Source organism: Pyrgilauda ruficollis, unplaced genomic scaffold, assembly GCF_017590135.1.
Source record: "Pyrgilauda ruficollis isolate IOZ18807 unplaced genomic scaffold, ASM1759013v1 scaffold259, whole genome shotgun sequence".
In the NCBI taxonomy this organism is placed as follows: domain Eukaryota; kingdom Metazoa; phylum Chordata; class Aves; order Passeriformes; family Passeridae; genus Pyrgilauda; species Pyrgilauda ruficollis.
Window position 1 is genome coordinate 15,049 of NW_024523922.1, and position 121,896 is coordinate 136,944.

At 39.1% G+C, this 121,896-nt stretch overlaps 2 protein-coding genes across 8 annotated transcripts; both read right to left on the minus strand.

Moving 5' to 3' along the window:
* Positions 1 to 57,953: 57,953 nt before the first annotated feature.
* Positions 57,954 to 65,218, minus strand: HUS1 (HUS1 checkpoint clamp component). Of its 3 annotated transcripts, none has more exons than XM_041471205.1 (8): positions 65,083 to 65,218; positions 64,683 to 64,810; positions 64,063 to 64,239; positions 63,319 to 63,426; positions 62,350 to 62,424; positions 60,087 to 60,186; positions 59,567 to 59,698; positions 57,954 to 58,746 (listed from the first exon to the last, which is right to left on the minus strand). In XM_041471205.1, the coding sequence occupies exons 2-8, from the start codon at positions 64,701 to 64,703 to the stop codon at positions 58,664 to 58,666; spliced, it is 696 nt and encodes a 231-aa protein (XP_041327139.1). In that variant the 5' UTR covers positions 64,704 to 64,810; positions 65,083 to 65,218; the 3' UTR covers positions 57,954 to 58,663. The 3 variants fall into 3 exon arrangements, with proteins under 3 accessions (XP_041327139.1, XP_041327138.1, XP_041327137.1); XM_041471204.1 differs by having other exon boundaries at positions 64,063 to 64,215; positions 65,087 to 65,217; XM_041471203.1 differs by having other exon boundaries at positions 65,087 to 65,217.
* Positions 65,219 to 84,495: 19,277 nt separating this feature from the next.
* ICE1 (interactor of little elongation complex ELL subunit 1) lies at positions 84,496 to 121,505 on the minus strand. 5 transcript variants are annotated; one of them, XM_041471199.1, is made up of 19 exons: positions 120,615 to 121,497; positions 119,808 to 119,866; positions 118,194 to 118,228; positions 117,741 to 117,759; positions 116,852 to 116,963; positions 115,703 to 115,779; positions 113,851 to 113,888; positions 111,963 to 112,045; positions 111,667 to 111,706; positions 111,522 to 111,578; positions 109,157 to 109,246; positions 102,002 to 102,354; positions 96,412 to 100,863; positions 94,518 to 94,686; positions 91,418 to 91,578; positions 88,609 to 88,799; positions 87,345 to 87,451; positions 86,330 to 86,428; positions 84,496 to 85,398 (listed from the first exon to the last, which is right to left on the minus strand). In XM_041471199.1, exons 1-19 carry the CDS (start codon positions 120,696 to 120,698, stop codon positions 85,217 to 85,219), a joined length of 6,408 nt encoding a protein of 2,135 aa, XP_041327133.1. In that variant the 5' UTR covers positions 120,699 to 121,497; the 3' UTR covers positions 84,496 to 85,216. The 5 variants fall into 5 exon arrangements, 4 of the variants coding, with proteins under 4 accessions (XP_041327133.1, XP_041327134.1, XP_041327135.1 ...); XM_041471200.1 differs by lacking the exon at positions 86,330 to 86,428 and having other exon boundaries at positions 120,615 to 121,500; XM_041471201.1 differs by lacking the exon at positions 118,194 to 118,228 and having other exon boundaries at positions 117,741 to 117,766; positions 120,615 to 120,667.
* Between the last annotated feature and the right edge of the window lie 391 nt (positions 121,506 to 121,896).

A 121,896-nucleotide genomic window follows, 5' to 3' on the forward strand; every position in this document is an offset into this window, starting at 1 on the left:
GAATCCTGCGCTATCAAGCTTATGCCCAAACTTACCATCAAGTCCCTCCCTAATAGGTTATAATCGGCTTCTTCCACTAGCAACATATTCCCTAAGCACGTTTTATTTTCAGATTCCACTTCCACATTCTTTATTACCGGTACCTTAAAGGGTTCCCCTTTTGCTCCAATTACCATCATGGAGGCCTTGCTCCTTAAACACCCCTGGGGTAGATGTTGTACTGTAGTTCTCTCAGCACCTGAGTCTACTAAAAATGTTGTCTCTTTTTTATGGGTCCAATCCTAAGCTTTATCAAGGACTCTCTCAGTGTTACAGACCCCAAATTAAAAAGCCCCTGACACGTCTAATCCTCCTGGAACATCTTCTCATCTTTCATTCTTTTCTTGCATTCTCTTCTAAAGTGAGCTCTCTGTTTGCAGTAATAGCACTCCGGCGCCTCCCTCTGCCGGGGGTGCAGGTTTCCTTGATGGATGCGTGGGCTTCCTCGAGGGTTTCCGAGTGTGTACTGCTTCTCCCACGGTAGGATCTTTTTCCTGTTTCTGGGCTTCCCTGACTGCTGCTACTAGGACCTTAGCTTGTACCTTTTGCTTCTCATCCTCCCTCCGCATGTACACCTTTTGAGCTTCCCACAACAACTCCTGCAGCAACCTTTCCTGCCAGTCCTCTAATTTTTCTAACTTTTTCCGTATATCCTCCCACGATTTGGCCATGAATTGTGTTTTTAACAATATGGCTCCTACCGGAGAGTCAGGGTCTGTACCCGAACACATTCGGAGACTCTTCCTCAGTCTTTCTAGCCATTCGGTAGGAGTCTTGTCCTTCCCCTGGCATTCCCCCAAAGCTTTCCCCAAATTCTGCCCCTTTGGTACTGCCCCTCGAATACCCTGGATAACAATGTTCCTTAGTACTATCATCTTTTGTCTGTCCTCTTCTATCTGGGTATTCCAGGATGGCCTTTGGTTGGGCCATTTGACCTCCCCACTCCCCCCTTGAGACTTTCTGTGCTCCCAGTCTTTAATCGCAGCCACCCGTACCATATCCCGCTCCTCAGCATTAAACAGCGATCTCATAATAGCACACATATTATCATACGAACAAATGCTATTTCCCAAAAATTCATCTAATCGCTCCGCCACCCCCAACGGATTGTCCATAATTTTCCACATTTCCTTTTTGAATGCCCGTACATCCCCTGAATTTATTGGCACATTTACATAACCAATGACCCCCAGAGCGGTCGGGACTTCTCTGAGCGGAAAAAGTCCCTGCTGTCCTTCCTTGTCTTTGATATCGTCTGCATGTGCTTTCCAGGTTTTCCGTCTCATGCGGCTGGCGGGTGGGGATTCTTTCCCTGTCGATGGTTGTGCTCGTATGGTGTTCTCCTCAGGTTGCGTAGGAGGAGGGAGAAGGGACGGAGTTCATTCCAATGGGGAGGGGATTGCTGGCGCGGGTTCCTGCGGGACTTCAGGCAGCGGTGCCTGTGGCGCTAGTGGGTGGTGTCCAGGGTTCTCGGGTTCGGGGAGGTGTCCGGGCATCTGATGATTTGGGTACAGGGGAGGTAGATTCTCCAGGGGTTCCCAAGTTTTTTCTAGACCCTTTGGCTGTTTACACGCTCTGATGGGGAACAACCCGACACTAGCGTATTCCCATAGCCGAGCATATTCCATTTCTTCCTCATTAGACCCCTCCTCAAACACAAACTCCCCCAATGCTCGGCATACCTCTTTGTTAAATGACCCAAATATGGGCCAGAATATATGCTTTCTGATTTCTACATCTGCCCACTTCTCCATACAGTAGTAAACTACCTTTTTCTTAGATTTTTGCCTTCTCATAGGGCATTGTTCCCAGTGTTCTAACATCCATCCCAGACGACTATACCTCGGAATGTCAGGGAGATCAAACCTTCCTTTTCTCCCTAGTTTGTCAGGGGTCTTTTCCTGGATCTTACTCTTTTTCAACCCCATATTTTACGCCTCACTTACCTCCTTAAGCCTATTTTAGTTGCAGAACTGCTTTTCCCGTTTTTACTGGTATACCAAAAAAACTGTTGCTGACTTACTGGTCACGTAGCGAACCAAACTGCGGATTTTTAGTCAACAAACTAACGAGCTCTCTTACCTGTCCCTGGATCCACCGAGGTCCCGTTGTTCCTCCCAGTCCAGCCTGTGATCGATCAAACAATCCCTTCTGCCCCCACCTTCAACTTCCCGGGGCTTTTTGGGTTGATGTGTGTGTTCCAAATGACCTTTCCACTCGCTTCCCCCGTGACCGACCACTTTCCTCGCCGAAGAGTGGAGCTGCGATCTTGGGGTCCGCACTCACTTCATGATAATATCACGTCTCACACACACACTCGATCACTCCCCACTCAACCACACTATACTTACAGCTCGTTTTCCCGTGTGGAGTCTTCGTGCACGTAGGTTTTACAAGTAAAATAGCCGGCTTCCACGGAGAACCATCTCCGTCCTCGAGAGCTCTGGGCCTGTTCCCACCTTTTGATTGTGCCTTTCATTGTAGGCTATGAAAAGTTCGTTTAATCTGATTAGTTTTGCTGGGCTATCCCAATCTCATCCGGCCACTGAATTCAGTGGGGCGCCGCCCAGACCTTGAGAGGGGACCCTGGAATCCTTATCAGATCACATCGGGAGGTCACCAAATTTGTTATAAATGAAAAATGAAAAACAGCCAATTTTAAGAAAAAAATTAAAATAAAATTTATTTTGCAACCGTAATACAGTCCCAACAATCAATCGGACAGCGTACCACCCCCGGAAGGTGAGCTGGGTGGACGTGGATTTGGCCTCTATCGCACCAAATTCCCCTCGTCCACACCAGCTGTTCCCAGGCCATGGTTCTTATATGTTTTAATTTGCCCGCGGCAGAGTCCCTTTGTCTCCCTTTCGAGGTCTTCGTATTCATGTTCGGTCTTTTCTTCGGTCCAAGCTGCACAAAGCCTTCGTCCGGGAATTGAACAATACATTTCCCCAATTCCCAGAATCTGGCATTCAGACGGCAGGTGTTGATGGCTCTGGTTATCTCAGATGTGTATCTCATCCGGGCCATCATCTCCTGGGTGTCACTGGACACATGCCTTCATGAATGCCCATCTCCTGCACAGCTGGAAGTTCTCTTTGAATGCAAATGTTGTGGTGCCTCCTTGCCCATCTGCTGCGGTTTCACCATCCTGGGGAAAGATTTCCCCCCCACCCCTTTCTTTCCAGCAGTTTGTTTCATACCTATATTTTATACATCTTTTATTTCCACAAATTACTAACCATATTTCTAACAGCATTAAATCTCTCTGTAACCTGATGAGTGCTAGCCTACCTGCAGGATAAGCACCCAAGCAGAATTCTGAGAAAATACAAAGCAAAGAAAATCCTCATTCTTTTGGAAAATCTTGACTTAAAAAAGAGCAACTTAAGAGGAGGCAGGGCAATACAAGTTCCACAGAGAACAAGCTTAACAGTCTTTAAGATGTTTGTTTGAGAAGCAGAGCATAAAACTTGCTATCACCAGCCCCTTTTCTATATATATGATCCCTTCTACCCACATTTTAGAGGTCTGAAGTTGAAATAAACAAGAAAAACATATTCATGAGAGTGAACTATTGTGGATTGTCAATAAATAAAATTTTCCTAAACTCACTAAAGTTTCTACATGGTAACCAAATACTACAGAGGAGGCTCAGAGTGCTACTGAGCAATTTTACTTCCCTCATCCTGCAGATACATGATGTTGTTCTGGACAATTAGTGTAAGTTTCTTCAAGAGTTGTAGCTTAGGAGTTGTGCAGCCCTACTTCCCATCTGCATTCTTCTTGCATTTTCTCTATCTAGTCTGGAACTCCGTACCAGCAGACAGAGAAATGTCTTCCAGCAGGCAAGAATGAACAATCTCTCCCCAATTACAGAGTCACATGTGGGCTATAAGCAATTTTCCAAACATAAAAGGAAGGCGGGAATTTGCTATCCCTATATTAGCAAGCTAAAACAAGCCAGCCTGCAGATGGCAAGGATCAAAGCATCACCTCAAAATTAATCCCATTCAGGAATGTTCACCACCTACCATTCACACATACTATATCCCTCCTGTCCCTCCCAGACCAGGACGTTAAAGTCTTTGAAATTAGAATGATTACACAGAATACTGTCGTGGTTTGACACTGGCCAAACACCAGGCACCCATCAAAGTCACTCACTCACCCTCCCCCTGCTGCAGCTGGGCAAAGGGTTCATGAGCTAAGGACTGGAAGAAGACACTCCAAGGGCAAAACAGGCTCAACTTGGAGGTAACAAAGTAAATTCATTATTAACAAAATCAGAGGAGAATAATGAGAAATAAAATAAGCCCTTAAAACCACTTTTTTTCCCCCCAATGCCTCGCTCCTTCCCACAGTGCATGGAGACAGGGGGCAGAGTTTTGGTGAGTTCATCACCCCAGATCTTCCACTGCTCAGGGAGAGAAGTCCTTCCCCTGTGGGACTGTGGGGTTCCTTCCCACAGGACACAGTTCTCCATTAACTTCTCCAATGTGGTTCCAATCTCATGAGCAGCAGTATTCCCAAAACCACTGCAACATGAGTCCCTCCCAGAGACAAACAGTCCTCCCACAGACAAACAGTCCTCCCAAAACTTCTGCAGCATGGGTGAGTCTTCCACAGGGTGCAGTCCTCCAAGGACAGGCTGTTCCAGCCTGGAAGCAGGGACCTCCTCTCCCCATTTGGTCTCCCACTGGATCACAGCTTCCTCCAAGCATCCACCCGCTCCAGCACGAGCACCTCCCCCACGGGCTGCAGATCTCTGCATCCCCCGTGGATCCCCATGGGCTGCAGGGGCACAGCTCCTTCACCATGATCATCAATCACCACAGCCTGCAGAGGCATCTCAGCTCTGGCACCTAGAGCTCCTCCACCTCCTTCTTCACTGACCTTGGTGTGTCCATGTTGTTTCACTCACATGTTCTCACCTCCTCCTCTTCTCTGGACAGAAAAACACCATGCCCTCACTTTGTTTTGATTTTCTTCTTAAATATGTTATCACAGAGGCATTACCATAATTTCTAATTGGCCCAGCTTTGGCCAGAAGCATGTCCATCTTCAGAGCCATCAGGGATTGTCTCTGCTGGACACAGTGGAGGTTTCTAGCAGCTTCTCACAGAAGCCACCTCTGTGACCCCCCTGGTACCAAAAACCAGGCCACACACAACCAATATGGCTTTACTCACATTTCAGTCCAGCTCAGCCTAAACAAATTTTCTGCATTAAGCAGAATAACTATGTTTTCACAAAATCTCACACCTGCAGGGGATATAGTCTCACTTAAAAGCACACAGCTAAAAGCACTAACCAGGACAACTGGATCTTTTATATGAAGTGTTAATTCAACTAGGGGCTGCCTTCTTCACAAATAAGCACAAGCCATTAGAAAACAATTCTCAAAGATTCTTCTGATTATTTATCAGTTCCTTCTAGCAAAACGTGATCTTGCACCACATGATCATTGACCATTCTGAATCTATAGTCTTAAACTAGACTGAGAATCAATGCTTCAGTCCTCGTTTTCCTCAGAAGTACTGTTCTGTACTGGAAGATTCAAGATGTCACAGCTGAACACAGCCACTCTTTCCCAATTAGCCCCCAAATCCTCTTTCTTGATAAGTGGCATATCATCTCCTGCAGACCATAATGAAAGCTGGAGTGCCTCATTAAGTAGTCCCCAGCTTTTGGTAAAGGTCAGCTTGTTGATACACTATTACCTTAACATATGAAGAGAACAGCTATTCTCTTTTCAGGGCAGAATGAGTATCTGCATGTCAAAATAAAATACAGTAACAGCATGTATACACACAGAGAACAGTCAAAGTGTTTCAGTGACATAAAAAGTTAAAATTGCAATTTTTTTAAAATTAATTTTCTTCAAATTACTTTTGCACAGCAGAGAGAGCAGGTATTAAACAAAAGAACACTCCCCACAAAAGCTAAAAGATTTTGTCATGCTACTCCTGCATTTCCTGGGGAATGGAGTTTTAACTGGCTTCTGGCATAACTCCTCTAGAGGTTCATTTCCTAGATGGAGCTATAAATCCTATGATGCATTTTTTCAATGCTAACAATAAAACTATTGTGCTTCAGCAAAGCTACTCCTTGGAGAAAAGTCCAGTGCTTACCAAGGCTGGGGGTGGGGGAGGGGGTAGAAAAATATCACAAATTAAGCACATTCCAGAAAGCAGTACAGAAGTTAAAGCAAAATATTAGACTGAAAAGGCAGAATTTTTAAGCTTCAAAAGGCAAGAACTCTATGGAAGAATATTAAGTGTCAAGGCAGAACTAAAACTATTTCCTCCTCTGCCCCATCATTAAGCATCTTGAAACAACAGACATAATTTAATATAGACAGAGAAATCTTAACCTAAAATTCGAGCTTACACATTTAAATATACTTTTGGAAGGCAGGCAGGTAAAGGAGCAGAAGGGCAGTTACTTTATGTAACCACAGTATATGAGACAGAAAGAAATTAGACAAAAAGAATACTAGCATCCATAAAATACTGCAGAATACAAAAAGCTCTCAAAATAACACAGAACAGCTGGTATCAACTGCAGCAAGGCCACTGCTGAATACCTGCTGAAAGGGAATACCTGCAAAGTCACAAAAAGCATAGAATTGTCAGACATTGTTTCCACAGTCATAAAGAAAGTATGTAAGATTTGCCCATATTTATGTGCTATATTTTACTCATGAAGATGCACTTCTAAAACATGCATATTGCTGGTATTTGAAAGACAGTTTTATTTCAACAAGCCATACTCAAAGACCAAGAGCAGCTATAACAGAATAACAGGGGTTTTTTTAGATGCTTATAACCTTACAGATCCAAAAAAAATCTAATATCGGGGTTAGACCAGAGCCCCAGTAGAGACCAGACAGAAATTTTAGGAAACAAGCTAATAACAATCTCAGTGGTTCAATTGAAATCTACTAATCCAAACATTTATTACTTAAAATCCAAGTCTAAAAACCAGTCTACTACTTAAAATCCAAGTCTTAAAATCCCATCTACTACTTAAAAAACCCCTGCATTTTCCCCCAGAGTTTGATCTTAAACACCCTAACTTATTGAATTTGCACTGGAAATGCCAGGTTTCCCAGAACCTGGGAATAGTTGCGGTAATAGGTTGTATTTGACTTTTCATCTTCCAAATCAAATCCATCTCAACTGAAAATAAAAATAGTCCTAAAAGACTGAGTGTGGCTGATAACTGCAAGAATAATTGAATGACTGCAAAAAAAAAAAAAAAAATAGCATGCCTCAGGAATTACTTATTTCTGACTCAGTGAAGTACTTTGTATTCTTAAAGGAAGTGTTATCAGAGGTTTTTCAAGCACAAATTAAATTGATTACATACTAAAATCAACAGTAATAAATTAAACCATAGACCTAGGTTCTCATTTCTTGACTATAACAGTCTATGTGTTTATTAGCTATAATCAGGTAACAACACATTCATCAAAGCCAGAGGGAACAGCTTGTTACCAAAGTCCAGGCAGCTAAGGTTTCTTCATGTATATATAATAAATTAAAAAACAGCAAATCACCCACAACCTGGTAGACACAGAATATCAGCAATTTGTTTAAAATTACATTTCAATTGCAAACATGACAGGAAAGTCCACCAGGTAAACAAAACCTAGCACATATTTTCAGAAAATCAGATGTTCTCAGAAGTACACAATACCCACAAAGATATTCTGTATAGCTACTATTTCCAGGACACTGACTGTTTAGAAAAGTATCCTGTAACAAGTCACTATCATCCATTCATCAAAAGCTTGCATGCACAAAAGCTGTATTTCCATGACTAACTCATTTACAATTAGGGTAAAAGTCACAACAGGCTGCAGAACACAGATCACGTCTCCATCTTCACTAGCTCTGTGAGAGGCAGAAAACAAGGATGCTCACAATGTGGTACAGAATCTAACACTGCTAAAGCTGGCATTACAAACCGTCCAGCTCTGGAAGAAACCTCTAAGGGAGTAATCCACTAGCTTGTGGTTGGTATAAAACAGTCAGGAATGCCTGACCTGAGCACATGTCAGTCTCTCCTGGCACAGCAATTGCTCTTCATACTAAAGCACTGAAGCAGGAAGGTGATAATCTGCACGTACAGCGTACTAAGAGGGACACTGGAAGACCTCTAAGCCAGTACACTGTCCTCTGATGTGGAAGACTCACCTTCAAGCTCCTTCTCACCTTTTCTTCCAGGTTGCAGATGAGCACCCAAACACAGTGCTGTGGTCTTTTCTTGGCACTCTGAATAGTGGATTATTTACCACAATGGTTTAGTTTCAGATTCCAACACAAATTTTACCCCCCTTCTTCACAGTGGGTTGCCCTCAATTCCCCCTATGTTGCTAAGCTACTAACTTATCTGCCTAACAGCAGCAAGCTATCTCTGCTAACCACTATAAACACAGCCACAGCCCTGAAACAGGAAAAAACCTCAGTATATCAGAGGACTGAGTTACTGACACTACTGCTGCCAGAGGACTGAAGAAGGAGGATGTAGCCACTTACGCAAGGACAAGAAGCAACAGCAGCATCCTGACACTGACCAGTCAGAAAGAAGGTGAAGAATGCAGAACACAGCTCTCTGGGCCCTCCTCATCCTCTCCAGAGAACAGGTGACAAGCCAGATAGATCAAAGCTTCTCTGGGTCACTTTCAACTGTAGCAACTTGTTGAATCACTAAACCAAGAGATATGGAAACCTGAGTGCACAAAAAAAGGCCCAAAATGCACTAACTGAGATGAATAAAGATGATTAGGACATACAAATGGCCTATTTTGGCAACCAATCAGCCTTGCAAAAACCTGACATTTTTGTCTGCTAAGAGATAAAAGGTGCAACATGCTTTATTATGGCGCAAAGAAATACTGATAGAGAAAATATTTCAGCAGGGACCCTGGTATCCAACAAGGCAATATTACACAAATATAAATATCCCTCATCAAATTAGATACTAGTGATTTCTTTTTACCTTATCTCCTCAAAAGAATTTTAGTAGTACTAGCTGCAGAAAAAGAACAAGTACAAAAAGACCTAAGGAAGAAGGAGGGCCACCCATTTTACTTCAATTAAAAAGACAGCTGTAAATACAGTTCTTCTACTGATCAATAATGATGTGCTTACAAAGCATAGAGTCTGAGAAATGGAATGCAAGGCACACAAGGTAGTACACTACATCGAAAATTTTATATATGGTCTAATGTACATTCTTCCTTGTATTGAAAAGAGCTCAAACTCACATCACAGGATTCCACAGTTTCCCCAGCTAAAATTATCCTTCAAGAAAAACCGTAATACAGCATTTTAACTGAAAATAAGATCAGATGTCTACAATCACCTTTTCACTCCATCTGCAAGCATATAGATTTGACCAAATGGGGAAGAAAAAGATGCCCTCTACTCTGCTTCTTTTGTTTGTTTGCTTCATGGTTAAGACTTAAAAGATATCATCACCTAAGTTTTGTTTTTTCAGTAAATTAATGCAAGACTAAAAAGCTAAGCCCTAGAGGTTTCTCCTGAACATATAAAACCTAATAGACTGTCCTCCAAACACCATCATTCTTTTTCTTATTTCCCAAACCACAAATAAATAACTCCTAAATGGACTCACATCCTCTTTGTGCCATGCCCAAAGCTAAGAGAGTGTCTGTGCACCTCACATAACTACAAAGATATAACAGCATCTTCCCTTCCCCTGTCTCGGAGGCTGCTTAATTTCCTCAGATCCTTTTCAGTGGATCACTGAAAGCAGGCTGCATCGACACATCTGTCCATTAGATTTCTGCACATCAATCTGCCACCTTATGCCTCAAGTAATTCATTATCTCAATTCTGTTATCACACAGCTCTGTACCTGCAGGGTAATTAGATAGTAGCATGGTGAGGTAGGCAAGATGAGAGAGGGAGTAGTGAGCAAAAGAAAAAAGAAAGGTGGACAACTAATCCCTGTGAAGCAAGGCAATGTTAATTTCCTGTCACTGGCAGATTGCTACAACACACCCTGCAGACTATGAAAATTCTGGCTTAATATATCAAGCACAGAAAAGCTATACTCTTTTCCAGAAGTTAACAAGTCCTGAGTAAAATTCAGTTATGTACTTAAGCTGTGAAAAAAGCAACTTTAAAAGCACAGTTACATTGTGAAATACATCAATACAGAAGACTACCAAATCAAGTGGGAAAAAAAGGGTGAGAGGGCACTTACACGCATTAAGTGTATTACCATTATCACTGCAGACTCCCTCACTGTCAAAACCCAGGACATCTCTCTGGGTGCCCTGGATGGCTCAGAGATCCTGGCAGGGGCCTGGAGACTCTCGCAGAAAGCCAAAGACACTTGGGATTTCGATCTTAACCCATGGAGCAAATTACCAACCTTGTATGAAGAATCACAAGTCACAAAAGTTTAAGTAGCATAATAGTAGTTGCCACCAGGTGAAAAGTGGAATTTTGAAGATTTTTTTACTACAGGGGTCTAGGAGGCAAGATGGAGGGACTTGGGCATTGTCCTGTCCTTCTTCCTTCTTCTTCCTAGCCTCCATCTTCTTGGTGATGGTGGCACATTTGGATTGGCCTAAAGTAGAAGTACACAGTCTAACATAGATGATAGGTATTGGAAAATAACTGTAAATAAACTACACATAGTTTTTAGTATAAAGAGATAGCACCACCTCAGGGCAGAGCAGGGTGCCCTTGACAGACCTGCAGAGCAGACCTCTGCGGGTCTGAGAGGAAATATTTTGGATAATAGACAATAAACAACTTTGTGAACACGAACCAAAGAATCCCGACACTTTCTTCAGCCAGCGGGCTGGGAAAAAGGGACTCTCGGGTCATCCCGAAAGCAGGAAACCCAGGACCTCACACTACCATAAATGTAAGAAAAGCTCAGACGAAGCTCAGGGTGGTAGTGACTTGTTACAGGATACTTTTCTAAACAGTCAGTGTCCTGGAAATAGTAGCTATACAGAATATCTTTGTGGGTATTGTGTACTTCTGAGAACATCTGATTTTCTGAAAATATGTGCTAGGTTTTGTTTACCTGGTGGACTTTCCTGTCATGTTTGCAACTGAAATGTAATTTATAACAAACTGCTGATATGGTATGTCTTTTATCAGAAACAGCAGCCTGCTTTATCCTTAGTTGTAAAATATCATATTGCAGGCTGTTTCTCTGAAACTCAGTTTTTATTCATCATCAAATGGCAGGCTTTGGGGACGTTGGCCTGCCAAAACCTTTAATAGCTTTGACATTTCCCAGATGCTTGCTTTCCCTACCCCTCACTAAAATAATTTGCTGCCAAACACCTGCAAATACTTACATACAAATCCATCTTACTGGCCTGGTGTGTAAGAAATAACTAAGCAGGAACCAAACTTAACTTTCAGAGAGGGTATCCAGTCACGTGGTTTGCTTCTCACCTTCCACCCACAAAGGTACTAAGACCAGGAGAAACAACAGACCAAAATATCCAAAACCCAGCCCAGCCAAAACAAAAGTAAAAACAGGAAAAAAAAAAAAAAAGCTGAATCGTACACTCCCTGTCTCCCACCCCTCCTATCACACATCTTCCTTCACAGCTGGAGAGTCTCCATCAAGAGATATTTTCCAAGAGACTCTTCAGCAATAGGTCAAGTGTGTATCTGATACACAGACTCTCATTATGACATGGTAACTTCTGGTTACTTTCAGTCCTCTATTTGAGCCAAGATACTTCCAAAATGCAAATGAGTTAATAATCCCGTTCTTCAACTGGAAGCCAGAAAAACACTACTAGAAATTCTCACCAGGAATAATATGGAACTGTAAGCCCTAAAATTAAATGCTAACCAATTATTAAGTTTCTATAGCATTTTCACTGACTTCTAAAATAATTTCTTTATATTGGTTCTCCTTCCTTATACCTGTTCAGCAATTTCAGAACTACTCTATTTTAATTACCATCTCTCTTTTTGTTAAAGAGTATATTTAGGAGGCACGTAGGTGATTATACTAACAAGGTTTTACCCAAATAAGTGCCACCCATCTCTCAAAAATACCAACTCATTCTCTGCCATTACGGTCACTTCCAGAGAAGGGAAGTCAGACAAAAGAGATTAAGAGACTTCTTCTAATGCAAAAGAAATTGCTGTATTTTTCCAATATTCTGCACTATTATATTGCTATCTCAGTGGTATCTTCTGATCTGCTAGCTATAGAGGTTATAGTCAAAGAGGCAGATAACCCTGAGGAATGGACTCATATGCCTCCCTGCAAGCAGCCCAGAGAGAGAAAGAAAAAGATCTCTGTTGTGGGTTCTGTGTTCGAGATAGAAATATTTCCTGACTGGCCAGAAAAAAAGAGCAGGCCAACGAAGGTAATGCCAATGGTGATGATATCCAAAAATATCACAGCTGTTTTAGTAAAACAAATTGTGACCTGCAGAAAGGTACTTTGGATTAAATCAGAGATTGCAAGGAACGCAGATTAAACTACTGTGACCACTGTCTTCTCTAAATAATCATTCCCTGGGGCACATACACAATCTAAACTGAAACAGAATGTTTTAACTTAAATCATAGAAAACTCTTGGTAATGCACCACTGGTTCATGAGCACATGTACTTCCAACAAAGTACATGACTAATTAGAACTTCCAATAAACATGAATTATTAGAAGTCATTAATTTAGTTACACCAAAAAAAGCCAATTCTTCTTATGTAGGAAGAAAAAACCCACTACTTTCAATACCTGAGGTTCTCTTTCACAGCTTCAACCTCATCAAAAATCTCATTCATTTAAGCAAAAGTCCTGTTAGCCTAGACTAACTGTAGTTGTTTCTTTTAAAATTTAGCCAGCTTAAGACATCGGTAATCAGTCAAAGTTGAACAGCACACAGAAATTTCCTATCAAATATCACATGAAATAGTCCCAAAACCCTTATAGTTTTCACTACTGTTTTATTTCATACCTTGTAGAAAGTAAACACTGCAATTACCAATTCAATTACTACCACCAGGCAGTTCTCAGTATTACCAAAAAAAAAAAAAAAAAAAAAAAAAAAAAAAAAAAAAAAAAAAAAAACAAAAAAAAAAAACCTATGCTGTTAAACATATAAGCAGCATTCAAAAATAAAAAATTCAAGTCACAGAAAATACTGCAGTTCTCACCTAATCCTAGACTTCTCACCTCACTTTCCTAGACTTAGAAATGTGACTCTTGGTTAATATTCAGGAGACCACCCGACATGGAGGATCACAGCTGTGGAGCCTGAGCCATCTAGCTTGCACTACTGGCCAGCACCAATGCCAAAAGCTGTTCAAGACCTGGACGTTTGTGAGAAGACATACTCAAAGGTCCTGAATATCGACCCTCAGTAAGGATCATTTATCTAAAAAAGGGACCAGAAAGCAGCTGGAAGTTTTAGCCAGTCATGGCAAGACACTGTCAACAGTTCAGAAAAGCTGGGCATCGGGAGAGATCTGTGTGAGTACCAAACACAGCACCATTTATCACACACACCAGCAGATGTGCTGAGGTCCAGGGCAGCCTCAGCAAGGGCTGTCTGTGGACGACGAGCTAAGCGCGGGGGGCAGGGCTCCCCGCTGGCGGACGCACCTCAGCCCCAGACCGGGGGTCTCCCTGCCTGACAAACCCACAGGTTGAAGTAACTTTCTAAGAGAGAAGCGAGTGCCCGGCCACTAAGTTACCCAGCATGGAGAGAGAGCTAGCGTGACTACAAAGATACGGGAGCGCCTTCCCGCCCCCTCGGCCGGAGCCTGCCTGCGGACGGCACGGCCTTCAGCCCCAGCGCCATCCTGCCTTCCCTGCGGCAGCGCTCCACCACCTCTACCCTCCCGGTAATATGAACTCCCGAATACTGTCCCAGTGGACAATCCCTCTAGACTACCCGAACCCCCGCCCGGCCCCACCACCGGGAACTGCGCCCTTCCCGCCCTAACACGCTCCGGGGCGAGCGCGCGGAGCCCTGGCACCCGGTATAGGCGACTGTGGGGGCTCCGCATCTCCTCAATCCCCACCGCGGCGGCCCCGCGGCCCGCCGAAGGGCCTCCCTGCCCTCCCCGCCGCCGAATCTCCTCCGCCCCGCCAGGAACAAAGCTCCGCGCCGGCGCACCGGCCAGCGCATTCTCATGCCCGTGGATCACGACGGCCGACAAAGTTTACCTTGTTTTCCTGGCTCCGCGACAGGACAAGGCGGCTCGGCCGGGAAGCGGGAGCAGGGATTCCCCCTCCCCCAGCGCCGCGCACACTTGTTTTTATTTCCTGTGCTCCCTCCCGCCGTGAGAAGCCTCCAGCGTCTCGATCAAGGCTGAAGAGGGGGCGGGGAAGAGGCGCGTGGCGCTGCTCCCGGATTGGGGCGGGGGGGGGTACGGGGCAGCCTAGCCGTGCCTTGCTCCCCCTCACCCTGAAGCGGCGATACCGGCCTCCTCCTGTGGCCTGCTACCTGGCGCCATCCCCCCGCGGCAAGCCTGACTCGTTCGGAAGGCTGGTCTGTTTGGGAGGGGGGTGGGGAATCTTCAGGCCGGGAGAGTGTAGCCACCCCTAGGGCCCTGTATGGCTTGGCTTTCCTCCCTATACGCCGGCGACTGAGCTTAAGTGCAAGGCTAGAAGTTGCAACTCCTGGAACCAGAGCATTTACCTCTCTCCGGGACGGCTTGGCGTGGCTGCCGGCAGAGAAGTGAGGCTAATACCCATAAGCAGCCACGTGCAAAGCGGCCACAGTAAGGAAGCCAAAATAATTGGGTGCCGAGAGGTTTGCACCTGTTAGTTTCTCAGCACAGCACCAGAGATTCAAAGATGATCCCTAAAATCACTGCTTAGATGCTGCCTGTTATAGATACGTATTACAATATTGGCTCTTCGCAAATATTAAAATGAATACTATATGTGTTATGTTGGAAAGTTATGTTGTATTAATCTCTTTTAAGTAGTGTGGTCAATCTAGTTTTTAGGCTATAGCATAATATTAAAATAGAAACTATGTGATGTAAGATACTTTTTGTAACTAGCTCAAGGAATGGAAAAGATAACCAAGAAATTCTTTGAATTATCCTAACTGGATAGAGATAACAGCAACAGACACCAAGATCCCAAGACAAGTATTGCCTCCTCATCAGGAAAGCTCAGACTTTGAGGCACCGAAAAGATTGATTTACAAGATGAGGGGGGGAAGCTAGAATTAACAAAAAGGAACTTAATTAATAGGATTGGATTTGCTGACACACACCACACTCAGATGCTAACTGATGCTTCACTTGAGGTGAATGCATATTACTAGTGACAAAGAAAAGGAATTGAGCATGCCTCTTATGACTAGGACCCCATGTCAAGATGATGTGACCTTGTTGTAGCTTGTTCCAGAAACAAGCTCATAGAAGTGATAAGCAGTAATAAACACCTTATTACTCTTGCAGGCTAGATTTACAGCCAGCCTATTCTAGCACTAGGCACTTCCTCTGGCTGATTTAGGCAATACAGTGGCTAATGTTTGCAATTCCGTTGCATTGAGGACAAAGGACCACCAAGAAACAGAAATCTCTAGAGATCCCAGAGATGGGTTTCAAAGTTCAGTGCTACGTTTGTTTTTTGCAATGCTTCATATTTATGGGAATAGGCAAAGTGCCTGCAACACCAACAAAACAAAAGCAGAACTACAATCACCTAGCTTTCAAGCAAAAGTTTCAAAACTTGACCTCCAAGGAAAGAAGGCAGAAATTACTATATTTTTTAAAATTTAAACTATCATGATTTAGCACTCTGACACATGGTTTTTAAATTCTTGCACTTAGGCAATACTTCACATATATGCAGATACCAGCTTACAGGTGCATGTATTTTAGATATGACACTAGCCAAAGAAAAAAAGTATTTTTGCACAGTATCTGCAATGTGAAGGCTCAGTGCCAGGAAGTTCAGTGTGTAGGGTTAATACCACAGTGTTAGCCTAGCATAAATGTTCTTTACATTTTATAGTATGTCTATGGTAAATAATAACTTCTAATATGTTTACAGATGTAATTATCACCTCTATATTGTGAATTCCTCCCTTCATCATTTTTTCCTAGGAATTGGGAAGGACAGGAAAGGAGAAAATTTGTGTCTGTGTTTTAAAAAGGTTTCAGTGTTTTTGAACCTGCCTAGAGATGTTGCCACTGACCATGTTAAACATTCATCTCAGACACAAACTTGCTGAGTCAAGGAATCTGCTGTGTGCTATGCTAACCTGCTACCAAAATAGTCTTGTCTTCTACATTAATGACACCATAAACACTTTTAAATATTCCAAAGAATGGAGTAAGAGTAGTTATGGTAGTGATTTCATACACTGGGTTACCACTTGCCCTGATGTGCTTTATTGTTACTGGTTTCTGACGCCGGCCGTTTATATACAGACACGAACTGAACGGGACCACACCTGAATAGCGTCGTGAGCTGTTTATTTAAGAAGCATCAGTCTCATTACATGGCTGTGGCAATGGATCGATGCGAGCAGCTCGCTATCCAGACAGCAGGCCGAGGAAACTTAATGTTGCGACATATTACAAGACAGTTTCAGACCCAGTTTCAGCTAATTACATAGAGCAAAAGCATATTGACAGTAGTTCTATCCAACCATATGAAGCACACATAGCTTTGGTTAAAACAATAGCAGTTTTTTCTCTCATACAATGATTCGTTTATAGAAGACAAAGCACAGAGGCCCATTCATATTTAACATGGATTCCCTCAGTTTCTACAGAAGCAAACAAGTTTGAGTAATGTATCAGGTAAACAAATAAAGTTTTTATATCAGAAGGAGGAAGGATTGCTTGGTCAGTTATCGCTGTGTTGAGACTAACCATCTATTCTTACCAGCAACCAAGAACTTGGAAAGCAAGTTATGCAGAAATCAGGGCACAGAAAAATGGTTTCAGTCCTATTGCTATTTTGCTTAAATAACACAAACCAGAACAGTAGTCTTTCATGCACATAAAATACATACAGTGATGGCATATGCTATGTTTATAACCATTCATAAGGCGCGCATATATATATATATATGTCACAATTTGCATCAAGAGCACTTGATAGATACCAAGTTTCCCTTGAGCAAGTCTCCTAAAATTCAGTACACTCTTTCAAACTAAGCTATTTAATATAAATTTGTAATCTGACTTCAGTGTGAGAGATCACAAAATAACTTTAAGTACCTCCAAATGTAACATAAACAGTAGCATAAGAATTTACAGTGTTTCATAAATGTCTCTCCAGCAGCTCTGTATTCTGGCATGAACAACCACCACACTTTTATTTGTAATAAGAAAAAGAGTTCTCTGGTGTAGCCGCAGCTCTCTCCATAGAGAGAGCAGCATGCACAACTTTCCCAGGCATTTTCCTGGGGAAGGCTGTGAGAAGATTGGAGAAAAGAATGATAAACAAGTCTTATCTTCACTTGCTGCACCTGTTGTTGTGCACATGTGGAATGTGTTATGGAGTTTTGTTTACCAAAGGGTGATTTCTTGATTGGCCAATGGTGATGGTGTTTGGATTTGATTGACCAGTCTGGTCAAAGCTGTATTGGACTGTCTACAAGGGCAATGGGTTTTTTCTTAATGATTATGGTATGGCATGGCATGGCATGGCATGGCATAATAAAGCGATTGATCAGCCTTCTGCAATCATGGAGTCAATGCTAATTATTACCCAGCTGGGGACTTGCTACAACACTCTGGTAACTGGTTTTATTGCTTCTTTTACTTTTCAGCAAAACAAATCCTTATAGCTGCAGTGCTGTACAAATAATAATAATCTCATTCATGTACTGTTGACAGAATTGGTACCTGTAAGTTTCCTTCCAACACACCATTCTATGCCCCTGCATATGTCAGCTTTGGGCACTGAGTCACCATTTCAGAAATTTTCAAGCTACCACACCAACAGACCATATTTAAGCCCATGTTCTAGGAATGAACCCACCTGACCTATTTTCCATGACTGACTTACTGGCACAGATGATACTTGGTATCTGTGGTGATTAAAAAGCTAATGTTAAATCTGCTGACTTATCAAACACACCCATGATTGTGTTACAAGTGCAGCAATGAAACATCATTCTGCATTAACCTTCTGAAATGTTTAGTACAAAAATCAAAAGAAAGATAAAAAATCTCTATACTGGGAATAACTTCAGTCCATACTGACAGTGTGCTGAAGAAAAATCTATCAATTATCTGATTCTTATTGGTACTCCGATTCTTTAATAAAAAATGGACAAGAACAAGAATCTTGCATGGTATTTACAACATTTTCTCCCTGTACTGATTTATGATATTCCTAATAAATGATTACATTTTTGCAGATTATCGGCTTGCAAGGCAAGCCCTTGTAAATGCATGTCTACATCACCCACTACAAGATAGTATAGGCATGCTGAAAATAATTCTAAAAAAATCAGGAGTAGTTTTAAGGTTGGCTCATTTATATTATTATGATACAATGAGCACTATATGGCTATTCATGTAATCCAAGACTTGATGCCCTGTGATATGACAAAAAAATACTTTACATATTCGCATAAACATTTTTCTATTCTCCAGTCTCCTAGAACTGCTCCTCTTTTTTTTTTTTTCTTGCATTAAAAAGCATTAAGAAGAAACTAGTGAGAAACACTGCAATTGGCATGTTTAAAATTGTGAAGACTGCAGAAAAGCCTCTAATATATTGTATAATTGCTGCATTGTTTAACATACACTAGTACAACGGTAGTCCAGAAAAAAAAAAAACACTAACTCCAGAGGTGCTGCTTTCAAGGCAAGTCTGGTGGTAGTGAGTGAGGGAAGTCATGTGTTATTCGACACAGAGAAAACCGGTAGGAAAGACAACTAAAAAAAAGTAAAACAGTTGCTGCTTTTTACTCTTCACAAAACTCAAATCAGTTCTCTCATAGGACTGTCCTGGTTTAGGGCAAATTTGGGAGAACCTCCAAAGGGTTTCTCCTAGAAAGCAGATTCATGACGCCCCTCCCCCAACCAGTTCAGGAAAATATTTCCTTGCACAAAAATGGAAAAAAAACCTGTTTATTTGGCAGGCAAAGCATTCACCAGCACAAAGTAAATGACCCATATTAAACAATAAAACCTCTCGCCACTCCAAAAGAGGTGACAAACTCTGAAAAGGGCCCTCCGTGAGCTGTAGCTCGGCTCACTCAGTCTCTTATCAGTTCTTCCAGTGCTGGAAATGACACTGTGGCCGGTGGGCCATAGGTGCGAGCTGCCGGTGCTCCTCTGGTTGTTCTGACCAGAGCAGGTTTAAACAGGTCCAAAGAAAAGACAAACCACAGTCTAGGGAACTTCTCTGAGTCAGCTAGGTAAAAACTAACTAAAAGCAAAGGAGAGCTCTGTCCTGCCATCTGTCCATCCTCAGACAATGCAGTCCAGGAGTAGGAATGTGGAGGAGTGAGTGCAGTTTCTGAAAAAAAACTCTGCGCTTCATCTTCCCTCCCCTTCACTCTCAGAACCAGTCTTAAAGGTGCAAAACTTATTTCTGGGCTAAACATACAAATGGGGATATGAGCATCATAAAGTCACCCCAGGGCAAGGACTCAAACAAAAGTTCCACACACAGGGATCAATTGCACAGTTCTTCAACTCCTGTGATGGGATACAACTAAATCAAATGCCATGTATCATATACTTAGCGTAACATGACTGGAAATTTAGTGCAGAACATACAAAAGTTTCTGCAACTGGCTACACAAAGTTAAAAAAAAAAAACAGAGAACCTATAGCATGATGTTACAGCATGCCTCCTCATATCTCAGTGCATTGCTCCATGATTGGTGACTGCCAGGGTTTTTTGATGGCACAAGAGCTTCAAAATAATATATTTCTCTTCCTCCACCTCCCATTTTCATACAGTGAAACAGGCCCCAACTCAGAACAACCTGTAGAGATAAAAGCTCTGGGACAGAATCTGCTGTACATGTTGAGTGTCTATGAATAACATTAGTATGTGTGTACACTAGTTATTAGTGGAGATGGGAGGATTTCCTTAAACTGAAGAGAAAGCAAGTTTTCTTCAAGTCTGTGCAGAGCATCCTACCTCCTAGTTATGATCCAGAAGTATCAGCTACCAATTATCAGCGAAGTCATACAAGACCTCATAGATTAGTAGCCATGATTTTCCATGTCCATTTAGAACCTTCTCAGACTGCAGGTTAGCCACCACTGTTTTCTAGAATATGGAACCAGACAGCTTAGGTTTTAGCCATTAATTTGAAATTAAGATTCTTTAGGTAAGGGTAGATAGAGCCACACTCTTTAAGTACCTGTTACAGGTTAGGAATGGTATTCCCCAATTTAGTATTCCTACCAAAACCCAGGCACTGCTCTACTCCCTCCCCCTCCCACTCCCCCTCTCCATCTGGCAGCTAGAGAGGAGAATTCGAGACACAAAAAATAAATATCAAATAAAAACCGTTACTGGAAACAGCTATGAAATAAGAAAACAAACAGTAACAATCCTAATAACAAAAGTATACAAATTAGAGAGTGATTCAGAGAATTTCTTCCCCCATCCTAGGAATGACATGAGGTGGTATTGAATAATCTCATGGTCCTAGCCATGCCCCCTCCTGCCTACTGGAAAACTTAACCCTGTCCTAGTTGGGACCAGGACAATACTATAAACAGGAAATTTATTTAACCAAATACAATAATAATTATCCCTTCTTAAGCAAAGTATGCTAGGTCTCTGTAATATATAAAACCAATGGTTGTGCCTCAAGAAGCCTAAATTTTTGTCCAGTTACTCAACTCCTGGTTGCTTTTTACAACCCTTCATATCATCTCCAGTTTAAGGGAGACTCCTAAACTTTCATAATCATGTCAGCTGTACAAAAAGCTTTAAAAATTTGAATGACACATCTATGATTCACAAAAATCATAGGTCTGGTAGTTAATCTTCTCAGGGAATATGATGTCCTCTTTTTAATTCATAATGACATGATTCAAAGAATAGACCCCAAAGAGTAGAACCTAACCTGCAAATGTATATGTATATCCTCCCCCCTTAGGAAAGGGGCATGCAACAAGACAAATTTTTTTTTTATAAAACACCTTCTTGTGAGTTGAGACATGCCTCCCTCCAGGCTCCAGGTACCCTATTTCAAACTCCTGTATCCTTTCCCGTCCACTCCAGTTTATAAATCAAAATAGTCTTTTTCTCCCCAATTTGAATCATAGGGGGAGAGAGGAAGACACGAATTTTGAGTTTGGTGTGAGCTGTCCAATAACATCAGAAGAGTTGCAATAATATAACTGTAGCCACATGAATTAGGAAAATACATTCAATTAGCTATAACAAAATAGAACAGAGGAACAACATTGCTCTGAGTGAACACAAGACACAATTCAGCCTGTTGTATTTTCCCAGAGCTTACATTCAACTCTGCAAGACAAACCAAGACTACAACTCTTGAATGAAGAGGAAAACTTAGCATAGTGACAATTATAAGGCACATAGGAACTGCATTACCTACTTGTTCAATACCAAACCTCAGCATAGTATCCAGTCAAGAAAAATGTAGGATAAAACACAATTAAAGTCTTCACTGAGATCTGTTATAGGGATGGAGAATGTTTTAATAATTTCACTGCATCTTTGGTGCTCAAATTGTCTCATGATTCTCACTGAAGACAATAAAAAAAACCCCAAAAACCTTCTTACAATTTGTTATTTTCCATAGAAGTTTCTGAAAAGTTGCTTTCTGCCTACCTTTTAGATTATGCCTGTCTTACATTAGTAGAGATACTGGTAAGTTATTTATGAGAAGTGGCAGGAAGCACTAGCGTGAGCTTTTTCTATGTTCACTCAGCCACGTGTGAAAGCCCTTAACTTCTTGAGCAGAGCACTAATTGGTGCTGTCCCACACTTTTGGCCCACTTATGCTGACACAGCTTCCTACAACAGACTTACTTTGGACTGGTCTACAGAATGTCTTTTGCCACTACAGCCATCTTACCTGTTCAAAAAATATGAGCACTCCGAGAATTACCCTTCTGCTGGGAGGCCTCCATCTCCACTGAGGCTTTGTCAGTAGTGTTCCACCAGTTTAGAAAAAGGTATTTTCCCTAAAAGGACTCCCAGCTGACATGGCTGTGCCAGTCCAACTTTACAACTTTAAAATGTACAGCAAGACAAAATTCTGAGATTAACTCGCCTTTATCCATGATAATCTTTGTGTTACTTCCCTTTCTTTGCTATCTGTTTTGTCAACCTGGAGACTTCACATTTTCAAGCCTTTATCCTGAACCAGGAACTTTCCTTATAATACAGAAAACCGGGATTAATCTATTATTTATCTTCAGAACCTTATAAATACACCAAAATATTGCAAGATTCAAGATAAAATGAAGAGTACAGGCAAGAATATCCATTTTCTCAAAACAACAAGCAGAAGATGTTGCCTAGAACTACAGAAACTTGCTATGGCTGAGACATATCTACTTATTTACCTATGTCACCAGAATAGCTGATTTATATCAAATTTACAGACTGACAGATCTTCCTGATTTCACATTATTCAAAAAGCATCACCTCTGAAATTAACTAGGTACAGTGCTTTTCTCTCTTCAATATGGAGAACAGAATTAAACCTAAAATAAGGGATATTATCTCTCATTCAAGTTTCATTCACAATAAGGGAATTTCTCTTTCAAGCTTGATCAAGTTTATAGTTATTTTGAATCATTCCTGTGCCTATACCAGTATCAGACAGATCTACAGTTGTAGCCTAATTGCATGACTCAGATTTTTGTGACTGCTTTTTCCTTTCTTTTCCAACACTTACTGAAAAAAAATGCATTAAATGGAGGAGAGAGGGTCTAGAAAAAGAAATTTAGTAGATTCTAAGGTTCTATTTTAAACATGCCCCATAAAATAGGTCCAACAAAATCTCGAACAACTCTAAATACACTAAAGGCTGTATCTTGAGATCACAGTGTTGTTCACATAATCACAGAACATTCTGATTTGAGAAAGACCCACAAGGATGGTCAAGTCCAGCTCTTAAGTGACTGGTGCATACAGAGATTGAACCTGCAGCTTTGGTGTTATTAGCACCATGCTCTAACCGATGTAGTATTTATAACTTCACAAAACATCTAAAGACAAGTTATCAGGCCACCTTAGTTTAAGAAAATTATATGGAGTGGAGATGTCAAAATGAGCTACCTCCCCTTAGTTTTAACCACCCCCATTTCACCAATAAGGAGACATGAATGGAAGAAGATATAAGTGAAAAAATAACAGTTTACTAGAAAACAAACAACCACCAAGATAACAGCAATAACCACTAGACACAAAGGTGCTGCAACCCTTGGACTCCCCAGGAACAAAGAAAACCAGATGCTAGGTATCTTAGTTTAAAATAATTTAAGGGAGACACTCTAACATGAGTCACCTCCTCTTGGTTTTAACCAATCCCTTGCCACCCATAAGGAGAAATTAATACAAGTCGATGTCAGTGAAAAAATAAGTTTACTGACAAGCAAAACAGAAACAGGCAAAAAAAACCACCCCAGTGAATAATCATTAGATACAAAATTGCTAAGTCTGCCCAACTTCCCGGGGAGCAAAGAGAAACTTAAAATGGCAGTGACACCTCCCACCAATATGGCTGCTCTGCAGCCAAGCATGTGGCTCACAAAAATGGCAGACTTAACCCTTATCTCTCCAGCACTGGAAATTCCACCAAAGGCAGCTGGCACACTCCAGCAGCTGGTACTCAGTCATGGGCTAGAACTCATGAAGAGACTTTGCCATCCTCTTGGCAGGCAGGAGACAGCAAAGCAGGGCTGGAGCAACCTTCTCGTCTTGCCTCAGCTGGGCACTGTTTATGGGCCACTCTGTCAGCTGTTACTTTAGATTACATTCAGACATGTGCAAGGGCCTGTCTTTTCAGAGTCAGCTTGCATCAAAATGCTCTGATTTTGTGTTTTACCACAGTCTGGCATCTTTCTGGACTCATTACACCAGCTTTGCAAACTAATTATGAAAGCTGTACCAGACAATTGTTTAATTGCTTTTCATAGGTGCCACTCGTCCTGGCTACATGGTGACAGGGAAGGCAGCAAATCCCCCCTTTTGAGCCCCATTGAATCCCAGCTACCAGTGACGGCACAGTATAAACAAAGAGCATCACCACGAGTCCCAGGGTAACTTTATTTGATGGTAAAACTTCCCCTCTTCAGCATCCCAGGACCCCAAACTAGGGGCAGACAGTAACTTATATACAGGGGCAGGTCTCAAGGGGAGGATACAGTCTTTAACAAATCAGGAGAATTGGGAGTGAAAAACAAGGTGGGGAATACAATGTAAAAACCAATAAAGAATTTCAATGGAGGAGAACATTTTCAGTGGGCTAATAAAGTTTGGAGAAATACGAAACTGACAGGGAAATTTCTCAAAGGAAAGCAGGTTGGGGAAGAAACTGGCATTTAATGAAAGGAGAAGTAAATAGATTCTGGGAAAAGGGCAGGGACAAAAGGAACAACATAAGGAAACTACAAAATTACAAATCAAACAGTAAACATACTAATAAAAAAAAAAAAAAACACACCACAACACATAGGTGCATTTATCATTTAAAAAACAGAATTTCCTTTGTACCTGAATAACATAATAATAAATTTCATCATATTGACATTCTCAGGTATTTTCAAGTGGATGTGTAAAAAAAAGTGCAAAGAATGTTGCAGCTATCTTTAGGTACATAGGGTCTCTTAAACAGTCATAATTGCCTTTTTGTCAGCTGGCCAGTGAGCTCCTTACCCATATCATCATTATCACGCAACCTTCCACTTCAATTAATATTTGTTGAGTTTTTTAAAAAACTCAGCAATTTTCATTCACACTCCTGAAGAGTAAGGCATATCCCCACAGACAGGAGTGCAACAAATTGTATTGCATTGACCAATTAATTAGTGTTTCATCTCTTGTAGCTTTTAAAATGTCTGGATTGATTTTGCACCTTTTCCCATGAAAATTACAGAATGGAAGATCAGATTATGTGGATATTTTCTTTCCTGGGAGACAGAGATCCATTGTGAAAGGCACTGGACTGCCACAAGCAGCTTCATGTTCAGAGCCCACCCACACAATCTGTCCATTGCCCAGCCAAATGGTTGGATCTGCCGGTAGTGACTGGAGCTGGACTCAAGCAGGCTACAAATGGGGGAAGACATCTCTCAGACTCCACCCTTCATGTTTGCTGCCATCAAATATATGAAGCTCATGATCAGGATTTTTGAATTTAGATTGCAGAAAACCTTCTCCTTCTTGTTTGGTGTGTGTGTGTGGTAGCTGTCCTCATTCTTCAATTTCCTACTGTTCAGGAAACAAGACCTGCTTGGCCTGTATTCCTGCTGCAGCTTTCTGTAGCTGTGTGACTCCTTTGCTAGACTGAAAAGTGAAGAATTAATCAGCCTACATAGAATAGAATAGAATAGAACAGAAAATAGAATAGTTGCGTGGATGTATGATGACAATCGAGTGCCACTGCCTGACCACTTCAGGGCTGACCAAATGTTAAAGGATATTATTATTTCCAAAGGCATGACAGGCATGGGGCATTGCCTACCTCTCCAGGAAGCCTGTTCCAGTATTCATTGTAACTATGCTTTCATCTACTATCAATCTTGAATGAAGTTTGGAATTTCACATGCACAAAATGTGAACATGCATTACATTTAATCTACATTCTCCAGTACATGAAACATCCCTTGTCATATATATGTAAGTTCCTAACAGCTTTTTATATTTATACATATCTTATCTGTCTCCTATTGTAACTTGAAAAGCAGGGGCAAATTCCAATTTATTCTGCCTTAAAAGAAAGATAAATTTAAAAGAACAAATCCCAAAATTTTTTCATCATTTTGATTTTAGAAAACTATCTTCAATAGCCACAGATAGAAGCTTGTAGTAATATTCTTTGGAATAATCTTTGCATACTTATATTAAGTACTAGGCAAATATATCTGGCAGTAAATAAATTTTAAGCAGCAATATATCACATGTTACTGAGCTACATCCAGATGTAATTTTTGGATGGGACTTCAGAAAGCTCACAGACTTTTTATTGAAATTGACTTAAAACCCTGTTAGGTTTTAGTGAAAGTTAACTGTAGGTTTTTTTGGGTTTTTTTTAATTCTACATTACAAGAGATAGGATGGGCCTGGGATCCAGTCCCTGCTTTTTGTATATTACAGATTTTCATGCTAAAAAAGAACTGGTTAAGACTAAAATGCAAATCTTTCCCTTATATCTGTGTTCAAAAACTAGTAGACTCCTTCAAGAAGCTGTTAGTAGTACTCTTTGGAAGTTGAAATGGCTTCCGTAAGAGGGACTGTGTAGTTAGTGCCTGCAGAATCACCTTCTCTTTAAGAGCACCAAGTGAGAGATAGGTGGTAAAATCATCTAACCACAGAAGGACGCAGTCTGAAGATTAGTTTCGATATGTGACAACATATGTTGACATATGCCACTCCTTGAAGCTAACTCTAATGTGTGTGGACCAGGAAAGAGGATAATTTATTAAACGCACATTTAGCATTTATTTTTGTTGAACTTGACAGCTTGCTGTACAGTATAATCTCAAATATGTTTAATATTTTCAGGTTTATTTATCCTCACATATTATGGAGGAGGTCTTTTTGTATTACCACTTAGCAAAAGTTCTGTTACTTGGTGTTACTGCAAAGAAGTGATGTATCTTGATGGAATGTGTAGGATCAGTGCATCTACTCAGTAATACTGTGTTGTCAGTCTAAACTTCAGAACAAAATCAGAACCTTAATTAAAATAGTATAAAATATATGTTATTAATTAGAATGGGATACAAAAATTCACGTTTATTCCTGAGCATCCCAAACAAAGCTTGTTACATATCACTTGCTAATATTTACAACCAGAAGACAGCAACAGCTTTGCAAAAGCAGAGAAGAGGACTAGTGTGAGAGTCTACTGATGTATCATCTGAATCTGAGGTCATTGCTAGTGTACTTACATCTGCTTCCTTACTTCCACATGGCAAAACAAAAGATATTATTAAAAGAGAGATATTTTCTACTCAGCTGGCAAGGGAAGCAGTTGCTTGTGTGGAGGAGAATAAAATAGCCTGGAGCAACATTTTACCTGCTTGAAATTGCCGTTCGCTGCTGGTTCAGAAAATGCTACCTTGGGTGGAACAGCTAGTTATGGAGCTGAGTCTCTTGAGATATCCTGAGATATGTCCCCATGGGAGTCTGATGATCAACTGGAAAGGCAGTGGGGGAGATAGATGTGGAAGTTGAACCCCTTGATTAATAAGAAGTTAAAAGCATATTGACAGCCTCAATTAATTTGCAGTCAAACTTGGAATCACAAGACAAATCACAAGTTGGAACAGAAACACAGAAAGTAGTCAAAACAGAAAGGGCATAGTAAGACTCCAAAAGCACATAGGGCTTTTTTACCTTTTTACCTGTGCAAGTTTGAGTGTCTAACAACCCCTTCAAGTTGAGACAGGTTTAAAATCAAATACATTCCAAAACAAAACTGTGTGAGAGTCAATGGTTTCTGTTAGCAAACAAAGTTAAGATCTTGGAGTGTGGTTAACTCCATCTTTTTGGCAAAATATCTCTATATGTATATACACCTCAAAATACCTCTAAATGTAGAATCAGTCAATTACTGATTCAATTACAGTACTTACTAGTACTATTAGTTTACTAATAATTAGTGTACCAATTGCTAATATTAAGACAAAAAATTAGCACATCAGGATTATAGAGTTATAGTAGTATTTATATACCATAACCAAACCCAGAGCAGTTGAAACCAATATAGAAATGGCTGGTATGCTTTCCTGCCTCTTCTGGAAATTTAAAAGTTTTTATTAGATCCTTTCTGTTAAAGTATTATAATTGGCTTTATGCAATGGACTGTTAGGATATCATAATGAAAACATGAACAGGCACAACTATGCTGCTGTTGTGTGATTTTATTATAAAATCTATGCAGGCTTTGTGCAGTGAATACATTGAGTGATTTAAGATAGTTTTAGTACTGGATTGGATATTTCTGATACTATTTTTGCCATTGTTTGTTAAAAGTACAGAGATTAAAAAAAAATTACTGTACATTTAATAAGAAACGTACAGTAATTAATTCTCTAGTTTTACAGTTTAATCATAGGTGAACAGAAAAACAGACATTTTTTTTAATTCTTTCCCATGCCTGCTTTCTCTGAAAGCATGAAGCCCAACACCAATTCATTTAACATGACGTGTGTAGAGGATTGCCCTCCCTGCAGCATTCCTGGATGTCTTGCTCCCAGGCTCTAGCAAAAGCACAGCATGAATTCAGTTGCTGCTGTGCTCCAAGATAACACTGCAGCTGTGGACAAGACACCTCTTCATCCAAATCCTCTTTGCTTCTCTGCATCATCCATCAGGCTGTCAATTAGTAGAATGCCCTGCATATTGCTCTTACTGGTGGAGGAATCTATGACTGATATCACATACCTACCACAGAATACCACCCTTTTGGTCAGCCAATTTATTAAATAAAAAGAACACAAATACACAAACAAATCTGCGTCAGCTGGAACAGCTGAAATAGTAAATCATCACAGGTAGGGTCTTGGTGAGTAACTAGGGCCCTCCCCCTAAAAGTTTTGCCAGTAGTTCTTGCAAAAAATAATTGAGACATTGCTATTGGATGCAACACCTTTTGCTGAGACAGATAGATCTGGATGATGTTCTTTGTTCATTTAGCTAGGTTTTTGATGAATTATCCTGCTCCTCTCTACGGGGTTTTAAAACAGCCTGTTAAGTAAGGTTGTGTCTAGCTAAGGAGTGACCTGGTCAGTGCACTGTAAATATGACAGGGAGTCGAAGCATCCCATTTTGCATTCCTCCTGGCTGGCTAGTGAAATAAAGAGTCTCTTATGATGAGCTTTATGTTTGTAGAAAGGTTGCTGGCAGAGGTTCTCACTAAGGGTGAGGAGATGGTCTCAACTGGTTTTGGGCCCCTGCCCATACATCTCTGCCTGGGCTAAAAAATCAAAAACCAAACCAAACAAACAAAAAACCTAAACAAGCAAAAAACCCCACAAAAAACTGTAACAAAACAAAATAAAACACAACAAACAAACAAAACTAGTAGCTGCTAAAAAATATACAAATGCCGTTTAAGTAGATACAGAATGCTTTTGGCTCACTGAAAACATCCTTATCATGCCCCATAATTTATACAGATTATCTCTTGTTGGGTTATAACTATAATATTTTACCTATAATCATTACACTGTGATGAGTAACTGTATTTAAACTGTTGCATTTCATCCAGGAAAGAGATTAATTTTTCACTAGTTTTTTAACTTAAAAAATTATGGAATTAAAATGAGGAGTTCTATGCAACCATCCATTGTGGGTCAACATAAATATGGTAAATCAGCTAAATCTATGAAAAATCATATTGTAAAAATGTTACTGTAATCCAGATTTTTTTAAAACACAAAAAATATATTTTAGCACTGTAGTTGAGTAACAATAAAAGTAATTTGCCATGAAAATATTTTGCTTGTTGCCTTCCTCAAGCAATAGACACAAATATTGTTCTGTATCTGTGTATGAGAAGGTTGCACTTGCCTTTACTGGCACTGGTAAAATGGGCGTGGGTTGGCTTGGCTGAAATCTAGCGTGAGGAATACCCCAGCACTGTCTCAGAGAATTAGTTTGTCAATGAGACATTGTCTTTCACACATTCACATTATTTTTCTCCTTATAAAGAAGAAAAAGGAGAGGAAGCAAGGGAGTCACTATTACACACAAGAGTTTATCAACCTGTATGAGCTATGCTCCTGTTAGAGGCAGACTAAAATGTAAAGGTACCTTTCTTGTTCTGTCTTTGAAATGTGACAGTTTTCTATGAACCTGCTGTTTTATAGCTGATTCAGTTCTACTACATAGCCCTAACATTACTTTATTGCATTGCTAAAATATTTTTGTAAGATAAAATATCTAATTTAGAATAGTGTATTCTTTTGCTCTGAGACTACATGTGAAGGCAGAACTTTCGGATTAAGTGGGAACAGTTAGAATACTGAAATGAATTAAAAACACATGCATCAGGAAATGCATAGTTGAAATTAACTGACTTTCGCCCCTTTTCTCTTCCCTCCTTCTCTCATCTTGGTTCCTGTGAACACAACTTGATCTTTGAAATATCAATTGCATTTCCCCAGCATTGTGCTTCACACAGAGACAATAGTTATTTGCATGTTCATGAGATATCCATGGAAAAGAGCCAAAAAATGGTGTTTTTCCTATAATGTCTGGAGTACATGTCTCCTATGCAGCCTGTCATAAAGGGAATATGACTTGGGGATAGTCTCACATCTGCTTCAGAGACTTGACCCACAGTCAGCCTGCTGGAGACCACTTTTTTTATTGACTGCTGCTTTCTAATCTTTGTTCTGCTTCCCTGCTTCTCTGCTAGCCCCATAACTTGGCTATCAGATCACAGATCTCTTCCCATAGCCACACAAATGTCCAAAAGTATCCGTATGGGCAGATTAGGCAGGAGCACAATAATAAGGGATTGTATCTTTTATTGTGAAAGCAGACTTTTCAGTTAACACACAAATTAGAAAGGAAAGCATTTTTAAAGGCAGGGGTGTGTTTGTGGGAAGATAGGAGAGAATGAAGACAGACGTGTTGTCACATAATGTCATAGAGTTTCCAACCTGCTTCAAGAGTTGTTTAAAGAATTCAGTGTCGTAAGACAAGGCACAAAAGTGCAGAGAGATATGCTGCGCTGAGTATTCACAACTGAATATCTGTAAGTGTTGCACACACCAGGAGTAAGCACAGTATTGGCAATAATTTAGCGTTAATTCAAAGGTAGAAGCACCATTTTGACTGGTTCACATTACCATGTGTAGATACTCCCCAGCTGCAAATTTTGTAATGCAGATCAGGCTTGGGGATGGTGGGACAAATACAATAACACAGAGAAAAGAATCACAAATTTCATTACCAGGTAATCTCAATATATAGCTTCAAAACCTCCCTTTGCTTCAGTCCCCATGATGGAGAAGCAAAGGTTACTTTGACATGGTGTCAAAATGAAGTGTTATGTGAAATACAATGTAGTGTGCTGAGGTCATAACAGACATTTCTGTTTTAATTTACTCTGACAGTATGACCTGAAAGTAATCAAACAACCTGAGAAACCAAAGAAAATTGTGGGGAGAAAATGGTAGAAGAAAGCAGAAAATTACTCACCTCTAAAAATAAATACAAGTATCTGGTATGGCTCTTTAGCAATGAGCTATTTGAAAAATAGCCAGAGGGACACAGACGTGTCTGTGATACACTGATATCAGCACCCTTTTGCTCAAAAGCAAAAGCAACTTGGCTCTAAAATTTATATTTGCACACCATTTATCATAACACACTACTCTCATCCATTAAATAGGCTATGGGGTAGAGTTCCACTCAGTTAAACCTTCATGTAGTTTCTTATTTTTTGAATGAGAAACACCATTCTTACTTACTGGTTTTATTAACATGGTTCTTTGAGGTCTCTGCCAGCGAACTCTTCTGTTTAAGGTGCTGTATAAATACATCATAGCAGGTCCATGCTGCTTCTCAGAGGGGTAATGACTACAGCTCTGCCCTGCTATTTCTCTCTTCCCTTGCCCTGATGATGTAGACTATGTTTCCAAAAAAATCTTCTGCAAAATAAAAGATGTTATTTCAAGCATCCAGTCATGTTGGAAAAGTTATTTTATGCAGTCAGCTGTGAAATACACACATACTTGATTTCAAGCTTGCAAGTCGTATTGATACATTATGCATCTTCCAAGCATATAGTTTGTATTAATTGCTAGCTATTTATAAATTTAGGAGAGGACGAAAACAGGATGAAAAAATATTAAAGATTCTTTAAAGAGAATAGGTAAAAAGTTTTTCAGGTAGAAAAATTATTCCTCTTGAAAGTGCTATAATTCAGACTGGTTTGCAAGAATAGCACACTCTCAGAATAAGATGCAGATTGTTGTAAGCAATTTTTGTTATTTTCTGAACAGATTGGTTTAATTAAAGGGATAAACATTTTTCGTTTTCAGAAAAATAAAGTATTTGGTGTAGCTGAGTCATTAAAAGGCTGGTTTTGTCCCGGTTTTCTTGGGGTAAGATTCAGTACAGACTCCTGACATGGAAACTAACGTTTACCAAATAGTGAAATGTCATCTTTATTACATTTTGGAAATAACTCCTACAGAAGGTCATTCATAGAACAAAATATTCTCAGATGTGCCATTAGCTGGAAGGAAATTACAGAATCTACACATGTATTTTAAGGGGTCCACATCCCTACCTTAACTCTTAGATCACTTTCACAATATATATATAGTTTTACATTTTAATACCCACTCCATTGTATTTATACTAGTTTTATTTATGATAATAATAGCTGGTAAAATATGTAGCTCATGAAAAGAAGAAAAGTAAAGTTTCAGAGTTTAACATCAGTCTGAAGTGTTTTGCCTTTGGTTTATCTGCCTTCCTATCTTTGCTTTCCCCCTTACAACTTCTGAAAACACAAAACAGATGAAATACAGGCCCTGTGCTGAAACAGATGAAACTGCCAGGCTTCCTGGGTGCCTTCAATTCATCAGATGTCACAAGTTCAACCAAGCACAGGAACCTTGACATTAAAAGTGTGTCACTCCCTATTTTTAGTGAAATGTGACAGAAGGTGGGCTAATTAATTATTATTATGCTCTTCAGTCATTTTGTATGCAAACATATTGAATTTCTACATACTTCCAGCAGAGACTAACCTACACAGGTTCTGCTAGTGGCTCATAAGAACAGTCAATGAAGGAGCTGAGCCTGCTAGCAAGCTCTTTAATAATTAACAGATCCCAGATGTAGAGCCTTTTTTTCTCCTGATTCTGTCTGCTGTGAACAGCACTGACATCTTCTCAAGTTGCTTTGGCTCCAGCAAAAAGAATGCTCTTGTCATGGTTTGATATTGGCCAAATGCCAGGTACCCACAAAAAGGTGTTCGCTCACCCTCTTCTGCCACAGTTGGGCAGAAGAGAGAGAAAAATTAAAAAATATAATGAAGGGCACATGAGTTGAGATAAGGACTGTGAGAAAAACACTCTAAGGGCGAAATAGGTTCAAATTTAAAAGTACAAAGTAAATTTATTATTAACAGAGTAAGAGGAGGATAATGAGAAGTAAAATTACCCTCTAAGACACCTTTTTTACCCCCCAACCCCTCTGTCTTTCCTACTGACAGCGCAGAGAGACAGCGCATGGGGGTTTTGGTCAGTTTGTCACTCAAGGTCTTCTCCATTCGCTCAGGGAGAGAAGTCTTTTCTCTGCTATGCTGTGGGGTCCCTCCCACAGGCAAATAGTCTTCCCAAAACTGTTATGGCATGGGTCACTCATCCATGGGGTGCAGACTTCTAAGGACAAGCTGCTCTGTTTTGGAAGCAAAGACCTTTTATCTCTATCTCTGGAAGGAGGGGCCTTCTCTCTCTATTTGGGTCTCTCACTGGATCACAGCTTTCTCTAGCATCCACCTGCTCCAATGTAAGCACTTTTCCCACAGGCTGCAAGTGGTTCTCTGCATCCCCCATGGACTTCATGGATTACAGGGGGACAGTTTGTTTCACCATAGTCCTCACTATGGCTTGCAGAGGAATCTCAGCTCTGGTGCTTGGAGCACCTCCTCCCCACTTTTTTTCCACTGACGTTGATGCTGCCATGTTGTTTTTTCTTGTATGTCCTCACCTCCTTCTCTTCTCCGACTAGAAGAAAAACTGCTGTTTGTAGGTACCATTGCCAACAAGTTCCACCAATTCAAAGATTCCTACAGGATCCCTCAGCACCGAGAGGTTGATCTTGTCTAGGTTCTGCGCTGGAGAGTTGCTCACCTAGTTTTCGCTTCCAGCTGCCACAGGACTGGAGCTATTTAAGGCCTCTCTTCATGTGGGGCACTGAGAAGGAGAAACTGCTGCCACCATCCCTGCCCTTCTGCCTGCAGTGCTGCTGGTTATGGGCAGCCAGGCAGGCAAGCTTGCTGTGGGTAGTGGGCTGCAGGCTGTGCTAAGGTGGTGGCAGCCATGGCGGTGCATCACCACAGGCCGTGCCAGGATGCTCCCCAGTGGTGGCGCCTTGCCACCGCTAGAAAAAACTACCTGTGCTGGTTTGATTTTCTTCTTAAATATGTCATCACAGAAGTGTTACCAACCTCTGTAACTGGCCCAGCAGCATGTCCAGAGCCATTAGAGATTGGCTCTGTCAGACATGGTGGAAGCATCAAGCAGCTTCTCACAGAAGCTACTTCTGTGGCCCTCCCCTGCTACCAAAAACCAGACTGTTCCAAATCAACACAGCTCTGTACTCAAGTTACTGAGGAGGAAGATAGATTATGTCAGTTGTGCCCCATCTCAATCTAAGGGAAAAAACCCCATGAAATAGGGGGGAAAACAGTCAAGAAGCAAACATCTGCGGAGATAGCTGAACTATTAGGGTATTTTTAAAGTTTTGGCATGTGGAGGCTCTATGATGTTAATCACTGTCCTGGTATTTTCTCTAGTGCAAATGCAGGAAGATGTGCATGTAGGGATACCGTTATAACTTCCTACCTCTTTGAAGGGTCTGCCATTATGTTTTTTAAATTGAGTACTGAATCTGTACTCCAATTTCTCACTAATATAAGTTTTCTGGCATACCAGTCGCATGATAGCTCTTAGATAGTGCTGAAGAGGTTACTAGTTTTGCTATCCCACAGCAGCTAAGTATGTGACCTGGAATTCAAATTTAAGCCTTTTGTTTTGTAGATTTTTGTCTTTAGTTATCTCAACATGGATATAATAGCTATGTTTGTGCCTCTTCTTCCTGCCCCACCAGTCCTCTGCTGAACTACTGAATGTATCAATACATATTTACTGAGATCAACTGATCCTAAATTCCAGATACTGAAAATTAATTTCCATCTTTTAAAGGAAAGGATCAAACAAAACAAGAATACCTATTAACTTAGGGCCTAGGACTTCCAAAATGTATGCCTCATGGTCCTATGTAATAATCAAGGATGTGGAAAGAAAAGGAAGGTGTTTAAATGATTTACCATTTGTACCACATAGGCACAGATTCCACTGTCTACTATGGCATTTACAAGAGTGATACTAATGAAAAAGAGAGAAAAGACAAGTTGAATTTACATTCTGAACGTATTTCATAAAAATCAACTCTTATGTTCCACTTTGTTGTGTTGCTGTGACATGTTAAGGGAGTAGGTGCAACAAACTTCAAGTTGTGTATACTTCATTGTTTCAAATCAAAGTGGAAGACCAGCTTACATCCAACAGCAGGTTAGCATTTCAATTTTTTTTTCCTTTGAATTCCTTAGAACACATGCTCAAATCTACAAATGTCAGCCTTATTTTGCCCTTTAAGTAAGGAGGTGCAAAGCTTTTGGAATGAAAGTTCTTCAGTCAGTATTTCCCTTGTTTATATTTATTTTATTTATATTTGAGTTTCCCAATAGACTTGCTCAAATCAAAAAGATAAAGCTTTGGCCTTTGGAATCATAGTGACCTGGAGTTAATTTGGCAATATTTATAATATTATATAACAATACTGATTATATATTATTACAATACATTATCAATATATAATATCTACATGATGACAATATTGATATATTGACTGGAATTAAGCTGTAACTCAGAAAAGTCCATGCAATAAAATAAAACAATGTTACTGTATATTACAAGATACTTGATCTTAAAAAGAGGAAAAATTTCTGAGTAGGAATTGACTTGCTCATTGCACCTGACTTCAGAAGCTCTTTGGAGCTCTGGAGAGCCCTGCCACCTCACTGTTGCACCAGTCACCCAAGGTATCTGCCCAGGGTCATGTCTGGCTGGCTCTTCTGCTGAGCCAGGACAGATGATGACAACATTCAAACCTTTCCCTTGGCACTCTACTACCACCGTTGTCACCTCTGTTTTGACAGCTGAATAGTGATGATAGGATGTGTACTCAGGGTACCTTCTCACAAAGAAAACATCCTGCTTTGTCACTTCCACTAAATGCAGCAATTTGCAAAGCCTTTCTGGAGGCATAGAGCAAACAGCAAGATCTGGGGTTTTAGTGCAAACACTAGGTGGAAAGGGAAGGATGTTATTCCAGGGACAATCCAATGCCTAACCAGCAATGGTTGTGTTAACCCTCAAAGCTTTTCAGAGAAATATGGTCTGTTACATACTCTGGATGCTTATTAATTTTACTTCCACAGTTATTCATGCAGAAACATTTGCTCTGTTTAGCTGGCCCTGATTTGGTGCTGCCATCTAGGCCTGCTAATCCCATAGCTCTGCCATTATGCAGTTGTGATGTCAGATTATGTCAAATGGAGACTTTACAACACAGTGATAGGAATGCTTGTACCTGAGTAAGCATCTCTGAAGAATTCCTGCTTTGATTTTCTATCCAATCCCCTCTGCTGATGTCAGACTTGTTTGTTCCTAGGTAGGAAAGGCAACACAGGAAATTAAAGAGTGCAAGTAGCTCTGTCAAAGTAAATAGCTTATCAAGGAGGAACAAAAACAATATTCACACTTAAATTAGTTAGATTTCAAAGGGAAAACAATTGTGAGCAATGTCAGCTTCTATGATTTAACTCATTGAGTGATCATCAGGTAATGGCAAAAACTTTCTTTCCTCAGCAGCCTCTCATTCTGAGCAGATGCATGGTGAAAGGAAGTGATTTATTGAATGTCTGCAAAATACATCAATTTTGAGCAAGGTTAGGAGGATCCTCAGGTTTTCTCCATCCATATTTTGTAAGACTGGTTCCACGAATCCTAGAGATCCACAGACACCTGATTTTTATCCGTATTTGCCAGCTTCAGTCAACTCCCATCTTGGAGGTTGTTTGTAAGCACCCCTGTTTGTGCTTCCAGAAAAAGTCATGGGTTCAAACACTGCCTCCAACTTTAGAGCAAGATGAAGAGTTGAGGACACATAATCCTATGGAAGCCTTGGTGAGCACTGAACCTAGTGATGAATCTGTCAGAACAGTTTAATCTCCATCCTGGGTAGGAAAGGATTAAACAGTTTGGAAGCTGGGGGAGAAGTACTGATCCTCTACTCTTCTCTGAATAAATATAATGCAAAATGAAACATATTTTCACTATTTACTAAATAGCATATGGATCTAGCTTTTCCTTGCTATCTCTGGTATGATTTTGCATAATTGCTTGTCTTGGAAAACCATCTGCTTCACCCTGGAATATAAAGAATAATGAAAGTAATGCACATGTAAAAGCCCTGTTGCCAAACTTCCTTTCACAGTATTTTACTAGATTTAGTATCTCTCTTCTGCATGCCAGGAAACTTGAAAATGCTTTTTCACACAGCCTTTCAAATTTGATCATTGAGTCATATTCAGGGCAGAATGCAAGTTGCAAAATATGGCTATTTCAGTTATGTCATTTTAGATAACGTCTAAACAACATTTTAGATGTACAAGACGCAGAGAGAAGCTGTTGCTAACTAGAATTGTGATTGCCAAACAGATTTGCTGAATTATTATGTGATGGGTTTTCCTACCTGCTCCAGCATTAGAGATAATAAACATAGGAGACACTTCATTTGACTTCCCATCAGTCAGCTGGATCATTTTTTGGAAGAGAAGATAATGACCCAAATATTTTCCTAATTAGTCAGCATTAGGCTCCAAAGCATGAGTTGCTTTTTGGGTTTTTCTCACCAAGCTCAACCATTTTTAATCTTTTCCATGTACATGAAGCTAGGGAGTGGATCAAAAGGTCTCTCAAAAAGGGATACATTCTTTTTGCTATTTCATTCCATGTTTGTTGTCTATATACTAGGCTTGAGGGAAAAACTAGCTTTTAGTTCCCTGACAAGAGCTCCAGGACACCAAGATTTGCACATGCTAGGGTGACCATGGCTCTGTCACAGTATGTGCCATTAGACTCTTGCTCAAGGCCTGCCATGCACAGCTATTATTTGGAGAATTGTAATGACATTAAGTAGTATAAGTCTGAAAACATTACTCAGGAATAATTTACTCCTGCAGTAGTCAGTTCTCATCTACTAGTTTCAATTCCACATTCTTTTCATGAGGGATCCTTGGTGAAAAAAAGTAATACATGAGCACAAATGAAACAACATTACAAAGTCTTAATTTACAAAAAAATGTATGCTGTTGGCTAAACTCAACAACATCACTGACTCCAACATAACATAGCCTTTCCTCTTTTTTTTTGGTCTGATTTTACAGTACCTTAATGTCCCTTTGTTTCCCGGGGAGTTCCAGACACCAACTTGAAAAATCATAGGAAATAGGGACAGAAGGGACTTCAAGAGTTTGTCTAATCTCCAAACTTCGTGACACATCACGTCACCAATGTAATTTTTGAGACATGATTACTTAAGCAGCTCTTGAAATCTTTACCTGATGAAATTTTAATATCTACTCTAAGTAATCTATTTCAATGCTGTGTCATCCCTATAGCTACCAAGCATGCTTTCTGATATTGTAACTGTGACTCTCATGTGTAACATCAAGAAATAAAAAAATGGAAACCTTCTAAGTAGAAAATGTTTTTTCTCTAGCCTATGATTACCAGACAAGCAAAGAGAAAAAAATACTTACTTTTACCACTGTCTCTTGTAAATATTTGCAATACCTCTACAGAAAGTAACAGATTAAATCCAGCCATACTTTCAATCTGCACTTGAAGTAGTTGGAGCTGTCAGTTACTCAGTGCTTTCACGAGCAAATACTTCATAAGAAAACAAGGTTTTGGCATTGTAATCTAACACATTTACCAACCATGTTTGTAAATATATGCTTTGATGCAAGTATTTTCCAGGTAAACCTTCTAAGCAACTTGTCAGTGCATCAGCATGTCAGAATGTCTCAGTTAGAGGCAAACGCCCCTGTGCACAGTGAGCAAATCTAACTTTTTTTGCCTTATGGCTGTGGTATTTTTGGGGTCCCCCCGACGGAGAAGGAATTGATGAATCTGACTCCATGTTCTCAGAAGGCTAATTTATTATTTTATGATCTTATATTATATTAAAGGATACTATACTAAAACTATACTAAAGACTAGAGGAAGGATACTTACAGAAGGCTTAACAAGATACTAATGAAAAACTTGTGACTCCCCCCAGAGTCCTGACACAGCTGGACCACGATGGGTCATAAAGTTAAAACAAATCACAAGCTGGATAAACAATCTCCAAACCATATTCCACAGCAGCAAAACAGAGGAGAAGCAAATGAGATAATACTGTTTTCCTTTTTCTCTGAGGCTTCTCAGCTTCCCAGGAGAAGAAATCCTGGGCAAAGAGATTTTTCCAGAAAATATGATGGTGAGACTTATGGCATCACAGTTTAAATGAAAGTTTTCCTTGCAAACCTAAAAAGGTGGACTTAGTTATCAGGGCATGAATGAAGGCATGAATGGAGGCATGAACCTTCAAGATTATAACAAGCAAGTAATAGTTTAAACAATTACTACATCATGACATGAAAGGTCATGTAAAAGTATAGCACTGTAAGATTACAGGGTTCACCAGATGTGGAAACTAGACATCAGTATAAGAGGAATAGTGGATTTGTCTTTACAAACAAGCTGTGGGTCTGCTTGTAGATGAAACTACCACTGGGAGATAAAAGAAACAATGGGAAGGATTCCACTGATTGATTAATGGAAAAAGATATTTGCCTTTACAAATAAACTTAGGTTTGCTGATAAATTAAATTAGACATTGAAAAATAAAAGAAACAATGGGGAAGAAAACGCCCTAAATTCTGTAAGAATTGAAAATTAAAAGGGAAGCTTATACATTAGAGGGAAATCTTTGGTATCAGGCATATCAGGAAGTCTGTACCTCTCAATTAATGGGGAAAGAGAGAAGGGAAATGTGGCCGGGAAATTATATAAGAATTTATATATGATAAAAAGGGAGGCTGACTCCTCCAAAAGTTTGAGAGAGCCCAGGGGAATGTCCCATGGCCTCTCCCTTTATTCAAATAAAGTAAAAGAACTCCTCTGTCTCCTTTTTGGACATAAACCTCTGATGTTTGTGGATTAATTTTCCTAACAACTGGAAGCAGACTGTTGCCTTCTGAGAAATGGAGACATTGCCATAAGCCTCAGTCCTGCATGCTGCTGAAAGAACAAAAGAGGGAGAAGAAAAACTTAGAATATTAAATTATGCAATTAGGTATGGCACACTGGATTTTGCAATCACTACTCTTCTCATGTGTTGCAGAAAAACAATCAAGGAGAACAGTTGCAGCTACTCAGGGTGTGAAAATGTCTCCACTCAGGCAAATATTTTTTAAAGGGGGAAAGGGCCTGTCTGATATAACTAACATTTTCATTCATGTGCTCTATTACTGGGAGCTTCCTATGTCATCTTAAGCAATAAATAATTAAATTCATAATTTAAAGAGGAATTTAGTCTGTAACTTCATTATACAATCAATTCTTTTTGCTTGTTCAAGTTTAATTATTTGACTACACTTTACTCCAAGAGTAACACAGAATGATGTGCTGAGTTACCCAATGGGGTAATTTTTGAGAATTAGAAGAGGGAAAACACTTCACTTGTTAAAAACTATATTGTCTTGATTTGAGACAATTTAAATGAGAACACTCGGGAATGAGTTGCCTCCGTTTACAGGCTCAACAAATCCCTCTCCACCAATAAGAAATGAATACACATAGATACAAGTGAAAAAAAATAACAGTTTACTAAGAAGCAGAACAGCAACAGGCAAGAAATAACAGCAAGTAACCATCAGATACAAAACTGCTAAATCTCACGGGCTGCCCAGAACAAAGAGAGACCAAAAATGCCAGGGACACCCTCTCCCACAATGCCACTCTGTAGCCAGGCATAGGGATAGAAGGAAAAAGGTAAAGGTGGTATCAAGTCTTACCCCTACCTCGGGCTGAAGGGTTTTGATAAGAAAGGAAGCTGGCATGCTCCGGTGTTGGCTGGAAACTCAGTCAGGGCCAGAACCCACGGAGGGACTTCGCCTTTCTCAAGGCAGGAGAACAGGAGCAGTCAAGGCAGGGTGGCTGGTTTGGCATGACTCCACAGTCTTCTTGCCCCAGCCAGGTGTTGTTGGTGAGTTTGGAGCAGATTGGGCTGGAGCAAAAGCTGCCCCACTTGGCACGGTGGCAACAGGTAGGCCCCCGTAGAACTCACCCCAATTCAGTCTCTCTGAGACAAGGAAAAATGCAAAAAAAAAAAACTGAAAGGAGAACCAAAAAACTGAAAGGAGAACCCAAAAAGGAAAAGCCTCTGCCCATGCTGCCTCAGCTCTATAGCAAGAAACCAAGAGCCAAACCAAGCAGAGAGAACTCTGACCAAAAAACCAAGAAGCAATCGAGGCAAAAATCACTGCAACAAGAGACCTAACTGTCAGAAAAACTTTCAAAAACCTGCCAGAAAAACTTTCAAAAGCCCATGGTACCACCCCCAGAGCTCACGATTCTGTTTCTGGCTGCACCTTTGGATTTTAAAGAGACAGTAACAATATTTGTGTACAGATGGATGTGGAATACAGTAACATTTTGGGTTATCCCATGGAGCTGGGAGTAGTCCTGTTTGAGGTAAGTAAACAAAAAATGCCTTGTATGTGCTTTTTATAGACATCATAGGAAAAACAAAAATAAGTTTGCATATTGTCAATTTGTCATATTGTCAAGAATTTCCCCATCTATAAGCTGATATTAGGATAAGCAGGGATAAGCAGATTAATTTTTTAATCTGTTGAGGGTTGGAACAATGCTGGGCACAAGTCAGAGTCATAAAATGAAGAAGACTTGCCTGTAGAAATTTCAAAGCTATTAATATAGTGATGTAGAGGAGTTCATGAAGAAAAAAGCACTATATAATTTTATATGTTCTTTGAAAAATTTTGTTCTATGTTCTTTGAAAAATTTTGTTCTATGTTAGCTCTATCAAAAGAACTGAAAGGAATCTAGGATATGTAAATCAAACTTATGTCATGTGGTCACTAATTGTGGTACTTATTGGCTGACTATCTAACAGAATACCTTTCCGAATTTAGGATGTAGAAAAGTTCCAAAATTATACTAAATCCTCAGGAAGCTATGCTTTGAATTTATGAGTGGCTATTGCAAAGTCCCTTGAAAAATCAGGTCTTCAGTGTTCCTAGCTGGATGACCAAGTATATATAAAATATCCTTCCACACCTAGAGTCACCGTGCAAGTACCATTTGTTAAGCCCAACATTTCAGAAACAATTTGCCTCTCTTTCAGATGTGAAACATGCCTACAGAATTGACTATGGATGCACTTTGCTCCAAAGACGCTGCCCTGTTACTAGACTCACAGCACACAGAGAAAGCATATCAAGCCATTGCTGTCTAAAACAAAATGGTGCCCTAGCCAACATCTGTCTTACCAGACAGATCTGACCAATGCAATCACTGGTGTTGGGAAGCTGCCATCCTGACAGCATTGTTTTTAATATGTTGCATTTTGGGATCAGGCATTATCCCACTCTTGGATGAGCCTCAGCGGGGTCCCAAAGATCAAGTCCCAGTTGTGACTGAGGTGCATGTCTCCTTACTTAGTTTCATCCATAAGGAATCCAGTTGATGTTTTGAAAGGGCACAATGTGAACTGAAGTGGTGTAAAACCAGGCTACCAGGGGATTCATTTCAAGATCACCTTCCTGATCCAAAGAAGCAGACTAATTTTTCTGTGTAATTCCATATGTTATGAGCATCACAGCACTACTTTGGCATCTTAGAAGATCAGTTGTCATAATTGTATTAGTAATACTTCTGGAAAGGGCTTTGTTTTAAGAAATAAATTATTTCTCAGCCACTATTAGTCAAAAATTAATATTGCTATTTCCTAAATACCTCTATATTTTATAGGAATTTATTTTAAAAACACTATGAAATAGTGTTTCTAAAATAGTTATTTTAGAAACATCAAAATATAAGTGATGAATGGAGTTAGCTTTTGTTAGTCTATTTATTTTTTTAAATTATCTATCATGCAGTCCTATTTGGATAAAATAGGTTGCTAACTGATGCTCTACGGCACTAAGTTTAATGAAACTGATCTGTGTTGTGCTAAAATATAAAGCCTCTAGCGCGGCAGTGAGGGTAAAATGCTGTAGCGGGGAGCAAAGCCTCTGGTGGAAAATAGAGAGGCGAAAGGTCGAGTCTGTCCGGTCCTGCTGTAAAAGGCGGAGTCAGGGAAGATTCGGGAGATTTCTCGGACGAAAATGAAGTGCAAAAGCGGCAATATTATATCTGAGAACTGTTTATTCATAAAGAAGGGTAAGTGTTCTCACCAAAGGGTAAGAAGAGAGAAGCAGAGACGGAGAAAGAAACAGAAGACAGGGACAGATCATCACTGCTGTACCTCGGACGCCCTGTTAGCGTCAACTCAGAAGATGGAGCGTGTGTGCTGCAAGCTGCGATGCGTCTGTGCAGCTCTTGTGAGAGGCTGGGCGCGACTTCCAAGCGATAGCGGCAGCGTGTCTCCAGCGTCGGCAAACAACGGCTGTGGGCTGGCTGCTGCGGGCAACACGGAAAACACGGTGGCAGCGACGGCTGTGGGCCGGGTACTGGCAGCTTCTCCTCCGTCAGGCAAACTAGGTTGTCGCGGCAATGAGCTGCCTCGGGGAAACGGCGAAGCAGGGCAGGACAGATGCAGACGGAAAAGCAAGACCCCAGGGAGGAAAAGGCGACGGCGGGGAGGAGAGCCAAGATGACCCTCCGGGCGAGCCCCTGATCCCTCTAAGAAATACCAAAGAAAAATGGCCCCCATTGTTAACTGGTTTTGTGTGTTAAGGCTCCTCCCATAGTCCGATTTCCCGGGCATATTTTTCCTGGACATCGGGGCATCAGCAAGTGGGGACTCGCTTGCAGCCTGATCGTGGAAGATTTCTCTGCCCTGATCGGTTGTCAGGTGAAGCCTCCCTGGGAACAAGGCTGCCAGCACGTGTACAGCCTCTAAAGTAATTTTTCACCTCAGGTATAACATATTGAAAGGAAGGAGGGGCTTGCCTTTTTACAAACAAACTGTAAGTCCACTGGTAGATAAAACTAGCACTGATTGATAAAAGAAACAATGGGAAGGATTCCACTGACTGATAAATGGAATGAGGGAGATTTTTCTTTACAAACTGTGAAAAACACGTTCACTCTCCTGTCAAAATTTAAAACGTTTAATAAAGGACAATAGGAGACAAGGACCATAGAGCAAAGGTTATTACGGCCGGGTGCATTTTGGCACTAAGCCACACTGTTGTCTTCAGAGATACCCCTTAAATACCTTTTCCCTTACATGCCTATTGCATATTTGTAGGGGTCAGGGGTGAGAAAGCTATCTCAGGAATGCCCTGGGAAAGCACCGTTGTCTAAGTCAGGAGAAATTCATTCCTTTCCCATGGTTCGAATGCTGTACTCCCTTTCACATCCCACTCATCCTGTACCCTTTGTATCTTTCAATAGTTACTGCTGTGAAAACTTTTCCCCTCCCATCTCCCTCGACATGTAGCTGTGCACAAAAACTATAACTTTCCCTAAAGACAGGGCGCTCGCCCTGGTGTCCTTCTGCTGGGTTTTACCCGTCCCTGCTGTCCCTCTGACTCACCGTCTGTCCCTCAGCCTACCCTCTGTGTTTTCCTATCCCTTTTGGACCCTGCAATAAATCAGTTGAAATTATCCAGGACTCGAGCTGCCCTCCTTCAATCTGGTGAAGAAAACGGGGTCCAGTGGGTGAAAATCCTGACCTCAGCACATATTCATAGATCCTTATGCACAATTAACCTTTCCCCAAACTAGTTTACATGTTCCGAGAACTGTGTAGCGTATCTCCTCCTTGGATCCATCTTTTTAGAGCATGCGTATTCGTTGGTTGTGGTTTTAGGTCATTCTTATCACCTCCAGTTTTTGAGCCTTGGTCCACACTATCTTCAGACAGTGAGCGCTGATAGCTGGCATATCTGTAGCAGGTGTCTTTGTCATATGTTCATTGGATGTTATTCCATCCAAACAGGCATTTTAACACAAGCACAATTATATCAGCTATTTCACTAAGCTTAATTAACAATAGAAATAAAAACTACATCTTAACAAAGTTACTTTAACATCACACTATAAAATCCATTTTAATATTTGCAAAAAGCCAATTTTATAATATGTATCAATAACACAAACAAACAGTGGGTCTGCTAATAAATAAAGTTAGATTAAGAGAGATGAAATAAACAGTGGGAAGAACCATAAATTCCATAGGAATTCCACTGATTGACACAAAGGAAAAAAAAAGGGGGGGTATACATTAAAAAGGGGTCTTGGTATTGGGCACTTTGGGAAGTCTGTACCTCTCAAGTACCTCAGCCAGTGGGGAAAGAGAAAGGACATGCGGCTGGGAAATTGGCATAAAAGGGAGGATACATCCTCTAAAAATTTTAGAGACCCTATGGGAGATGCCCATGACCTCTCCCCTTATTTGAATAAAGGTACAGGATTTCTCTGTCTCCTTTTTGGACATAAACCTCTGGTGTTTGTGGATTAATTTTCCTGACAATATGTTGACGCATAAATAAAAATCAGATTGGTCCCTCTCAGTTTAGAAAAGGATACCATTACCATCACACTGGGTTATTGGTACAACTCAAGATCAGACAAAGGTCCCATACTGAAAGGATCAAAATCAGCTGTGGCAGCTTATATTTTTCTTGCAGTTCACCCAACCAGTCCCAGAGATGGTTTAACATTACACGAGCTATAAGATAATTAGAGCCCAACCTCTAATTAGACAATTAGAGCCCAAGCTGGTGTGAGAGCAGACCATAATACAATTCCAAAAAGGCAGATTGGAAGAGGAGAATTATAGCCCAAATAAGAAAGTTATAAAGAGCTTATTCTTCCTAACAAAAAGTACAGTATTTCCTGTACTAAATCAAATTAGTAAAGGGATTTCCATCAGGGAGATGGTGCTGTTCTTTGCCCATATTATTCTAACAACAGTCAAATAATATGTTAACACAGAACCTTGTCTGAAGACTACCAAGAAAGAAAGAGAAGAGAAAGAAAAGAAAGAAAAGAAAGAAAGAGAGAAAGAAAGAGAGAAAGAGAGAAAGAAAGAAAGAAAGAAAGAAAGAAAGAAAGAAAGAAAGAAAGAAAGAAAGAAAGAAAGAAAGAAAGAAAGAAAGAAAGAAAGAAAAGAAAAAGAAAGTAAGTTGCCTGCAACAGGAGAGGGTCTTCAGTGGACAGTGTGTTGAAAACCTACTGCCTTTTAAAGTGTTTTGGATACTGGCATGTGTAGATGGTTGCTATATTTCCTATGAGAATAGAAACAGGTGTTGCTGCCAAAAGAATTAGAAAACTTTTTCCTAATGTGTCTTAAACCTGTTATACTTGCCTCCTCTTTACTGACCTGACACTGAGCGCCACAAAACCATTTCTACATAGCATTCCTCCTGCCTACAATTATATTTGTAGTTCTAGCTCTTCTTCACCTGTAATTAGAGAATTTAATAACTTTGAAGGAAGGCTTGAATATATTACTACCCACTTAAGGAATGCAATGCAGCAAAATTTATCATCACTGACTAATAAAAAACCTGTGGATCATCTGTGTGGAAAAGGCTGAGGGACTTGCTATTCACTAATCAGTTAATCTGGATGGAGATTAAGCTACAAGACTCAGATATCATGCCTCTACCATCATTTGTTCTGCAGGAGGAAATACTGGTTTCCTTCCCTCATGATTTCTACGAAGAAGGACTTTCAGCCTTCAAAACTAGAAATGTCCACCTATGACAAGGACTAAATTAAATACTGAGGAACAGACTGTAAAAAGGATTTAAGTGTTAGCATCTAAGTGACAACCCAGCTGTAGATGAGTGTAGATGATCAATGGCATACAGCTTGAAGAACTCCACAAACAAGTGCCATGCTGTTGTGGGTAATCCAAAATGTTATTATAGTCCATATCTCTCTGCACCAAAAACTGTTAGTGTCTCTTTAAGACCATGCAGCTGGAAAACAGAAACAGGGGGCAGGAGAGAAGAGGTGCAGCAAGCACTTTTAAAGTTGGGTCTCCCAGGCATCTCACTCTGTTGCGCAGCTGTGTCTGCTGAAAGTGGAGGCTCTGCTTCCTAGGGAGTTGCTTCAGGCAAGTGTAAGAATCTGTGTCTGGATGGGCTGTTCGGGTCCAATACGGCTAGCTATGGACCCCAGCCCACACGATCTTACATGGACAAAAGCAAAAGACGAGAAGCGCTCTTCTCCACGTGCAGACAAATGTCCTCAGTTTATTCCCAGGAGAACCAGCACAGGGAAAAACCCACATAGAAAAAAGAGGCCGGCCAGCTGCCTCTAGGGGGTCTTAAGAGCTCGGAAAGGGGGCTGGAGGAGAGGGACTACAGCCAATGGGATACAAGTGAGGAGAGGCGGGGGAAGAGACCACCACCAGGGGGGTACTGGGGAGAGGGGTGTGTGAGGGGAAAACCACGTGATAAGAGAGGGGAAGAACAAACCATGTGATATAACATAAACTATTCACTGCAATATAAAGACTACTCTGTGCAAATCTCCAATCACCCAGTGCAAAACAACAACTAAACAAAATATTTTGTGCAATACAACAGTCAAGTTTCTGGGCTTGCAACTGTAGCAACTCAGAAAAATTGCATGTTGTTAGAAATATGGTTAGTAATTCGTGGAAATAAATGATGTATAAAATATATATGTGTATGAAGCAGACTATTAGTACATGGTGGGAGGGGGGGAAAATCTTTTCCTGTGAAACTGCGGCAGATGGGCAAGGAGGCACCACGACATTTGCATTCGAAGGGAACTTCGGCTACACGGGAGATGGGCATTCACGAAGGCCTGTGTCCAGTGACACCCAGGAGATGATGGCCCGGATGAGATACACATTTGAGATAACCAGAGCCATCAGCACCTGCAGACTGAATGGCAGATTCCGGGAATCAGGGAGACATATTGATCAATTCCCAGACTGAGGCTTTGTGCAGCCTGGACTGAAGAAAAGACCAAACATGAATATGAAGACCTCGAAAGAAAGACAAAGGGACTCTGCCGCAGGCAAAATAAAACATATAAGAACCATGGCCTGGGAGCAGCTGGGGTGGACGAGGGGAATTTGGTGCAATAGAGGCCAAATTCATGTTCACCCATATCACCGACTGGGGATGGTACGCTGTCCATTCCCCATGGAGTTGAAACGTGGTAAATGACTCCACAACCAAAGGTTGTAAAGCAGGTACGTATTTTATTCAGTGCTGGACACAGGGGGAGAGCATCTTCCCAAATCCTGAGTACTTCAACATTCAGAATTCCTCTATTTATTCACAAAAATCATGCATATTCTATAATGCCTATACACATTCAATATCTATCCCTGCCTATTTCTCTGCATGGTATGGAAATTAGCTGCAGCTGCACAGTTTATCCTTTTTATTGAGTCTGTGGTCTTTAGGTGGGGCCAGAAAAGATGAAGGCTCAAAGTCTTCATCGCTGCTGAACTTTTGAACTCCAGTGTCTTCACATGCTCAGTTTCTCTTTACTTTGTATTTTCTAGCAAGCTCAGCAGTTCTTTATCAGGGGCCCCTTTTATCTGCGAGCTCAGCAGAATTTTAATATGTAACAGGTATCCTTCAGAGGTCCCCGATCACAGTCCCATATGAATATAATAATGAATACCATATATTCACATATATATTGCCTAAACTATCCTAAATTCCCTATTAACCCTTAAATCCCTTATTTCAGGGTGTCTCAAAATTTTTAGAGGATGCAGCCTTCCTTTTATGCCAATTTCCCAGCCACATTCCCCTCCCTCTTTTCCCATTGGCTGAGGTACTCGAGAGGTACAGACTAGCTGAAATGCCTAATAACCCCTTCTAATGTACACACACACACGCACCATTTTTCTTTTTCCTTCTGTCTCTGTTCTTTTTCTCTAAATACAGAGATGTAGCACAGTCTTGAGTGCTTAACAGTCTGTGTCAATTAGTGGAATGCCTATGGAATTTGTGGTTCTCCACATTACTTCTTTCATCTCTCCATATCTGGCCTTATCTACCATCAGGCCCACTGTTTGTAAAGACACCTCCTTCTCATTCCTTTCAATGAGATTTAGCAATTTTGTAGATTTTTTTTCCTTTCTTCAGAGGTGGGTTGTTTGTTGTTTTGGTGGGGCTTTGCCTATTGCTGTTTCACTTGCTGGTAAACTGTTACTTTTTTCACTTATATTTATTTGTATTCCTTCCTAATTGGTGAAATAGGAAAGGAATAAGTTGAAACTAAGGAGAGTTAGTGTCCACACTTTGTAGAGTGTCCATCTCTTTAAATTTTCTTAACCCAAGACACATACAAATGGCAAAGATGTTGGTAATTGCTATGTGACACTAAGTGGGGAAGATTATTATATAGTGTTTGGCTTTAGCCGTAATGTTTACTACACCTTTAGTTTAATGGGTGATATTATTAGACTGTTAAAAAAGAAATTAGGTATTCCTGAAAGACTCCTTAAAAAAAAAAGGGGGGGGGAGATCTATGTAAATAACTGGCAAAAATAAAAGTGTTATTTTATTTTAAAGCCTCAAAACTCTGAAAGAGGGATGGGACTTCTGTTTCACAAATGTATTAATAAAATAGTTACTATTTTTTAGCTTATCCATTTGTCTGCCCACAGTCTGGATGTGGCTTTCTCTGTATTGACCCTGAAATCTAACAATATCCAAGTATTAGTGGCATTTATTCCCCAGTACGGAAATTTTATTCTCTTTTACATTATTTGGCAGTCACTTGCAGGAAGAAACAATAACCTTTTAATCTGTGTACTTCAGCCCCAAACACTAGCTCCAGTGCACATGCAGTTTTGACACATGGAGTCAACGCTGGTATGTGGGTATCTCCTGCCATTAAGAGCTGGCATGCAGCAACAGCTTTGTCCTCTGGGTGACTGCCATGGGTCAATAAAGCCTTGCGGTACCTTAACTGAAAAAAGTTTGGCTTCAGGCAAAAAACAGTTGGTAAAGATTCTAATGGTAAAAAGTAACACATGGTGACTTTTTTCTTTTCTGTTTTGGATAGTTTAAGAGTTCTGTAGCTTTTCTTAACTCTGAGCACTCATTAAAGGAACATTTTAACACAGGATATGTCAAGTTAAAAGGCAGACAAATTATTAATATTTTCAGAGAATCTGAGTCTGTTAGCAAATCTCAGAAAGGATTGAGGATCTAATGCATGCTACTAAAGCTAGGGAGACACACCAATTACAGCAGGCTTTATATCAGCCCCTTACTGCACACCAAATATTTAAAATTAGATAGTTTCTCAAGAGGGCATCCCTCATATGTCATATGCTACAAAGAACAATTTTAACGGCACCATTCCCACATTTATCTGGAAGTAACTTGCACTTTGTGTTACTTCAAGCCTGACATACCAAAAGCAAAAATGGTTTGTCTAAGAAGATAAAGATCCCAAACCCAAAAACCTCAACATTTTTCTCTGCAGATGGTTGGAGCAAATGGTGTCTGCCAGCTTCTCAGTAACAGAAACCAGAGGTACAATGGCTATCCAGTCCCATAAGATTTTTCCTAATTTGTGCTGTAGAAATTACATTAAAATAAATTTCTGGAATTCTTTAGAAATTATGTAATTGCCGTCAAAATACAGATTATAACTATTTATTACTTCTTTCCTGCTAGTGCAAGTATTCTTGGGTGGCTGTGTGGATGCATAAAAAATAATAAAAAACAGTAGAAATAGCTATTTTCCTGAAATACTTTAGCAGCTGTTATAAACAATGGGTTTTGAACAAGATCACAGCAAGAACTGAAAGTGTCTTTCCAGGCCTTTCTAAGGCCTTAGGTCTTTTAGGAGAAGCTGAACCACTCTGGCAACAGCACATAGCAGATACAAGGGCATTTGCTTTGACTAGGAATCGCAATCGAAAATGGTTACTTGAAGCCCATTGTACAAAGCCAAGATAGTTCCTTAAAATATATGTAATAAACTTCTATCAAAAACTAGATATAAAAATAAAAGTTTATATTTTTATAGATTTTGGGGAACTGCTCTTTGGTCTTAGGAAGAACAATAATTTGTCTTATTTTTTCAGATGTGTGTAATAATCTGATATTTCTTTCATTGAAGAGTATACAGGGGAACACTGTAGAATGCCTTCTCACTTATGGGCAACATTTCACACTTTTCTAAACAAATTGAGTTTTATGACATCTTCAAACATTCAGTATTAATCAAATGAACAGTAGCTTTTTATAGCCACCAGTAAAATGAATTTGTTAAAATGTGGAAATTGAAGCACATGAAGGCAGTAATTTTTGAAATAGGTTGTTCAGCTGCAAAATACAATATATATTTTAAGGAAAGGAGAACAAATTTACAAGAACTTTGATTCAGCCTCAGCTGTTTATATTGGGCTGGAAATCCCTGTCTCTCTGTAATTGCTGTGTTTATAAAAATCCCAACCAGGCCCACCAGTCTTCCCTCAACCACCACCACTGATTTAGCTTTTTTGTGTAGCTTGCATTTTTATAACGAAAATAAACTGAATAGAATTTTCCTCTAGAAAGAGGATCCCTTTCAACAGCCAAACAAAAAATTATAATAAATTTAACTTACGTAGGAAAAATGCTCCAGTACAGCTACCCAGATTCAAGGGTTTTTTTATGATGTAGTCACAGCTGCAGAAGCTCCCTTCATCCTGGAAAGAGGCTCTGAACAAAATTAGTTTGATGATTTTGCTCTTGTTACCTCAGGAAAAAACACTTCAAAAAAAGAAGCTGAGTCATGGGAAAATACAGACAATCAAAACACAGGCATAAGAGAATCCAATAAAAATGTCGGACTAACATATACTTTATGAACTCAGGAAAAAAATTTTGCCTATACTGAGATGGTCTCTGTGTTAAAAAGCTGGATTACTTTAACTAAATGCAAGCACACACTTTATGCCAGAAATTGGATTGTATGAGGATCAACAAGTTCAAGTGCCAGGTCCACCACTTGGGTAACAACAACCCTATGCAGAATGTGAAGACAGTTGCTGGAAAAGCTGACCAGTGGGAAAGGCCCTGCAGGTGTTGCTCAACAGCAGCTGAACACAAGCCAGATTGTGCCCAGGTGGCCAAGAAGGTCAATGGCATTCTGGCCTGTACCAGAAATAATGTGGCCAGCAGCACTAGGGCAGTTATCATCCATCTGTACTCAGTACTCAGAGTACTCGCATCATGTGTCCAGTTCTGCGCTCCTCACTACAAAAAAAGACATCGAGGTGCTGGAGCATGTCTAGAGAAGGGCAACAAAACTGGTGAAGTGTGTGGAGCACAAGTCCTATGAAGAATGGCTGAAGGAGCTGGGGTATTTAGCCTGGAGAAGGTAAGCTCTGGGGCAGCTTACCACTGTCTACAACTACCAAAAGGAGGTTGTAGCCATGTAGGTGTTGGTCTCATCTCCCAGATAGCAAGTGACAGGATGAGAGGAAATGGCCTCAAGTTGCACTGGGGAGCTTTGGATTGGATATTAGCAAAAATCTCTTCACTGAATAGGCTGCCCAAGGAAGTGAGAGATCACCATCCCCAGAAGTGTTCAAAAGATGTGTGGATGTAGTACTTGGGGATGTAATTTAATGGTGAATATGGCAGTGATAGGTTAATAGTTGGATTCCATGATCTTAGAGGTCTTTGTCAACCTTAAAAACTTCATGATTCTATTATTCCATTTAAGTAGAAATAAATCTGGTATTTAAAACCATGACAATTAATGTGGAAAAAAAAAGACATGGCAAATAATGCCATCATAAATTATGGCACAGCATTTGTCATAATGACAGACATTTGAGCATTTAGAAATCAGGCAGAAGTATGAGACTTGTAATGCTACATAAAAGGACATACAAGAATGTGAGAGTAAGAAGCTTGTTTGGTTGGGGTTTTTTTTCAGATACTGTTTTCCTTCCTATTAACTGTATGGCTACTGCATACAGTGGGGGGAAAAACCCAAACAAAAACTCTCAGAGTTCCTTCCAGTATATGGACAGTTCATCAGAAAACAAACCTATCCATAGATGAAAGTCAACTGACAATCAAGGAATGCAATAGAGAATCACCAAATTATACTACCAGCATGTGAACTGCCTCCTGGTTTTGGGAGTGGGGTGGGGGGATTGTAATTTAGATGTTTTAAATGTTTAAAGAGTTCCTCTGCTGGCTTGGTCTTGCTAGCACAAATCAGTTTTTAGAAGAGGAGTTTTCTCCCAGGTTTTAACAGCTACTTCCTTCCATTGTCTAGGAAGTGATTTACTGAATTCTACAAATATAACAACTGCCAGCAATAGGAAGATGACATTCACACTCACTCTAACTCACTGCATAACAAAGATCTCTGATATAATTTAGCAGTGAGAAAATTGTGATTAACTATTTCACTGACAGGATTGCAATAGTATAGAACAAACATAGTACACAAAACTTTCTGCATGTACAGAAGCTGCAGGATGTTGGATGTTTGGTTGGTTGGTTGGGTTTTTTTTGGAGCTGGACTGTGGATCTTAAAAATAGTGACATGTTGGCCTAAAGCTGGAGAAGAACACCAGTAGAACATACTTCTTTCTACTTCAATGGGATTTTATCTTTGGCATTACAACAACAATCCTTCTATACCTTAATAATGAAATAAAACTATTTCCGATATTTTATTAATCTTTTGAAGCCTCTTTACAAAAGTGTCATCAACATGTGGTAACATTCATTTAGTCAAGTGTGTCTGGTTTGCAGTTAAAAAATGAGGGAAATGTCAAAAATTATGGTGCATTTCTGTGCTGAACTATTTAGGATCTTAATGGCTAAAATATCCAGACTGGCAATAAATTCATCCTTAACTTGAAGTTTTCCTTAATTCTTATTAAAATCAGTGGACTTCATAAGCATGTTTTAACTGGGCTAGAAAAGATAATGCGTTGAAGTCCTTTGAAAAACCAACACCCTACACATATATTGTACAGATGTTTTGAGTTTGAGGACGTAAAAAAACTACAGGGAGGGATTACTTTTCTGTACTTCAAGCCTACAGTGGTGGTGATCACAGGGAGCATTCCTGTCTGCGTGCAATGAGATTTCCATTCTACCAGTGCAACTGAACCAAATAAAAGTTCATTTGTCAACTGGTCTAGTTGTGACAAAGTGGTTTTGTGTAAAAGAAAAATCCAAGTGAATAAGGTCTCTGCAGCCTCCTCTCCCCTCTCTGTAAATATATTCATGCCTTGCAACTCACAGGCTATTGCAGAATGAAGGAAATAACTTTTTGTGGCCATGTCATATTAAAATATTAACAACTCTAGCAACATATACCATACTTGAGGGAGTTAATAATTCATTTCCCCTCTAGTGTGCCTATCTTCCATCTGCCTTCACTATTGTCCTGGTTTGGGACAAATTTGTGAGGAAACTTTTAAAGTGGTCTTTTCTAGAAACCAAATTCAAGCAGCTCCTCTCACAACTGGTTTGGGGAAAGATTTTTTTGGAGAAAAGTGGAAAAAACTGCCAAGTATTCATGAGCATTAAAAAAAAAAGAAGAATATTAAACAATAAAACCTCTCACTGTTCTGAAAATATGGCAAATTCAGAAAGTCCTTGTCATGGGGTGTAGTTCGGCTCACTCAGTCTCTTATCAGTCCCTCCTGAGTTGGAAAATGCTGCATCCTGGGCCCCAGTGGGTCACAGGCACAAACTCCTGGTGGTTTTTTGGGTTTTCAATCCAGAGCAGGGCCAATCAGTTCCAAGAAAAAGAAAAGCCACCATCTGGGGGACTTCTCTGCCTCAGCTAGCTAAAAACTAACTAAAAGCAAAGGAGAACTTTCTCCCGCTCCCTGTCCATGCTGAGGACAACACGCACTGAGAGAGAGCAAGGAATGCGCAGGAGCAAGGGCAGTTTATGAAAACAAACTTCATGCTTCTTCTCTCCTCAGATTCACTCTTGGAACCAGTCTTAAAGGTGCAAACTTAAAATCCAGCATAAACAGAACAGACAATTGGGGATACAAGCACCATAAAGTCCCCCTAGGACAATTACCTTCTGTGCTGTCCATCTGAAGCCAACTGTAATTTCAATCACGGAAACTTACAGATTTTCAAGCACTGAGTCTTTAACCTGAAGGACTTGGTGAATTTGCAAGTAAGGGGAAATGTTCAAAGACTCAGAATGGAAGCTCGCTCACAGAAACTGTACTGAAGACACAATATATGATACATATAGAGTAAGTTTAAAACCTCTTGCCTATCTCCCAGAGACAGAAAGACTATAAGGCAGACAGAAAAGAGTACTCTTCTCTGAGAAACCAAAACCAATACAAAATTGCCTTTAACAGCATCAGTTGCAGATACAGGAGACTTTGAATTATTTCTGGAAAGACTTGGAGCCATCATGGCATGGAATCTCTATGGTGGAGATTTAATGAATCACAATGGTCTTCCTTATCTCTGCTTTCTTAAACATTTTTCCCAAGTATAATTGGAAAAAAAGGTATCTGCAGAGTAGAATGAAGCAAAGAACATGCTGCACATGCTGCAGGTCTCCTACTTCTACACTACGGAATGCATCCCTCCTGTCCAAAATGCTCTTGAATGTCTGACTCCACAAATCCAAATGATCTCTGGGAGAGATGAGCTTTGCAGGGATCACAGAATCACAGAATGGGTAAGGTTGTAAGAGACCACAGTGGGACACCTAGCTCAATCTCTCTGCTCACACAGGGTTCCCTACAGCATATTTATCAGGAACATGTCCTGATGGCTTTTGAATATCCCCAGGGAAGTAGTCTCCACAACCTCTCTGGACAACCTATTCCAGTGCTCAAAAGAAGTTCCTTTCCATGTTGAGGTGAAACTTCCTGTGTTCCAATTTCTGGCCATTTCTTCTCATCCTGTTGTTCATGAGCAAGAAGAGCCTTGGTCCTACCTCTTGATGTCCTCCCTTCAAATACTTCAGACATTGATAAAATCCCTTTTCAGTCTGCTCTCCTCCAGGCTAAACAGTCCCAGCTCCCTCAGGCTCTCCTCATGAATGAGGTGCTGCAGTAATCTTCTCATCTTCATTGCCTTCCTCTGGACTTGCTCCAGGAACTCCTTGTCTCCTTTGTACTGAGCTCAGGACAGGTCACAGCACTGCAGATGCAGACTCACCAGGGCTGAGTAGAGCAGCAGGATCACTTCTTATGACCTCCTGGCCCCATTCCCTAATGCACCCCCAAGATATCAGTGGCTCTCTGCCACAAGGACATGCTTTGGCAGCCTATTGCACACCATGACCCACTTCTCCAGAGCTGCTTCAGAGCAAGTCAGCCCCCAGCCAGTACTGGTACATGCAGTTCTTTTTCCCCAGGTGCAGGACCCTCCTCTTGACTTTGATGAATTTCAGAAGGTTCTTCTCTGAACAAGTCTCCAACTTGCTGAGATTCTTCTAATGGCAGCACAACATTCTGTGGTATTGGCCACTTCTGAATCCAATACTTACACCTGGGGGACACCACAGCCCTCCAGCTAGACCCTGTACCACTGATCAGAACCCTCTGAGACCTGCCATACAGCCTGTTCTCAATCTACCTCACCATCTGCTCATCCAGCTCACACTTCCTGAGCTTGCCTATCAGAATGCCAAGGCAGACAGTGTCAAAAGCCTGGCTGAAGCCCAAGAAGACCACATTCACTGTTCTCCCTTCATTTGTCCAGCCAGTTATCCCATTGTAGAAGGCAATCATCTCCAATTTGGCTTCTTCCATAGCTATGATATGACAGTAAACCATTAAAGTTCATAAAATATAAATCTGTTAAATGTTAAAAAACCCTAACTAATTAGCCGATGATCTGATATGAAAAGTCAGAAAGTCCAACAGTCCTTTAGTGAACTGCAATAAATTGTGCTTCAGATTGTCATGAATAGTACATCACAAAGTGGAAGATTAATTATTATGTAAGTAAGAGTTGAACACATGCATCATATCAGTCTAAACAAAGAGGAACCAAACATTTATGGCACTAGCCCACACACACTAACATAGTTTGTTTCCCTGGCATAAAGGTGTCCCTGCATAAATAAGAAGGCTAGAATTTAAGCTTCTATCAGACAAGCCAAGTGCACTGGAAATCCTTCATGCATTTATTTATCACAGTAGGTGGAAATATGACAACTGATGAGGCAATGTGCAGGGCAGGGGAGAGCAGGGAAGAAGAAAGAGGGAATGGGTAAAAAGGTCTATAAACAATCAGTCAACACACTCACTGCAAGTCTACTCTACCTTCTCATTGCCACTGCTCTCTTGAGCATTTGCATCTCCATGGACAAAAGATTCATTGCTCCCGTAATGTCAGTGCCCCTTGAAAAAAACCCAAACCATCAAAAACCCAGCACTTCTGACCATGACAAGCTACTTTCTGGAAGAAACTCCCAGTCTCACTTGGCAGCACAGACTCAATTACTAAAACAATCAAAAGCTGTATGGAACATGCCAGGGTAACAAATAAATCACACATGGAATAAGGAGGAAAAGAGCTCAGAAAATAACCAGGAGGTAGAAGCAGGGGCAGTACTCCTATGAGTGAAATTCAGTCATCCTCTTGGCTGCTTGGCATGAGAGCCTACACACAATCTTACCATGTCTGACACCATGACGACAAAGGTTGTACAAAAATGTTTTCTAGCTGGAAAGGGAAAAGATGTGATCCACAGATAACTGGCTCTTTATTTCACACCAATTGCTGTGCTCACACGTGTCCTCATATGATATTCATTCTGTACATAGTGATTTTCACTGCCCACATTAACAAAGTAATCCAGACTGTTTTGCTCATCCTCCCAGGCCAAGAGTTAAACAAAGAGTAAGCACGAGTCAAAACACTCCTGCTAGAACAGAATTCAAGTCCATACGACTTCAGGAGGGCTGTGCATACTTGTCCAGGCAAATACCAATCAGGCAACCCTCCAGAAGGTTCTCCTGTTTCATGGAGGTATGACAGCTTGCTCAGAGATCCCTTAACTAGGATTGCATTTCTCAATACTGAATACACACAACAGCAGCTCCAGAGGTGAATTCTACCTTTAGTTTTTTGAGAAGACTGAAGTATTTAATTCAGTGTGCTTTTGGGATGTTTTGAGCTGTGGCTAAGACAAATTTCAGTTTTGCTCCTCCTAAGAGTAAGATATACCAACGCTCCCCAGCATTGTGTCTTTCATAGCATATAACTATTCACAAACATGGCTGTCTGGATGAGGAGGTATTTTGAACGCTTTCATAAATATTGAAATAATGTCCATCTGATGGATGCGTCTAACAGTGTCTCACATCAAAATACTCCAGCAACTCCGGAAAGATTTCAGACTTCATGAAAGAGGCCTCAGGTTGGAAAATGACCAAGATTCCAAAACACTCAGGCAATTGCTGGAATAAAATACTGAAGTGAGACCTCCTCATGGAGCAAGATGAAATGGACAATTCTCTTACGTACAATATCTGTGGGGAAAAAAAATTAAAACACAAATTCACCTTAAAGCAGGAAAAATACTTTAAAATTGTATCTTTTAAAGATGTCACCATAAAAACAATGCTTCCACCACTTCTGACAGAAGGGTAACTAGACAATTTAAATCCTTGAGGGTCTGTGAGGCATTAATAGTTTATGAAAGATGACACCAAAAAGTAAATATATAGTATATAGGTTTATAATGCTACACCAATTATTTAAATCTTCATTGGGAAATTCTCAGTATCTGCACTAAACCATAACAAACAGATGTTCTCAGGAAAAGCACAGTTATAAAAATAGGATATAAACCCCTGCAGAGACTTCTGCTAGAAAGGAAGTATTGTTTTCTATGGCTAGAAACACTAGCTGTATAAAAAGCATTTTAGTATTTGAATCAGTGTAAGAAAACATCCAAAGGGAAAAACAACCCAATCAAAAAAACATGCCAGTAAATTTCAATTTCTCTGCTAGAAGCTAGAGGCTTTAAGACTTTCAAAAAATAGTATCTCAAAATAATAATAAACATTAATAACAACTTTAAAACAAAGACAACAAGACAACACACAAGATTAGTGAATCTGAGTATTCAGCTTGAGACTTTTAAAACAGCCTGACTTATTTTTTCTTTCCCAAATGCCTAGGACCTGAATCTAACTGCCTAAAAATATAAATATTAGAAGTCCTCAGGTACAGTAAAAATAGTTGACTTTCAGACAGACAAAACAGAAGAGATGATATTCTGCTGAAACTAAGTATGGCAAACGACCCTACTTAACTGGAGTTCACAAGCAGAGCTGTTGAACTTACTGCACAATGCTTTTGTAGGATTGACCTGCTGTCCAGCAAGCAGCTGCTGCAGCTTCTTGATGTCTATGCATGCTTCAGCCATACTTTCCAGATCTCTGCCCTGAGCAGAACTTTGACATCCATCCTCTGATGCTAAAAGAGTAAGAACACAACACTTAGTCCAAACATAAAAAGCAGTTTCAACACCCACAGGGACATAACTGAAAACTGCTGAAGTGTTGGAACTCAACTGGCTTGTTTTTTCAGAACAGTGCAAGGACAAGAAATCCCAGTTTTCCTACCAAATTGTCAAGAATAGGAATTTGATAGGAATCTCTTTGACAAAGAGATTCCCCACCACCACCCCAAACATGAAACAGACACTCCACTGGCCACTCCACTTTTTCTTTTAAGATTTCATTCGAAGACTTCAAAGTACTTGATGCTATTTTCTAAATAATAAGAGCTAAAAAGTACTGTTATAAGCAACACACTTAAGTAATGAGATCAGACAGACACAAGAGGTAACAGGGAAACTTACCCCAGGGAGGATTTCCCAGGTCTTTAAAATGTGTTGTTACTGATACTAAGTCAGTTTCTATTTTCAAGTTCATTTCACCACTCAAGTTTGCTTCAATCACCTGCAATCAATCTCAATTTTAGGCAACCCACTTTCACACTGCAGAATTACAGAAGAATATAGTTTGGTTTTGTTCAAATACAAGCTTCCAGGAGTACTTCAGTACAAGTCAACCATACTTTCTGAAAATGGTTGAACATTTGAATGTTCAGCTATAAAATGCATTTCCCATCATTCCCATGTGAAGTACTCTAGACCAAACTTTCAGAAGTTATGAAAAGAAAGAAATTTAATTGTTCTCCAGTACTTTTAGAACAAGTATTAGCTTTGCGAAGTTCATGAGGAAAAGACTTCAGAAATAAGAGACTGAAGCTGAAGAAACGCAAAGATTCCTCAATTTCCATTCAGTTATTCAACAAATAGAAAGGCACCTACACAGTCTATATGACACACTGTCGTAGTTTGACCCGGAAGTGAGGTTTTAGGAAGTTATGGTCAAACCAATCACTGGCCAGATTTCAAATTGGCACCTGGTGTGGCCACTGGGGACTTGAATACGCCTCTGAGAACACACAGGGGTTAAAAGCAGAGCACTCCCAGAGAGACTTCCTCTTTGGAGTCCGGCAGGTGAGCGGATCGGACCTCTCCCCTGCCCAGCTGCATCTGGGTGGGGGAGGGGGAGGCCATGCAGCCTGAGAGAGAGAGAGAGAAGCCGGAGCCTGCAAGATGCAGGAGTGGAGGAGTCCTAGGATGGTTTGGGCAGCCCCCCCGGAGAGAAGAAATGAGATGCACCAGGAGCTGACAGTGCTGCTTTCAATAATTTAAACTAGACAACAGCTGGATCAGATCAGTAACTCCAAGAAGGACTTTGAACTGACAGAAATCCTGGAAAAGTGCTAAAAGCTTTCAAATTCCATCCTGTAAACTGGAAGAAGGAATTTGAAGGAGACTATATATGGTCTTACACTAATCCGAAGTAGATCAGAGGATTCCGAAAGCACAACTAGGCACCTTGTTTCTGTGATTAGATGAATTTTCAGTAATTAAAAAAAAAGACTTGTACTACAAGCAGAATTTTGTATAGAATGGCTCCAAACAATGGACAATGGGCAAGTACTATCAGAAATTGCTTTTAAGTCCATTTTGCAGCACTGATCTTGACCAGTTTTATTACCAGGATGCATCTTACAAAAATAATTCATTGTGACAATTGATGTTTTTGTTTTCTAACAACATGAAAGCAAGACACTTAGTATAAGTTCAATCCCATCATACAACTATCCTCTGTGAGAAAAGAGCCTCAGCTCCAGAAACAAAAGCACTGCACTCAATTTTGCATAAGCATATCCACCAAGGACATGGGAGAGGGAAAGAAAATAAAAACAAAGCCCCCAAAAAAATCTCACAAAAGAAAAGTTTGATGTGTATTTGCAGGATGGTTGCCATTTGCAAAACTGCCAGTAACCCAGGGTAATCTCTCAACACTTCCAAGTTCTGAAAAACTGAGACTGTTCCAATTTCAGGATTCTCAGTTAACAGAAAATTTCCTATTTATCAAAACTGGTACGAACAGCATCAAACCCAAACTATTTCAAAGCTCTACACTTACTTACTAACTTTCATGTCAGTCAATTATGGTGACTGTGAGCACAAACAATTAAATAAAAAACCAAAGCCCTTTTCTGTCCAACCGCAGAAGGCTTCTTTCAGTTAAAAGGCCCACCGGCACTCTAGAAATCCAGGGTAGACTGCAAATCCAACATGTCAGTCTAAAGCACAGTATGACATCCAGGGGCTATTAGCAGCATTTCCTTTAAATCCTATATCAAGTTTACCTAAAGTTCATTCACAGACACCTAACACAACACTCACTTAATTGGCATTTCCTTAACGAAATAGCCTGGAAAGTCTACAGCTAACTTCCTGAAGGACTGTCATGCCTTACCAGCTACAAAGAGTATCTTGTAGCAACACAATGCCATGTTCTTTCAGAGATTTAGTACAAAGGGCATCATTTTCTGAGAAGCCCAGGAAAAGCTCTTCAGTGTAAATCCTAAAATAAATCCCATCATTCTATTCAGGCTTTACACAGGCTTCAGGTGCCTTGATTTCAATGTCTAAGTCATCTCAAATAAGATAATGTAGCAGCACCAGTTTAGGCAACCTGTTATGTCCCTCATGAAATAACATCTGTAGCATACTTGCTTTAAGTGCCTTAACTTACAATGAAATTGCTGAGATTCTTCATCCTTTCCACAACACTCTTCATTGTTTTCAGCACTGGTAGGTAAATACTGACCTAGGAATACATAAGAACTGCATTTGCACAAGTATTTCAGATGTGATTGGGACACATTTATTTCTACTTTCAATTCTATCATAGTTTGGACAGTGTTATCTACAGCTTTCAGAGTGCACAATATCTATCTGAAATCAGCAAATGTCTCAGGAACATAAGAAGTCTTTCCCATTATACCAACAGGCCATCATTCTAGCAATTGTTCCAGACTTAACATATAAGTCTGTGTTCAAAATAGAGGCATGTTTTTGCAGATCAGATTCTCACACGAGCATCTGTGTTACTAAATAGTCAATTACTATAGACAAAAAGAAAAGAACAATATTCCTATAATACTGCAGCAGTGTAAATCTGAAATAAAAGAACAAAATACTGAAAGTTTCTTCTTGTATGTCTTCAGAATCTAAATACTCATAGCTACAGAGGTAACAGACATCCATAACCTCAAATAGGAGCACACTTGTACAAGGACCTTTCCTTAAAACTCTGCTAAAAGTCAAAATCAGGAGGAAACACATATATCTTTAACTCTGCCAGATAGGCCATAGATTTCAGAAAGAACAGATTATTCGGACCATTTGGCACCTGAACAGCTGAAACAGCCTAAAGTTGTGTGGTTTAGACATGCTCCAGACTAAAGCCATGCAAGTCCTTCTTTCCTCCCTCCCTCTGCCATGAACATCACATAAGCAATTGGCAATCACCCACTCTGTTTCCATAAGTTCTTGGCTCTCTTGTCAGGATAGAAGCCATGTTCCATACCCCTCCAAAACTGTAGCCTCCAGTCTTTCCTCTTTCAACTCCTTTCCCAATCCCACCATAGTATACTCTATAGCAATACCATTCCACTTGCAAACTCCCCTTTCAGAAGGGAATATAAAAGCAGAGGCTTACATCAAAGTCTGGCACACTGGGCTCTCTGAAGTCATTCCACATTCTTCTGGGAATAACTCCCACAGGAATGTCATGTGTCACAATCCTGCTGCTGCTTGATAAGGATGGCTTGAGGGAAAAAGAGGATGCTTTTGCAGTTAAACACAAGATTGGAATTCTAAATTCAAATTTTTCAGACCCACTCTGGGAAATGCTATAACTACGTGCCCGACACTCAGTTCCAGTTTTCCCTCAGTTCCTATCAATATGCTTTTAAGTGGGCTTCCCTTTCAAATGAGGAAGAGTTTGTGATGCATCAGTCATTAGTATACCTACAAGCTATCTTTAGAACTGAAGAGGTGAATCAGTGGAGTTAACAGCAACAAAAGAATCAGAAGTCAGCAATATCAGGAAAACCAAAGGCAAAACACAAACACTGAAACCTTCACCTAATGGCTTCAATGAAAAGGCAATAATCCGCAGAAGATATAGAGATGAAGGAATGGAGAAAAGTAGACATTAGAAAAACTTGTTTCAATATCATAGCTTTCTTCCTCTACCTCCTCCTTTCCTTTTGGAAAATACAAAGCTGGTTCTGTACGCTATCACCCATGATGGCAGGAAAGGCTAGTGAAATGGAAAATGGCACAATGTTTCTTTAGTTTTCTAGAATTATACCATATATTACCTTCTGATCTTAGCAAACGCACTACATTTTAGAAAACTTTTTCTTAATAATGAACATGAAAGCATGGTTGCACTTACTAGCTCCACAGCAACTCTGAGACAGGGACAGTGTTTATTAGTCAACTTGATCTTCACTGCCTTAGCACTCTGGGCAGTTTTTAATGCTCTCCACAGGTTCTCAGGCACAAACTCGAAATAGATTTCATTGTGCTCTGCAGCTACTCCTTCCATCTGAAATTCATCAAAGAAGTTCCCCTACAATTTTTGAAAGTCAGGAAATAAAGCAAACAAGAGACACAAGTTTTATTTATCAGACCTTAAGCTTAGAATTGCATTTGTACACCAGAAACTCCCCTCTGCCTCAAATCACCTGAGGAATCACAACCATGAAAACTCATTGCTTCAGGCTAAACCATATAATGTACTCCCCTAACACCTAATCAGTCCATTAGACAGTGAGTTATGCTTTCCTGTTTCCAGTTTTGGGCAGGCCCATGTGGGCCAGCACACACTGAAGCTTTACACTGAAGTGACAATCAAGGAAAAGGGAGTATCCAACCTGAAACACCTGTGTAACCAGACAGACTTTGAGAGACCTGGCACATCGAAGGTGAGGGCTACAAGAAATGCCTCGTACATCAAACCCAGTTGCATGCTCTGGTTTTCAAAATGTGGTGACTGAACTTTCCTGGGCTCACCTGGCTCAGCTCACACCACATACTGGCGCCTCCATTTGCTACTTTATCGGAGAGGATGAAATACAGCTTGCAGACGGTAAGGCGCAGGATGCAGGTCTTGGCTAACTTGGCGATTGTGTTAATTATACCTGTCGGAGGGAGGGAGGGAGGAGGACGTTACAGCGGTGATCACTCCATGCACCCCAGTCTCTGCGGGACAGAAAAACCTTCAGCCTTTACAAACGCAGGTCGTGCTGCTTCGCAAACTCCTAAACACCTCGGGGCGAAGGAAAGCGCCTCATGCCACGTCCTCCCAGGAAAGCACTGTGGTCCTCACCTCCCTTCCTCTTTTCTTTGCCCGAGAAAGCCGGCCCCAGCCGCTGAGAGAGGCACTGCCGCCCTTGAGCCTGCCCCGACATACTCACGGCTGAAGTGATTCAGGCAGGCGAGATCCACAATCTTAGCCCGAAATCGCATGGCAGCGCCGGCCCTCCCAGCCCCTTGCCCGCTGCCACGGAAGGCGGTCAGGGAGGGAGGGGCCTCACACCCAAACCGCTCTGCGCCGTCCCCGGATGCGCTTCGGGGTTGGGCAGGGTCTGGCAGAGACGTTCCGGGTTTCCTTCCGCTGCGGTGGAGGTCATCGCAATCCGGGCTGAAAAGCTTAGCTCGAAAATGCTTTGGCATCCCCGGAACATACGTGAAAATTCGTCTGTATGGATCGCAGTCCCGATGTCTCGAGAAATTTCTTTTTCACATCCAAGGGGGCTCTTGCAGGAGACACTATCAGCCCCTGGCAGGGGCCAAGCTCCGACGCTGCCCCACAGGGCGCGGTGGTGGGGAAGGAAAGCAACAGTCGTGTTACAAGGTGGCGCGAACATCTTAATGAGGGGCCTTTCCACTGCCCCATTGTTACCAGGCCAGCCAGAAAGGGCTGGGCAACCCAAAGTGTTTTGAGAAAGATACTCTCTGTCAGACCGGGCACCTCATGTAGCCAGCTCCCAGCTTAATGCATGGTGCACAGGGGTTTATGCAAAGGTTGGAATACGTCAAGAAAATAGAAAGTGAAGGAAAACTTTGTTTTACCTAGTCAATGTGCAGCATGCCTGTTTCCTATAGACGATGTCCTTTACCTTAATGGTTTTGGTTCCTTGCAGTCCTTCAAAACTACAGCATTTGCAGAGACAAATCCTGACAGACCAAAAAAGAACAACACTAGTTTTCTAGTGTTGTTCTTTTTTGGTCTGTCAGGACTGTCTGGTCTTCTTTTTTCACGTTACGAGTTCCCCAGATCAGCTAAATTGTCTTGCTAACATTTAATTTTGAAAAATTCTTGGGATACTGCTCACGTGCCTTGATGCTCTCTTTCAATTGTCATTATGAAGAAAATGAAAAGAGATAACCTTGGGTCTGCATAGTGACAGATACAGCAATAGTTTCTGGAGAGGTTATTCTCTGCTTGTATTGCTCTTAGGCCTCGTAAATTTTGTAGAAATAAGCTGAAGATTTTCCTAGAGAAACCAGTGCAGCAGGGTGTCACAAATTCTCGTCTAGGATCCTGCCAACTATGCCAATTTGTCACAAATTTGGTTTAGGGTCACTCAGAGAATCATCAGGCAAGGTATTAGCAAAAGTGGGGTTAATATACATTTATAAAAGTGTGACATAAAGTTCAATGACAAGATTCGCTCCATCATGAATGAAACATACAAAGAAAAATCTAATTAGAATAATTAGAGAAAAAAGAGTAAACAAGACTCTCCTGTTGAATCACAAATTCAGAGCATATCCTCTTGCTTTCTAAACTCCTCATAGAGCTTAGGTGCAGCTTGGTCCAGTCTTAGTTCAGACTTGGACAGTAGTTTATACCTAACAGAATTATCTCCAACTTTTTCCTTAAATACTTGTCCATTATCCTTTTGTTTTGTGAAACATGGGTGCAGAAGATAAAGCCCTGATCGTGTGAAATCTCACACATTAAACTTTGCAGTTTAACACATCTTCCATCTTTCACAGACATAATTGCAGACTGCTTTTAGTGAAATGATTGCTACATGAAGGTTAAGCAGGAATTTGCAGAAGGAAGGTTGATCTAATCCCTTTCAAGTTGTGGCATCCTGATACATGTGCATTGCATAAGGTTTAAGAGATCCACATCATTTGCCTTTTCTGTCTTTGACTATGGTTTCCTGGTTTGACCCTGGCCAAACACCGGGCACCCACAAAAGTCCCTCACTGACCCTCCCCTGCCACAGCTAGGCAGAGGAGAGAAAAAATTAACAAAGGGTTCATGAGTTGAGATAAGGACTGGGAGAAGACACTCCAAGGGCACAACAGGCTCAACTTGGAGATACAAAGTAGATTTATTACTAATAAAATCAGAGAAGGATAATGAGAAGTACAATAAGCTCTTAAAAACGTCTTCCCTCAAACCATCTTTCCTTCTCAGTGCAGGGATACAGGGAACGGGGGGTTTTGGTCAGTTCTCACCTGAGATCTGCTGCTCAGTGAGAGGGGTCCTTCCTCTGTGAGACTGTGGAGTCCCTCCCATGGGAGACAGTTCTTCATTAACTTCTCCAGCATGGGTCCACTCTCAAGAGTAGCAGTCCTCCTAAAACTGCTGTGGCATGGGTCACTCTTCCATGGGGTGCAGTCCTCCAAGGACAGGCTGCTCCAGCCTGGAAGCAGGGGCCCCCTCTTCCCACTGGCTCTTCCACTGGATCACAGCATTCTCCAGTCATCCACCTGCCCTGGTGTGGGCATCTCCCCCACAGACTGCGAATGGATCTCTGCAACCCCTGTGCATCTGCATGGCCTGCAGAGGAATCTCAGCTCCAGTGCCTGGAGCATCTTCTTCCCCTTTTTCTTCACTGACTTTGGTGTCTCCATGTTGTATCCTTCACATGTTCTCACCTCCTTCTCTTCTCTAGCTGGAATTCAAACTGCGCCATCACTTTGTTTTGATTTTCTTCTTAAATATGTTACCACAGAGTCATTACCATCATTTCTGATTGGCCCAGCCTTGGCCAGTGGCATGTCTGTCTTCAGAACCATCAGAGATTGGCTCTGCTGGACATTGTGGAAGCTTCTAGCAGCTTTTCACAGAAGCTGTGGCCTCCCTGCTACCAAAACCCAGGGCGTGCAAACCAACCCAGCTGGACAAAAGTTTGTTCTCTAGCTTGTTTTCTAGATATGGTCTGTTGTTAACAATGCTTTATAACCTCTCAAAATTAAGCCACAATGAGAAGACAGACTTTATGTATACAAAAAATTTCCATTGCTTGCCCTAAATAATAAAGAATGGGGAATTAATAACCAAGATGGGCATCAGAAATAAATTACTATATGCCACATATACACTCAGAAGTCTGCAAAAAAAAAGGCTTTATATTGCTCTTGCTCTCATCACAGTTGACTGACAGGCTCTACTTCAGGGTTTCAGGCCAGGCAGGAGCCATTTATTACTGTGGCTGTAGGAGAGAAGGCAGATTAACAGAAGTTCAGTTCTCTATCCATACTGGCTTAATATGGAAGTGCTAGGGTATATCACACTGACAGCAGATACACACAACTTTGTGAAGGAACCTTGAAATGGCAGAGCAGCTCTGACAGTAGTACCCCTCTTCTCCTAATAACTCAGAACCTCTGTGCTGTCTGTGGATCTTCTCAGCCTGTATCCTGATTTTGGGCAAATTTGGGAGAAACCCTCCAAAAGGGGCCCCTCCAGAAAGCAAACCCACACGGCCCCTCTCCCCAACTGGTTTGGGAAGGATTTCCTCAGAGATATGTGGAAAAAACCCTGTTTATTTAACAGGCCAAGCACTCCCCAGCACACAAATTGAACAATACCGGATGAAAAAACTCATTCACTGCTCTGAAGAGATGACAAATTCAGAAAGTCTCTCCGGTGACTTTCAGAAAGTCTCTCTGGGTGGTCACTGTTATCAGTTCCCCCAGTGCTGGGAAAGGCTGTGGCCCAGAGTAGACCTCTGCAGGCTACAAAGTGCAAGCTCTCGCTGTTTCTCTGGGTCCCAATCTGGAGCAGGTTTAAAAGGTTCCAAGAAAAGGAAAAGAAAACATTCCAGGGAAAGCTCGGACTGCCTCAGCTAGCTAAACTAACTAACTAAAAAGCAAAAGGAGTGCGGTGTCCTGCCCTGTCTGTGCCCAGACAACAACAGTGCGCTCTCTGTTCCAGCAGACTGGAGGAGAGTCCAGTCCCTGATAAAAAACTGTGCTTCTTCTTCTCCCCACCTTCACTCTCAGCCAGTCTTGAAGGCACAGAATATAATATCCAGCATAAACAGAACACCCGACTGGGGATACAAGCATCATAACATCACACTAGGACAGCCTGTTTTCCTCTTGCTTGTCACACTGCTATATCTGTTGTCAACTTTTAGGCGTAGTGAGTCCTGCTGCCACACAATTACTTGTTGTGATCAAAGCCAATTTCTTCTGCAGTGTTTGCTTGGTTGATGCATTTTTTCCAATTTTTATGTTAGTTATTTACATAATAAATGGATTATACATGCATTTGAAACCACAAGTTCTATGTTTTTAAGCCCGTCTAAATAACTTCAAAGTATAAATAAGGCATTCACACTGCTTAGGTTGCTTAATGGAGAGACAAAGTAAAATAAAAATCTGATAATGTCAACTCTGAGAACTAGAGGGACACTGAACATATCACCAGAAAATGAATAGGTACTAGAAAGGGCTCTTTCTCTGTAAAACAGTTTTAACTGTACCATTAAGTCCTTTCCACATTAATTTGATCTATGAGTGAGTATTACTGTAACTGAATTTGGCTTGAAACGTCTGTATGATTTGATCCCAGTCTGCTGAAGCTGAGTTCTGAATAGGTCTATGTCACTGGACTTAAGAGGTAGTAAAAGAGCATTAAGGGGTTTTTTTGGCTGTTATAGAAAATTTCAGTATTTTTACATAAATTAATTGAAACTGACCATAATGTATATCTAGATGTTAAGGTTAATCAGTATTTTCAATTTGAAATTGTACACTTAATGAAACACACCTTTCTCATACACTGTTTAAAGTTGTTCGTGAAAAACCCAATGTTCAATGGTTCTTTGAGCAAGAAAAGTATAGTACAACAAGCCTACACAAGCCACAAAACAATGATCAGTTTCAAAATACAGTATTCAACTCATTTTTAATGATATGGTTAATGGATCCATTGTGGTGATCACAGCTTAAAAAGATATTAATTTAGATATGAAAAAAACATAAAAAGTGAAAATGAAATTAAGAATAAAACACCGGCTGCAGTGTCATCATCTACACAAAACTGGAACTGAAGTTGTTTTGACTCTAGGGACAATCATGAGAAACTATTTTGAGTGAAATTAAATAATTTTACCTAAAACAAGTTGTGTGTATTTTATTAAAATAAAACTTCCGTTGGAATTCTTAGGGAGGAAGTGCTTGCCCCTCTTTGTACCTTCATGGCAAAGTAATTCACATTAATTTTCAATCAATGGGCCTTGTTTGTATGCTGCCTACATGCTGTTTTGCTTTTTGGGTTTAATGTTAAAGTGAGCAAATCACATAAAACATCTAGTGGGAAATCCTGCCAGCTTTCAGAGAAAAACATACCAAACGAGAAAATAATATGCCAGACCTGCTGATTGCCTGAAAAGAACTTGTGTCTAGTTTTGCTTATATTTATTGTAAAAAAGTGGTATAAGGACGGCCAAAAGGACTCTTTTTTTTTTTAACATATTGTCCTAGTGTGATGTTGTGATGCTTGTATCCCCTGTTGTCTGTTCTGTTTATGCTGGATATTATGTTCTGTGCATTCAAGACTGGCTCTGAAGAGTGGAGTTTTGTTTTGGTTTGTTATCAGCCTGCTCCCCCACAACTGGCGGGACACAGAAATGGGGCAGTACATAGTGTAACTTTTGCTTTTTGCTTGGCTTTTTGCTTTGCTCTTGCTCTTGCTTCTGCTTTGCTCCTGCTTTGCTCTTGCTTTTTGCTTCTGCTCATTAGTTAGTTTACCTAAGCAGTCTGAGTGTTTTCCCTGGACTGTTTTTCCTTTCCCTTTTTTGGAACCACTCGAGCCTGCTCCAGACTGGGACCTGGGAAACACTGAATTTGCGCCTTGTGGCATGAAGCAGCTATTCCCAGCACCGGAGGGACCGATAACAGAGTGACCACCCCCAGGAGAGACTTTCTGAATTTGTCATCTTTTTCAGAGCAGCGAAAGAGTGTTATCGTCCGGTATTGTTCATTTTGTGTGCTGGGGGGATGCTTGGCCTGTTAAATATATAGGTTCTTTCCACATCTCTCTGAAGAATCCTTCCCAAACTGGTTGGGGGGAAGGGACATGTGGGTTTGCTTTCTGGAGGGGCCCCCTTTGGAGGTTTTCTCCCAAATTTGCCCTAAACCAGGACACATATGTAGGGATCATGTCTTCAGCTGAGACTTGTTTTTGGGCTAATATTTCAGCAGTTATGAAGCTGACTACTAATATTGAAGCTTAGAAGCAGTGAGCAATTTGTTCCTAAAATACTGTGATTTAAAAAACACCTCCAAACAAAACCCAAACAGGTTACTGCCTGTGCTTTCAATAATGAATCCATCATCATTTATCAAATTAGAGAGGGAAAAGCCCAGTTAGAACTCAAACTGGCAGCTTCTGTGAAGGACAGTAAAAAATATTTTTATAAATACATTAATGGCAAAAGAAAAGACAAAGACAATTTCCATTCTCTGTAAGATGTGGGAGGGAATTTAGTAACTGAAGGTGAGGAAAAGGCAGAGGTACTGAACACCTTCTCTGCCTCAGTTTTTAACAAAGAGACAGATTGTCCTCAGGAAACTGTCTTCCTGAGCTGCTAGATGGTGTCAGGGAGCAGAATAGCCCCCCTGTTATCCAGGAGGAAGCAGTCAGAACCTGCTGAGCCACTTAGATGCTCAGAAATCTATGGGACCAGAGGGGATCCATCCCAGGGGGATGAGGGATCTGGCAGATGAGCTTGCAAAGCTGCTCTTCATCATTTACCAGCAGTCCTGGCTCACTGGGGAAGTCCCGGATGACTGGAACCTGGCCAGTGTGACACCCATCCACAAGAAGGGCCGGAAGGAGGATCTGGAAAACTACAGGCCAGTCAACCTGACCCCAGTACCCAGCAAGGTTATGGAGCAAATCATGTTGAGTGCCATTACATGGCACCTACAGGATGGCCAGGCAATCAGACCCAGCCAGCATGGGTTTAGGAGGGGTAGGTCATGCTTGAACAACCTGATCTCCTTCTATGATCAGCTGACCAGCCTGGTGGATGCAGGAAAGGCTGTAGGTCTTGTCTACCTGAATTTCAGCAAAGCCTTTGACACTGTCTCCCACAGCATATTCCCGGAAAAACTGGCCACCATGGCTTGGACAGGTGCACCCTTCACTGGATTAAGAACTGGCTGGATGGCCAGCCCCGGATAGTGGTGGTGAATGGTACTGCGTCCAGTTGGCAGCCAGTCACCAGTGGGGTCAGTGCGGGGCCCATCTTCATTGATGATCTGGATGAGGGGATTGAGTCCATTACCAGTAAATTTGCATATGACACCAAGCTGTGAGCATGTGTTGATCTGTTGGGGGAAATAAGGACTCTGCAAAGGGACCTGGAGAGATTGGATAGATAGGCTGAGTCCAATAACATGAAATTTAATGAGTCCAATAGCTGAGTACTACACTTTAGCCACAACAACTCCCTGCAGTGATACAAGCTGGGAACAGAGTGGCTGGGCAGTGCCTAGGTGGAAAGGGACCTGGGGGAACTGGTTGACAACTGGTTGACAACCAATGGCATCCTGGCCTGTATCAGGAATAGTGTGGCCCGCACAACCAGTTAAGTGATTCTTGCTCTGTACTTGGCACTGGTGAAGCTGCACCTTGAGTACTGTGTACAGTTCTGGGCCCCTCAGTTTATGAAGGATGTTGAGATGCTTGAATGCATCCAGAGGAGGGCAATAAGGCTGGTGAAGGGCTTGGAACACAAGCCCTATGAAGAATGGCTGAGGGAGCTGGCATTGTTTAGCCTGGAAAAAAGGAGACTCGGGGGTAATCTCATGTATTTGTTTTGGTTTAGGGCAATTTTTGGAGAAAAACTAAAGGGGTTTATATTAGAAAGTAAATCTAAGGGGCTTCTCTTCTAACTGGTTTGGGAAAAGTGGAAAAAGTTGTTTATTTAACAGTTGTTTATTTACTAGTATAAAAAATTAATAATATTAAACAATAAAACTTCTTGCTGCTTTAAAAGAGATAATAAACTCAGAAAGTCCCCTTCGTGGGCTGCAGCTCGGCTTACTTTTTCTCTTATTAGGTTTTCTGGTGTTGGAAGTGCTGTGGCTTAGGCCCAGCCTGGTGGGCTACAGGTGTGAGTTGCTGGTGTTCTTCTGGGTGTTTAGTCTAGAGTAGGTTTAAACAGGTTTAAAGAAAAGAAAAACTACAGTTTAGGAAATTTTTTGCCTTAGTTAGCTAAAACTAACTAAAAGTAGAGTTCTGTCTTGTTTTCTGTTTATCTGCAGACAACACAGTTTAGCAGTAGGAATGTGGAGGAGTGAGTGCAGTGTTTGAAAATAAATTTGGTGTTCTCTCTTCTTCTTTGCTTTTGAAACTAGTTTTAAAGGTGTAAAATTTATTATCTAGTATAAATAGAATAGACGATTGGGGATATAAGTATCATATAGCTAACTCAGGACGTTTTACCCTTTATCTCTATATTGTTAGTTTATTACTAAAATTATTATATATTCTAACTCTACAAATACATATATAGCTATATGTAATATATATAGCTATAGACAATAGCTATATATATTAATAATATATAGTAATATATAGTAATATATAGTAATATATAGTAATATAGACAATAGCAGTAATATAGACAATAGTAATACATATATATAGACAATAGTAGTAATATTTAGTAAATAGTGACATTTATACACAGTTTTCACTTAACAGTCAGATCTGTGAGGTATACATCATGTTGTTTTATCTTTCTGTGTTATTTACTATGTGCAACTTGGTCTCTGAGCAAAGATAACTTTACAAATGAGTTTGCTTGTACTTGATGTAGAATTGATTTAAATTGTCTTTCTAAACAAATTTTTGATATGTTCTACTGGGACTTTGTTTACTGTATGCAAAGGCTCAGATTGGGTAGGTGGAATTCTGGGTGTTAACTAATTAGGTGTTTTTTGTTAGATGATGCTCTTAATTTTTGAAAGATTTCTCACTTAATGTTTTTAAGGTGCTTTTTAACAGTTTATGGTATTTTTTTATTTTGCTTTTAGTTGGTGTATGGTAGGGGTTACTTAATGTTGTGTTCTCTAGTCTAGATGTTCATAAGGTTTTTGAAATGAGTTTTGTTGTTTGACTTAATCTTTTTAGGGGTACAATATTTCTATAGGGCTTGGTTTTTTAAGGTTTAGGATGATGTTTTGAGTAGTAGTGTGAGGTACAGGGCAGGTTTCTAACTATATTGTAGTGGTTTTTATTATTGTGAACACACACAGGGCTTACTTTGCTGTGTGTGGGGTAGTGTAACTCGTGGCAGCATGGTAGGAGTGCCACAACCTTCCCAAACAAGAATCCTGATAAAAACATCCCAGGAGCACAGGCATGATCCCAGCCAGGTGGCTCTTGAGGCAATGCAGAAAAAAGGGACTAGAGCACAGTGTGGCAGTGCCACAGGACAGAGGCCTTTATTAAAAGCAGGGCCCTCTGTCAAGACAGCCAGAGACACCAGCTATGTCTGACATGGCAAAAAGCAGGGTTTATATAGGGAAAGAGAGGGGCGCGGAGAAACTGGCAACGAATAGGATGGTGGGGTGACAGGGAGAGGACCAATGGGTTACAATAAATCAACATATTACTTGCAGAGGATTCTGGGTGGGAGATTTTCTCACCCTGATATATGGTGTCTTGCTCAAGGGTTGGCTCTCCAGGGGAGTGCAGCAGCTGTTTTGCTGGTCAATTCTTCGGCCTGCACGATTAGTCTGTTCGGTGTCTCTATATATTTCGACTACTGCTTATTACATTGTAGGGGTTTTACTCGCTTGGTTTGTTTGATGGTGTTATACATCTTATAGACATGGATAACTTGAGAAATATTGTTTATGGTTAGATTTACTCTTTGGTTATATGTGCATTTACAGGTAGCATTTTTATTTTGATGACTTGAGGTATTATGAGCCTATCAAGCTAGGAATAACTTTTTTTATGTTGCCAATTTAAGTTTATTTTTGTAGCTTGATTTATTTGTTGATTGTTTTGGTATTTTTATTGGTTTTATTTTTGGGGACATGGGTATTTATATGGTGAACTTCTAAAGGTAGTTTCTCTACCCTGGTAGTGATGTCTTTCTACTCATTAACTTTTTTTTCTATGCTGATAATTAGCTTTTATTTTACTTCTCTAACTATCTTTGTAGAGTATTGGCTGTTATTTATGAATTTGTGTAGAGATAGAGTTTTGATTACTTTTTTAGTAATGTTTAGGGTTAGGTGAATGGTTTTGAGTTTAGTGAGTTGGCTTGATTTACTTTTTTCTTTAGTAGCTTTTATGATTTGTTGTGTGGGGTTGTTTTCTATTTTTGTTTTATTTCTATAATGTGGTAAGAACTGTCAGTAAAAAGAGCATAATGTGGGGGTTTTGTTGGTAGCTGATTGTATGGTAGAGTTTTTTTAGTATGTGTTATTTCTTGGGTTTTTTTGCCAGTGAGACTAAAGATTTTATTTTTAGGTTAATTTGTAATTATTTCTAAAATTTCAGGGTGATTTAGGTTTTTAATAGGGGTGTGTTGTGTGATGAGGGTAATCTAATTGTTTTATGTTGTATTGGTGGTATGCTGGGTAGAGGGAATTTTTGTTTTGAATATTTACTTTAGCATTGATAGTCGGGGTGCCAAGAGGAGTTGTACTTTAGTGTTTATTACTTTTAAGGTGGTTTGGATTTTTTTATAGGTTGCTAATTTTTTTTTTGTAATATAGTTTTGTAGTTTTGATTTTAAAATCTTAGTGGTTGGTTTTGGGTCTTATTAGGTATTTTTTGTTAAGGGCCTTAGGATAGATTATGGTTTTTGGTAGCAGAGTGTGTTTTTTACATTTAGTTTTGTTTTGATTGGGTTAAGGGTTATTATATGAGTGATTTTTTCTTGATTTGGGTAAAGGTTTCTTGTCATTTAGGGATCTGTTGGAAAGAGGTTTTTTTGTGGGTGATTAGGTAGAGAAGGTTTACAATTTGGTTGTATTCAGGAATATGTATTCTTTAAAAGTTTATGGTGCTTAAGAAAGTTTGTGGTATTTGCTTGTTGGTTGGTGGAGACGTGTTTTTTGTTGATGATATTGGTGGGAATCTGATGTTTATCTTGTTATTTTATTTTATTTTTATGAACTGGATCTTTTGAGTAGGTCTCAACTTTGATTTTTTTCATGGTGAAATTGGCTTTTAGGAGCATTTGGATTATTTTCTCTCTTTTTTTAAACACTTTTGATGTTGTGTTTTCTCACAAAATGATGTTATCAATGTATTGTAGATGTTTTGGAGCTTTACTTTTTTTTAGAGTAGCTTGGATTGGTCTATGGTAGATGGTGGGGTTGTGTTTCCGCCCCTGGGCCAGTTGGTTTTAGGCATATTGTACGTCTTTCTGGGTGAAAGTAAACTGAGGCTTGTATTTTGTTGCTAAAGGAATGGAGATAAATACATTGGTAATATTAAGAGCAGTATACCAGTTTGCTGCCTTGGCTTTAGTTTGTATTGGAGTTTTAATATGTTTGGTACAGTAGCTCTTAATGGTGGAGTTATTTCATTTAAGGCATGATAGTTTTACAGTCAATCTATTTTCTTTCAGATTTGTGAATAGGCTAAATGTTGCTGTTCAAGGGTGAGTGGTTTTTGTTGACTACTCTTTGGATTTTTAGTTTACGGATTATTTTGTGCATGGGGATTACAGTATTTCGAGTTGTTCTGTACTGTTGGTGGTGTATTGTTGAAATGCAATTTGTATTAATTGCTCTTCTACATTCAGGAGTCTTATTGGAGATGGTACTCGGTTCTCTGATAGTCTAGGTAAGGAGTTCAACTTGATATCTTTTGTTTTTATAACTGTTATCTTAAATGATCACTTGAGCCTCTTTGGGTCTTTAAAATACTTATTTCAGAGGAAGTCTATGCCCAAAACGCATGGAGCTTTTGGGCTGGTTTCTTTTATTTATTTCTAGTCAGGCTCGCTTTAGCTTCTATTAAAGTTAAATTTTGTGATGCCCTGTCAACTAGCAATAGAAACAGATTCTGCCCCTACATGTTTTGACGGGATTAATGTGCATGGTGTACTAGTGTTAACTAAGGCTTCATGTTTTTGTGGCTTTGATGTGTTAGGCTAATGAATCTACACAGTCTAAAAACCACGTTTTTTTCTCGCCTCTCCCTGGCTAGAGGCAGGGCTTCTCTAAGCTTGGGTTTTTTTCTCTGGCCATATTTTTTGGATGTTCTTTTGAACGTCCCCTCTTTTGAGGGGATCAGACATGTTGTCATTATCATCGTACATGGCAGTTTGGTTATGGGTTATTAGAGCTGCTTTTTTTTGGGTGGAATTTTTTCTCTGAGTTTTTTTGTTTTTTAATTCACCCACCCATTGTTAGAGTAGCAGTAGATTTTCTATCTTATCTCTTTATATTTTCTTTACAATTACACAGGAAGAACTACAGCTCAGCTCGTGGGGTGTACCTTCTTTCCCCATCTGTGTGATGTTTATGTTTGGTATTAGAACCTCTGATCTGTTTTGTCGAGATTTGGAGAAGGTATTTTTTAATCTCTTTTCTGAGTTTTTTGTGATTTTCTTTTATCTTTTAGTTTCTGCATACGTGTTTTTAAAGCTGTGATTCTTATACGTGTTGGATTATGTACGGTGTTTGCATATGTTTGGAGCTTCTTCACCATATTAAGTGCGGTCTCCTCCCTGTCATCCCACTTGATTAGTGCTAAAGCAGAAGTGTATCTTTGTGGTCTAAGTCATATAAGTTTTCGCTACATCACGGATTCTGCCAGATCGGTCCGCATCTCACAAATGGAATGGGACTCTGACTGGCTGCAGACTTAGGATTTATTATCTGTCTGTATCATACAAGCAAAAAGCAAGAGACACGGGAAAATAACAGCATCCATGCAAATCCAGATCAAAGACAAGATGACAGCTTATGCAAAGCCTTTTTCTACATATTCTTTAAACCAATAGCATAAAAGAAAAGGTGTAAGTTGTTATACTCTAACCAATAAGAAAAGGACCCACATGGGTTTAACATTAACAGAAGGACTTCTATAGACCTCAAACAACACACATTTAAGATTTATTTAAGATTGAAACTTTTTCTATCAATTTCCCAGCCTTTTTTAGCTTTGTGTCTACTTTCTGAGGCCTTTTTGCAATTTCTAGTCTTTTACCTTTTTATATTCCTACACGGATGTATAGGTACTAAATCTGGATTTACAGTATCTAGGTTATTTAAGAAGACAGTATCTGCTACTGCCATTTCTCTCAAGCCTTGAATCTCTTGTTTTATGGTCTTCTATTGGGTTGGTTATATATAGAGATCACCTGCACACAGATATCTTTGTGACACACTTCTCAGGATCTGTGCCCGAGACTGTGAGGGTCAGCTCCCTTCATTATTCTTTGGTTGATAACTGGATTATGTGACAGGGATCCCAAATGCCTCCCTTCAGTACCATCCAGAATTGTATGCACCTCACCTGCAGCATTTCAAAGATGGACTAACTAACCAATTATAGATTTATCAGGTCATTGAGTGTAATTATTTCTTAGGTTATGAAGGTCTTATAGGGAAAGGGACTCAAGAGTGACTTCTTTGGTTTTGAGGGTCTTTTCTTTGAATCATCATTATCTATTGATTGATTGGTTTTAAATGTGTGTTTTCTGCCTGTCATGATAGGAGCAACAGCTATTGGTTGAGGCTTATTGTTTGGTTTAGTTGTGGGCTTAGGTTTATTGTCTAGTTTAGCTGCAGGCTTAGGCTCACTGTCTGGTTTAGCTACAACCTGAGTAGCTGGGGTGTATGGCTGTAGTGTGAGTGACTGGGGTAGTTGTTGATTTATCTCCTTGCTCTTCTGCCTCTATCTGTTGCCTTACAGTATCTAGCAGTGTGTGATAAGCTTAGGCCAGGGCCCAGTTTATTGCAATGATCTTTTTCTCTTTAAAGTCATCATGACAGTTTTCTTCTAGATATTTCCATACTTCATGTGGGTTTTGAATTTGTTAATGTGAAAATTCCTGGCTGGAGGATCAGAAAATTCCTTCAGAGCTCAACCCATTCTCTCTCATTCTCTACACCACTCAGGATTTTCTACACCTGGGTCTACTTCTGCGTCAGAGGTCTCATCAGTTCTTCTGGACATCTCAGCCCTCACTCTAAACAAGCTGTAAACTATATAGAGGAAGTTTATTAGATTAAATATTAAGAAGGTGGTTTCTTTAACATTTAGGGGAAATGGAATATTCTTAAAAAGTGACTTAACAGATTCGAAATAATAAAAGGAAAGGAAAGGCTGAAAAGTCTCATTCCCTGCTCCTCCTCTAACCAACTGGGTGCAATTACTAATAAACCCCTAAAACATGTTATTGGAACTAGGACTCAGTGTAGGACAAATAAACCATACATCATACTTATCTTGACCAAACTCTGGTACCTTTGTAAACTCTCTATAAATCATTATCACTGAGGTTAGCAAAATAGCTATTCCAATCTGTGTTCCTGTACTGTAAAAACTACATGTTAGGGGCAATATTTGAGTTATTTTTGGGTAAGAAAATAATCCTAGGGACCAGAAAGGTATTAAAACCTCAAAAAAGCTTAGGGATCAGAAATACATGAAGGCCTCCATCCTGATAGACATTATGAATTTCAGCAACATGGTTACTGACTGCTTTATCTCAATATAGAGTAAGTACCACTAAAATGCAATCAGTACAGGTTTTCCATTTTCTGGAGCCCCACAAGTAATTGTATTTGTCTTGGCTTAGGGTTAGGCAATTGGGCAATTTTGGGAGAAAAACCCCTAAAGGAGTTTCCTCTAAAAAGCAAATTCAAGCAGGCCATCCCCCAATTGGTTTGGGAAAAAAATTTCTTTGGAGAAAAGTGGAAAAAGCTGTTTATTTAACAGGCAAAGCATTTACTAGTACAAAAAAATGAACATATTAAACAATAAAACTTCTTGCAGCTTCAAAAGAAATGACAAACTCAGAGAAGTCCCCTCCATGGGCTGTAGCTCGGCTCACTCAGTCTCTGATCAGTCCCTCTGGTGCTGGAAATGCCGCGGCCCAGGCCCGGCCCTGTGGGCCACAGGTGGAGCTGCCGGTGCTCCTCTGGGGTGTTCAGTCCAGAGCAGGTTTAAACGGGTCCAAAGAAAAGACAAACCACAGTCCAGGGAACTTCTCTGCCTCAGCTAGCTAAAACTAACTAAAAGCAAAGGAGAGCTCTGTCCTGCTGTCTGTCCATCTGCAGACAACACAGTCCAGCCACAGTAATATGGAGGAGTGAGTACAGTGTCTGAAAACAAACTCTGTGCTTCTTCTCTCCCCTCCTTGACTCTCAGAACCAGTCTTAAAGGTGCAAAACTTATTGTCCAGCATAAACAGAACAGACAACTGGGGATACTGGGTTGGCATTATATAGCCAACCCAAGACACCTCATCACTCTCTACCACTTCCTGAAAGGTGATTGTAGTCAAGTGAGGATCAGTCTCTTCTCCCAGGCAACAACTGACAGAATGTGTGGACAGTCATAAGCTGCGCCAAGGTAAGTTTAGGTTAGATGTTAGAAATTCCTCACTGAAAGAGTGACTGATTACATGCTGGAGTTGTCTGTCCAGGGAGATGGTGGAGTCACTGTCCCTGGACATGTTTAAAAAAGACTGGAGATGGCACTTAGTAGTTGATGAGGAGGTGTAAGGTCACAGGTTGAACTAGATAATCTTAAAAGTATTTTCCAACCTTTTCATTCTGTGATTCTGTGTCAGAGTCTCTGCGGTCAAGATGACCCCGAGATGTTAGAAAGTCTCTTTTTCCCAGCCCCGTGATTGAAGAAGTAGTCAGGATTCCTTGTCTCTGGATTTCAAGGTGTTTATTTTCTCTTATCTAATACATTCTTTTTCTGACCCACTGAGGTCTGTCCAGCAGGTCGGTTCATGGCGCACTGACTTGGGGTGGTGTTAACATTTTATACTAAGAACTACGTGTACTTTATTTGCAATAATTTTTCAATACCTATAATCTATGTTAGATAGTCTGTCTCTACTCTAAACCAATCTAAAAGTGCCACCATCACACAGAAGATGGAGGCTAAGAAGGAGAAAGAGGAAGGACAGGACACGCCCAAATCCCTCCATCTTGCCTCCTGACCCCCCATTCTAAAAACCCCAAAATTCTACCTTTTCACCCTATGACAAACTAACTATCATTCTACTTAAACTCTTGTGGCTTGTAAATCTTCACACAAAGCTGGTAATTTTCTCCGTGGGTTAAAATTAAAGGCACAGGTGTCTATGACTCCATGCCAAGGTCTCTGAGCCCCCTGCCAGGGGCTTGAGCCATCTAGGGCAGCCAGAGGAATGTTCTGGGTTCCGACAATTCTGTGATCATCAAAAGCTTTTTGGAGACAGGCTTGTGACTGTATGTGAAGCCCAAGGAGACAAGTTGCGCCAAGTGCTCGGCTTTCTCCTACTTGATGCTTAAACCATGTCAGAATTCTGTTCTAGTCAAAGCATGGCAACAAGATGCAGGTTTTACTTAGAAAACTCAGGGCATTTTCAGTAGCAAACATTTAGACATCTCTAGGATGATGTGGCAGCTGAAGGAATTTGAGCCATTTGAGACTAAAATAGAAAATAATCAAAACCCAGGTAATTTGCATAAATATCTTATTTTCTTTCTAACTCCCATTACCTACCTATTTGTTTTATTAATCTTCAGAATGTTTTTTTCAAAATTTCAACTCAAATAGTCCAAAAAGAAATTTCGTAATGTGAGTTGCATTAAATTGAATGCAATAGATGGCTCAGAGCACCCAAAATCATTAACATTTCATGGATTTGTAAACCCCTAAACAGTTCAACGAGGTTCAGAATTTTGCAAAACAAGACTTCAGCCTATTCAGGCCAGTAACAGTGTAATTGCAAAGCCTGTCTCTGAAGAAATCCTTCTTGCTAATTTGTCCATCTTTTGACAGTAGTCTCTGACTTTTCTTGAAGTGAAAAATAAGGTATAGTGGGAAGAATGTAAGCTAAATGGTGATACTCCAAAGTGTTTTAACCACTTAATTTCAGCTTCTTTATAACAAATCTTCAGGTTTTCTTGACTGGTTTCCACTCATACATGCAGTTTCATCAATTACAACAGAGTACAGCATGTAATTTCATTAGTCATTTCAAACTGGAAAACTCACAACAGGTTTGGTCTTATTCTAGTGTCCAGATCAGAAATCCTTTTTGTTCAAAACAGACAGGTGAAAGCAGAAGCTAGGACAGACCATACATCAGTTTCAGAAGGTTTGATAAAATAACTAGAGATTAATTTTAAGCAGTCTAGAGTCCAACTTTTTTTTATTTTATGAAGAAATAACTCACACTCAAAAATATACTATACCTAAAGAGGCAAAATCATCCTGGAAAATACCCCAGTGGCATAACACATAGTCTAGCCCAAAGATGCTACTTTTTGTAGAAACAAAGTTAAATAAAAGGTATGTATGTCCAAAATTTGTATTCCAGCAAGGGATGACTGAGTAAATAATCAAATAATTCTATCAGTATAACGTTAGTATTCAGACACTCTAAAAATAACTTTTAGTATGAAAGCAACTAAACAAGAAAAATAGATAAATAAAATTTTTCCTTTAACAACTTATTCCAGCATCCTGTTCATCTACACATAGACAAAGTTACACTGCTCTCCAATATTTATGACAAGTTTCTTTTCCTGGAGTCAATACATGTCAGGGATTTTTCAAATATCAAATAATACCATTATGAACTCAGAAGCCTATAGTGAGAATTACCCTTATAAATAAACTATTATACATGTTTACTGTCTCCTGTATTTGAGTCAGGAGAACTGCTAGAGCTGAGTATTTTAATCTGACATGAATTTTGACTGTTAGCATTTTGTCTAGCCTTAGGTTGTTGACAATAATGTCTTAGCAGTTAAGACAGTTTTTCATGTTTTAATTTAGGAATATGAGAAGGCATGGAGGAAGTGAAAACTTGAACATTTCCTGATACACATAATTTTTGACAAGCCACATGCTCAGTATTTGTGTGAGAACAAAAAAAAAAAAAAAAAAAAAATCTGCAAATTATGATAGAAACCTGTAAATCCCTGTTTTAATGGCTATTTTGAACTAAATGGGACTTTAGTATTTGGAACAGATAATAAGATCGATAAAGCATTCCATATACTGAAAATCACTATCCTTTATGGATATCAACATTTTATAGCTTTTTAAATATGGTAAATTTGACACTGTGTGTGGGAGTTACAAGTATTTTTTAATGAATGATGAGTGATTAGTATTTAACAGAAGAAAACACCTTCAGGGTATTAATGATTCTAATTTTACTTATTCCAATGCAGTTTGATTGGGCAGTAGAGAGGGACACAGAATTAAAATCAGTTTTATGTTTCCAGTACACACAAAAATTTTTCTTTCAGTTACATGAGCAGAATATTTTTCATGAAAATGGTTTGAGGGTAGGTTGAAATTATTTTTTTCATTTGGTTTTCCAAATTAGTATAGTTTTAGATTTTTTTGCATTGGAAGTCTGGTATTTCTCCTGTGAATCTCACATATTCAAATGACAGTGTTTTATACACAAATTCTAAAGGAAATAGGTTTTTGTATTTGCTGTGAAGATTTTTGGGTTGCAATATTTTTTACTGAAGCATCTTTGATCCTCTACTCACTTTGTTTCTTTCTTTGCTTTTTTATTTGTTCTGTTTCCCATTTCCTTTAGTTTTCAGATTTATGATCCATATTTCTTTTATTTTCAACCTGTGCTTTCTTTTGACTTCTTCCACTTCAGATATTTTGTGCTCATTTTAGTGCAAGAAGGATAAATGAAGGCTACACATAAAATCCCCAAAGGCTTCACAATCACCAAAATGCCCAGAGTCTCAGACATCATACAACTTCAACCTGAGGCAAATTAATTTATATGAATCCCTACTGGAAGCCTTCATGATAGACATCTGTAGCAATGCCTATTGTGCACAGGTATCACCAATACTACTAGATTATTTTTCACTGACTGAATTGTCTGTGGTAAGCTCACCAAGGTCAATTTGATGTCCAGAGTGCAAGCAGCTATAGGTGCAACTGAAATCAATGGCCGCTTTGCTCTACACAGTTTCACCTCAGAGGACAGAAACTCACAGAGGGCTAGGAGAGTGCACTGGTAGTCATACTTAGAAGAGGCACAAAAATCATAATGCATATTAGCACCACAAAACTCTGTCAGAAGCTAGGTCCCATTACAATAAGAATCTGCATTAACAAAGCTCACCCCTTCACATAGGCACAACCACAGGTGAAAATTCAAATTTTCAATAGTTTTTTTAAGCTACTTCTCAAGCCTCCAAAGCATACCAGAAACTTTTGGAGAGATGTCCATAACTGCAATGTTATGGACAATTCATTCAGTGAAATTATCTCAACTGGTAATTCCTGCTGCCCCCCAAAACAGTATTTATATAAGCTAGAAACACAGTTAACTCTGGGTTATTTAAAAGGACAACAAGAACACAATGGTATTTGTCTCTTTTATTATGAAAGATACAAAAACAGAGTGTAGTGAAGCTATCATTAGAAACATGAACTTTTGTTGAGCCAACTCTCTATTTACATACACAAAATTCTCCAAGTGGAACAATATCAAATGTGAGACATGTCAGAATACACCATATATACAAGTTTAGAGATTTAATATCTGTTACTTCATACATAATGGCTACACAAAAAGTCAATTCCTACCTGTTTTCCACAAGTATTTTAAATTAAGTTTAGAAGACAACCCAAGCAAAATAAAGCAGAATGTGGGAAATGTTCTGCAATCTGAATGGTTACTTTATAAAAAGAGTACAAAATAATAGAGCCAGGTTTTCAAGTCATGCTGAATATTCTGTCAAATAGTTCACACTCCAAACTAATGTAGGTAGAAAAATGAAAACTGTTACTGATTTTTATTGTCATAAAACCAGAAATATATCAGGAGTTCACGATGCACTCACTTCCAGATCACTAATCAGCTACTAGGAAAAGCAAATATTTTTGTTATTTTTTTTAAAAACTCTTCCTTCAAACAGAAAAGCCAAATAAAATATTTGACCTTGCTTTGCATGATCAGACATTCTGATTAAAAGCATGAAATACAAGAAGACACACCACATTGTATGGTTTTTAACTGGAACCAACTACTGCTTTATTGGTAAGGCACTTCTTCCTTTAGATCAGTCCACTTTGCTACATTTTAGTTTAGCTCCATTTCACACAGCGAGGTGATTTCAGCTATGCCATTTGTGATAGCAGAAGGGATGTTGTTAGGAACTTTTGCTCTCCAAGCATGGATGGCCTCAACAATACCTTCTGGATTGCTTGAACCCAAGTCACATAGTGAATATACGGCTGCCAGCTGCACACCCCAAGGAACAGCTGCAAAATGTTAACAAAAATCAGCTTATAGAAACTTTTTGACAAGCAAGAATGTTTTAGGGAATCTTGAATCTATAGAAACTATTATTCAAGAACTGAAAATAAAACACATCAACAGTTGTGATGCCTAACACCGTAACATAGAAAGATGACAACCTTCACACAAATTTCATAACATCTCATTTTATACTAACTCTTTCCAGTTTTCTCAATTCAGCAACTTTTTAGTACTCAAAGGGCATACAGGAATTGAGAATCTAGTGACTTTAGTTAAGAGTAATCAGAGTTAAGAAAGCAGTCAAGTTTACACTGCGTCTGAAACACAGACACACACTGTACACCATACACTACCAAGTTAGAACTTGAGATTGCAAAGAAGATAAGTTATACAGGTGGTTCAAAACAGCTCCCAAACATTAACAAATGCTTCACTGCAAAATGTACTTAACATCCAGAGTAACTTAAAAATGTGGATTTCTGCTGCTCTAACTGCCTTGTTTCATCTCATCAGTACCTTGAACTGTCTTTCTCCTAATACAACAGTTTTATTAGTAAGATACAGCATAAATTGCTCAGGTGAAAAATTAACTATTACAGCTCAAGTTACAATCACCCTTCAAGTGATCTTAACTTGATCACCCTTTAAGTGATCTCTAATGCAGCTGACAGGCTCTTACATGAAACAGTCCAATTCCAAGGTATCTGAAACCATCTCACAATTTTTCTCTGTTTCAAATAGAAGGTAATACCATTAAAAGCTCATTAACTTTGTAACAGAAAGAGAATCAAACTGAAAACTGTTTCATCTGTTATACACTAACGAAAACTGCAAGAGCAGGCTGTTTTGCCATGTGTGCCTTAATTTATATTCTGGCATTGCAAAACTTCACATTGTGGACGTTACACTCAAGTTCCTCTAAAAGAACATTACCTTCCTCTTTTGCATGCTGTACAAACAGTCCAATTACTGAACTAATATTCTTCACTGCAGCAAGATAGCCTTCCTTCAAACCTATTTGTCCTAATCGACCTGAAAGAAAAAGAGTTACTACATATCTGACTACTTAGACAGTCAACTTCCCAGCTTTTATACTTCCCAGCTCTCTGTTGAAGTATCAACAGAAAATGCAAATTTTAACTACAAAAAATTCTTGTTACCATGTTGTCTTGGGAACAACAGTTGTCTTATTCCTTGTGTAACTAAAGACCCCAAGGCATTTTTCATCAGATTGATTCAGCCTCCTATAGGTTTACAATTTTTAAGTGTAAAACTCAGAAAGAGTGCAATTTTTTTCAATAAACCATGTCATATAGCCTACATACTGAAAATATTTACTGAAACTCAAATTATATATATTTACACCAAATGCCACCTAGATCCCAAATAAATTAATCTAACTTAAATTTATTATGGTATTAAGTTGCATAAAAAAACGCATTTTATACATTTTGCTGGAAACTATATGGCATGAAGCTGTGTCATGGGAGGTTTAGGTTAGCTATTAGAAAAATGTTCTTCACCCAGAGGTTGGTTAGGCACTGGAACAGGCTCCTCAGGGAACTGGTCACAGCACCAATCTGTGTCTGATTTCAAGACGCATTAGGCACATGGTGTGATTTCTGGGGCTGGCCTGTGCAGGGTAGGAGTTGGACTTCAATAAACCTAGTGTGTCCCTTTCAACTCAGGATTTCTATGATTCTATACGTGGCTACAGATTATTTCATTTTAAATACATAAAACATGTTGGTATCTCTTATCATGAATCAATATGACATCTCTGAAAACTTAAGTACCTTCTTTCCACGGGCTGATGAACAGAAAATACCTGCATAAAGATCCAATAAAATTCAATAATACTTCAACCCCCTTTCCAGACAGGCCTGACACTTTCATAAAGACATACTTATACAAAATAGAAGTTCAACCAAGAATTTAAATTACTTACCAATTAGCCTGAGTATCAATGCTATAACACTATCACGAATTGACTGAGCAGTTTCATGCCCCTTTCTCTTCTTTATCCAGTTATCCATAGAAGGCCAAAGCACTTTGCTGTGAAAGAAAAATGAATTTGAAAATCTCATACTGCATGAAGGGGTGGTTATAGTATTCATACAATAATGAAGGCAAATTACTCTTTTGTTTATTACTAACTTTACATAGACTGACTTGACAAATGTATATGAAATCGTGTTGCTTTCAAATGTCATGCTGATATGTTCTGTAAGTTTCTTATATGACTGAAAATTCAGTTTTTATGTTACAAGTAAGATGTGATGCTTGTTTTTAAACCTAAAATGACCCAAAGTAAGGCTTTTTTAACCCTTAAAATTATGCTAATAGACCTAGTTACCTATTACCATCACAACTCAGAGACAATCACCTTGCTATGGCTTTAACTAAGACTACATATGTTTCACTGAAGCTAATTTGTATTAATTTTAAAAGTATTTCAACAAAAAAACCTTCTATACTATCTGAAGGTATGATATTTATATACAAGACGACGATTATAAGTACCACTTATTATGTTATGTCACAGAAAAACAAATGTCTTCTAAGTCGTGTAACCTCTATATAGAAAATCAAGGCTGTCAGATCAGTGTAGCTGTCAAAATGGAGTCTTTCAAACAAGCTTAAGTATGGTAGCAGTCCATATCCTGGATTTTAGGTTCAAAGAAAATTTAAGATATTGACTCTAAGTATTATAATTTAAAATCAGACAGAAATCAAGATAATACATTAATGAGTATGGATATATTTCACTTTCAGCACGGAAGCAGTGTTATTTTCATATGAGAAATTCCACCCTTGTTTTCTGCTGTGGGGGAAGGGGAATTCAACAAGTAAGTTCAGAAGAAGACAATCACTTTGCTTCACTGACAGACAATTCATCTTAAAATCTTATACAGCTATTTTGAAAGCAAATCTTTACTAGAATAGCTCTAACAGGGTTCATTTCTTGGGGCAATACTATAAAATACTACATTTCCTCATTGATCATTCCTCCTATCTTAAAATAATGCACAGATACACAGTAATCTAAGTCTCATCAGGTTGAAACATCCTCGTTTCTAAATACCTATGCAACATTTTATTATGTTAAAAGCTAAGTCATAAAGAATTTGGGAAACAAAAAAACACGACCAAAACAAACCACAGAAAAAACCACAAAGGAAAACATTTGAAAGACATGATTGCCACAATACCTTATAACATTATCATGTGTCCAATCCCACTTCATATGAGAGCAGAGTAGATCAACAGCAAATATATACTGCCAAGCATCTTCACTGAGGTCTTCTCCATACTGTTCACTCAGGTGAAATTCTACTTTTGTACATGACTGCATTTCTAAAAGCAGGTTTGAGACCATAATACCAGCATCTAAAGATGAACTCTGGAATTTTAGAAGGTAATTATCTTAATGCATAAAAAGTTACCAGCCCAGAACCAAACTCATTACAAATATTTGATACTGACTGTTTACAGCATCTTACGCCATATATCCAACTTTGGGTTGAATTAACACAAACAAATAGAGTACATAAACCAAAACCTTCAAGTACTAGGTATTTTTCCTGATGCTTTTACTAAAAGGAGAGTTTGGGAAAAAAATACCCAAACAAGATAAAACACAAATCTCACACCCACTCTCTCATCTCCTTCTACAATTTGGGGATTTTTATTTCTCTCAATGCAGCATTCAGGTAAGAAGCGTGTTTTTCCAGTGCAAGAAGATTAGTCTAATATGGTCTAATAATTAGTCTAATATAAATAATTCTAAAATTCGTTACTCTTTATTCTTCATTAGGGGTGAGTTTGCAAGCAAATACTTTTAATAGTTGAGGTAAATAAATATGCCATGTGAAACCATTCTGCTAATTAAACAGCCAAGGGAAGAAAGGAAACTCAAAACCAAACATTTTTTGAATATCTGACACATAAAAGAAGTCTAGGCTTATCACATAAACAGAATGGGTGCTTGGCAGATCTTCTCAGTACAAAACCTCATATAATTGGCAAGTTCTGCCATGGTGCAAGTCACTAACATGACATGCTTTGACCAAGAAATAAATACCCATCCCAATTGAGCTTTACTTGGAACAATCTTCTCCTAAAATTATATGTGTAACAGACTGTTAATCACAATCTACTTGAAACTTTTATCTGTATTTCTACCCAAGTAAAACACAGCTTACAGACAGGATGATGTCATCTCCTATCGTCAATATACATCGTCAATATAGAAAATTCTATTTCTCCCCAGCTGCAGCAGCTCTCATATTTCAGAGATCCATTAATAAAGTAGGTAGTGTGAGTGCAAAGAATTAATATTTCCAAGAACATTTACTAGAACATTCTTATGTGCATCTCTACTGGCATGATACTAAAAGCTCTAACCTAATGGAATGGAGGATACAAATTCTTTGCTAAACAGGGACTGAATACCAGAGCTTAATGCTACATTACAACTGTGATACAATAGTAAAAAAACCAGATACAAATCCATGCCAAATTAACTCACTCCTGCACTAAAGCAGGAGGTTTAGGGGGCTGTAATTTCAGTGATACCGAATTAAATTCGGGGCTGGCTTCAGAGATTAAAGAAAAAAAAATCATACAACACCTAAAGGCTATGATGACAGCAGTAAGACTACTGCATTCCTCAAGGCAGTTGTAGAGCAGCATGTTAGGATAGGGAATAGATGAGCTATTGTCATGGTTTAGGAATTGTATTCTCCAAATTAGTGCTCCCACTAAAACCAAGCACTGCTAGCTTCCTCCCTCCTCTCCCTTCCTCTTCTCTGTGGCAGGATGGAGAGGAGAATTGGAGGCACAAAATATAAAGATCACAGGTTGAGAAAAGAACAATTTACTGGAAACAGCAATGAGATAAGACAACAAACAGTAATAACAATGAATACTAATGATGGAGGGTACAAAAGAGAGACCAACAATTCACATGGAAGCAACAATACACAACCTCTCCCTCCATCACACTATGCTGGCCTGGAAGGGACTCATTCTCCCTGGAAGAGACTCCATTCCCCACATCCCTGGTAATGATACGAAGTGGTACAGAATTAACCTCCAAGTCCCAGCCACCCCCCCCTTTTTGGCAACTGCAAAAATTAACCCTGTTGTGGCCAGAACTAGGACAGCTATGAATCAATATGATTTTGTTCACTTGATATATACAACATTATTTTATTTCCAGGAAGCAAGCCCAGCATTAATATGGAGTTTTCAAATATATGGGGCCCTAGCCTTTAAACAGACACACAAGCCTGTGACACGAACTCCTTTAGAAGCAAAGCACCTCTGGCTTTCCATTTGCATGATGTAAAATTGCTCCCAATTATTTCAATTTCTCCTCCTTGCAACACTCTTTTCAGGACGGTAATATGTGCCTGCTGAAAACTGATAGAAATTAAATGATTTTCTGAACAGCTCAAAAACTTGAAGTCAGCTCTCACTGATCATCCTTCTCCTGGTATCAATGGTTTTGTATTAACACCAACTGCTTATGTAATTAAGTTTTTTTGCGATAAACAAGTATTTACAGTCTACCTTGCAAAAAGATCATGAGTAAAAAGAGACAGGCTCATCTTGAAATTAACTGTAGTAACGTATTACCTGTTACACAGAGAACTACAAAAGACAAAACAAATACATATTTTAAAAAGCAACAATATAAAGTAAAAGAAAGAAACATCTCACATAACATTCCACAGATAGAAAGAATTCCGTAGTTCAACAATGCTCTAGTTAAAAGTTTAAAAACAACCTTTACTTTTAATGTTCAGTAGATGGGAAAACAAGAAAAGTATTGTATTCTAGTAAGGTCTAGACAACTAGGAGAAAAATGCCTGAAGCGGCATTAGTTGTGTAACTGTACAGCCTCCATGGGATACTCACACCCTTCATTAGAAAAGAAAGTTGCTTGATTTGATTCAGCCAGCAAAGAGACCAATGCAGACAAAAGCTGATACTGACAATGAAATCAGACATTACCTGTTCCCAGTTGAGATAAGCACTTAAACAGGCCAGCATCTCATTGCTTGCACTCTGCCTGACAACTAATTGCATAGCTTTGTTAATTGCACCTTGGAAGACAAATATGTCAGACCATACATTTGTGATAAATAAAATCAATTTTTCTGAGTCTGGATAGTCTAAGGAAAAAAAGAAATAATTAAGTAAATTTTTAACATCTTAAAACACAAAAATGAATATATTCATGTGTTAAAAGCTAATACATTCAGCAAGGTAACTAAGAAAAAAGGTTACAGAAGTCACATCACAACTGAAGCCTAAGGAAAGGCAGTCATACTAGCACATCTCAGTACTGAGACTAAATAAGAAGAAAAGATCCAATAAAAACACCAAACAAGAAACACCTGCAGAACCCCAACAAACCTTAAGCCACCTCCCCCATTGTAATTTCACTCCCTCTCCCTTCATCTTTCTCACTGCACTTTAGTTCACTAAGGAGAGTGGTCTTACAGCATTGAAACTGCATTCTTTAAGGATTAAATTAGACTGGAAGATGCACTCCAACAACCCACCTAATACATTCCAGTCACAAATAAGCTCTCTGATCACTGGGCCAAACTAGAATTAGTCCAAAGGAAAAAATAATCTACAGTACTTGCTAATACATTGCACCCATACACCTGTGAAATTATATGTATTTATATATATGGATGTATATATAAAGCTTGCAAAGAACTTTCACACAATTCAAATCTGATATTCCTCTGCAGTTTTCTCAGACTTTGTCAGAGAAATTACACATTATGCAAGTTGTACGTGAGCATGCTACTATTTATACTTCCATAGATGTAAAGGTTTGTGCTACTCCATATAATTGAAGAATCCTCATTCAATAAAGTAATTCAGAGCAAGTATCTGACAACTATCAGTTAGACAGGACAGTTCCAGGCCATCAATGGGAAGCCAAAAGACCCTTCTGAATACTAAAGGTGAGAGCTCCAAGGCAAAATACTAAGATAAAACATGAGTTAGACTTACAATGAGTTTCACTTACTTCCAGTGTATTTGTTATTGCTTACAGTTTAGACTGTAAGCAATAACAAATACATTGGAATAAGTTATAAAGCAGATACTACTTTCATGCATGAAATGCTATACTGGAATGCATATGCCTGAAACACTATATAAAAAACAATGAAATCTAAAAAGCTGAATGAACCTTCCCTCTTCACTTCAGCATAACTTCTACATTTTTTGAAAGACCGTAAGTACTAGAAAACATATCAAAATGTATCAAATCAAGAAGCTTTAATGAACATAGAGGATATACACTTTAATGAGGTATTTTGGATGGACCTTTTACTCTGAAGCTGCTCATCATGTGAAGAATTCACTTTTTTCTATCAGAACTTTTTTCTATCAGGACCATTGGTGAACTAGAATTACTGACAACTAGAATTGCCTACTCAGGAATTTGAAATACTTACAAAATTAATTCAACAATAAGTAAGAATTCAAGGGGCATAAAAAAGAGGAAAGTAAAAAAAAAAAAAGAAAAAATGGAGGGAACAAAGGAGAGATAAAAGGAAAAATAACTAGAAAGGTAACATTTTATTTATAGTCACTTAAGGCAGAATACTTGAAAGGAGAACAGAACAAAAACGATGGACAAGTCATCAAGACAACAAGTGATTTTGGTCTAAAGAAGTAATACTGACTGTTTATAGTGAATTTGGTAATTGTGTAGCTTGTGTTGCCATAATTCTGATGGGAATATGTGAAACGACATGAAAGAGAAAACCCAAAAATAAATGCATAGTAATCAAATAAAACCAAACAAATTTTAAAATGCCTAAACAGCACTTAAGATGTGTTTACAGCTGTTCCCACTCAACAGATAACTATAAAACCACAGAACAATGACAATAGAAACTTATGCAACTCAATGTATAGAAGAGAAAAATCATCCAATAAAAGTCTGCATTTAGCTATTAAAGTTTGGATCGTAGAAAGGAAAAAGAGAGGAAAAAAGGGGAAATGTTTAATATTTGCAAGAACCCACAAAAAGAAAAGCAGTAAGATACTGCAAAACAAAAAGCTTAATTATTATTTTAGATGCAGAAAATATATATCTGACAAGTAATAGTTTCTAACATGGTGCAGTATTAAAACTATTAACATGAAAGAGGTAAAAGTAGAATTACAACAGACTGAAGGATAGAAAAACAGAGGGGAAAACAGGAATTCGAAAAAGAACTCAAACAAAAATATTACACCCCCTCACAAAATGGTAATTAAGAACAAGATGAAATCACAAACCTTTTTAAGATTAAAAAAAAAAAGATAGGAATTTTATATCAAACATAGCAAGTAATTGAAACAATCTCAAGCTTTAGCACTTTGCTTGTCAGTGCTCTTGAATTTTATTTTAATGTGAAACACAGATACCAGTATACTATTTTCAAACTTACTGAGTTTTAGTCTTCCAAAACTAAGATTCTTAACTTAGCAATAGTATGTACGTGTTACCTTTATTTCTGTGACCAAAAGGCAGGGGAGTAAAGGAAGGGAATGAAAATGGAAAAAACTTCTCAACAAAGCAAGAATTTGGATAACAGGAAGTAAAAAGATTTTAAAGAGGACATATTATAAAAATACCCTGGTTTTGATCAAGGTATTGTCCAGCTCCTGATACTATGTTAAATACCTGGTTTTAAATCACACTTACTTTATGAATCAACACCTACTCAATTAAAATAAGAAAATACTAATAGGTTAAAATGACAAAATTCACAGAAATCACATTATCATTTTGGAGATGGTAGGGAAATGAAAGCAGAGTGTCCTAAATTTCCTTGGAAAAATAAGTAGACTACTAAGAGCCCAGGTCACCACAAAACTACAATACAGATGTGCTGGAACTATGAGAAGGGGAATTTCTTCTAGAACAGTCTATATTTCTGCATTACAGAAAAAAATTTCTGGAAAGCAAGCCTTGAAGAGGAAAACAACCCTTGAACAGGATTTCTGTTTGTTTTTACAAACATAATAATTCTGACACACTACAGCAAAGACACACAGCACATTTAAGATAAAAGGCCACTAAGCCAAACTATACCTTCTTTAAGTAGACTATAGCAGAAAAGGCGGGCTCTTTCCAAATCTCCCAAGTGTCGACAAATTCCTGCATATACTCGACACAGAGCCTGACTGAAATTATAATTTGCGGCATTCTTCTGAGCCTTCAGCTTATTGAGAATTACATGCAGCAAGGACTCTGCTAAATGCTATAAGACAAAATATATTGTTAAGACTGTTACATACTGAAGAATACTTGACAACATTGTAGTCGCATAACAAGTAATAAGAACTACTATCATATTTGCAAGAATACTGTTTGCATATATATAAAAATGCAGGAAAGTAAATCAGAGGCAACCAGTGAAAGAAAAAAGAGGAAGAGTGGGCAACTTCCCAAAATAAACATGCAATAAACAAATGAAGAACAGGGCTACTATTGTTTTAATATAATTGTTTAGTTATGTGATTAACAACAGTCTGCCTCAAAGAATGAGAATAATGACAAGTAGAAGGAATGAAGAGAGGGATAACGACAAGTAGAGTAACCCAAATAACCTAAACAGAGCAAATGTAAGCACCCTGACTTAGCTACTTCCAAAGATGCCACAGAAGGACAAACAGCCCATTGTTCAGGTGTGAGATTTACTAGGTAAGTTAACAGCAGTCTTTCTCCAGATCACAGTACACACTGCAGGAGATGGGGAGGAGATGTTGCTGCCTATAGTAACATGGGATGCAAGGAAAAAGAATATTGGGATTGTGCAGAGTGTGCATGACTTATTAGGGAATGCTTAGAGGGAGACCTGAAAGTGGAGAGTAGAATGAGAGGTTTAGGAGCCAGGCATGGGAGAGTACACAGTTCAGACTGGGTATCTGTGGACAACAGGGATTCTGAGTGTTAGCTTTGGGAGGAATCAGAAGGTCTAAGCCAGCTATCTGAAAGACCACAAGTCTGAGGCCCAGACACAAGTCCAGACCAGCTGCTGGAGGAATGTGTGTACACTTCTGTGTCTCTAAGTTTGTCAGTGCATGAGACAAGTGAGAAGAATATCAGTCACTTACTGGATATACTGAGTGCCTAATGTTAGCTGCTAGGGAAATCCATATTGTCTGTATATATATGAAAGTATTTTCCTCTGCCAGGATTTCAACCTGATTAACCAGACAAGAGAATAAGAGTAGGTGTGTACTGTGTGCATGTCTCTCTACTAGGAGTATGGCTTGCTACTGGCTGGACCTGAAAACATAAAGCTACAAGCCTTACTTCTATGAAGTTACCAGACTTGACAACTCCTAACAAAGAGACCTGAGATCTCGGTAGCAACTTCTGAGGAGAACTTAATTATGTATCAGGACTGTAACAGAACAAAATGCTACCATGTATCAGTTGGTGAATTGCTCTTCTAATTCTACATCTATGAGAAAGATGGCAACTGAAGCAAAATTTTTCAGCACTGATGCTAAGGAAGTTCTGAGAAATAAAATAAGGGAAAAATTTTCCAATAAAATTAAATTTAATAACCTGATGTGGAATAGTAAACATAGAACTGTATTATATACCAGTATATACATTGAAGTTTATATTTTTCAATTTTTAAAAAAATAGAGTAAATTTGGAGAAACTCCTACAACTGTTAATACTGTCCACTTCAAAAAATGCTGCAAAAATAAAGTGGTTTATGCATACATCAGAAAGTATATGTATTTATAAATGCAGTTTTGCATCTTGGACACCACTGAACAGTAATTTCTTGTGCAGTTCTGTATTTTCTTATGTTATAAAAATTTAGATTTCTAATAATCTTTCAAGATTACACTTTGGCATAGGACAGTGCCACAACAATTGAGAATTCAAATAATACAAACTTACACTATTTCTGCCTGCACAGAAGTGATAATTAAACAATAAAATTAAAAATTATGCTGCTTACCTTGTTTTTTATACCAAATTCATAGACAACTTCTCTCTCTTCATCTCTCATTACTGGAATCTGTGAGATATTACCAGCATACACATGACCTTTGATAACTGGTAACAAGTCAAAACAGGATTCAGCAACTTTCTTTAATGCCAACAAAACTTTCTGGCAGTCCTTCTTTACTGGGAGTGATTCTTCTGAACTGGAATGCTGTGATGAATCACCGATTTCATAGCTTTTACCACGGAAAGCCTCCTGCATTTCAGAGATGGTATTTTTAGTATTTCTGACAGCAGTAATATCACTGGGCTCCATCCTTGGCGGTTCACTGTCCAGCCTCAGTCTTTTGGCACTTCTTGGCATAGATACCCGCAATAGTGTCCTTTTTCCAAGATGATTTGAAAACAATTGCTGATTTTGCACATATTTGTCTTCATCTTTGCTACTATCAGATTTCAAACTGCTCCCAGCTTTAACAAAAGCAGTTGATGTAGATGCAATTGCTTTGAATCCACCTGCTTGAGACACAGGTCCTGGCAAACTTTGGTTGTCTGAAAAAGGACATCGGTTAAGCTGAATATTGCCTTTCAGAATGTTTAGTGTCCTTGCCCTTGCAGACAGCTCTGGATACATAGTGTCCAATATTTTCACAGAGTTCTCCTGGGGAGCGTCTGGACCAGCACTAACTGCTGCAAAGAGAGGAAATCTTCCTGGAACAGGAAGTGCATGCTTTGGAATGGAAGTACAAAATTTCAAAGGTGAGGAGAGAATCCTTCTACCTACTGTCATTTCTGAGGGTGAGGGAGGAGAAAATAAAATAGCAGATTTTACTGCTGGAGTATCTGTTAATGGGGACATGAGAGGAAGAACAGGAGTTTTGCATAGTGGGGATATCAGGTCATCAAGAGGGGAAAGCAAAGAGAATTGACCTGTTGAAGACATTACCGGGGACACAGTACAGGCAGTTTTTGGAGGAGTAGCAATCAGAGGCAGTAGCAAGGGGGGCAGAGGAGGACCTATCTCTTCCCTGATTTTATTTATCATCTCAGATGAGCATTTTTTTGCCACAGAAGTATTAGCATTTGCAAGAACTGGCTGAGTAACTTTAAGAGTCTTTGTTTTTCTTTTACCTTGAAACAGTTTCTTTGATAGCTTGGTATGCATTACATCAACAGCTGTCTTGGTAGAAACAGTCAAGATTTCAGATGGTTCTTGCTCTTTACACTTCCACTTATTGCTTTTCTTGAGAGCACAAGACTCTGATTCCACCATATGTAACTTCTCAAATACTGTCTTTTGTGGTTCAGAAAGCTGACCAACTGTTTGACAACTGCACCTTACATCAGAGAGGGTTGGATTTGGAAGATAATTGAGTAAAATTTTTTTTGTACCACTATCTATGATAACATCAGTGCTGCTTTCTCCTGTATTGCAAGCAGTGTAAGTTTGATTATTATTACTATATTCTTCAAACACTGAGACTCCCATATCACCACTGTGTAATAAACCTTGTTTCCCATTTGACTGAAGTTTTGCAGAATCATTTTCTTCTAAGAAATTGCCAAGTGCTAACATTCTTGCATTTAATTTACTGGTTTTTACAGTCAGCCTGCAATTTTCTGAGAATCTGCTTAACATCTTGCATAGTGGCAACCTATTTTTTGAAGCATTTGGCATCACAGGGCTTTCTTTTGATGTTCCAGATTTTAATAGACTTTCCTCACTGTGACTGATGCATCCAGCTGTGTTAGACTCCATGAGTTCATTAGCACTCTCAGTATTTTCAGAGGTTACTAATATACATTCGGTTTTCCAAGAGGCCGAGTCTTCAGGATAACCCTCTCCAGTCACACTTGACCACTCATTTGCAGTACCTCCAGAGTTGTTTGGTTCACAGTGTGTATTCATATCCAAGACAGTGTCTGCTTTTAGGTGACTAACTGTGAAAGTATTTCCTGGGTGCCTCATTGAATGAAGCTCACATACTTGGTAATCAGCATCAACAACTGCACCAGTTTCCAGAGCATCCAGTGCAATTCTGCTGGAAGATCTCAGTTTGTTTCTAAACATTGGAACACATTCAGAACGCTTCACATACTTAACTTTTTGTAGAGAACAGTCTTTCTCTTCAGAGTCATTGCTTTGCTCTGGCATATCAAAATCACTTTTACACTTTATTATGGCATTTCTCCCAGAACGCACAAAACCATTCAGTTCTTTACTTTCTTCCCCACCTGTTAGTGAATTAGTTCTAGAAGGATCTGTTCTAACCTTCCACATAGAAGTCCTGCATCCTGATTCTTGGCAATCAAACTTTTGGAGGAGAAAAGCATTCTTATAAGGGTTTGCATATATGATCTGTGATTTAACAGGTGCCTGAGGTTCTTTATCTACTGGCTGCTCCTTATCTGAAGTTTTCTCTTCATTTTTATGTACATATTCTCTCTCAGGGCAGCCCAGTTCTTTGCCCATGTTGACTTTTTCAGTAGTCACAAACTCAGCACCCTCTTCTAAGTTATCTGAAGAATAGTTAAATGTACTACTCATAATGGAATTTGTATGTCCCTTGTTTTCCCAGGTATAAGAAAAAGCAGCCTTTCCTGCTAAGTTGGTTTCAAGGAAAGCAACAACTTTCTGAAGACTGAAATTTAGATCAGGAGATCTTGTGGATTTCAAGCCAATTTCCACTTGCACAGGAGAATTGGTTTCCTCATTATTTATACAGCATTTCTCCAAGTCCTTTTGAGTAGAAAAAGCCAAGCCACTTCTATATTCTATTTCTGAAGTAGGCTGGCAAATGATCTCTGAAGTATTATCTTTCTTCACAACATTCTTTTCCTGCTTCAGTGAACTGGAGCAAGTCTCAGTCACCAATTCCTTGCTTTGTTTATTTAATTTCCCTTCTATTTCATCACATTTAATATTTTCAGATATCAAGAGCTGAATCAGAGGTTTTGCAAACTGTTCCTGAGACATAGGATTACTTTCTATTAAGACAGATTTAATTGTATCCCCTCTTGCTAACAACTCACTGCTTTCCCCTCCACAATCTCCTGGATTAACACTGACTTCACTCTCTAGAGATTCAAACAGTCTAAAGTTTTGAGATTTGGACTGCCCACATTCTAATTTCTCACGTAAGTTTTCAGATTGTTTTATTTCACCTTTCACTTCTGTAAAATCTAACACAGAGGATTCACACTTAGCTACACTGCTTTCCGCACCAATAATGCATGCTGTCTTTGGTAGTTCAAGTATATTTTCTAAGTTTGACTTCCTTTGAGATAAATTATTACCATCTTTCTCATGATGTGGTTTGCTTCGTAAACCTACCACCTCCTTTATATCCACTAGTTTTACATTTTCTGCACTGTGGAGTAGCTCTGACAATTCAGCTATTTCTAGAACACTTTCTCTGTTAAATTTCATAGTTAGTTCAGGAGTTGGAGCTCTGGTTATATTCACGTCTTCAATTTTGAGCTGTTCATCATTTGGAAATACTGACAAAGTTCTGATTCCTTCAGTAGAAGATACAGGTAAGCAATGCCTAGAGACTTTAACAGTCTCTGGTTCACATTCTCTGTTCACTTTGTCTTTTGTTTGCATATGTTGTTTCTCCAGAATCTCTTCACTGTCATGTTTTATTTCAGAGCACTGAGAGTGTGCAGAGATCTCAATAGCTTCAGCCGTATTAGTTAATATGACTACATTTTTTGATTTATTTTCAACCACTTCATTTTTTATCAACACATCAGATTTTTCCTCAGCATCTTCTCTTTGAAGCACAATGCATTGCTTAGATAGCAAATGAGTAACACTCTGTGGAACAGATGCTTCTCTGGAAGTTTCTCTCTGTGCTACTAATTTATCTCTCTCTGCATTCACTAATTCACCACATTTTTCATGTGTACCTTCATTATCAACAGCTCTACTTAAGGTTACATTCTCCTCTGTTTGCTCTATCACACTACACCTTTCCGTCTGATTCTGAGGCTTGAAACTTTGTAACATAAAATCTACTGAAGAATCTCCCTCTTCGCTGTCCATGTCCTCACCATCTCCTTTCTGTTCTTCCATGTCTTCTGATTTGTGTGCTGCTGCTCCAGTTAGTTCTCTGTTCTCAGTTCCCACATCCCCAGAATTCTCCTCCAAACAATTTTTGTTAGTTACCATGTTTGTCATCAGAGTGGCACCTTCAGCTTGCTTTCTTTCAGCATCTCTCTCCTTGCTTGACATCTTAGGACTGATATGAATATTCTTTTCATTCCAACTCAGATTAAGTGAGATTTCTTCATCAAAACCATGCTCACATGATTTGCACCATCTGTTACACTCATCACCAGGGTAGATTACATTACAGCTTGGAGGCTGAACTTTGTCTTCTTGTGAAATACCCTCCACTGCAGAAGTACTGCAATCATCTTCTTCATCACTGGAACCTGTGACTTCTCCCAAGAACATATCCTTCAATTAAAAAAAAGCAAAGTTAATAATCCAAACCCTAGTATCAGTTTTAGGACCTACTTTTCTAAACAAGTACACTTAAGGCCCTGACATGCAATGGTTTTGAGAGATTAAGGCCAGTCAACAAAATTACAACCCTCTCCATCACTGCTCTTCATAGTGAATGAAAGTACCTCTGTAAAAACTAGGAGACTTCTTTATCTACCTACTTGCATTCTAAAAATACTGGAAAAGAGCATTTGAGCAGCATTTAACTTTCAAGCTCTGGAATTTTGCTATGAAAGCCAGGCTTATATTGAACACAAACTGGGATTTAAGTCTGCACCACTGGAAAATTATGACAGCAAGTTGAGACATAGGTGACTGTATACTGGTTTTGGCTAGGATAGTTAGTTTTCTTCACAGAAAGGGGGGTATTTTTCGGATTTGTGCTGAAAATTATGTTAATAATATAGAAATGTTTTCATTATTGCTGAGTGGTTCTTGCACAGCATCAAGGGCTTTTCTGCTTCTCCTACTGCCACACTGGTGAGAGTGCTGGGGGGTGCACGGGAAGTTGGGAGGAGACAGTTTGGACAGCTGACCCCAACAGACCAAAGAGACAACCCATACCATTATGGCATCATGCTGAGCACATAGAGAGGGAAAGAAGGAAGGGTGGGACATTTGGACTGATGATATTTATCTTCTGAAGTCACCATTATGCATGATGGAGCCCTGTTGACCTGCCTGCTCATGTGAAAGAGTGAATAAATTCCTTGTTTTGCTTTGCTTGCATGCACAGCTTTTCCTATTAAACTGTCTTTATCTCAACCTACATGTTTCCTCACATTTACTCTTCCAATTCTCCCCAGCATCCTGCTGGTGGGGAAGTCAGCAAGCAGCTGTGTGGCACTTAGTTTTTGACTGGGTTTAAATCATGACACATACACTTCTGAAGATTATGTTTTTGCTCCCTTCCACAGGCAGCATGCTACAAGGTTAAAGTATCCATATGGATCTAAGCACACAGAGACCTTTTCAGTGCATGAGTAAATAATACTGATTTTAAAAAAAAGCCCAGGAATATAAAATCTTTATTTCTTTAGTAATTTTAAGACCAAGTTAAATGCCAAGTCAGATGCATCCTGAAACTCACCTGTGTAGTCAGTGGTGAAAGCTGTACTGGAGAAAGTAGAGCAGGAAGAGGTCTGGCCCAATTCAATATATCCATCACATTTCCACCTGGGTCTCTCCGCTCCTGAGTGGAGAAGCCTGAAGTGCTGTGCTCCCTGCCTGTCTGTATTATCACATCTACATTTTTATCCTCACCACTGTGCAGTTGTTCTTCAGCAGTCCTGTTCACAGCACAATCATCTCCAAAAGGCTCGGTACTTGTTTGAATTATCATTGCTGTTACAGAATTTTGCTTTACAGCACTTTCCCTTGAAGAACACCAAGGTAATGTTTTGCCATCACACTTCTTGATCTTTTGGTGGATTTGTACAGTGTCTAAAACAGAAAAATATTGTTAAGAATTTTTGCTCTCCCATTTTTGTTTACAGAGATAATATGCAATAGTAAATAAAATGTAATACTATATTTTCAAATGACATTTCCATGGAAGATCTTAGTCACTTTCAAAAATGCTTTCCTTATAGAGATGTGATGTTGTTATTCACAATTATTTTTTAATAAAAAAGGCATATGTGTGTGCAAAGAGCTCTTCCCCAAACTGTCTGACTTGGATCATTAAAACATTCCAAATTTTTCTCATCAGGAAGGGTCATTCTTGGCAGGATTGAAGGTCCATACGTTTTATCTCGGTCTTTGCCCAGTAACTCAGTCATGAAAAGCAGGACAACCACGCACAGACATTCCCTACCCAGGCTGTAATTCTCAGCTTAAAGCAACCTGCAGGTTTGAGCCAGCAGGTGTACTTCCAAGCAAGTTACAATCATATCCTGCCATAAATACAACAAGGAAGCACTCAGCTACATTTCTAGTTTATGATTTAATATGCATATGCTTTTAAATTCTTTAAATTCTTTTACAATTCTTTAAATTTAAATATTGAGTCTAATCACACAAGATTTTGCTTTAATGGTATTATTTAGTCAGTTCTGAACCCTTAATAAAAAAGGCATCACAACATATCCTATGCACAAAGTTGTTGGAACAACTAAGATAATGATACTGAGCAGCTGACGACCCTTCCAAGATGTCAACTGTACAGTTTTACAGTTACTCTAACAACAAGAAAGCATGTCCAAACGCTCTGTGTGATTCTTTGCATTGTACTTTTGTTTTGTTACTTTTCAAATCACAGTTTTTACTATTACACAGTAACTCATTTATTATGCAGACAAAACACATTCATCCAGGAAAGTCTAAAGACAAATAATTTAAATTTATTATAATTATGATAAATACTTCAGAAAGGGAAAAGATGGCCCAGTTTCCTGAAATTTAAATTCTATGATTTTATAAAACAAAAATATTACCTCCAATAAGACAGTAGAAATCAACAATTCCCAAACCCTAGTGTGTCATATGGAACTAAAATCTACTCTGTAGTATTTGCAATTCTTATATGACATTGTATGTGCGATCTTGTTTATAGTATTCACAAACACTACTGGACACCAAATCAGCAGTATTGAAGCAAGAGATCAAGCCTATTCTGTGAACACATGAGTATGTCATCTGCAGTGAACTACTTAAATTTTGTGACTAAATTTTGCCTTAAAAAAGCTAGTTTAGATTTAGAGGAGAAACTGCTGTTAAACAATTTACCTGCAGAGGCAGGGTAAGGAGTTTTTTATGACAGTGTCTCTCATGCACCATAAGCTGCAAAACTCTGAAAGTTTACTCAGAACCTTCGTACAGAAACTTTGTCCAGTCCCTGAACACACAGTTTCACACCCCTGCTTGACACCGCCGGACTTCCATGATCTTCGAGAAAGAAGATTGTACATGTCCAGAACTCCTCCTGGAGGAGGTACTGGGGTGTTTGCTGGAAAGATGAGGGTTATAAAAACCCCAAATTTTAATGCCTATGCGGGCCTCCACCTCTGACGGACTCCTACTGCGTATCACAACCACAGACCATGATCACTCACACATCACTGGAGCCACAGGTGGTGGTTATCTTTGTCTTTTCTCCTCTATCTTTTTTCTTTCCAGTCTTCCTCTTTGGGGTGATCACACACTTCAGAATAGCTATATACCCCTTTCCAATCCATTACAGTGTTTTCCATTTATAGTTTCAAAGCAGTTCTAATAAAATTTGTTGTTATATCAATTATTTAGCAGCTTTCTACTTTAATCCACCCCAAGGGATCCTTTAGCAACAAATGTTCAAAGGCAAGTCACAACACCATCCCACAGTACAAAGAACAGCACATACATAAAATGGTTTTGAGTATAGGATGTACTAATTTAACTGGCACAACTTGCATTCTGTTGGGGGGAAAAGAAATTGTGTGCTTCATTACTGCTCTCTGTGTCAATCCACTACTAGAACTTGCACAGATATTCCCAAAGCAACATCAATGGTAGTATCATATTTAAAAATATTAATTTAACTTGATAGGTCAAAATAGCCTTCTTAGTGATCAAAAACTTTTAAGCATATTCTGATACGTCAGCACCACTAAAGGAGTAAATTAGAAAAATTTATCAATAACCCCATTTCAAAGATCCATCTCAGTCACTTCATGTGGCAACTCCATGAAAAAATCTCAATTACTGGACACCAGGAGGAGGGAGAAACTGATCAACCTGAAGGGCCCTAGCACATCATTTTCACCAAAGATAAGAAAGCTCTGCCATTTCCTTTACATCTTATAAGTATTACGACAATACATTGTTTTATAAAACCATTTACAAGCCAGTCACATAGAGCTTCCAGGATGTTCTAAATTTTCTCAGGACAAACCTACATTCTTTTTACAATTTGAGTTCCAATCCAAAGCAAAAGGAGCTCTTTGAGAAGCAGAAACAAAGAAAATAAGGAAAATTCAGAAGTTGGTTGTCTCTTAGATTTTTTCATGTTGTTTTGTGCCAACCATTTCAAAGCGCAGAATTTACCCTGCACTGAAGCAGGCAGCAACACAGTTACAGATTTTGCCCCTATAAGGACTGCATTTAAACAATTAGGAAGTTTACTTTTCACAGTGAACTACACAATAGTACTGACTTACTAGGAACTTTACATCCTTTCTATAATCTCAAAATCAGTCATGCACCTACATCAAGTCCAAGAATATTGATACATATCATTCATTTAAATGTTTCCCCTGAACAATGGATCAAAGACATAATTTCTGAATAACTAAGAGATTCTCCAAACTTCTCTATTCATCCCTTTCCAACCCAGTCACTGATAACTGCATTTCTTTGGTAATGAGATACCTTTCTTATAGTTAGTTACCCAATTATCTGTAAGAAGAGTTGTCAGAGCAATTTTTAAAGATTCAATATAAGTAAGTTTCTTCATTCGAAGTGTCAACTCTTTGCACCTTGGCCTGAACCTCAGGTCCAGGAAAAGCCTTATTAATACTGAGCCCATCTCATTGGAAGGATGCTCTCAAAGATTGTATTTCGCAGACAAATTTTACTCTATCTAGGGAATTGCACTCTTGTTCATTATGTGAATCAGTGAAATGATAAAATTTTTCTCCTGAAATCTACAACCTGGAATCTAGCTCATGTAGCTTCAAACCCTTACACTGCTGCCTTCTCTCACTTCTGAGAGAAGATTAAGATAGATTTTGATGGTGTTTTCAAATCAGAGTAATCATGTACTACTTGAAATACCTTCTTCATGCCAAGTGGAGAAAAAAGCAGAGATGAAATAAGTGATCCAATGCTAAAATTGATTGCCTTGGTACTAAACAAACTGAATTTTACAACTCAAAACTTTACTCTTGATTGGGCACATTGCAAGGCAATTCACCGTTGCAAGTTGTCCTCTCCTCACTCCAAGCAACAAAGCAACCTTTTGAAACAAATCTTGTGGTTTTTTCCTCTCAAGAAGTGTGGAAGGAGCTAACAGTGGGCCTGTTAACTGAAGGAGCAAGAAGCAGGGAAGTAGCTGATAAGGAGCTGTCTTCAAGGCTGTAACCAAGGAGACCAAGAGAAGTGAGGAACAGAAGAAAGACAAGAAGAGAACTTCGCAGCTGGAAGGAGTATTTTTAGAAAGTTAGTTAAGTCACTGTAACTTTTCACCAATGGTGTTATGTTGATTTATTGTGGTCAATAGTTAAGGTAGAAGAAGTATAAACTATCACAGAGTGTATAAAAAGTCGGACATATTTCGTATTAAACAGTTGCCAAATGAGACTTTTTCTGGTCTCTTTGTTGTGTCGTGACCGCCCCGACAACGGCAAAGAAGGACCAGATTAAGATGTGGTATTTTATAAAAATAAATAATCTAGTAATAGAATCTCATCAGATTTACAGCAAAACCTCATCAGCACAGTGATTGCAGATGCCTGGCAGTAGCAACTGCACACTTCTCAAGAACAGTGGTGTTTCTCTGAGAAAAGAAATTCCTCCACAGAAATTTTTCAATGCCCTGACAATGAAGCAGAATTTTTCAACCTGTTTCCAATTATGTGAATTTCAGGATGCGTCATACACTAAATATTCTTTGAAGCTACAGACAATATTCTGTTTTCTGAGACAGCAAATCCGCATATTCCACTATATGAAACAAAGAACTATGGTGAACTGCATACCCAAAACTAAATATGCAATGCTACATTGTTATATAGGTGTTACCTTGAGATTTTCATACGTTTTTCAAGACAGAAAAGAGGTCTGCTTCTCAAAACACTCATTTGCTATGGACTTTAATCTCAAGACCATAAAACACACATATCCCTGGGGATTCAGTCTCATCTTTGTGTTTTACATATAATACCACTGTGTTTATCTCCTATTATCTGATATTAAAGCAGACAACTAAAGTGCAGTCCTTTCCATCTCTGCATTTAAGATCTACATGCAGCTTCTCCCCTATCCTATATCCCCAAACAAAAAGATGAGCAGGTAAGATGGGTATAGCTCCATAGTAAGCCAAATTTAGCTCAGAACCCAGTTACAGAATACCTCCTGAAGAAGCTTGGCTCCTCCCAGACAGGGAGGAGCCATGGTCTTTACCAAGTTCCTTCAGTTCATCTCACCATAGCATATAAACAGAGCATGTTAGAGAACCCAACTTACCAAAATATTCAGCACCCAGCTGCAAGATTCTTCAAATGCTTCATTAAATGTTTATTCACAATGTAGGTGATTTTATGTCCCAACTATATGAGATAAAGTTTTCCAAAGACTAAAATACTATCAATGTCTTAGTAACCTTAGATTATGGTCCAAGGTCTGATGGTCAGATGCAGGTATCGTCAACTTTATTACTGGTAGATTTGTAACAGTACTACCAAATGCTTTTAAATTAAGTTTGGCAAACCTCCATTATCCTATCAGGCTTTCACAACAGCATATTTGGAAAGCCTCATGAGTCTTCCAATTTTCATATATTAACACATTCTTCAAGATAACCATCCAAAGTAGTATCAGCCTTAGCAGAACAGAAAAGACACTGATCCATAATGCAAAGTTTTGGGTATTTTACAGCACATTTGAATACACTAAGAAATCTGTTATAAGAAGTACACTTCTGAAAGGCTAGATCCAGGCAACAGATGAACTGACATTCTCTGGAAAAGATACTACCATCAAGCTGATCTGCTCTCTAGATTGAAACTATTATAATATGGGACCAGAAATCATGGCAAAGTCATTAAGATCCCTTTTTTCCTCGAAGATTACACCTGTAAACATAAGCACCTTGTTATTATGAATTCAAAGTAAAGGCCAGTTTCATAAGAGGCTGAATAACAAGATGGCTGTTCTAGGTTTGAAGAGGGGAAAAAACCAAACCAGTAACAGGACAAAAGACATATTTCTATGAAATCTAACCATTCCAACAAAAACATGGTCTAAGCTTAGAATTTTCTCCACACTGAAGTGGGCAGAAAGAAGGACTGGCTAGAAGAGACTGTTAGAGATAATTGCTTCCTTCTATGAAAGTACTGTCGTTTCCTTGAGAAGACATGAATAGGAAAGATGGGACACAATTTCTGGAATCTAAAGTTCCTCTTTTGGTGGATGGCAAAAGGATTACTCTGGAACCTGATACCCCTAAAATGACATATATTTTAAACTCTTCAGTTTCTTGTGCTTGATTGACCCTCAATCAAGACATTAAATTCAGAATTGCAGGGCACAAATGTCTAGCTCAGTTTTAGACCTGAAGCCATGTATTTGCTGCATTAAACTCATGGAAGTAAGGCTGACTAACCAGCTGTTATGAGCTGGTCCTTATATTTTGGCACCTCTTAAGTGGATTCCATTGGAACACATCTGAAGGCAGATTCATTGGGATCTACACTAGCAGCAAATTTTTAGAATTAAGAGGGTCTTTGAAAAGATTATCTTCAAAGCTCTTAATGCTGCTGGGTACCTATCCCAGGCAATATCTCTACACCTTTAGTTACAGAAAAATCACAGTAGTAGAGAAACTGAAAAAACTAATAAAGCTTAATAAAAACATTCCAGAGATGCAACACAAAAATTAATGCAGTTTCAAGGCATCTATTACTCTTGAGTGCAGAAAGAAAATATCTGCTATGTAAAGTTAAAGCAGTTAAAGTTTGCTGTGAATATACATATGGATAACTACTCAGATTATTTTTTATCATTATCTGAATATCACATTACAAAGAAGAAAATGGAGGTAACAGCTTCTTAAACTTTATAATTCAACTATTTTACCACATATTTGTTTCAGACTAAAAAGAGCCCATATGCACCATCATTCACATTATACACTACAGAGTTGATAATGATATAATAAGGTTTTAAACATGAGATGAGTTTTGACTACTTACAAACAGTAAAAGAATTTGATTTCTTGATTGCAACAGCAAATTACAATAGCTTTTTATCAGAAGATGGTTCAAGTTTACTTACCCATTCAAATTAATATTTAAATTATTTTCAGATAACTCGGATTCTAATCACACATATAATTGACCAGACAAACATCAAGGAAAGTATTTAAGTCTTTCAAAAGACTGTTACGCAGTCACTACCCAACTGGAACCTACTTTCTGTAACAGTTAGTCTTCTTTTGTTAGCCCATTCCTTATCCCAAATAGAAGCTGAAAGAAAATACCAACATTGCCTTTTGGTCAGAAAAAGAGAGAGCATCAAGAAAATTTCAAGACTTTGCATGCCATTGTACCTAAGACAGGATCATTTTTCTCATTCTCTCTTTTTCCTGATGCACTGTCAATGCACATCCAGAGTTCTTCTAATAAGAGCTTCACTCTTCCTGTTAAAATAAATAAATAAATAAATCTATTTATTTTAAATAAATTGATAAAATTGAACTAAGAATTTGTGTTTATTTTACTCAGAACACAGACATGCCTACAACTAAATACAAAATACCCACATAAAATTAAAACAAGGCACAAGTTTCAGTGAAAGAGAAATGCTAGATGCCATTTAGGGAATAGATCCTGAACTGCTCATACCCCCAGAGCAGACTAAAGGAACAGCTGGAGAATGCTTTACACCTTTTCCTTTTTATAGGGAGTACTGCAAAAAGTTGTAACAGCTCACAAAGTAAAAGGTAAAACACATTCAAATGTAGCATTAGCGAAATTAAACAGCTCTGTAAAACAAATCAAGTTACATGAACCTGGGAGAAAATCTTCTATGAAGATGTGTATCACATTTATGCTCACTCAGTAATAATTAATCTTAGTTTTATCATGAAATAACACTATGTATCTGAATTAATTATCAGGCCACAATACTAGAAGACTGTCTGCAGTTCTAGCAGCACCATTGCTAGGTGATGTCAAACAACCTAGTTTCAGAGACAGAAGAGAGGTGGAGAGGGAAGAAAAACTCAAAACCTCAGTAAAATACATAAGCACCTTATCTACTTATGCCAAAAGTATCATAAATCCAACAATCAGGAACTGTTGTAGTGTGTTAATTTAGTTGGAGTTGGTATGTTCCGTTTCCCCCATGTATCAAATGGTTCAGTCTTTGGATCCTCCTCCCTCCCCAGTTAGCCCCTCCCCCAGTTACAAGAGCTGTCAGTTTATTGCCTCCTCCCCTGTTCCTATGGATTCATTGGGTTAACTCCTCCCCGAGCTCAGTTCTCCTCCCTACAGTGGGTGATTGGACCAGGAACAAGAGTCCCTCCCTACTATGTTCCTTATTAGCTAGCCAATGTGTCAGTCATGAGTATGTTACCGCCCAAGTTCCCTCTCATTGGTTACTGTATTGTTCCCACCCAACTGATCCACCCCCTTTATATAGTATTGCATCCTGTTGTACGAGGTCTTCTCTTGGCTGGCTCCCTTGGAAGCAATAAACCTCTGGATTTTGCCCCCAAGAGGAGTCCCTCTTTTCTACTTCGCCTTCTTGCTGCACACCGCTGCCTCCTCCTGAGGCGCTCCCTGGACGCCCCTGGAGCATCTGGGTAGTGCCCCCTCGCTGCTAGCTGCTGTGCCTCAGCTTAGCCGGTGCAGTCTCCTCCCCTAACCTAGGGGAGTAGAGAATCTCAGACAGCATCGCGGCACAGGAACTGAGACTGTTTTTGTGCAAATTCTGTAAGTCAAAGGCCATGGCAAACTGCTATTATTTTATGAAGAAGCATATTAAAAACCAGTCAGCATATACAAGGAAAACCTACCAAATTTTGCTAAACAGCTAATAACAACACTATCATTTACTTATTACTAATAACTCCTTGCTGCTATTTGAAGCTCAAATTAATGCTCAGATATTAATTTTCCTATTTTGCCATTAATTAAAAATCAAAGGAATAAATTTGGTACCAATTCAGTACAATCCAAAAGTAAAAAATATGCCAAGACACACACAAACTGACAAGGTGTGGCTTTTTCAAAAAAATTTAATTTCCGCAACAAACCTATTGCAAAGCAAGAAATAGAACAGTGAAGTTCTTTTGCCTCAGAACAACCTTCAGCATGCCTAAACGGTTCAAAAGCAGTATCAGCACTTTAAAAGACTGCAAAAAATACAAAAAATGAATTTGCATAAAGTTTGGTCTTAATACTTAAGAGGAAGTTTTCAAGGAGTTTGCTCCATTAGAGTTAGATTCAGGTAATTTCCAGCATAAATTTTAGATCACTAGAGCAAAAAAAAGTCGGTAAGATAAGATACAGCTATATCTCCTGTATTTCCATTTGTTCCAAGTCTCACTTAGAAATTTTACAAGATTACTCTCCTATTTGGTGCTTTATGATTTTAGTAAGCTTCAGAGGGATTGTTAGTATTTTTTTCAGTGTTTGCATTTTTGTTTTATAATTGCACATCAGCTGATTTCAGATATGCACAGGGTAGACTAGTCATTTTTATGAATCAAGAGTTTTCCTTACTGAAAAACTGAAAATTGTAATCTATTAGATTGGCCCTTCATCATTGTAACCTACTTGTATCAACCGCATCTGCTCTTATAGCATTTTGGCAGTATCCTCTGTTTCCAAAATTGCAACTCCTGAAGAACTGCAATAAATTCATAACAATTGTTTCCACACAGAGAATGGACTTGCAAAAAGTCTTACCTTTGTCTATATCTGTTGCAAGATCTTCACTTGAACTCTGAGTTTCTGCATGTTTAACTATTAAAAAGAGGAGAGTTGGAAAGAAAATATTCAAATGGAACAATACCACATACAAATTTGAAGGCATTCAAAGGTAAGCACTTACGTTTTCTGCACTTCTCTTTAATTACACCATCAAGTTTTCCCTGTTAAAATTAAGAAGTACAGAATTTTTATGCCATACATATTTCTTAGAGCATCAGGTCCTAAAGAGCATGAAATCTATACCAACATTTCTGAAGCTGCAAAATTTCTCTCTTACGATGAATTGCTAATGTTTAGTTATTCAATATCCACCCAAAAATGTAATTTTACTATTTCAGCATCTATTACACCAATAGCTTCTTTCTTTCCCCCAAAAATAGTAAAAGAAGTTTCACACAAAGACAAGGAAAGCCTTACTTGTGCTTTCTTTAGCTCCTTTTCAAGCCTTTTCTTTTCAGTGTTTAGTTGTCTGAAGTCCTGGGTATGCTTTGTTGCAGCCTCTTCAAAAAAGAGAACCAAAATTCAATTTAGAAACTACACTGTAAAGAGGCCACTAATTTAAGTAGTGCTGGTATAGTGGTTCCCTAGTTTGCAAATAAAATTATCAGCAAAATCCAGATAGTGTGAAATACAAATTCACTGAAGTTATATTTTGGTTAATTCAGACAACATCTTATGAATACAACTATCTTGCCTTCTACTGTATAATTATTGTTTTGAGCCACAGCAATACATTTATTAGTTTTCCCAATTATATGCAAGAATGAAGAGTGGGTCATATTATAATGATATTGTACTGTAGAACAATATACACCAAGTGAAAAAAGGAGATAAAATTGAGTTGCAAGGGTTTTTTACATGTTTTTTTGTCTTATAAGAGCTCTGGTTCAAAGATGAAAACACCACAGCCAGCTGCATTAGAAAGATACATACAGCACTCAAGACTAATAGAGAAGAGGACCTTATCTCTTAATGTCTAACAGACATCTGGCAAGAGTGCAGATGGGTGGAAATAGAGGGTACAGCGTAGGTGAGAACTGAATGCAAGGTTCCTAGGAAAATTCTCAGGTGACAGAGTCAGCTGAGAGAACTCCTAAGAGTTCAGCTTAATGACTTATATATGGATAGGAAAGAAAAGAAATGGAATATTCCTGCTGATCAAATCAGAAGAGAGCCTATTAAAATAAAAGGTTTTAAAAAGGAACCTTGAGTGGTAGGCTAACAAAAAAACAATCATGGCAAAATTTCACACTGCCAAAAGGTACAATGTTTGAGATATTAAATGAACATAGAAAAAACCAAAACAGATAAAACAGTCACTGAAATTGGACCCAACACAGACTCTCTCTCAGTATTTTGTTCTAGTTCTGCCAGAATTTGAGATTTTGGAGGCAAGTGTGTAAAAAGACTGGCTGTCCTGCAATGGGACTCCAAAATTCTCATAAAAATAAACACCTTGTACCTGTACTTTACAGTAACACCTTGTACCTGTACTTTACAGTAAGATTCAGGGGGTTTCTAACACTAAGTCACTCAGTTCACTGTATTTTGAACTATGGTAAGCACAGTTAAAATATGTGTGATATGAATGCAACTATCTGCCTTGCCAATTGATGACACAGCAAGTAAAGTCTCAAAAAGTCTTACGTACATTCATCCTCACAAACAAGAAAAACACAGTGCCATGAAGCCAGTGCTTTTTCTCCATGTAAAAAAAAAAGCCAGCAAACAAACAAACTAACCAACTAAAATACAAGTGCCAGACTATTTAAAAGCCAGAAAACATGCATCAGGAACACGAAATACTTAAATATGAACATAAACATGAAGAATCCTGCCAGGATTATTAGAACACTGGAGCACATGCCCTATGAAAACAGAACTAGACCTAATCAGCCAGAGGAGAAAACATAACAAATCATAGAAAGAACAGCTTTCCTGTACAAGGAGGTATCAAGAAGATGGAACGAGACTGCTGTACAGTAGACATTAGGTGTAAACTGAAACATGGGAGTTTCCAACATGTTACTGAACCAAGTTGCCTACAGAGGCTGATAACACTCCATCCTTTGAAGTTTTCATGACTAGAAGTTCCCTTCCAAATTCATCTGAGTCATGTGCCTAAGACATTCAGCAGAAAATAGTCTGCAGGAGGGATGATATAAATCAGAGACTAAGCACCCCACATATTACTGGCCTGCCTTGCTCCTTGGGCATCAAAGTTAAAGTCACAATTCCTCTGGACAGAAAAGGAAAAAAGAGATTATGTTACTGTACTGTTGTCCTACCCAATGTGGAAAGTTACCTTCAAGTTTTTTCACTTTAGTTTCCAGTTTCTTTCTCCTGTTAAAAAGAACACATTTATAGATCATTTTTTAAAATAGAACTATGTTGCATGAAAAGTCAGAAAAAAAATTCTAGCCATTCAAAGAAAACACACCTCCTATACCCAGGACCTGTGAGACCAGTAAGTCCCTGAAGTTAAAAAAATTAAATTGGTGGCATGTGGCATTCTCACACAGCTGTATCAGTTACAGAGGCAGAGTTTGCTTTTAAGAGAGTCAATCCACTAAATACACCTTTAGCAACAACTTGGAATTAGAAATACAACTGCAGAAAACTGGTTCCTGTTTTTTCCATTTCTGTGATGTAATGCAGACAAGTTAGCTTTACTCCTTAAAAACAATCAAGCTTTGCTTACAATGAATAATATCTAAGCAATGAGATAATCAGGAATAGCCCTCAGGATGACTTATGTCTCACACCTTTTTTGTTCAGAACATCCAGATGCTTTAGACTAAAGTCAAACCAAAGAAAAAAAAACATGAAGCATCTGAAAAATTTTGACTTCAACATTTCCAACCCTACCTTACATGTAAAACACAAAGAACTGGAAAATAAGTAAATAGAAAAATAAACATTTCTATTCTTTTCTTCTATTAAATTCCAGTATCCCAGAAACTGTTTTTAACTGTTGAGGTAAGTAGACAATTCTACCAATGATCACCGATCACTTTCATAAAGCAGAACACAGTTCATCTATTCCCCCTATTAAAACCTGTGTAATAGATTGAGATTTGCCATCTAAGCCTTTCTAGATGTTCAGGCTTTAATTACCACTCAGACATTAACCAGAATATATTCAAATACCCACTCATGAATGGTATGATTGACTACCTTTTGCATGTTCAGTAGTCAAAGTATTTACAGTATGAAGTAATAGACCAAGGATTCTGTGCCTTCTCAGCCTGAAGAGGTTACTTTCCTATAGATGGCTTTGACAGTCAAGCCATAGGTGAGAATTTCAGCAAAATTCGTCATAAAATACCTTTATAGAAAAAAATAAGGGGAGGCAACACCTTGCTATATATTAGCTGGTTCTCTTTTGAGAGCTTGAGTACCTGCCCACACAATATTGAGAAGTCACAGTTCACTGATATAGGTGATTTAAAGGTTAAAAATATTAGAGAATTAAAGAGTAATTAGACAAGTCCATTAGAGTATGCATCAAGAGCTGTAAGAGTTAACACACACATATGCTCCAGGCAAGGAAACCTTTAACTGACTGCTTACTGGAAAAACAAACTTTGGGAATTACCAAGCCACAGCTTCAGAATACTCTGTATTACGGCAGCAAAAATTACTTTTGCACTTTTGGTGCCAAATTCCTCCTGCTCATTTCCAAACATGCCAGACTGAACTGCTGAGCTGTTACATTAAAAGGATTATTTTAAGGACTCATTTTAGTACAGACCACTTTGGCAATATTATTCTTATACTGCCATCAGAGACTTAACAGCAAAACTGAAATGGATGGCAATAACAAAAAGCTGAGACTAAGAACTACTTAGAACTGGAGAAACTACAGCTTTTTTTCAACTTCATCCTGTTCTTGAAGACTTTCATTAAACAACCACATAAAGCCACTTCACAACAAGACAATAAATAAAGTAACACAGCACTTAAGAGAGTTTGCTACAAAACTTAGGATCATTCTTCCATCAACTCCTTGTTCTAAGTACAAAAGTACATACTCCTTGTTCACAAGTACAAAAATTTTAGCGAAATGGAAAGCATAACTAGATAAGGTACATTATCAATTTCGGAAGAGGCAAGAGAGGGAAAGAAAGGTCGAGAAAAAAAGAAGCATCACTTACACAGCATCACTGTTTAATATTTCTTCTTTAATTTTAACATATTCCAGTTGACTCTCCTGATAAATCTTGAGAGAACTCTGAAGAAGGAAAGCACAGTTAAAATATGTCCATACTGAGGGGAAAAAAAAAAAAAAAAAAAAAAAAAAGGCAGCAGACACCTTACCTTCTAATGAAAACAGTGCCTGGCCAAAAAAGTTTAAGTATATTCAATAAGAAAAGAAGTGAGTTGGAAAGTCAGGTTATCTTCCTTCTTTAAAGGCAAAAGTTATAACAAACAAACACATGAATCTCTTTATGTCTATCTTTTGAGTACATGCCTTCAACACCTAGCTGGATAGGAACTTGAAGCTGAAGTCAAGATCTTAACTATTATACACCATACATGTAATCCTATTTTTTTCCTGAGAAAGTGCCATCAGGACACCCAGCTACTAATGCTTGCTGAGGGAAGGGGAGTTATAAAACCATTCTAACACAGAACACTAACTAGGTACAGCAACAAGAGAAATGTTAGTATCTTTCTTATACCATTATAAAAGAGCTACAAGAAAGAACGTGGGGTATTTTCTTCAGAAATTATAATAATATCTAGAAAATACATACATGTAAGTAATTTGAACACTCTAAACCTTCTTTCCTGTAGACTAAATCTCAGCTAAGTGATGGGAGAGAAATTAGGAATAAACTTCAGAAGCTAATGATGTAAAACATATGTTCAAAAAGGCAACAGAAGCACAACACTATTCTGCACAGACCCTGTTTCTTGGCACCTTTTCACTAGTACAAGTTATATTCAATAATCTGACAAGATCAGAGCAGAAAGCCAAAGGAGTCTGAATGTTTCTCTCTCCTTCCTTCCTTCCTTCCTTCCTTCCTTCCTTCCTTCCTTCCTTCCTTCCTTCCTCCCTCCCTCCCTGAGGAAATAACCAAATTATCTGATCAAAAATTTTAAAAACTACTACAACCTAAACTTATTGCCTCTCTGAAACATGAAGTAATTTAATTAATTTCACCTAACTTCACCACAGCTACCTGTCCCAGTGAGCTGGAAATAAGAACAGAGCTCATTAAAAGTCAGCTTAGTAAGATAAGCGTTAGGAATATGCATTTCCTTAACAGAAAAAGTGCAAGTTATTCAAATAAGCACACCTTTTTTTCTTCCAACTCTGCCTTCAAGGAACCCAACTCTTCCTGGCATTTTTCCAGAGGCAGAATTTTCTGTAACATCTTCTCCACTTGGCAACGAAGAGCAGAGATCTCTCTGAAATTAGACGTACAATTAAAAAAGTTGCCAAAAACATGGATGCTTTGAAACTCAGTATTCTGATTCTTCAATCAAGCATCTCACTATTTTGCTTTCATCCTATGGAAAAAATAGGATGTGAGAATACCTAAAAACCTGTGAGAATACCTAAAAACCTTAAGAGTTTCAGTGTTCTCATTTTTCCAGCTATTTAAAGAAAATCCAAGCTCTGATTTAAAAACACTACACTGAACCCAAAGCTAGATGCAAGCAGATGGCATGTGCCACTGAAGTATGCTGCCTACACTAAAGTGGCAGTAATAAATGTCTCTGCATACATGGTGCTGCAAAGTAAGAGCAGAGTCCAAATGCAGTGTTTTTCAGCAGGCAGGTTGGAGTCCATAAAAATTATATGCTGCCTCTTCCTCTATAATCACAGAGTAAGGAAGGGCAACACAGACACAACTCTTAAATCAAAATGCTTCACACAAATATGGACACCCCAAATAGCCATACATTTAACCACCACCAAAAGATGTGCTTCACATCTCCACTTGGACTCTCACTAGCCCAGGGCCAGGAAAGAATCCCACACATGTATTGTAAAGGAAGGACAGATTTCTGTCCTCATCATACCTCTGCTAACTGTGGCCTAGGAAGCATAGTAAAAGTACCATACTAAAAGTGCAGCTCAGACCCATGGCTGTTGCGATGACACCGTCAGACTCCTAAAACTAACCACAACATAGAGAATATAGCAATACATCTTTACTAAACAATATAAATCCAACTTACCTTTCAGCAAATTGAAGCTGTAATCTCTTGTTAAGGTAGATATTAAAAACAGTTTATCAAATGTTAAGTATATTTCAATCCAACTGCCACTTGCAAAGAAACATCCAGTAAAGACTTCCTCACAGAAAAAAAAAACTCCCCAAGACTTTCAGAACTGTTTGATACATGCATTTCAATACATTTGAAATTAGTAAGAATTAGTAATCATGAAAAAGATTGAGTAATTCTCAGCAACTCAGATTTCAAACAGACCACCTTAAACCATATACCAGAAACTGGCAGATCTTAAGCGGATATTTTTAATTCCAAAGGCCTATTTTCTTTACAAAACCCACCCAGTTTGTTCCTTATTAGAGACATCATCTCATAACCTGAATGGAAAGCCTCAAGCCCTTTTATTTAGTTTTAGGTATACTAATCCTGTAAGAACACAAAGAGAAAACTAAAGGATATCAGTGCATTTCTGTTGATACTCTGTCAGCAAACGACTGTAAGAAAAGAAAAAACCCAGACATTACTCATTTTCTCGCCTGATTTTGACAATTGTATGTTAGGGTATCTTTCCTTTTGCTTTATAGATAAACAGAGAAAGTGTAAGATTGGTTTACATTTTCTGATAGTAGTCAATATAAGCCTTTGATTTCATTAAGCCATTCAAATCTCAAACTGCTTTAAGTAGAAAAAAAACCAACTGGCAATTATATGAAGTTGTAGCCATTAACCAATTGCAACTTTAAAAAAAAATTATTGCTCAGACAAAGGAAATAATATACATATATATATACTAGAGGATATATATTCATATATACATATACATATATATAAAAACACGTTTCCAAACTTGAAAGGATGTTTTCCTAAAAAAGAACACGCATCTCAGAGAAATAGTTTGAAAGACCCTAAAAGGCTTTAATCTTTATATTATTCTCCTAGCAGCCATAAAGGGTAACACTTACCCTGATGCAAGAGGACCATGGGACAGCACCAAGGAAAGCTACTCCTTTCTTTCCTCAAATGTTATGTTTTTTAAGAACAGAGAAAAGAAAGGACAAGAAAGAGTAATACCATGGGAGTTACCCTAATACAGAGAGGGTTGCATTACTTTCTATTGCAATAGTCAAGAGAAATCCAATAAAGCAAAAAAGAAAGCCTGAGCTGCAAGTAGTTAAAGAAGAAGCAATTTGCACAATAAATATATGCATTGGCAGAAAGAAGATGGACACAAAATTTAGAGGTCAGAAAAGAAATCACAACAGAATAAAGCAGCTTTGAAAAAAAAGATCCTAGTTATGAGACCCAGTGTGTGCTAGCTGAAATACTCTGGAAACAGAACGCAGGACTGTCGTTTAGATTCACTAAAGCCAGATTGACATGTGTCTAGGAAAGGATACATAAGAAACAAACCACTATAATTAGGAGACATTGCATAGATATTAGACCACAGTATGGAGGTATACATAACATATCTTGATATATTATTCCATAAAATATGTTGATAGGTTTTGAGAAGAATTGGAAGCAAGCACAGAAAAGAAACCAAACTGTAAGAAGGATTTTATAATCATACCATTCTGAACAATGTTCAGCTTCACTTTTCACATTCTGATACTTAATCCCAACAGAATTTCAGAACTTAATGATCAGACTAAATTCTGATGAGAAAGTTCATATCTGTACTCAGCTTTTAGTTCCCACATTCTTCTCCACAGAAAAATGAAATAAACAAGCACAACTAAATGAACAAAATAAATATAAATACATATCATCAATTATCTGTTTCTGCCTTAAATAAATAAATCTCTTCAAAGAGTCGCTTCTGCCAGTACTTCTAATAATATTACAGGTACACAATAGCCCTGTTTACTGTCATTATACACAAATGTTTTATGGAATAAATTAATCTTACAGTCTAGATTTAGGACATGTTTGTGAAGAACTTTTATTTTGAGAAGCATTTAGTATAGTGCATAAACAAACATCCACATTCCAAAAATCATATCTCCTGAATTGCTGTAAGTACTAAAGTATAAAACCCAAACAAACAAAAACGCGTACAATTGTACTTACTCTCCATCAATTATTTTTTGCTTCAGTGCAATTAATGCAGCTACATATTCATTCATATTCTGTAAGGAAGAGTCCCAAGTCAGTAAAGAATTTACACCCCAAAAATCAGTACTGTAAATAACCCCTAATCCAATGGTTAATTTTATAGAAAATACAATAAACTGTCTTCATTCACACAGAGAATGCAGGCTCCACAAGTAAGTATGCATCTTTAAGTGAGGCCTTGCTACAAAAGCTCTTCAAACTTTGCCTTTGCAGTAGATTCTACACTAAATTCCTATAACTTTTTCTATCAAAATCCAATTGACCTTTGGCAGAATATCAGAAATAAACATTAGCTCACTTGAGTATACAGATTTTCCAATTTCTCATCCATACTCATTCTAAGTGTGTCCTATGAACTGTCAACAGGACCTTCTCTTCATTTAAAGGAAAAACAAAAATTACCCAAAGCGTAATACCATAAAAATATACACTCACTTAAGATGCCCTTAAGGAAATAAATTCTAAATCCTTACACTGCACCGGAGCAAAGCCAAGAGCACACAATTAGAAATTCCCTGACAGATCCCACTAGGCACGTCGAAGAGACACGAGCTACTTTTCCACACTTCGCCTAGCTAGAGCTCGACACTGCTGCTGCTTTTAGATCCCGTTTAGCACGCACGGTATCCCCGTTCCCGACGGCACAGGGAGTGGTGACTGTGGTACCCGACACTTCCCTCCAGCGGCCCGGCGCTGATCCACTACCTCGTCCGTGAGCAAAAACCCCACTCCAGCGCCACAGAGATGGTGGTCCATGCCTACCTGCTGGAGAACACCGCAGTTGGCGCAGGCCCTGCCGGCGGCCGCAGTTCCAGCCGGCGGTAGCGGCGTCTCTCCGGGCATCATCGTGCCCACGCCTCTGTCCGGCCCCGGGAGCGGCGCGCCGCTCCAATGCGTCACACACCGCGCCACTGCCTTACAAGGACCCAGCTCGCCTTCATCTCCTCAAGAATGCTGTCCTTTGCTGCCTGACTATTAGCAGCAGAAAAGACGGCAAAAAGTGGTCCCTGCAGAGACTGAGCGTTGAAAGCAACTGGTGGAAAGCGACCTAGCCCACTGAAAGGCACGGCCTCAGCCACGCTCTTCTACCACTACTATTATTTTATCTTCTTTTAGGTGCGGGCACTTCTGGGAAGGGAACTACTGTGGACCTGGCGCAGGTGCGGAATAAGGCAGCTTCTTTTCACCTGGCGCGAGGGGAGGGACGGAGCCGCCGATGGAGCGGCGCGTGGAGGGGAAAGGTGGGGCTGCGCGCGCGGGTGGAGCTGTGCAGTGACAGTGCGGCCACGAGGCCAGACCGGGCAAAGCGGAGCTCCCCTGCAGCCGGAATCACCGGACACTGGTCTCGGTGATCCGCGACGAGCCTGAGGTGATATCGAAATCGGCCGGAAAATAAAGTAACACAATTTGAAATATTTGAAAGCCTGCATTCTTTATTACAGCTTTGAACACTTTGGGAAGATAGCTCCTCTAATCGGATGTGTGTCATGAAACTACAACAGGCCATTAATTCTATCATGATCATACATATTCATTAAAACTTACTTCCTAGCTAATACAGTTCACTGTCGCAGAACTAATTTGCGTCCGCCTCCTGTTGAAGTCCTTTTATAGTGCTAGACGGTCATCTAAAGGGGTCTCTAATGCTCGTACTCACTGAGTGTCCCAATATTACAGATGACCTTCCCTTGAATATTTTTTTTGGGCCTGCGTTGTTGCTTCTTGTTACATAACTTTGTCAAAAAATCCCACCATATTCCTCATAATCTATGTGTCCACTGGTTCTAGCCACGTTTATCATCTTGTGCATACTTTTACATGGTTTTGGGGTTTTTGGGTGTTTTTTTTCTTGTTTTGTTTTGTTTGTTTGTTTGGTTTTTGTTTTTTTGGTTTGGTTTGGTTTGGAGGTTTTTTTTGGTTTTTTTTTTTTTGTTGTTTTTTTTTTGTTTTTGTTTTTGTTTTGTTTTTTTTTGCTAGTTAGTTTTTAAACTCTATCTAGGAACTTCAGGAGAACTGAAAATTTATATTCTGTGTGTTATCTCTC

Excerpts from the sequence above, each read along its gene's own strand:
- HUS1 (XM_041471203.1), bottom strand. The coding sequence starts at position 65,138 with ATGCGATTTCGGGCTAAGATTGTGGATCTCGCCTGCCTGAATCACTTC. Across the intron at positions 62,425-63,318 it reads CCAGTGTGCCAGACTTTGAT|GTCAGTATTTACCTACCAGT; the intron begins GTAAGCCTCTGC and ends ATGTATTCCTAG. Across the intron at positions 58,747-59,566 it reads TCCTACAAAAGCATTGTGCA|ATATTGTACGTAAGAGAATT; the intron begins GTAAGTTCAACA and ends TTTTCCCCACAG.
- ICE1 (XM_041471199.1), bottom strand. The coding sequence starts at position 120,698 with ATGATGCCCGGAGAGACGCCGCTACCGCCGGCTGGAACTGCGGCCGCC. Across the intron at positions 115,780-116,851 it reads CAGAGTTGGAAGAAAAAAAG|AGTTCTCTCAAGATTTATCA; the intron begins GTGTGCTTATTT and ends TTCCTTCTTCAG. Across the intron at positions 94,687-96,411 it reads AATTTGGTATAAAAAACAAG|CATTTAGCAGAGTCCTTGCT; the intron begins GTAAGCAGCATA and ends TTTGTCTTATAG.